The following is a 144,179-nucleotide window of genomic DNA, read 5'->3' on the forward strand; positions in this document are numbered from 1 at the left end:
ATTGCTCTTGAGAACTAGGTTTTTTCATCCCTTTTGTGAATGCAGTTTCACATGACCCAATCAGTTGAAGAATATTTTATACTAAAAAGCATGGCCTTGTCTCCCACGATCCTGACTGAGGGCACCTAGAACTGACTGTCCCTTCCCTGTTTTTATTAATAAAACAGAAGTAGTGAGCTTAGTGACCTGAATTAGATTTCTGAAGGGCAGCCACAGAGCTGGTATGAGGGAGAGGGCAGGGCTGTGTATCTGGGTATCAGGGAGGAGGCTGGAAGGGATGACATCACCTCTTTCACTGTCAGTGGGTTGCTGGACTGCCTCAATTTTTTATCACACCTTCTTGAAGACTGTGCTGCACTCAATACAGTGAGTGAGTTAGTACCAATTTCAGTAATTCCATCAACACTGTGGTTGAACTAACAATAGTAAAAATAGGCCCCACTTGGCTTTCTTCTGACTAATTGTAAGTCCATGATAGAGCAGGAATTGAACAATCCTCCAAAGCTGGTGCCCAAATGAGTCACTCTTAAATTATACAGTGTTTTTTCAGGTTACACTAAGGTACACTCGATCCTAAATAGTTCCTGGAAAAATGTGTTTGTTCTTGCTTTGCCGTTGTGTTTATCTAAAATAAAAAATATTGTATAACAATTTAATGTCAATAAAAACACTGACTCAGGGCTATACACCCAAAGTACATAGTTTGCTTTTCAGTGGCAAAAGGTTATGACATTTAATTCCTAGCCAACATTTCACATATCTCTATTTACTCTTCACATGCATACAGTCAGATCAAATACTGCCATGGGTAAAAACATACTGCCATGGATAAAAACACACTGCCATGAGTAAAATGCACTGTACAATAACATGTAGTTTCTACACACTGCAAATTTTATCTGCACACACATGGATCTGTACATATGTGCACAAGCACATATTCACACAGTAATGGAAACAATGATCTAGAAGGAAATAAGTCATGGAGAGAAATCACATTCTTTTGTAGGAAAGCACATTATGTTCCTTCAAAGTTCTCTATTTGAAGGCTTTTACTTCTATTGATTTCACTAGAACTGTATTCCAAATACTGAAAGCTCTACAGGTTAGGACTCTTTCTTCTATAAGAAGAAAGTCTAAAATACTAATGACCCCTTTTTTTCCCCTGACATCCTTTCTTAGCTTAAAAAAGTTCTTTTTTTTTTTGTTCTTGGTGTTTATCTCTCATCAGGATTACAAGGATATGTTCACTTTCTGCAAATCAGTCATATGTGCATGCTTTTTCTAATTCCAGATTAAGACAATTAAGTTTATGTGAAAGACAAATTTCATATTTATTTTGTAATCTAAATAGTCCTCCTCTGGATCTGCCTTAGGTGTTTGAACATTTTCATTCAGAACAGTTCCGGGATTGTCGAAACAATTTTGATTTTTGTAACAAAAGTGAATCTGATTATGCTTCCTATGATTCCTTTTGCCTTTTTCTCTCCTGCAATGCATGACAGTGCTATTCTGTAGTCATCTCTAAATCCTTTTTTCTGGGCATCTCAAGCAGACCAGATTCTTGTTGACTGAATAATTTGAAGACTTTCTCTTTTATACTATTGAATGAAAGTTGGCTCGTCCTTTCTTCTCTAGCATACAAGGTCATTGAGAAGTTTATGGAAATTGTTTTACTCATTTCCAAACAGCTGTGTTTGGAAGTTGTGAAACTGAATTTCAAGTCACACGTTGTTGGAGAGTTACAGAACTTGCTGTGATGATGGATCATGTGTGCTGTTAATGTTGATCTGGCATTGTACCCTGTGCTTCTAAATAGTCACATGATTGACCAAGCAGCAGCTATTAAATGTAACTCAATCAACTGCATCTAGTTCTTGGAAGGAGTTTTTGTGACCATGAAAAATATATGCCTATGACTTCATGTTGGCCCACGTGTGACAGGAGTGCAGAACCACCCAGGGAATTTCCATGTTCAATGTCATGTGTTTACTGAAGCTCCATACTTACATGGAAATTTTATCCACTTGTCCCTTTTTCTCCTTCCACCAATTTCTTTCATTTATGGCTTAAAAAAAAAAAAAAAAAAGTGAAGGGAGTCACTGTAAGGTTGCAATTAATTTTCAGTTAGTTATTTTGTTTCCTTAAGGGCTGGTCACAACCAGCCCTTCTTCTCTGTTAACCTGTATTTTTGTAGTAATTTACCCCATTGCATGCTTGAAAAAGAGCAAAGTCAAAGTTATAGAACATCTTGGATGAGTTATGAGTAAAACAACAATGCTAGGGTCCTAGGGAAAGCAAGCAAAAAAATAAAAAACCAAGCAGAAAAAAAGGGATGGGAATTCTTCCTACCGTGCTGCATAATGAATTCGGATTTCATTCCTGTTTCAACAGAACCCATTTCTCTGCATCACAGATAGAGCACCACTGAAATAGCATTCTGTCACTTATTTTAATATATTTAGTAAACCATGACAGCCATTAAGTATGAACTACAAGATAAGGACCTTATTAGAAAAATAAATTAAGGTTAAGAAAAAAAGGACTCTTTTTGAAACATTGGAATTCTCAGTGTCTTATTACTCCTCGCTACTTGCTCTGGTTCCCAGGGGGCACATAAACTCATGCTCCCATTCTCAAGAAGAGATGTAACTGATATGGAAGAGGGAAGCACAAGGACAGTTCACCATCCCAATTATTGGTTATTGTCTTTTCTTTAGAAAGTGCTTAAGAGGACAAATATTCCACAGTGGAACTGATATAAAATCAGTTTACAGTTTACATAAAAAAGCTTACTTTTGATAGAGGAAATACTTCCCTGCCTTCCCTCTCAATTTTAAAATTAGTGTCTTCTTCTTCTGTACATGTTTTGCACAGATAATAACTATTAGAGACAAAATGTATTAAGAAATAGGTCTCTTTTCTTGTTTCTTTAGTAACTCAGGACAAATCCTCAGCAGTGGGTTACTAATGTTTTTTACAGATATTTGAAATTACATCAGGGGAAGCATTTGGATTTGCTGACATTTCTGGATTTTGGAAGAGGACCTAGGTCTTCTTTCCCCCATGTTCTATCTGAAATAACTGGCAGTCCCATTTAATAATTCTTGACATGCAGAACAGTTTGGCAGGTTCAGAGAAAAATTAAAAATAAATATTGATTCAAGACACATTGCCCTTAGCAATGGGAAGGAGGGAATAGAGGTGTGGATGTATTCTTGGAAATATTGGAAGCCCAAATATAAGAATATTAAACTGTTTTGCTGCATTTTATTGCAATTTAGATCATTGCAATTATATAAAAACTCAAAATATTGAATTACATACTCTCTAGGTGGGAAAGACAACTTTAAAAACAGTTTTCCATAGAGGTACTACAGATTTCTGAATATACCTTCTTTAAAGGCTTGTCTTCTCACTACATCCAGATGTCTTTCTGTAAATGACACTGTGACGACCTGAATGTGTCAGTCCTTTAATCAGCAATTTCAGATTTTTCTTTTCTCTCTCTAAAAAAGTATTATCATGCAGCCAACAAACTTTGAGGAATTACACCTAAGATGTTGTTCTAACATTTATCACAAAAATTTTCCATTCAATGACACCTCTTTAGGTGCCAGCTGTATGCTGAGAACATTTTAATAGCTCTCTAACACTGACAGAATCCTCCATAAGAAATTGGTTTGTTCCTGTGAGCGTGTATGTACGAAAAGAGAAGGATGGAAAATCTGGTTTTTATTTTCTGAAAGCAAGAAATGGAATGAGATGAATATTTGCTCAAAATTTCATGCTCTCTTCCTTAAAAGCACTCTTATTACAGCATGTGAAGAATATGTATCTTGGCTATGATAGGGAAACTTTGTTATGATTGAGTGATGGGGACAGCTCCACTGACACAGTCTTAAAACCTTTGAAGACTTTTGAAGCTGGGGAAGGAATTTTAAAAGGAAGGTTCACAAGAAGTGAGAAAAATATTTTGCTCAAATAAGTGCACAAAAGAAAATCAATGGATTAGTATGGCTCAGCATGAATCAGTAGAGGCATGCAGCAGTGAAAAGGAAAATGTATAAAGAGAACTGTATAACCAAAGCACGCAAAGTAATCCCTCTCCTCTGCGCCTCACTAGCAAGGCTTTCATTAGAATACTTTGTTCAGTTCTGTCTTTTCCTCTCCAAAACAGGCGGAGGGTTGGCTGAAATGCATGTAGGAGAGAGAAGCGACAGTGATTTCAGCTCTGGAAACCATGTTCTGCGAGGAAAGAATAAGTGATTTTGATGTTTTTTCTTGAAAAACAAAAGAGAAAAATAAAGGAATATGGTGTGGAGAAGGAATGTAATAGATAAGCCATTAGCAAAGAGGAAAGGACTAATGCTTTCCCTGTTTGTTGTAGATAAAATGAGAAATAATCTAAATTGCAAAAAAGAGGAGTTATGTAAGATATTTAGAAATAAACAGCTTTTAAGGGTAAGAATAATGAGCTGCTGAGAAGCTGGGAAGTTCTTTTAAAGCAGGTTAAACAAGTGTCTGTCCACACACATGTATCTGATTCTACATTAACTCAGAAATCTCTTTTACTTCTATGATTTTAGGTTCACTCACAACACAAATTTTAGGTACACTGAACACATACACTTGCATCACATAACTGGTACTAGACCTTTTTTCCTTAACCAAAACATTTTGTTATGGAATATTTCAAGCACATCCCTCAGCCTGGGGGATGGATTCATGTTGGAGAATTTGATGGAGAACTGTCTCCCATGGGAGGGGCCCCACATGGGAGAAGATGAAGAGTTTGAGGAGGAAGGAGTGGCAGAGACAATGTGAGATGAGCTCATTACAACCCCCTGTTCCCCCCTGTTCCTCTTGTTCCACTGAGAGGCAGGAGGCAGAGAAAATCAGAGTGAAGCTGAGCTTGGGAAGAAGGGAGGAGTTGTGGGGAGGTGTTTTCAAGATCTGTGTTTGTTTTTCACTATCCTACTTTGGTTTGATTGGTAAAAAGTTCAGTTTATTTCTCCCAGTTAGCTCCGAGATTTGCCTGTTATGGTAACAGTTGTGTCACCTTTCTGTCCTTATATTGAACCATGAACCTTTCTTTATATTTTCTCTCCCCAGTCCAGTTGAGGAGAAAAGTGCCAGAGTGGCATTGGTGGGCCTCTGGCATTCAGAATGGGCCAGCCCACTACAAAATATCTGAAAATAATAATGGTATAATTTTGAATTTTACTCAATATATTTTATCACCTACTTACGTTTCCAATAAAATTGCTGATTTCCCATAAAAACAAAATTTACTTTGATTAAAAATAAACAAATGTTGACCTGATTTTTTTTTTTCAAATTTTTATTTGTGCAGTAACAGGAAAACTAATTATTTAGGCAGATCTATTTCATAAGGAAGTTTTACTCTCTCCTATATCCAGGGATGATTCCTCTGCAGGTAAAATATTGGTAAAATCTGTTGCATCACCTGTGCATCACCCTGCTTCTGATGACCAAAGGGAAGTTCTTATCAGCACAGAAACCCCAAGCAGGCAGTTTATCTGTTGGGACTTCAAGCAGTGTCTAAAATATCTCTGTTCAATGGTATATCTGTTTGGAAGGTACATGCAGAGTCTGAAGTCCACTTCCTTCCACAAAGGATTTGCTCTGTTTTAATAAGATTACTGTCTGGGGAATGACAAGAGTTGTTATTGTTTAATGGATTTAAAATGTTGATATACAAGATTTCAATTTGGGTTTTCAAGTGGGAAAGGAATAAAGCATGAATATTCTCTAAAATTTGAAATAAAATGGGAAAAGCAATCTTTTTTCTAGATCTGAGCACAAATATGTTGTTTAGAGATAGATGATTTAAGTGTTTCTTTCCTTCTTCTGACCTCTGCTGACTATTTACTGTCTAGATATGAACAGCACAAACAAAAATATTTACTTTGTTTCCATAGGTTTTTATTCCTAGAATTAAAAAAATAAACAACAAACAAAACAAACAACAACAACAACAAATGGATTGGAGGATAAAAGAAGTGCCAAAAAGTGGTATGATGAAAATAATTTTTTTGGTAGTGTTTCTGGATGTTGCATGATTATTATGTTACCATCTCTGACAATATTTTCCATGTTTATTTTACTAGTTAAAATATTATAGTATAATTGAAACCAGGCACTCTTGAGCCCTGTAGAAATATTTTTGCTTAAGGCAGAGCTAGAATTGATGGCAATAGAATTAAGAGAGGCATGATGGCAAGCATAATTTACAGATGTTCAAGTTTGGTTCAGATGCTCGAGTTCAATTTAGATTCTGCTGCACTTCATTTTTATGGAGAGAATAAATAGCTCATTAACTTGGAGGCACACAACAGTTAAGCACTGGAAACGACTCACAGTTTGCCTCACTCCCTGAGTTCAGAACATCTGCTTTGGGTCTGAAGCAAACTGAAGTTTTCAGAAAGATTATGTCAAAGATGGTGATTCAATTTCCTTTGAAAAAATGATGATTAAAATTCCAGCTACAATGAGATATATAACCACTGCCTTTTGTAAGCAGGTAGACCATCCTGATCCAATTTCTCAGACATTTTTGCATTTGCCTCAGACCCCCAAAACAGAGCTATTGGTAACTTCCCACACAGGCTTGACAACAAATTCCATTTCAAAATAGATTCACAGAAATTCCAGCCCCTAAAATTCTGTCAAGGATATTAAGCTCAGAGAATTACAACCACAGAATTACCTGACTCACCCCCTGATTTAAAATATTGACTACGCAATTTGAATTACCTTTTCAATGGAGACTTGTATCAGGCAACAAGAATGGGTGTGCATAATTTGTAACATTCCCACAGAGGTGATATTATTTTTCCCCAGGTAGAGAGTTCAGGTCTGGTAGCCTGGTTAGAAATTTTGCAAAAAAAAAATTGTTTTGGGTGGTTTTGCACATGCCCCAAGAGGCTTGCAGGTTATGTTGCTCTCGTGGTTGCAAGTAAAATATTTTGCTTTAATTTAAAAAAAGTGAAGAAACCTTACAAAATTCACAGATCAGCTAATGCTGGCTGTACCCTGAAATGACCCTGTAGACACCTCCTAAGTATTAGAGAGTGGGATGTGGTTGGATGAGAGCTAGTACAGGCTCAGGACAGATTATGAGGGTAGACAGGAAAAGTGTATAGGATTTTCTGTGTATTTGCAGTAATTATCCTGTCCAAAGTCCCTTTGGACACCCCAAAAGAATTGTGCCCCCGAGGTGATAGCAAGGAAGGACAAAAATATTAGAATTTATGATACAATTTAGACATAGGTTTGATACTTTGAAAATGTGTAGTGAAAAAGATACTTACAGAAGACTTAAGACAACTTGAACTTGCTAATACTGAAAAACTTTTCCAGGATTAGGTAGCAAATGAAGAAAAGAGGTGAGGAAGGGATCTAAGTACCTAAATTTTCTAGCAACACTTATGCCAAAAGAATGCTTGGGGTTTTCATGTTAATCTGAGTCCATACTTTCCCTTGCAGGGAGTGCCAGAGTAGGAACATAAGCATGAGAATTATAGGTAAGAATAAAATATTAGAGGTTTATTAAACTGAAAAACAATGTAACAGTTCTACAAGTGGAGTAGCTGTGTGAAATATTGGTGCCAGTCTCAGGGCAGAAATAATTAGAAGGTGAGCAGGGATAACAAAGCAGTTTAATACACTTGCCCTGTGTCACAGGGTGGTGTTGGAATGTACTGCCTTTTAAATGACAGCAGTGTTCTGGAGGTGTCATTAAGAAATAAAAGAATTAACTCAGGGGTGAAGTGAGTATGTAAGAATGTCTCAGAAAGGGGCCTTCCTATATCAAGACTTTGCCTGATCACAGAACTACATCCTACAACCTGTAGTAACTTCTCCCTGTTCCCTCCTCTAGTAGCTGCTTTGATACTGCTTCAGAACTATTCAGAAATTTGCTTGGCCTCATATATTTGCAATAACAAAATTCAAGGGTTTTTTTTTTTTTTTTACTTATAAACCTTAACTGAATCTGAGGCTACTGGAAAGGGGACAGATTATTTTTGAAGGTGCTTTTAAATTTATTTTCTCAAAATTGTGTGTAGTAAAAAATTGTTCCTGTATTATGTCTGACCACAGTCATACACAATTCAAAAGCTTCCTATTGAAGTGAGTTATGCCCTTCTTGACTTATTTTTACTGATCTTCTTCTATTGTCAATGAAGTTAAATACAAAGTGTAAAGTATTTCAGTTGAATGATCATTGAGGAGAGCCTGCAAAGCCTATGGGGAAAAGAAACAACCTCAATATTCATTGATTTCAAGTTGCAAATACTTCTGTGAACCTTAAACATACAATTCATCAATTTTGGAGAGATATTTTGACTACTACTAAATTCAAAATTACTAATATTCATAATGGTCCTATTTAATTACCTTCTAAATAATGAAAGAAACTGTATGTTGTACTCCCTTGAGAAAGGAAGGACAAACACTAAAAGGATGTTAAAGGAACAGTGTAGCATTTATTCTAGTCTGCAACTATTCTGTATTACCTATCTATAATAACATTCTCAGTATCATTTTAGGTCAAAGTTCAGGCTGTTCTTACAGCTCTTTCCATATTTGTTCAGTGAATGTGTGAAGTCTGCTAGGAAAGCGGGAGGGTGGTGATACAGCAAGCTATTACCAGACAAACTGAGTTACAGATTTACATCATTAATGTTGCCAAAATGCACGGGCTCTCCTCAGCTATGAGATGATATGAAGTTATCTATTCCTCAATGAAACATATATATCATAAAATCATAGAATACCTTAGGTTGGAAGGGACTTTAAGGTCATCTCTTTCCAACCGCTCTGCTGTGGGCAGGGACCATTTCCAGTAGACCAGATTGCCCACAGCTCCATCCAATTGCTCTTGAACACTTCCATGGGTGGGGCATCCACAGCTTCTTTGTAAAACCTGTTCCAGTGCCTCACCACCCTCACAGGGAAGAATTTCTTCCTAATATCTCATGGAGACCTAATGTCTTTTAGTTTCTAGTTTCTATCCACTTCCCCTTGACCTATGTAAAAAGTTTTCATGCCCTTGCAAAAAGACTCCATCTTTCTGGAAGGTTCCCTTCAGCTACTGGAAAGCCTCAATTAAGTCACCCTGAAACTTTCTTATACTTCCTTCTTTGTGTTTATGGCAGCATGACAACGCATGTGTTGGAATGAATGGAGTGGCTGTTTTGCATATCTAATAAGTGATGCATTTGTACTCGTAGCTGCACCTGCACTCTGAAGGCATCCTTACCCTGAGGGATCTACTCCAAAGACCTTCAAATGTTTAATTTAGTTTATAAGACAGCACCACCTCAAAATGCTTCTATCACTTTCAAAATGAATAATGATTTGTAGCATGAATAGTAATTACATTTTATAAATTTCTTCCTTAATAATGACTGTCGGGGGACGGAATATCTTCAGGAAGAATGCATTTTGCTAAGTGTTGTCCTTGAGCAAAAAGCGCGTTCCCGGAACGCGCCGCGATCCGTCTGAGGAGCGCCATCTGGTGGTGCGATTTATACTGTCCTGAGAAAGCGCGGGGCCTTCGCTGCCCCAAACCGAGGAATGGAGGGGCAGGGACGCCTGGCTCGTGTGTGAGCAATGAAGTGTAGCTAAGGTCCGTAAAAATGTCCGATAACCTACTTTAAACATGTTAAGCCGAACTCGAGTAACATGTGGACTTATTCTGATCCCTACATGAGGTTTACTCTTCATACGGAATCAGAGAATGGATCAGGTTGGAAGGGACTACAGTGGCTCATCTGGTCTAATTCCTTTGCTTAAACAGGGTCATCCTAAAGGAATAGCACAGGATTGTGTCCAGGCAGTTCTTGAATATCTCTGGAAGGGAGACTCCACAACCTCTCTGGAAAATCTGTTACTGTGCACACTCACCCACACAGTAAAGTTCTTCCTCGTGTTCAGGTGGAAAGCCAGCTCTATCATGCACTTTTAAAAACAACTGGGTAATGTCTCCTGTAGCTACTGAACATGCCTAATGGGAATAACCAAACACATCTGAAGTAACATTGAGAAGTTTTCAAGGCAGGTCAGTGTGTTGTTTGGCTTGTTACGAGGGGAAATTAAACATAAGGGGGTTTGAGGCTGAACTCAATACCTCAGGAGAGGTTTCAAATGCAGATTACTGAAATGGGGACTAATACTACAAGAAAAGTATTTTTAGCCCTGTGAGGGAAAGTGCAAAGCCCTGCCCCCGGGCAGTGACAACCCCCAGGCCCCAGTGTGTGCTGAGGGATGAGCAGCTGGACAGGGGGTGCTCAGAGCAGGACCATGAGCCAGAAACGTGCCCTGTGACAAGGACCCCTAATGCCAGGCTTGGCTGCCCTAACAGTGTTGCCAGCAGCTTGAGGAAGGTGCTTGCTCCCTTCTGCTCAGCACTGGTGGAGCCACACCTGCACTACAGGGTCCAGTTTTGGGGGATTCCATCAACTTGTGTAAAAATTTGTGTGCAGCATGTAAAGATGATGGAGTCAGGCTCTTTTAAACAGTGCTTGGTGGCAAGATCAGAGGCCATGAACACAAACCAAAACACAGGATGTTCCCTTTGAATATCAGAAAACACTTTTTACTCTGAGGGGGACTGAGCACTGGCACAGGTTGCCTGCAGAGGCCATGGAGTTGTCATTGTTGGAGATATTCAACAGCTCTCCGAGCACGGCCCTGGGCAACTGGCTGTAAGTGGCCCTTCTTGAGCAGGATTTGCACAAGAGGACTTCCAGAGACCCCCTACACCCTCAGCCAATCTGTGACTTTGTAACTCTGTGAAATAAATATCTAAATATTTCATTTTTGTTAATGAGAAAATATTAAATATAAATATATATATTTCTTTACTAATTTTTTGGAAATATTAATAAATTTTTGAGAAAGTATGATCCATTTCCAAAAGGAAAATTGCTCTGTAATTCTAGGTCTGTGACTTTTGAGGATTTTTGTCCTGGGTTTTAAATTCACAAGCTGTGTCTTATTCAGAAAAAAAAAAAAAAAATGTTTTCAGATCTGATAATGTATAGATAATACAAAAAAAAAATCCACTGTATGGATTATGTGAAATTAAATATTTTTAAAATATTTTAAAATATCTATGTATTTCTAAAATTAATAGGTCGCTATATATGCAATAGTGAAAAGAGGATATTTGATATGTTTTTCCAGAACATTGTCTTGAAAGGGCCATATAGTTTACGCCATAAATCACATATTCTCTTTCAGATCTGTTACTTCTTTTTCCTATGATGCTCAGGTCACATTGCCTGGCTGCTACTTTCCTTTTTAATTGCTTGTTGCACACCTGCTATGGTGCATTTGCAGTTTTCATGCTCTGGGAACTGTGTACCTCAGTATGGAAATGTTTGCTACTGCAGCAGTTTCATGACACTGTTGCTTGTGAAAATATCTGAACAAGGGCAGAGGTACCAGCTGTGCTTTGCTTTAGGGAAGACAAGATGGTGTAGATCTGCTGGAGCAACAGCTGTCACAAATAGCAAAGATCTGAGAGTTCTGCAGGTTCTGTGAAGGCTCGCTCAAGATTTCTGCTACAGCTTCTCTGGTGCTCTTGCTTCATTTGAGTGCTCCTTTGAGAAATTTCCATTTTATAAAGCTCCAAGCTACAGGTGTGCTGTACTGAACTACCTGCAACTGATAATGGAAACACTTCATTTGTGAGTATGTCAGAGTTGCTGTTTTGTGTCCCATGGACATGAGAAGCAAATTGGGAGGTGTGAGCTGATGCTGCGTTTTGTGGGCAGGGAGTGACGAACAGCTGGGTTGTCTCCCGAAGACAGGGCTGTTACTGACTGTGCTCTTTATAAGAGCATTAACTGTTGTTATCAGATTAGAAGAACTCAGACTGTTCTCAAATGACTTCTTATCTGCTAACTTCAAGTTTTCTATCAACGAGTACATAGGAGGTGCTCAGAGACCTATAAAATTTTCATAAGGCTATTTTGCTGCAAGTGAAACTCTTTGCCTTTTTGATAATAAGTTCAGCAGGACTATTTTGGAGTGGCTGTACTTATTTCAATAGGCATTTATCAAGATAACATTCCCTGAGTTTCAGAACAAGGGGTTTTTCTCAGAGCTAGAGCCCATATAACAATCAAAGGCACTCTACTCAAAGGCACCCTACTCAAAGGCACTCTACTCCTCTCTCTTGCTTTCATTCCTGAAATACTTAATGGTAGTGCACAGTAACTACTGCTTTGGGTTTAATCCTTTTTTCCAGTGGTGTTGTCTGTTCCTCTTTTGGCTTTAAATTCATTTAAGTTAAAAAATATATTAAAAATTACTTCACAGTTTCTGAAAAAAGATAAGTTTATTTTCTTTTTTGAACAAAATATCTACAATGACATGGGTGACACCATAAATTTCACATTTTTAACACTTCTGACTGCAGAGAATGTCAGTTTAAGTGCAATATGATACTGTAATACAATAAAAAGGAATCTAATGAAATCCATGCATAACACATTTATAGATTTTTACCAAAAAAGGAAGTACTTTGAGATGAAATTGCTGTCAGAGAGAACTCACAGGAGAATATTTTGAAAACTAACAGACAAGTTATTAATACACTATCATATAAATTTTTATTTTTTTCTCGCTGTAGCCTTTAAAAAGCCAAGATCACTAACACACAAAATACCATGTATTATGTTAAACCTTTATGTCAAAAGCTTATGGCACAATTTCTTTTTATACAGCTCACAATTCCACATTCATGAACATCAGTAGCTACTTGAGTCCATTTCATCTGTTAATATCACTCTGACGTACATTAAAATACAAACATAAGAAATGTTTCTTGCCTATTTCACAAAGATGAAAGTGAAGCAGTGCAGTAATATTTGAGAATGTCAAGAAGACAGGATGAGCCAACACTTTTTCTGGCATTAATCTACTGCTTCTAGCAATCTAACCTGCTTCCACAAGCCTTCCAAACTGATAGTGCTTCAGTAATTACTGTAGGTTATTGTTGCCTGAAGACACCTTTTCTGCAACCACTCCAAACCAGAGCACCCATTCTATTACTAACAAGTAGTCTGGTTTGAGATTTATGTTCTTCTTCTTAGTTGTCTCAAAAAGGAAAAAAGCTGTGAAATCTGATATTGTACTCATCTAAATAACCACATGATTGTGCAGTAAGATGTGGATAAAGTTGTTTTACTACCTCACAGGGGTGCTGTATGTATTACTAGCTCATTCAGCAGTTTCACATTTTAAGGCCAAATTCAATTCTGTTGCATTAGTTTAATTTCTATGATAGCTCAAATGAGAGCAGAAGCTGGACAAAAAAGTGTATCTTTTGAAACCAATCATGTCAGCTTGGGCTGGGAATGGTATAAATAAATTCATTTCCTTCTACTATAAAATTATTGCTAAAAATAATACTTTTTCTTTTTCTAAGGTTAAGGAAGACTTTTTATCTTTCCCTACTGTTAAAAAATATAAGGTTTTGTACAGTTTATTATATTCTATCTTTATCTACATTATCAGTCTACAGATTATACACAAAGTGGAAGCAATATCTCACTCTTTAAATGTAAAGTGCACATTTAATCACCTAAATATTTCTGTCTAGTGAGTAAACAGAATCATCTCTCACACATCACAAATGATTCTTTATGAAGCAGGTTTTGGAATGAACGATAAGAAAAGGAATCCAAAGAAACCTAAGGTATTAGTGAGCTGAAAAAAGAATCAAATCTTAAGTAAATGCTCTATTCCTCCTGAATTACACTAACCTGTTTAAACAATACTGCTTGCTGTCAAAAGTCCTTGAAAGTAAAACGTACTTTATTTTGGTGTTAAAATAGCTGAGTTCTAAGTAGCACAGTATTAGTATTCCTTATTCCCTTATATCTTCACATAGTTTATCAGCATTATAGAGAAAAAAGCCATCCCTCTAACCATGAAAGCCTGTTGTGTTGATATCTGAATCTAGTTTTAAAAATAAAATGCATGTTGCTGTTTGGAATTTAAGTAGAAGTTTGGCACAGTGATACTTGAATATTTCTGCTGCACCTCTAAGGGGCTTTTCTTCTCCTCTCTCAAGGTACTGAAGTTTTTTGCCTTATGAGGGGTGACATGGATTTGGCCACATGTCTCTTTAGAGAAGAATGAAAAGACAGTCATGTAAGGCTCTGCTTTGGGCTTTCTCACTCCCTGTGGCTCCTGTTCTGCTATGCACAGCCCAGTCTTTTCAGCCTGTACCTTCCTGTTTTGCTTCTCTTTCTATCAAGAAAGAGGATGGTGTGGAAGTCAATCTGCACAGGTAGAAACCACTGTCACAAAAGAATATAAACTTTGCAGCAGATGATATAAATTGCTTCCCCCTGTAGTTACTGCTTCCACTGGAGCAAGTGTACTTACAGAGACCCAGCAGGATTGGGTAAAATACTGAGGCTGCTTGATTCTTTCTTTCCCTTCATGGTGACTGTGTCGGCTCCTCAGTAGCTCTGTTACTGGGGTATTCCTCCAGATCCTACAGTGTCTCTGTTCTCACTGTCTTACAACGTCCTTCTAGTACCAGTATTTAATTTTTGAAGCATAGGGCTGGTCCACAAAAACATGACCTGAGAAGCCCAGGGTCTGCACCTAAGTTGAGTAACGACTTGGGACAAAGCTGCATTATCCTGTCACACAGGGATTGTGCTTATGAGAAGCTTTCTTGTGTGGCTTTGCCAAGGACTTGTTCTCTGCAGAGCCCAGGTCCAGTGATAGTTAAGTGAGGTAGCTATTACTTCTGCCTAATGAATGGGGTCTTTTTGATATGTAGGAGGAAGCCTGCTAGGTACCATTTGCCTTAAGCATTATCTCCGTGATGAGTGTTTTTCTGCATTTTCACTGTTTCTTTGATGGGAGTGCAACAAAAATACTGCAGTCTGGTAAGTACTGCAGAGTACCTTTCAATTCTTACATCTTAACATCATTTCCTGCTGCTTTATTATACAGTTGCAAAAATATCATCTCTTAGAGTAATCCTAGCTGGTGTCAGTAGCTGTTGATTCCAGCTTTGCACAGAGGGCAGGCATGCCTGCTGGCAGTTTTGGACTGTTCCTGTTGTCAGTGGTGAATAGCAGGCATTTGTGCCTTGAAGTTTCTCATCATCTTAAATGACATTTCTCTTTCTCTACCATGTGAATTTATACAAAGCAATTTAGGAATAATCTAAATGAAGCTAAACCTTAAAGTTATTATTTCTTCTGAAAAACACATTAGTGGACTACAGAGGCTTATGTTACCTTAGTAAATGTTATCGTTCCATTAAAAAAGTTCACCAAAACATCAGCTCCAGAGAGATCTTGGTTCCATTGTATCATAGTAGAATCACCAAATGTTATGTGCATTTGAAAACAGCCCTTAAACAAAATACAGTTGATTTTGCTGATAACAGAAACATGTTAACAACCTTTCCATACAATATAACTAACCCTAACTTTGAGAGAGGAGAATATCAGCTATAAATTCGTGATACCCCCTCACACCTTCCTAAGTGAATGAGATTTTTTGGAACATGCACATAAAGAAATCAATAAAAAAGCAGACACAAAAACAGCAGAAAAAAAAAAAAGTAAAAGTGGATTGAATTAATTTTAGATTATAAATTAAGAAAAACTATAAAATAATATTAGTTTTAAAATAAAGGTGGATTATACATGTTCTTTCTGACACAATTTAACAAAATGCCTGAGCTACTATTATAGAATTTCTCTAAGTAATCCTGGGAGGAAAACAATAACAAACCAAACCAAACCCAAGGTTGCTATGTTACAAGCCCCAGAACAGAGTTGCATTGCTTCTGTTACTTCACATGCACCATGCCTTTGGCAGTGCACCAGATGTTTGCCTCCAGCCCATTCTGCTTTTGTATACACATTCTGATCATCAACAAAGCACAGATTTTAAACATGTCCAAAATAAAAATATTTTGCAATGAAAAGCAGCCTCACTGACTGGACTTAGAGTATCTAATAACTAAATGTTATATTTCCACATCATAGCATGATTTTGTTTTGCCAATAGATTGACAAAAATAAATACTCTTGCCTGGACTCTGTGCCATAAAAGTGTTCCATGCTGTTAAAATTCAAAGAAGCAACTAATATTGCTGATTTAAACCTAAACAGGGAAGATCTAAGAGTTTTATTAGTTGTTCTCCTATTTATTAGTGTGAAATCCAGTAAAGTAAAAGACCATCCAGGTCTTTTTTTTGTTTGTTTTAGAAGAGCTGTGTGCTTTTCCAAAGTTGTGAATTGCTTCTTAACCAGTACCTAAGTCACATTAACAAACTTCAAGGAATGAGTCAGAAAATTGGACACATTCATAAATTAAACTTCCTGGAATTATGCAATATATAGGAGATGAATGTGCATAAGCATAACTGTATTCATCCTCCAAATGCTTCAGTGAAACAGTTGACTCTTTGCTTTCAGTTTTGGTCCAAGATCTCTCTGCACTGAATCAAAATGAAGCCTTGCAACATTTTGATATCATTTGTCTATTTCACAAGCTGCATGAGTTTTATGAATTGAGGAAAAAAACCCCCTTAAAATATAAAAAAGGTTAAAGAATATGCTTCAATTGACAAAGTATAGGTAATTTAAAGAAAAAAAAAATCCTTTGCAGGAATCAATACTTTAGAAATTTTAGTATATTTCTCACATGAAATGTAGATTGTTAGGCTGTATACCTTGTGCTGAGATTATTTCAACGTACAGCTTCCAGGGGAACAGTAATATGAAGTACATTGAATAAATTAAATTACTTAAAACTGTTAAATATGTTCACTGTAAAACCACCAGTACTGTCCTTAAGACTAGATCAAGTCCTTCAAACTGTCTTCTCCAATCAGTAATTTGTCATTATATTGTAAGATTAAAGGAAAACTTACAAGCACTACTCTATTCTGTAATACTGTGGGATTCACCTAGGGTATTCTGGAAACATTTTCAAAATTAAAAATACACCAGAATTAAAAAAATTTAAGGACCATCAAAGAGTACTGTACAATTATACCACTATGTAACAGTATGTATAAATACTTGGCAGTAAAGCTTCAGTAGAGAGTGATTTTCAATGAAAATTTGTTAATTTCTTTGACAAGTAAAGTTTGCAATAGCAGATGTATCCTCTCTGGGTTTCATTCGTCCATCCCACTGCAGCTGGTCATTGCAGGCCATGCAGGATCCTTTTTCTCCCCTTCATTGTTTTTAACTCCTCCAATCACTCCTCTGATGTGCATTCCTAACAAAAAGCCTCCTGCTGAGTGTGACAGCCAGATCTTCATGTACTTCAAGCCTGAATCTTGTTACTGGTGAATGTCCTCATGCCTGATGATTTTGTAGATTACCCAATAAAAAATGTTGAAAATCAGAAAGGCTAATGGGAAACAAGCTCTGGATATTGTGTCTATCTTCTTGGCCCGGTCAATGAATACCTTTCTCATCTCATCAGGGCTTTTTGGTACAGGTTGAACAGGATTATTTGGCCCCTTTTGCGTTATTCCGTCCTTTGCTTGCACACAGGGGCCCACTCCGTATGCTGTAATGCTAAACTGACTGTCACGTGTATCATCATCCTGTTGGAAAAAAATAACAGAAGAAAGAAAAAGAGCAAGAAGTGTTGTTTTTTTTTTTTTTTAAATTATTGTTTACAGAAATCTTACCTGCTGCTAAATACCAGTTGCACCATTACCTCATTGACTTCCTGAATCCACACCTTATCTAAACTTGTTGAAATTTCATCCCTATCAGTCTGACAAAAATATTGCTGAATTGTTAACAAGCACAGAAATTTTCTATTTGTTTATAGATTCTGTAATCTATTTAGAGAAATGAGAAAGCCTAGTAAACTAGTGGCAGCTGGGCACACAACTTGTGATTTGGTTTAAGTTTCCCCATTTACAGTAAATATGTGCAGTCTTCAAAAGTCTTCAAATTTCACACTGCTCTTTTAGAAAACAGCTAATAAGTCTGAACATTGCCTTACAACCCAGGATCCTGGCCTCTAGAGATGCTCATCATGAAATCACTAATGATATGCACATTCATATATTAGTGAGAATTCTGCCTACTTGGCCACTGTATATTTAATTAATCTTATCTGTATGCCTAATTTCTGCCGTTCCCTGTGAATGCATCAGATAAAAATAATAGTAGGCAAAGTGTCTTAGTTTAAAATAGAGGAAATGGAAGCTAAAGGCCAGATTTTTCTTCTGACTCATTCTTTTGTCAATTCAGGGGAAAACTGGCAAATACATTCAGGATTAAGGAACTATAAAAGAAAGTGATTCTTAATCACTTGGCACAGAAACGGAAGATGTTTTGAAGATACACAAATTTTCATAGCACAGAACTTAAAAATGTAGCTCGTGTCTGGAGACATCTTTTTTACTTCTCTTTACCTAGGTATCCTCAAGAAATAAAAAAGGCACATATGCAGACAAATAAATGATACATAATCTGTGAAGTCTGAGCTAGATTTGGTTCTGAAATATATTCCAGAGTAATCCTATTTTTCATAGACTACTCAAGAATAATTATGTAATTTTGATCGCATTCACCATTTTTCAATACTAATTTTAAATTTGGGAATGTCAATTTTTCATGTCTAATTTAGCCTAGTTGCTTTAGGATTTTACACTTTTAGGAAATACAGGACTTATGACATTAATTCTTAAAAAATATTGTGAAAAATGATTTTTATGGGTATTATAAAAACAGTTGAGCAGCTGTAAATTTTTCTTTTGTAGGAGAATTTGTGATATTTTAAAGCTCTTTCTAGCTGAAATTAAAATAAGTCTAAAAAATATTTATTTGCCAAGCAAGTCAAATAATTACTATTTCAATTCAATTGTTAGAAGCATTTTTGTTTTACTTTAACCTCTTTATAAAAATGCAATTTCTCGATGAGCACAAATTAAATCCAGAGTTGCAAATTTTTCATTTTTAAAATGTCTGACATTTTGAAAATCTGAAAACACTTTTCAATGAAGAATAATTTTAAAAAATTAAAACTTTCATCAAATAATTGCTAATTACTTTGTTTAAAAAAGTCTGAATTTTATTTTCAATATTAATTGACTATGTTAGCTACAAAAGAATGCAGATAAATTACTACATTTAAAATGAACTATTTGGTCATCAGCATGAGCATCCAGCAGAGCTGTAGATATCAACCTACTGAAATACTTCTTCATATATGTAAATTGAATTTATAGTGAGACTGATAAAGTTCACTGAAACTGCTATATCTAAAATCTACATTAGAATTTGCCTTTAAAAACAAAATAAAGAAAAATTACATGAAAGTAAAGGAGGTGGAAAAATCACTGACTGACTTTACTATGGAAATGAAAAACAGAAATACAAAATGATAAGATCATTATTTGATGACGTGATATAACAGGGATTTAATTACTGCAATAGTGTTCCTCTCCTGTCAGCTAAGACTGGAAAATAACATATTTAATTATTAGTATTCTAGAATAGTTGTAGTCTTGTGTTGCAGATAAGAGAAATATTAAGTTAGAAATGCATGTACTGTGAGAAATAACTATAAACTTGCCATTTAAATACCTTCATATGTACTGCACAGGCTGAGTGAGATAATAAAATTATTATTTTGAGTAGCAGATTTCAGCTGTGCATGTTTTCAGGATCAGGCACTATATACTAAGACTTTACCGTCTTTGTTTCAAGTTTCCCTGAATGGAATGATGCCCTAGAAAGTTTTAAAGGCCAGGTCTCTCCTTATTTTTGTGCTTACAGACCTCCTGTATTTCATCTGCAAGCAGAGTCCTTGGAAATGCTCTCTGTAGTTGAACTGATGTGAAGCTCTTTGTAGGAGTCCAGCATTTCTGCCCAGTGTCTGTTGGATGCTGTCTCCACGAGGGCAGGCAGGATGGCTGGAGCCAGCCAAGTGACACCCAAGTGCTAGGGCTGATGGATATGCAGGAAAGGACCTTCTGGAGGACAGCAAGAGCCGCCAGAATTCCTTTCAGGGGCAGCAGCTTGAATATTCAAAATGGGGTTCTGCAAGTTTTCCAGTAGATTCCTAATGCAGAAAGATCACTAGGTTGGCTTCAGATTCATATCTGAGGGTGCTTGTGCACAAGAGGAAAGATGCAGTTACTGCTGTTATCAATACTAGCTTTGAGTGCCTTTTTGAAGGCATTTCTATCAGTGACATCCCTTTTCTTTTTTTACTAGTGATTGACTTGGCTAAAATCCTTTTTTTTGTCTAGAAATATGTCTCAGAACGCATGTGCCTGAGTCTACAGATGTAGAAGTCATCTGAAGGACAATACCCTATATGACCCAGTTGAGAGCCTTTACAGTGAATCTTCCTGAAAAAGTCCTGCATATTGGCTGAATGAATAGAATTATTTTTTTAAGTGATAAGGAAGCTTTTGTTTCTTTTGTGACCTTCTTCATGCATTATCAGTAAAGAAAGCTATTTATTATAGATTTTTGATAAAACTTTAAAAATGTTATTATGAATGAACTTTAGTAAGAGTTTGATTTGAATACATTTTTTACACATTCAGGTTTAGAATTACCAACTTGAAAGTTGTTCTGCATGCAGTTACATTTAAATATTTTATAATTTATATTAAAATTAATATAATTAAGGAATGGAAAAAATTTAGATAAGAAGTTTTATTTGGAAAGTTAGAATTCTTTAGCGGTCTGACGAAAATAATTTCAATTCATTTACTTCTGTATCAGTCTTGTTGTACAAAATATTTAGCTATAAATAGAATAGAATACTGTGAATAGAATAGAATAGAAAACTGTGAGTTTGGTGACTATGGTGTTTTCAGTTAGTGTGCTTAGTAACAAATTTATCTTGAGAAATAACACGTATATAAGGGCTGAAAAGAACTCCACAGCCATTTGATTGTAAGGGGTCGTAACAACTCGAAAACTTATTTGAAGCCTTGACTTTGGTAATTTGAACACTCTTTTTTGTTGCTCAGTTTTGAGAAGGAAAGTGGTATTGAGTAGTTTTGCACTACAAACAGTGCAGAATTTTAGTACTGTTTTAATCCAGATTTAGACAGATTGAAATGGATTATGAAACTAACAAGACAGTACCTTTACTAACATTTCACGTCATCACATACAGGTAGCAATGAAGGTATATGAAGTTCACATGGGAAGATGCTATTGCAGACAAAAGGACAGGGCCTCTGTAAATGATTGGATAGCACATTATGACAAATGGGACATCTTCTCAATAGTTTACCCTTAAATTTGTACTGTAGATTTGAGGCAAAGTCCCGTCTATACGTCCTGCACATCTCAAGCCATTGCTATGCTGTAATGATTCACTGATTTCATTTCCATCAAGAACTCCCTCAAAATACTTTCATCAAAATGGATGGTTGACCAAAAAGAAAACAAAAGAAAAACAGGTGTGATTACCATTAAAGACAATCTAGTTTGCATGTCTATTTTCCTCTCCAAAGATATGGTGATCTTTAGATATTGAAAATAGAACTAATAGACTGAATATTCCCAAAACCTAAATATTTTAACAGCTAACCTAAAATGAAATTGTTATTATTCACTATATCTACACAGTTACTATTTTTCCCATAGAATGTACATGCAACTAAGAAAAAACAAAGATCATAGGTATGTTTCAGTATCCCTGCATGACTTCTTTTTCTGCCTTTTTTTTTTTTGTTTTGTCTTTTAGGAAGGAAATGAATAATTCACATTCATTCCGAAGGAATGGTAAAATAATATTTCTGAATTGTTCTTTTCACTGGACAGGTTTCTTTTTTTGTTAAAGAACTGTGGCTCATATACTAAGTATCAAATAAAGTCTCAAACTGGGAACAAAATCCCCCCATTCTCAGGATTGGTTATGCCATTTGTGTAATCATATTAGACCCTTTAAAAAAAATCTCCTATACCTACTGTGATGCTTATTGGAAAAAAACATTGAGTAGGTTGCACATTATGTTGCAACAACAGCTTTCATTTGTAAATGAATTTATAACACAATCCCAGACACTTCCAAATTTTTGCTAGCTCTTTGCAAACTGGGTTGGGCCTCTGAAAAGTAATTTGCCTTTAAGTAATTTGGAATCACTGAGTGAAGTCCATACTTACAATCATAAAAATGGTGGCCAGAGGGTGCAGTGGTACCTAAGAATTGCCTTTGACGCTGCTGTTGTTGTCTGGGAAGGGAGGGCGCAAAAGAACCAGATGGTGTGTAAAAAAGGCAGTGACTATAAGTGGAAAAAGCATAAGGAAAATGGCAAAGATAGATGAACTCTGGATGCCAAAATGTCTTGTTGCAGTTCTGTACAGAACTGTAATTTGTATAACAATAGAATTTACTGCAGGGGGTCTTATCCGAGTTCAAACATATGGTTCTTAATAGAGAGATTCCAGTTCCTCTGTGTTTTCAGAAGGACATAAGCCATAGTTTACATTAATTTTTAAAATATTCAAAACTATGAAAACCTGAGAATTTGTTTGAAGATGTGTTTAGAAATAAAATTGAATTCAATGATTAGAACAAAGCATCTGAAAAATACAGGAGAATCAGTAAGTATGAGATTTAGCCAGAAATAATCATCTTTTTATTAGATGGAAAGCCAATGTCCCTGCAGGGTGTTTCTCTGGAAAAAGACCCAGAAGATATGGAAGATCACAATCATGGTATGGGTCAATAACATGATGTTGTTTAAAAGGCAAATGGTAAACTGGTTTGGATAAACAGCTGTATTACTTGCATCACTTGGTCCTTTGGCTGCTTTCAACTGTTACTGTAAAGGTTTCATGTTGTTCATGTTGCAAACATAGTTTTGAGGAATTATATGGACTTCCAGGAAAGGTGAATGAGAAAAAAAAAAAACCAAAACAAAAACCCCAAAACCCAAAGCAAACCAAAACCAAAAATTGTGTCCACTGGGAATATTTATAGAAAAGACTGAATGGAAATGTGCAAATGGTGACATGAAGGAATGAAGCAATCTGGTTTCTGTGTCTTTTCTAGACAAGCTATGACAGGCCAAAAAAACACATTAGTAAAAAAAAAACCTTTTTAAACAATTGGAATAGATTTCAGGGGACCTTGTGGAATTTTTTTTGGCTGGGATGAATTAGGTATGAATGATCTTTACTTAAGTCAGGAAAATGGATCCACTTACCTCCCAAAGACACTGAAATTCAATCATAGGACTATTGCCTTTGTTACTTGGTAAAAGTAAATATTTCTTGCAACAAGCATATCTTACTAATTACAAAGAAAATAGATTTTGGAAATTCTTCAGCTGCCCTAAGCATACCTGAAATGAAACATTTCCGAACTGAAACTGATCTATTTTCTGCACTTTTGCAACATGTCAAATCACTAGAAGTTTTGCTGTACCCTTCTAGATAAAATGCTAATGGCAAAAAAAAAAAATCTGTATTCAACACTTAGACTTCACCTAGTAAAAAAAGCCTGATCTTAAGAAAATGTTCCAAGATGGTAAGCATACAGAATGAAAAAGTCTAAAAATTATCCTATCTGCTTATTTCTCTAATAGTTTTGGACACAATACTGAATAGAATATTGTTTTTCTCTTTGACAAGAAAGATGTAATGTCCAAGGAAGACCCTGAAATTTACTTTAAATGCAGCCTTTTTACATAAACTCTTTTCACCTCTTGACTTTATGGTCAAATGAACATTTCTTAATACATGGCAGTTTTTAAAGTCAATAAAATCTAATCCCTGAGAGCCAGTGGCTGTTTGACCTAGTCCAAAGGAATAACAAACATACAAAACTTCATAAGTTTGAGCTCTAGTAACTGACTTTGAAAAAGACAAAAGAAGAAGGAAAACCAAGTTAATTTGAGTTATGATCCTAGGCCTGCATTTCCTGTTATAAATTGTGGTGAATAAATAATAACATTTGTGGTAAGGAAGGCAAGTTATTAACTGCAGTTTTTAATCTGCAAGACTCATGTATTATTCATATAACAGAGGGTTTAAGATGTCATCCAGATTTCTTTCTGAGAGATAGAATCTCCATGCTGTAATATTTCGAGTCCTGTATACTTGTTGGACAAGGAAAGGTTTCATAAAACATTGAGAAAGAGAGAAACAATTAGCTGAGCTGTCCGTAGAGTTTGAGAAGCTGCATTCTCAATGGTTAACTCTGTCCAGGAGCTCTAACTCTACATGGAATTAGAGTGAGTTAAAAAAGACTAAATCAATTAAATTAATATTTTCTGAAAAAAATTACTATTTTCCTAAAATGATAACCTTGTACAGGAAAAAGAATTTTGTAGTAAATTTAGACTGAGAAGCTTGTCTCATGGTGAAACATATAGGTACAGGGAGAAGGGAAAGCCCTATAGCCCTGAATATATTTAATACCCTCACCTGAAGTACATTATGAAGAAAAGCATTGCAGATCTCCATCCTTCAGAATCAAAGCAAATTACTTGGTACTTTATTGTGCATTCTAAAGTCTCTAATTCTAACTCTGTAATTTTATGAGAATTTAGCAGACAATCTACTTGAAGCCAAAGACTGTCTAATGAAGTGTAAAATTAGAATGAGGACTTTAAAGTGTGAATTCAAAAACACCATGATCCAGAAAAACACAAAAGCCAAAGTGGTTATTCATGCCTAAACCTTTTTTCTTTAAAAGTTCTTTTACTCTTAGAAGTCCTTTTTATATTGTGGTTCCTCTCTCACATACCTCTAGGCTGAAATTTAATTGGCTGTGATTGCTGAACAAGTGTCATTGGTGAATTTGAAGTCTTGCTAAGAGGGAGCTGAAAAGAAATTTAGTTTGATTCTGAGGAAGGAAGATACTTTCTGCCACTTCCTAATCCTGTGGTCATAATAATTGACCTGCATTTAAAAGTGATATCACTTAAGTTGAACCTGGTAAATATGCCTGAGAAGAAACAATAATACATGGTGAGAAGGATGAACAGACTAAAAGTATAGAGACATGTCACTTACCATGGCTGTTTGATACACAATTCACTTGTGACTTACCTAGCCCCTATCCAGTAATTCCTGTCTGCCCCACCCCATTCTTCCCATTCCAAACCTTAGGACAGCTTTCAGAGAGCTGCCATATTCCAAGTACTAACACCTTGTAACAAAAGTGCTGTTTTTTTTGCCACTGTCAGCAGGGAGAAAGAAGAACATTTTTCACAGGGTCAAACGTTGAACACAGGTACTTGCAGTCTGACTCATCCTCTAGTCTAACAGTGTGTGAGTTTCTCTGGGCAGCTGAAAAAGTCCGGGATTCACCACACAGAGACAGGCAAATGTATGATAATGCAATTTTCACCTGGCTGTCTGGCCTGCCTTTTAACACTAACAGAGACTGCTTAGGTAGGCTGTACAGCAGTGCAGAACTTCTAAGTAAGAGGGAAACTTGTAAAATATCTTCTGCTGATGTATGCAGCAGACTAAGTCTTCAGCAATGAAAGATGGTTGAACTGAGTCATTTAGCTATGGTCAGACTTTCATCCACAAATAATATTCTAGATAGTGTCTGATAGTGACAGGCTCTGCATTATATTGGTGGCAGGGGGGTTGCTCATTTAATAAGTAGACTGGAGAACTACTTATGCTTTGCAAAATCTGAAGTAGGAGTTACACATTGTAAGAAATGTTCCTTATTGCTTGATTTAACTACAGATTTCAGAATTCAAACTTGTAACCTTAGCTATTTGGCTTTGCACTCTGGTAGTGAGTTATTTTACTGGTAGTCTCTATAGCTCCAGCTCTAATATAAATACTAATAACCATTACTACAATTAAGTTTCTTACCAATAATAAGAACAACTAAAACAAAATTGCTGGACAGAAGAAAAAAACCCCCAAACTTACCAGCATTTTAAAGTAAAATGTTTGTTCTTCTACCAGTAATGTTATTTGAATAAGTACTTTGTGTATTAAAACATATTTACATGAAACATGGCTGTTAAGGCTTTGAACTGAGTATTAGAATAAAATGGGAAAACAACATGTGTTGAATATCACAGTAGTAAAAACTGCCTCAAATGCCAGTAACATTCATTCATGGAAGTATAATCTAACTCTTCCAACAGAGTGAAATTCATTCTTGTGCAGATGGCTCCCGCATGGCCCATGCCTCATTTAAATCCCTCTTAATCCCTCTTTCGAGAATTCAAGTTGGATTTATGGAATTCATAGTCCTTGTAGTGACCCTCTGCCTAGAGTGCATTTTATGCTGTGCTGCCATTTTATTTCTATTGCCACTTCAAGCTGCAGTGTGTTGACCAAATTAACTCTGTATCCCGGCACAACTCTGTCAGACCCTTTAAAAGCTGAGAACACTGTTACTTTTACCTTGCTCTTCTTCCTCTTGCGTCGGAACCGCAGGAGCTCTTTATGCTGCCTCGACACAAAGTTCACAGCTGCATACTCCAGAAGGGCAGAAAACACAAAGAGCAGACACACCGCCATCCAGATGTCAATGGCTTTGACGTATGACACCTATGAGAGGAGACAGGAGAAGCCTGAGTGTGTTAAAATGTTCCACAGATGTGAAGTTTAGTACTTCATGGCAGGAGGAAGTCCATTAATATCTCCATATCCCAACAATAGTTTTACCGAAAAAAAAAAAATTGCATGGAAGTTAGACAATAAGAACAATTCAATTCATAAATGTAGAGTTTTTGTTAAAAAAGTGTATTTTACAAAATGTGTTTAAATCATTAACAGATCCTTATAGTGTATTACATCACAAAAAAAATTATCCTCAAAAAACACATGCTCTTCCTTCATTTGTCCCACTGAAATCCGTGAATGACACTAAGGAAGTGAAAAATAGCTTGTAGTGGAACCAGTTGGAATTCCTGTATTAAAGTGGATGTGGCTGAAAGTTTCTGGAATAAAAATTAAGTAGAAGAAATGTGATAGGTAAAGTAGATTGGCCTGATAGGCTCATTCTTTGCTAATATAGGCACAGGAAATCAAATGTATAATTGCAAATTAGTCGTGTAGTTTTGTCACAGTGAAAGTACTAAAAATCAGAAACAGGACAGAGCTCATTGCAATCCTGTATTGACAAGACCAGATGCAGGACATGATCTGAACCTATTCTGTCTTTGCAGAGTTACAAGAGTTTTTCTATATAAGCAAACATAGCTAACTTCAGGCCTCAAAATATGACAAAATAATTTGCAGCTCTCTGTTAGCCTCTTACATTGTTGTTTTTTTGAGGTTTTAGAGCATTCCGTTTTATCTGTTGATGCTAACTTCAGATACCTTCAGTTCCATATATTTGGGATACAAAGCATGCTCAAATCTGTTAGGGCTATCTGTTTTACTTAAAAAAAAAGTTAATTAGATAAAAATATCATGTTAAAACTAATACAGAATTGAATTTTTTTTATTTTATTGTATACATTTTATTTTGATTAGCTGCAATGGCACATGAAGATGGTCAAGGAGTAAGCCTTAAAATGAAATGAAAAATAAAATTATTAATATAAATAAACTTTAAGTGATTTTCATTGTGTTTAGAATAATTTTGTGAAATTGTTTGGATCTGTTAAGGTTCACATTTTTCTACATCTTAATGTAAATGTGTTTGTAACTAGTGAGGTAATTCATAATTTAGGCAGTTAGGAGAAAGGAATACAATTGAGAATCTATGGTAAGAATTTAGAATTTCAGTCATATCTGCTAGCATGTCACCAGACACTGGGATTTGAAAAAGGATGAGTCTGTCAATTGTTAAGCAGGGTTTATTTAAAACTGAATAACATCGTTTTCACTACTTGTTAAGGTTTATGGAATTAACTAGATATGTGGTTGGCTCTATAGTAGAGACAGTGGAGAAACAGAATATATTTGATTGGAGAATCCAAAAACTCCTAAATATTTCAAAATTATTTATCTGGTTCAGGAAATTATTGGATGCTAATAATTAATACACATAAGGTTGACTGAAAGTGTTTGTCTCATAGCATTGTGATTAATATAGTACAAACAAAGGAAATTTAGCCTACCTTTGGAAGAGATGCTCTTGAACCTGAGCTTTGTGTTGTCATGGTCAGTACAGTAGTTATGCCTAAAGCCACTCTGGCTGGAGCTGCATCCATATTGATCCAAAATGACACCCAGGAGAGAATCACGATCAAGAGGCTCGGTATGTACATCTGGATGAGATAGTAACCCATCTGCCTCTCCAGGTGGAATCGGACTTCAATACACGTAAACTTTCCTTTTTGCAACAAAGAAGAAATATTCAAGAGAAACAGAATGCTTTTACTGTTAACATCTAGTGTACACTCTTAAAGAATGTATGCTATGTCAAATATATTTGTTCTCTAGAAAAAGATTTATGTTTTGCATTCTCCACAGTGACTTGTAATAAAGACAGTCCCCATTATAACAGGAGTATCTACTGGAAAGAAAAGGGGCAGAATACCTGAAAAATTAAGAATCTGATAAGATATCAAATTATTATTTTCTTACTAAAAACCCCCACAATTCATTATAACAATAGGAAATTTCCTCTGTGAGATCACACTTTTTTTGTGACTTAGAGTTGGAAATCCTTCTGTGTACAAGGAAAATTCTTGCTTTCCCATTGTAAAATATCTCCTTTTTATTTGGTTCAATTTTAAACTTAATTTTATTTTTATTAAAAATTGGGAAAATATAGTGATATCAGCATGGGCATTGGGTTATCAATAGGAGAATCTGCTAAATATCTCCCTGTGTCCCCATTTAAACGATTTCAGCTCATAAGAGAAATGATCAAGATTCAAACACTGACTGAAGACTAGAAAGGCCAGAGATTAGGAAACTAGGAAGGAGATAAAATGACCTAGTTTTATCCAGGTACTAAACATTAAGCAACTTCTACTGACTTCTTCAAACTAGAAAAAAAAAATCTACTGGTAGCTCATAAAATTTTCATAAACCCATATTTTTAGATTAACCAGATTGTTGTGGGGTTAGGTATTTTTTTCCCACCCTGCAAACTGTAGATTACTTCACAGATCTTGACCCAGCCTCATTAGATTTTCTAATTCTGCCCAATGGCCATATCAGTCACAGAAGGATGGTGCTGAAGGCAAGGCTGTTACTGCAAGTGGTGTATACATAAAACAGTTTCTCACAGCAACAAATACACATAACTCAGTTTTCTTCCTTATTTTGAGTGAAAATTTTTCCTAATTCTAAATTTAACAAGGAAGACTATATTCTTATATATTTCTTAAGTGGTATGAAGTTTTTCTGCTATGTTTTCCACTCATTTTTGATAGATATTTTCCTAATCAATTTCTAGTTGCCAAAATGCCATTTCATACAATTTTTTCCACATTAATAGAGGTTTGATACTTATCAGATTAAAAAAAAATATGTAATGGATTTTTAAGCTTATACTATACTAATATATTGTGTTTTATGCTGTGACAATAGTGTTAGGCATACAGAAATGAACTTCAGATAAAGTCAAACAAATATTTTTTATTCTGGGGATATTGAGTGCTTCTGAACTTTATTATTTTCACAACAGTTCTTTTAACAGGACACTAATTTTTCTATGATGCCATAATGAATGTAATTGAATGACAATGCCACTAAAAAAAATTAGAAAGACATTAGTTATGATGTTTAATTTTAAGGTTACATTCTGTATCTCAGGAGTTTTATATCTGCAAGCTCAATTATTAGTTCCATTTCTAATTGCCAGCAATTTTTTAATCCTATCTACACTTCCGAAATCTGTGTCCCAGATCCTGGCTCAACCATCTGCTACCACAGCTTCAAGACTGATTTCTGCCCCAGCCACGGGATGAAATTCTGGTTTAAAAAAGTGAATGGGATTTTGGTGTTTAGTTGAGGAAAGGCCAGGATATTCCCCTATGTTCCTCTTCCATGGTCCTCAAAAGGACACCTATGCAATCTAGTGTTTCACTTAGCAGTTCAGCTCATCCCACATATCAGAAGTTCTGCACTGACTGCCTTTGTTGGAAGCATATCCTTACTTCAAACTGGTTCTTAGCCTGAGGATCTCTTTTTTTTGTAACATTCTTTGTGTTAATTCAGCAGCCTTGGACAGCAGCAGTCTGTGTCTCATAGATCACAGTAAATTGTGGTGGTAAGGAGTGACAGAAATGCATCAGCCCAATCTAGGTCTAAGCAAAGCCATTTCATTTGGCATCATATCAGTAAGAATGGCTCAGCATGCAACATTTTCTTCTTATAGGGTCCTATATTTTCCTTTCAAATCAAATTAGGAAGGAAAACTAAGGAGCATCAGACTGCATAATATATGCACATGCATGCATGAAGTGTCAATAAACATTAGCTATTTTTTGTATGTTGGTTTTATTCCATCCTGAGGAGTGTGGGATGAGAGATCTGACTTTCTTTCCTGAGGATTCCCGTGAACTTGGACTATTGCAGACCACTCAGGACAAAACAGTGGTCCTAAACAGTGAACAGTAAATAACATAGTAGCTATGGATTGTTTTATGTGGTTGCAAATTTGACAGATCCAATTGAACTAAGGAGGAAGACAAGAAAAATTGTAACCAACAGAATCCTAAAAAAATTAAAGAGATTCTAAATGAAAGAAGTGTGAATGGAATATATTGTAACCCCAGGGAAGGAGAGAAGAAAGCAGGGATAATGAAGAGGCCAGAAAAAGGACTGATTGATGTGTCAGAGGAATTATACAAAAGCATTTTTTGCTTTTGGTTTAGTATTTTTGTAAATATCATTGGCCAAGCTAAAAAAAAAAAAAAAAAAAAAAGAAAACCCTCAAAACCTGTAAGACCTAGACCAAATAGAAAATTGAAAAAAAACTAAAAGAAAGTGGAATCTGTCTCAAAGTAGAAAAATACCTTTGTTTAGCTCCAACATGTGTGACCTAGAGTCCTGCCTTTGTCTTAGACCCAGAGAGTTTATGGACTTGCCAGGCATACTTCCAGTGCTTCCTAGTCAAGACTACTGTGTTCCTCTCTTCCAGTGCAGCACTGAAAAATTAATATACAGCATCTCCTCAGGAAGACTGGTGACTACCCAGCTACCCCTCTTTGTTGCTCCACCACTGAGTGTTGGAGAAAGGCTGCAGATGGCAGCCTCAGCACTGAACTTGCAGCAGTTGCCAGTCTAAGTGTGAAAGAGTTGATGTTAGCTTTTACTCTTCCTGACTGAAATCAGAACCACCTGCATAAACTTGGCTAATGAAGCTGAGTGGAAAAATAAAAACCTTGCACTAGCAGATGTGAGCTCCAGCCAGCAGAGGCTGTGCTGTTTTTTCCCACCTGAGGCAGCACCCAGCTGTGGGCCTCCTTTCTCTTCCTGTATTCCATTTCAAACTCAAAGCCAGGTTAGCTGTGGTTTGATCTATTTGACTGGGTGCTTGAATGGATCAGAAGAGAGATGCCCATAAAGAGACATACCCATAAAGTCATCTCAGCTGGGGAATGAGATAGAAAAGCAAGTAAGAGCATTGCTCTAATAATTCATTTGCAGTACATGAAGGGTAAGATACAGTTCATTTTGATATGCACTGTGAATGTCCCAGAGAGTGCCTAGCAGGAGGACAGGAATCCCTTCTGGTATTGTGGCTTTGCTGAAGCTGAGCAACAAATTAAGACCTGATGGTAGTTTCAGACTAAAGCTAAATATAAGTGTGCACACAATCCATAAAATGGATTTTTGTAACGTAAAGGAAAGAAAAACTGTGCAGGGCTTCCCAAAATAAATACTTTTTCTTGAACTGAGAGTACATTTTTTGTGTTTGTAAGTCTAGCCCAACCAGGGATTTAAGTGCATGAAAGGCCCCAAAAGTGCTGACTTGATGAGCATCACACCTGTGCATGTGAAGTGAATACACTGGTGTATATGCATGTGATGGTGCATTTTTATCTCTTACCCGTATTCTTTGGTAACAACAATGTTAGAGCTGCTGAACTGGCAAGATTTCCATGCAATGTCCATGCTGAAACCATTAGTGTAGTGGAAAAATAAAATTGTAGTCAGTCTATATGACTTTTCCTCAGAAAGCATAAATTGTTTTTCTTTGGAGTCAGTGTTTAGATCACATACTATTTTTGTTGTTTCTTCCATGGCCAACCCAAGAAGAGCATTTTTCTACTTCAGGTCATCTTCACACTACACAGCCTATGCAGGCAGCAGTATGCTTGTGTCATTAAAAGGTACTGTCAGTAGTGTGGGATGTGCAAGAGAAAGCAAGCATAAATTGTAAATTCAAGCCATAAAGACTCCTCTTTTACAGTTTCTTCTGTCTCAAATTTTCCCAGAGGTAAGAGTTGGTAAGAGTTAAAAGTATTTGTCTCCCTTTAGCAGCCCTTAAGGTGTCTTTTGGGGAAAGATTTTCTTACTGTACCCCTACAATGTCATAAACATGTTATGATTCCCAGGAAGACTGAGTAGCTGTTTCTGAAGCTATACAGAAAGTTTTAATAAGAGAGAATTACTTCAGGATTCTGAGTCAAGGAAATAGTGTGCCTTAGAAATAATTAAGAAAGGAGTAACAATTATTAAACTACTATAAAATTTAAAATTAATAGCATAATAAAATATGAAATTTATAAGTATGAACAAATGAGAAAAAAACAAAGCATGCAGAGTTCAACTGTTAATCCATGCAGAATGGAGATTTATCTGCTGAAGATTCTTGATACTACTTTAGATAGTAGTAAATGGTAGTCTGACCTTGTAAGCCATTGATAATGCTAATAAATGATTTACTGTGAACTATATTATGGATATAGAGAGGACTGTGACTAAAAGACTATACAGCTTAATGAAATTACATGAATCTATTCACTTAAAATAAGAAACTTATGCTTGATGAATGGAGATGATTTAATGCCTAGCAAAATTGAACAGAGTTAGGCAAATCTTAATAAATCTTTACAGTGCTCTGCAGAATATGTGTCTTGGATCTGGGAAGTAAATATTTCATGTTCTGATTCCAACACATCTGTCAGTATGGATGTAGACTACACAATTCTGATTTTACCAGTGACTGATAGCCAACAAGCAGCCAGTCTAGCAATCAAAATATCTCCAAGTTATGGAGATTTCCTAACAGAATCCTGGGGCAATTGAACTGTGATGATGTTCTGTCCTGGTTCTGTTCCTTTGCGACAACACTTCATTTTCCTCTTGAGAAAACAGCTAGTGACAAAGGCTTAGCACGATATTAGAGAAAAAAAACTGAGAGATAGCAGGAAAGGAGAAAGGGAGAGTGAGGCTACTTCTGTAGTCTAGGATGTGCTCAACCTAAATGGCTGACTTAGATTTACAACTCTTAATACAATAGAGAGCTTCTCCCATTTGTCTGTCTTCTGGAAAGCCATTTCTTAAGCACCTCAGTTCCTCTACTCCCTATAACCTGAAAGAGATCCTAAATTCAAAATGAGCTGGAAAATTGCATTAGACCGAGGATTTCCTTCCTGGTGTTATTCTAAACCTCTGCTGTATTTAACATTTTTAGACATGTAAAAAACAGATTTTGTCATTTTATGGGGAAAAAATAACATATTGTAAAAGCCAGCTGACACTCTTTTCTCTATAGAGATAAAAGTAATGATAGTTCTTTCTTCTCAAGACAAAAATTAGATTCTTCCTCCAAAAGAAAACAATAGGTGGACTCAAGAAACAGATTTTGTATAGGTTGATGTAATATGTGTACTGTATCTCATGCCTTTGCTTTCTAAAGTTTAATACCTTGGATTCACAGGTTCTTTCTAAATGGTTGTCACTGCCATGCTTTGAGTATTCCTATCTACTCCCTGTACAAGGACAAATATTTAATCAAAATAAATATCTGTTGCAGGACAGCCCACACTGAGGATAGTTCATGACATATAATACATATTGCAAATATGATCTTACTGCAAGCCATCACAGACTTTCCCTTTGCTCTATTTTTCCAGCCCTTCCTTAATGCTGATTCTGGCACTTGTCTCTTCCTGAGCAGGGAGGAGTGTGCTAGTAGTAGAAAGCCAGTCCTTTCAATACCTGTGTGTTAATGGCCCAGACAGATGAGCCTTGAACAGTGTTGTCCTGAGACAAAGTCATTCATCAGGTAATTAATCACAGCTTTTATTAAAGGCCCTGCATATACAAACCCTAATGTTTTATGTAGTACACAGGATGGAATCACCCTGGCAAAGGTCACTGCCTTTAGTGAAAGTATGGCTATTGGCTCCAACTGTCTTCAGACAAAATGGATTGGTGAAAAAAAAAAGAGATTTGTTTGAAGTTGTCAATGTTGAAATTCTGAGGACAATTTTATCTTCTAACTGAAAAAATGTCTTAGTTGAAAATAGACAGTCTTGGGAGGAACTAAACTATATTGCCATAAGAGGGATCACACAGACCACCAGCCCTTTCCTTTTGCCTCTTGTTGAGTACTTTTTTTTTTTCCCTGCATCTGCTAAAATTAAGATTGCAATGAACATCTCGTGGCAACAGCATGTTATGTATAACACTGCAGTCAGAATAGCAGATGATTTTCATAGAGAGCATGAAGGAGAATGAAATATATAAACTGACTTTTCCATGAGGCAATTCTGTCCCCTTTACTTTCTCTCCTGTTTGAGTTATCAGGATCACCACAAGAAAAGCAGTCCACTTGATTTTACCTTTTTCAGTAAAGACATTTCCTTTTTCAGTAAAGACATTTCTTTTTTTATTCTTCCAAGAATGTGACACTTATGTTTGAGAGCAACTCTTCTTTATTATTACTGAAATACAGCTAAATGCTTTCTGTTCCTCTGCCTTCTAGTGATGAATTTTTTTAAGCAAAAAATAAAATTAATAAATTATGTGTATGCAAAGCTCATTATTTCAAGAGATTTTACCTATAAAACGATTGCATATAAGTAAACTTAGCTGAAATAATTTTCATAACTTTCTAAGAAGAAGTCAGGATAATAAAAAAAGCACTTGTTAAGTGCAGTCTCCAGAAACTTTCCAATTTGCACTTTAATATACATTGCAATTTGAGTGTATTTTGCTGATAAAAGCTGCTTATAAAAGTACTCATGTTTTCCTCATCATAAAATAGATAAAACACCATATCTATCTTCATACAGCCTGGATAGATATTATGATTTTCCAATGTCTAACACATAGAGCTAGACAAATTTTCATTCACATGGCATTTGTCTATGAATCTAAAGCAAAGATTATCTAAATGACTCTAGGAATGTACTACCATTCAGTCTTTCTTTCTTTCAAGTCCCAATCTGAGGATATCAGCAGTATATTGAGGGAAATCAGTGCTGAGGCTGTCACCTGACTTTGGCTACATAGATTCCTGGACAGGAAGGAAGTGTGTTTACAGAGCCCTTTTTGGAAGAAAATTCTGAGGCAGGTGGTAAACTTGACATTGGTATAAGACTGATAATGACTGCAGTAAAAGGCAGTTTAAAGTAAATATGGAAAAGAGAAACTATTTCTTTTTCAGCTTGATAAATTTGCATTTGTAGTTCTCATGTCCCTCAGAAAGGAGAACTGAGCTGCATTGAGCAGGATCTTCGTAGGCCGGAGAATCCAGCACATCATCATGGCAAACACAAATGCACAGATGGGTGATGAGGACAGGGTAAACCCCTGCCCTGATACAAGCTGGGGGTGGACTGGGTAGGCAGCAGGTCTCCCAGGCTTGGGAGCCTGAGAGAGATCAAGCTGAACAGAAGTCTTGTGATGTGAAAGACTTGTCATGTGCTGCACTACATTAGCCGGGTCAGAGAGGGGAGAAGTATAAACTAAAGAGACATCCAGATGTAATGCTTCCACTTCAGGACAGATGATTAATTTCTATTCAATGAATCTTTAAAGTAGAATGCTCAAATTTTGATCAGTGCAGGGCTGACAATTGTAACCTCTCTGCCCTTGAGAAAAATGCCTTGTCGGAGTCAGACAGTACCATTTTGTGCACCTAGGGATGGTCACATCTTCAGCCTGCCACAGGCTCTGTTTCACAAAGTGTTTATAATTTCTGCTTTTTCAGTGAAGAAATGAGCAGCTTCAGAGATGTCACACCCATAGACTATCTCCTGGGTAAAAAGTACAAGCCTCCTTTTTGGAGAAATGCTCTAGGAAAAGAAACCTGAGGAATTTAAAAAGTCATGTCTTAAAAAGCTCTCCTATAGTCTCAGAAAGAGTGGTTTAGGTGTTTGTCCACACAAGTAAGGCTTTGAGTTGTTGTCAGAGTAAGACATTAAAGTTATGTCCCATTTAATCACTGTCATCAAGCTGGCAGCAAGATGGCTGAATAAAAGGCACTAGGTTGGTTGAAGGTGAGACTTAGAAGGGCCACAATCTGCAGGTGTTAAGCACCTTTTTTGACGATGGGGGAACAAATGGGATCATAAGAAAAAAATGTGTTTGGGATGTGCATATTAGGAAGTCAGATGGGAAGCTGGAGCTAAGGAAACATGCTGCTCATCAAGATTGTAATTATCAGAAAAGGTTACACACAGAATCTATCAGTTCTGCTGGTGAGTGCAGCAATCATAGCTCCGCTGTTTCCAGGACCACTACATCTAATTCTTTGATGCAAAAGGCATTATTAGACCCAAGACAGTTCTGAGCAGCATCACTCAAGTGTGGGTGTAAAGCATTCATTATCCATGATGCAGGAGTAGAGCCTAGACACATTTATGCCTGTAAGCCAATGCCATTATGTATCAATTCATGCTAATGTATATTGGGCTTTTTGCAGCTGTGTTTGAAATAACATTCAGGTGTTGCATAACAGCCCAGGGAAGAAATTAATGTCACATAATGTGGCAAAGAAAGACCATTCTTGTAATGTAAATGGTTCATGTGTGATTTTTCTAGTTCTTATGATTCTACTTCACTTTCCAAATTGGTCACTGTGGATATGCCTGTGGATGCAAAACATGAAAATTATCAGAAATGTTGCTGTGTCACTGCAGAACACAAGATTTGATGAGCCATTTTGCTGTACTGTTGCTGAAACTGGTATGTCTCTATATTTAGACATACATTTACTTTATTTTTTGAGCTCTGGTTACAGTGAACCATTTTCAATTAGACATGAAACACTGATGGGACATGCACTGATGAGTTTCCACATACTGTCCTGAAGCTTCATGCTAATTTGCTTCACAGGGAGAATTTTGGGATCTTTTTTTTTCTGTTTTACAGGATGTCTCAGGAGAGCTTTCCACCCTGTATTGTTACTAAATTTAATTTGAAAACTCTTCCTTGGTCCCTTACTGCAGTTGCTTAACATTATTTTAAGAATTCATTTTATCTAATCTGTCACAGGCTAGAGAAACAGACTTAATATCATGTTTTAAAAATTGCTTTTCGTAAATTTTGGTTCCTGTGGAGTATCCTAAAGGCATGTCTGCCTGCAGTATCTCATTGCAGAAGCCTTAAAAAGACACAGTACTGGTCATGTATCCAAGTGACATAGTGAAAATAGTTGTTGTCTTTTAATTGAATGTTTATGGGGTTTTAGCCTACAAATGGTAGTTAACAATATTGGTTGTAACAAAGAAATAAAAGGAATTATTACTCTCCTAGAAACCAAACCCCTCTAATCTGATTAAATTTGCTTCATACTGAAGATTTGAATTAAAAAAATAATACTTTGGACAAAATACTGTTCTCTTGAAGAGGAGACTGTAAGAATAAATGTAGTCCTTTTTGGGTAAAACCACCTTTTCTTTCTGATTTGCCTTGACAAAGTTCTGTACCAGTAATTTTGGTGCTGTAACTCAGAGCAGGCCACTCAGCTGCTTCCTCTGGTGAGGACATACCTTTCCACCTGCTGCTCAGCATCAGCATCATATTTCTTCCCCCTGCCCACCACAGGCAGGTCCCACAGCTGTGCAATTGCTTTATCTTTTGCTGCCATCTTTTAACATTCCTATCCTCTAACTGCATCCAGGCTTCCAAGGTTTCTGTGTTATCAAATGCCTTAATTTTTTTGTGGACAAGTTAAATGGTCCAATTACTTTCTCAGTACAAGCATGAGCTTCATCTTTCCAGGGCTGTGGGTTGCACTCACATCTTAGAGCATGTTTGGCCACAGAAATGCAGTTTGGCCAAAGCAATACAGAATACGACAGGCTGCTGGTTGGCCACACTGTCCTCTAGGCTTATTGCAGTAAACCCCTCCTCTCATCAAATGTGACAGAATTGCAGACACAAGCACACTTGTAGCCACATCTTGAGAACCATGAGGCCTCACATGCAGTTAATAACACCAAGTGCTCCTGCTTCTCCACTCAGCTTAGGGCAACAGTGAAAAAACAGTACTTTTAAGTTGAACCCACGTAACCTAACATAATGGGCCTTGGCATAGCATATTTTCCTATTTTTCCTCAGATGAAAATTGATACCAAGTTAAATAGGCTTGAAACAGAGGTTGTGCCTTAAAAATATTGAAAAAAATGAAGTTTTAGTCCAAATCACAAGGTTTGAACTCATGAGTAAGAGTACAACTCAGCTTGGGATGGAGAGTTTGGAAATCACTGGAAATTCTGAGATTTCTCACCAGGTTTCCATCAGTATGAGGTTAAGCATCACAGTAATGCCTTAATTTCTCAGATATTTTTGATGCATCATGTTATGCAAATGAACTTTAGAAAAAAGAGAAGGATACTCCATACCATGATTTCTCACTAGTTAATATCATATACAGGGTATAGAATGCAATTACAGACACTCATTAAAATGGCACAAAAGCAGGAGAACTCTAAAAAGAAAGGCTAAGTTGCTTGTATATCTCAAAGGAGACTGGAAAATAATGAAAATAAAACTCTTATTTGCCATAAGGATTATGGTAGAAAGGAAAAATAAAAATTTCTATCTCATCATTAACAAAGAAATGTCTGAGTGAAAAAAATACTCTGCTATAGGATAAGTATCACAAATTTTAGAAGATTTTCGAGAATTATCCAGATATTAGTATTTGTACAATAAAAGTGCATGTTAAGTATTTCCAATTTATTTTAGAGAATGCTTCAAAATATTTCTATCAGTATCTTCCTCCTCTAAATGGAAATTGAGAGAACCTTCCTTTCTCTTAGGGCAGCACTGCAGTTGTGATAAAATCCAATGCTGAAAACCACTCCTCCTTAATTTTGATTGTAGCAGGACATTTCTTATAAACATCACTTATTCAGTTTTTCTATCCCTGACATTTCAGCAGAATCCAAATGAATCATTATAATCTTAAATTTTAAGACATGTTTAATCATACTGGAAGACAAAAATTAAAAGATATATGGATTAGAATGGAAGAGGTTTTGCTTCTTTTTTTCTCAAGAGAATATATAAGCTATGCATTCTTAGGCTGTGATTTTCAGGATTATTGTGCTTGTGATTGTTCAGTTATCAAAATTATAGAATGGCTTGAGTTGAGAGACCCTAAAGATTACTTAGCTCCAACTCCCCTGCCATGGGCAGGGACACTTTTCACTAGACCAGGTTGCTCAGAGCCCCATCCAACCTGGCCTTGAACACTTTCTGGAATGGGGCAGCCACAACTTCTCTGGGCACCTTGTTCCAGTGCCTCACCACCCTCACAGTAAAGAATTTCTTTCTGATATCAACACCTACTCTCTTTCAGCTTGAATCCGTTCACCCTTGTCCCGTCACTGCATACTCATGTATAGTTTGTACACCTGGCCATTGCACACCAAGAATCCTTTCAGTTCACTCCCCTGCTGTATGAACAAGGGCAGGGATAACTTGGTTTGGCAGCCCCATGTCCCTTTTTCCTGACTGATCCAGGCTATGATTAGCGCACTGCATGTAGACCTTTGGATCTCAGTAGTTCTTCAGATCCCACATTGTAGATGTGGTCACGGCACCTACTGAAAAAGTAAAGCCCCTGACTGAACAGTTTCTGAATTATTTCAACTCTATTTTGTTAAGGTACCAAAAATTAAAGTTTGTTCAGTCTTCAGGTTGCTTTAGTTTGTTTGCCAGTTATTAAAACTGCATTACCTTGAACAAAGCACCTGTATGTTTTAACCCTCTTCTGAATTCTGGGAGACCATTTAATATATACCCCAACTGTGACATTTATTATAAAAATCAATGTTAAATATCTTTTCAGTTGTAATCACTTTCTTACCTGTATTGTAATGCTTGGTGCAGTAACATAAGTCCTTTTCTTCTTTCAGCAGAAACTGTGGCAGAGTGAGACCTTCTGCTACTTGAACTGCTCCCTTTTCTTGCCACTCAAAAATGAGATCATTCATTGTGTATCCAACTAAAACAAAGAAAAAACCCAAATAAACTCTAAGTCTGCTGTAAACTTTGAAAAGCAGTAACATATCAAATGAAAACATTTTAAGTAAATGTTATACAAAGGAGGTAATACAGATGGTCTGCTTGGACCTGTTAATCACAAATTTTTATCTGTCATTTTATGCCACATTGAATTGGAAGAGATAAAACTCTTATGAAACTCTTTTAAATCCTTATAATTAGATGGCCTATTAATGGATTCAACAAAAGCATTTAAATTAGCTAAACATCCAAATCTCTTCAGTGCTTGGGAACATCTTTTTCTCCTCAACCCATGAAGGATAAAATAGGTCCTTTACACTCAGATCTCTTCCTCTTTTACTTGAGGTGAAATGTGGATTGTCAAAGTTATGCTTATGGATTGATGTCAGTTTGAATGGTTAAGTGCAAACTGTTCAAAGACAACAATGAATTCAAAATTCTGCAGTAGTATTACTTGAATTGAAAAACTGCTTTTCTCTCAAACTGGAACAAGACATGGAAAAGCAATTGATTATAATCTTCTCATATTACCTGACTGTGACATGTAATGATATTAAGCACTCAGCTTTAATATTCAGACTCCTGCACTTATGCACACCTCATGCATGTGTATAAGATTAGGTATAACAGCAAAAGACATACTAATCAAGGCCCAGCCTTTGCAACAACCAAGTACTTTTTCATTCTATTTCCTTCTCTCAGATAAATATTTGCACGGGATGCCATTGGGGAAAGTATCCCTGCTTCTTCTGATTTGTTAACTTTTCCAGGCATTTCATTCTAATTTTCTTTCTAAATAAATTTTATCTGATTAGTAAAACTGGAAAAAAAACTTTTCATTCAAGTTTAAGTCACATATACTAGAAGGAACCAGAAGGCAAAAGGAGAATTTTTTCATCTGATTTATATAGCTTTCAGCTTCATTGCAATATTTCCTTTCTGCTTTAATCCAATACTAACAAGCTGTTGAAAGTTATTCACAGGAACTCAGGCTGACTGTTACTTTAATTGGCACTTTTTTTTGAGGCTGGATAAATATGATAAAAAATGAGACCACCAAATCCTTTTAAATAAGTAATTAGTGCTCAAGCCACTACAAGCATATATCAATAGAACACTTGCTTTTCTTATCAATTGCATAATATTCCATAAACACAGTTAAAATCCACTATTAAATCCCATAAACTGTGAAAAATCAGAAGTATATATCTTATCAAAATTTGCATGAATTCAGACAAAAAGCAGTTGTGTGTAAAGCAGATTACCACTCGAAGCACCTAGATTATGGCCAGAAGTGGTATTCCCTGAGTAAAACTCATTTAACTGGCAAGAAACAATTGCTGTGTCAAAATGTATTTCATTAAATCAGGTTCATATTCATTAATCTCTAATGCATGCTTTTAATTTTGATTTTCTACTCTGCCCACTAATTCTTCTCTAATGCAATATAGTACAAATATTAGCAGCATTTTCAAAATGCTGCTGTAGTAATCAGTTTTTGTCATGTTTACATTTTAAATGCCCAAGTATAGCATTCAAAATTGTAACTTCAGTTTTGTAACTCAAGGTCATAGGCATAAATTAAAAGTGTCTTGATATATAGAGAACTTAATGGAGATGTGAGTTTCTGTTATACCAAATAAATTTAAAGTAATATAATGTTTCCACTAATATGGTAAATTAAATCAGCTTGAATGAAATAAAAAGAAAATGTACTTTTCAATTAATTTTATGAAGAGGACCTGCTGAATAGCACACTGCTTAGCATTCAGAATGCTCATGGTAATGTGTACATCGTGCATAAGGGGAAAAAGACATTTTTATGGAAATCACACCTTAAAACAACCAGTGTTTATGGTAGTGTAGTATTTATACTATTAGAGTTTAGATATGTGGTACTATGTATGCAATGAGCCTAAAATACAGTTCCCTGGCACACTATTTTGGGACCTCTGCTGAATAATTGTAATAACTGTCCCTGTCCTGTTCTAGAAATACTAAACCTGAAGTCTACCTGAGCTTTTGATTCTTGCCTACTTGCTACCCAATTACCAAATGTGCATTATCTTTAAAACAATTTTAAAAAGCATCATTCAGTAACATAAGTTTAACTAAAAGTCTAAATGCCTGTTGCTGATACTGGTCTGCTTTTGAAGATTAGAAATACACTGTTTGTATTTTCCAAATGGTCTATGAGATAAAAGAAATGAGAAGTTGTGTTCCATTACATGGTTATCACTGTGCAAATGGAGCAGTAAAGTGTGTCTTGAAAAGTGAAGGCTTTATTCTGAATGGATGTGTGGCTACCCATACAAACTTGTGCTATATGTGTCAGTTATATTGTTAGACATATTATCAACTTGTAGGAACTGCACTGAAATATGCAGCAGTTATAAAGAACAAGAGATTTCTCTTTAAGGCCTATAAGGGATTAACTACATCTCAGCATGATATTTAGCCCCTCATTGAAACAGAAGCTTTTCTTTTTTGACTATGAGGTGGTGTTGATGACTATTATAAATTCCTACCAGATATTTTTATTACCAGTGGCTGTGAAGTACAATGTTATGTAGGGAATTCCCAGTGGATACGTTTTATTGTTGAAAAAAGGACAGTCAGTCACTAGCCTACGTAGCATATGAGGGTGCAGCTCACTGGTGCAAAATTTTTATTCTACATGAATAGCTGAAAGCAATGGAGGCTATAATCCAACATGGTCTTCAGGACCAGCCCAACCTAAACTAAATCAAGTGGACTAGTAAAGGTTTCTGTCACTGAAATGCAGTGCACTAGGGTTCATGTTTGCAGGGCATGAAAGAATGAAGGCTGGGAAGGGAAATAGAGTTGTTAAATTGTGTTTTATGGGACAAACACCAGCTTCTGTGGCTGAAGAAGACAGCAGTTGGCAATGTACTTTATTTTTTCTGGCTACTGTGAAGTACTTGTTCTTACTTTATTTTATAAATGTATTACTAATTATACAAAATCTAAGTGGTATCATCGTGGAACAATAAAGAAAGGATAGAAAAAACAACCTTGTTATGTTTGAACAGTGGTGCTCAGGAGTTATAGGGCTGGTTAGGTTACATTAATACTCTTATTAACCCAGTCTGAGGTCATGCACATTTAAAATGCAAAAGCAAGCAGTAAATTGTTGGTAATTATATGAAAAAGACATCATCCCAGGAGGAGAAGGTTTCCAGGGGAGTATTTCTCAGGAAAAGTCAAGAACTGTGTGAATGCATGGCACTGTAGTCTCTGTGCAAACAGTTCTCTTAAAGAGACAAGTAATTTTCAGGAGCCTGAAGTCATTCCAGGTAATTAGCTAATGCAGCATATAATGGCAGACTGAGAGCTATGCCTGAGATTAATACGACGAACTAGGGAACATTTATGATTTATTAGATGGGAAGAAGGCCTGAACCAATTTGGAAACTTGGACTTGGTCTACAGAAATATTATTTTAGAAAACGATGTTTTCTAAAATAGAGTGGGTGATAAGTGCAACAAAATAAAAGTAAAACTCTTTCACAATAACAGAGGGAGAAAGTGGAAGAGATAAGGCATTGATGAAAAGTAGCTCTCAGGACTTGTGTCTGGAATAGTTGATGAAAGATTTCGAGTAACTGGACATCAAATAAAGTTGCATTTAAGTGGTATTTTATTTAGTTGATATAATCTTTAAAAAAACTGGCAGATGGTTGACAAGACAGACAAGTAACTTTAGCCTTTAGACAGCACAAAAAATTGTTTAGCTAGAGTGAAAATTTTCAGCATTTTCCATTACAGGTTCCAGAAAAATTCAGGAAAAAACAATGTGATCCTGCTGAAATATTTCTAAGTATTAAGGGCATCTACAGTGTCTTGAAAGAAAAACCAAACTTTTCTCTTGGTCTGACTCATCTTTCCCAGAAAAAATTATCTTTCCAAAAACAGTGTTGACAAGCTGTTTTCAACACTCATATGAGATTCCTGAAAGAAAGAGTTAGACTGTATCTTTGTATTTTTTGGAGCTACCATTAATAACATATATCAACTTCCATTTATCCAATTTTAAAAGTATAGGAATAAAGCCTGCCTTAAATAAATAGAGTCCCATTCAACCCAGATCAGTTCACATTACTCTACAGAACTTACTGGAACCAAGATGTTTATATCGGTTGCATGCTTAAAGTAGGAAGATTTTATTTTAGCTAATTCAGTATCAGTGGTAGGCGTTAAAAGCCCATTATCTCATAGACAAAACGGTGAACAGCTGACAAGTTTGTTTTGAAGAATTGTTGAAGTGTCCAACATCTCTTCTCCTGCTACTCCAAGGACTACACCACTACAGAAACATATTATTCAAAGCAGCTCCCCTGTACCTTTAGAGACTCTACACCTTTGAACTGTCTTTGTCTTGGCAATTCCAACTTAATTCCTTTATCATATCTGCTGACATGTTTTTATTTGCTTTGTCCGTCCACCTTTAGCACACCTTTCCAGGCCATGAGCAAACTTGTGATCCAGCTGAACATCAATAAATCCTGTAAATTTTCTACTCATTTTTTTCATTACAGGAAGGCTGTGCTTCCCTTGTGTAATTTCAAAATACCTACAGGTATATTAAAACCCAGCTCTTTTCCTCGTGTTCAATAAACAGGAAAATGCTCAGCATGAAACAAGAATGAGCAAAGTATTTTTTTTGTAAAAGAGTTTAGTTTAACTAGAGCATTTAGTTTTTAATCCCAGTTATATATCTAAATTCCATTTTCATTTCTTTCATTTTTAGTAAGGTACAGGTCCAAACCCATCAGTTCTTTAGGTCTCCACTTGAAGCAAGAACTGCAGTCATGTTGACTAGGGTTATTCCACTACTCTTCTGTTGGACATCCCATCAATTTGCCTCCAGGACAGGCTGCCTGCACATTACTGTTCCTAAGAGCATGACAGACATTTAAATTGTGCCCTAAATTCCCAGAAACATAGCAGGGGGAAGATATGACAGAGCTAAGGAATCTGCCTTTGGCTCGAGGTTAGAACAAATTCTCCTACATTATGCACTAAATATATTAGTTCAGAAATGAGCTGTGATTCATTTCAAGGCTAAATTTGTGTTGGAGCTCCAAGAAGGCAGGATTTTATTCAATGTACTTCTGAGCTGCTTTTCAAAGTGTCTGCCCCTTGCACTGCCCTCTAAGTCATTCTGAAGGAATCTCTCCCTAGGGAGTTATAGGTTTATTCTTCTTAGCCAGAATTTTGGAAAAGAATAACATTTCAGCTCAGCACTCTAGCACATCTCTCAAACCTACTATTCTTGCTGAAGCCTATAGGTGTTCAGCTATCACTTTTATTCTAGTTTCTGCATGCCAGCAGCAGTTGTGCAGTTCCTACTGCCCTTTCATCCTGCATTGGTCAGGAGCTGATGACTATGGGTATGCTGATCTTTGTAGCTGTGTGTCATGTCTCGCTTCAGATAGACACAATAGTTTGAGTTACCCATCTGCAGAATAAAAACCACAGCCTGAGCAGCTGATAATTTTTGTGCTGCTGAAATGGAAAGGAGACAAGCAGTATGGTTCTACACCTTCTGGTACAGACAGGCATTGACCTAGTGTGTCCATAATTTCTGTCATTCAGGTAGACCCTGAGAATTCCCTGGCAGATGAGAAATACTCTCCAGTTATTTCATCTTACGTTATCTTTGTGCTGTTGTGGGAAAGGAAAAATGTGCATGTACTTTTATATAAGGTATGAACTTGTACTGCTGCAGCCTATATACCTGTCTTTCCACTTGTATAAACTCCAAATTAGAGACTGCGGGGAAAGAAATTGTGCAAATAATCATGTACTACAGAGGGAATTTTCTTTTACAATCCAGAAGACAGAAGCATGATTGCTTAGAAAGACTAAAAAGCCTCCATAAATCAAAAGGGGAAAAGAAAGGGCCACTGTTTAATTTAAAAATCAACATCAAATTATAATTATGAGGTAAGAAAGTGTTTTATACCTTACCTATGCTGCTTTTCATAGTATTTTTTCTTTTGTAACTTAGTCTTTTCAATATTCTTTGAAAATTCAGGGATATTAAATGTCACATAAAGTTATAATTGTAATTTAAAAGCAAAGGAATGCTGTAAGGTAAAAGAGAAACTTATAAAAGAAAGACAACAAGCTCTATCATCTGAAAGAAAAACATTTCTTTCCAGGGAGACAGGCCACAGAAATAAATACGTATCTAGCTGACATTTCTTTGTATCTTATTCAAGCAGAATAAAACTAAAATTATCCCACATGCCTATAGGCTGCCCTGGTGTAAGGCATAGAACTGTAGAAGGGATTATTTCATATGTGCATTTTCATTTGTTCCCTTTCTAAGATAAAAAGGCAGCTATTCTAGCTGCTGAGAAATCATTTGGTAAAATAAATCCTTTAAAAATAGAAGACATTTCTACTGAAATATTTTTCAGACACTTCATGATCTAATGAAGTACTTTTACCAGGGGCAAATCCAGCTGCTCAGAGTGACCTTGGAGAAAACATTACACGAGACAGCTAAAAATAAAGATATCATTTGGGAAAAAAGCTATATATTTTTTTTTCTCTTAGAATTTTCTATGATGGAGCAACAGTATCAATACTGCAGGAAATTATGCAGTACTAAAAGAAATTATTACTTAAAGAGAGACAAACCCCATGATCTGTCTATTATAACTGTCAGTCTTTGCAGCCTGGTGGTAAGATGAGTGAAAAAAAAAAGATGAGTGATTTATTCTAATTTTCTTAGTGACACAGTCTGGAACAAGGCTTGCAAGATCTGACAGAGTTTACAGAAACTGTGAGACAAATGGCCCTTGGAAATTCTTAATGTACAATGCCCTACACCACTTGGAAAAAACAGCAATGATCATCACTTCAAAAAGAAACATCTGGAAACATGGCTACAGCTGTTTTGCTCCTGCAAACGCTTTGGTTTCTTATAACGTAGCCTGGTGGTCAGATCATTCACTCAGGACACGAGAGGCTGTGTTTTCTGTTTTGAACCCAAATGTCTTCCACTTCCCCAGACAAGGCATTAACCACTAGGGTTACTGCTTTGATCCCTCTGTTTACATTGTCTCACTGTGCACCAAAAAATGCAAGGCAGACAGCCAGAGCAGAGAATGACACTGTGGCCTAGAAATTAGAGATGCTTGGATGGAATCAGGCTCTCAGGGTTATGTCAGTTCTTACCTCGGGAGATTTGATGTGAAGCCTGGGAAAATGCCAAATGCACCATCCTCCTTTTTTCTTCTATAAATTTAAATAGAACTAGATGCCTTTTCTTAGCCAGAGAATCTGGAATTTGAAAGTTTCTGCTCATCCTATCCTAAGTTTTGGAAATTGGTCAGAGTTCACTCTCATATAAACTACTTTTTTTTTTTTTTTTTTTTTTTAACCTGGTTACTCTTCCTGCATTTTTATAACACTTCTAAGTTGTTTATTTCCTGTCCTTCCTGTACAGAGAAACTGGCTATGGACAGGTGAATTCCCACTCTCAAACGTCTAGGATCTTGTAACTTAGGTCACTGTACATATCTGTTTTGGATCTGTCCCAAAATAATCTCAGGGAACTGCTGCCTTGTTCTTGCAAACCTAACTGGTTATTCAGCTGTCAGACATGCGAGCATATCCAGAGCTCCCACATGCTGCAAAATTTTCTGCTTCAGGCCATCATCTTTTCCCATAGTCTGTTTTTTGATGTCTGAAGTTACAGGTAAAATAGACTTAGACAAGGCAATATGGGAAAAGCTTTATTACTTGCAACTTCCTTATGAAATCAAATTTGATCTTTCTCAGTGAATAAAGAATTTGAAGCAGTCATCTGTATTTTCTTCAGCTCTTCTTTTGTAAGAACCTCTTTTTACCATGTGAATGTGCAGCTGGGAATTTACTCCCACCAAACTCAATGATTAAAAACAAGTCTTCAGTGAAAAATGTTCTGCTGGAAAATACAGTAGAACATCAACAGTGCTATTCAACTAATAAATGTTGGTTCCCTGTGGTGTAGTTTGTGGGAACTGTGGGCTCCTGCAAGGTTTCTCTAAAGCAAACCAGATGCCTGTTTGTTCATGAATGCTCAGTTTTTGTCTGACCTGTCCTCACAACAGCTGAAAGAGAGGAAAAATGCAGCTGAGTTTTATGAAGCTGTTAAAGCAAAAACTTCACAGCTTTTCAAAGCATTTTTTACTGATACATTTTGCTTGCTCAGTCAAACAATATTCTTCCTCTTTGAAGCATAATTGTATTTAGTGAGCATTCCTGCCATCTGCGTGCAACTGCCTCCTGTTAACCTTTTGTTTAGTCACATTAATTATACAGGTGACATAGGTTGCCAGTAGAATTGTCTGCTCAGGTTCATTATGGAGTTTTGCTCAAATCCTGGATATATATTGTCCTAAATTCCTTGACATTTGCAGCAAATAATGATCCTTCCATTTTAGTCAAGAAAATTTCTGCTGTCAGATTCAGCTGTTGCCTTCATATTGAAAGGCTGCTTCATAATGTTACCATCTGTCCATTGTAATAAAAGATAGATCTGGCTTTTATACTCACCCTGCAATAGTCTATAAATAGTACATCATACAACAAACAGTTCTGACATACTGACTGATAGATAATTACCTCGCCTTCCCCTAGGTGCTGCTTTGTTCCAGTAAAAGAAGAAAAAACCTCCAAAAAATGTTAATAAAATTATGTGTGGTGTTTCTGATCTATGATATATTTCAAACAATCCAATATGTTCATTCTATATGCATAATTCTTTTATTTTTGAAATATTTTGCTTATTGGCCCTAAAACTGTAAATCTAGATCTTTTAGATGAATACGTCTTAATCTGTCTTACTCCTGTCATTTATTTTCACTAACTTCAGATTGCTGGGAGCTTTCAAAGAATGCTTTACTTTATTTTATTTTTGTTCTTTGCATCATTAGGAGCGTTTTTCTGCTACAGCTCTCTTTCAAAGTCCTCTCAATTTAAGGGAAACAGCAATTCCCAAATACTTCATATCACAAGGAAAATGAGAATATAATGCATCAGACAGAATAGTTGATTTCTCCTTTTGTGTGTTTGTGCCTTGAAATGGCATAGCTGCTTTACACTTTCCATCTTCTTTTAAGTAACAAGATATCAAGGTAGATGATAAGTAAAACGTATGATAAGTTAGAATATAATAATTTTATTTCACCTAAATTTCCATCAATCACTTCTTTAAGTTATTCTTGTGTTTCCTTTATGCTCTCCCTATTATTTACCTCCTGCACGTGTGAACACAGAAAGACTTATGGTGACACCCTTTATGCAGAAATTTTGTATAAACTGTCACTGAGTTTAATGGTAACTTCAGATTTACACAAAACTCTCATTTTTCAGTTCAAATAGGTATGAAAGAACCTGTTCCTCTTAAAATCATGAATATTTCATAGATTCTAGTGATAAAATAGAAGATTCATTTTGAAAATTTGATCTTGTACCACTACAAGGGGTTTTCCTACCTCCTGTATAGCTGTTGTAATCTCTGCAAAAGATTGTATAGGATAATACATTACGCAAACTTACAGCTTTCCAGCTGCATTATACATGTTTGCACATCCATTGGAAAATTTTTGAGATCCATCGGACAGGAAAGTATTAAAGTCAATCTGAAAGAACACAAAAAACCCATTAAAAACATAACCCCCAAAAAAGCCATAGAACTGGGCAGGAAGAATGCATGAATACAATGGAAGCAATTAGAAATAGAATTCATGTTTCCATAGAAAAGTCTCTATTAGCTGAACCCATCTAACTCAGCCTAGTATGAAAAAAAGCATGGAGATGAAGATTAATTATGTTCCCAGAGTGGTAGGCTAACCTCCTTTAGGATATGAAATCCTCATAAGAATTTTAACCCAACCCTTTCTCCTTGTGTAAGCTTGGAGAAGTGCTGCCTAATGGCACTGGAAGGAGGGAAGGAGGAAGGAGACTCTTTCCACTGACACATCCATGCAAGTCATAAAGTTTTCTTTTTCTCCAGAACACAAAGTGTTTAGAGATTCCTGATGTCTCTTCAAAGAGTCTAATTTCACATTAATTCAGTGTCATAAAAACATGCAAAGCAAAACACTGAGTGAACAATAGTATATTTATTTTGAAAAGAGTAACATTTTGCACAAGTGAGTCACTGCTTCAACACCAAATCCAGTGGGCATTAGCATACTTATATCTAATGTGTTTCTCATTAGATTGGGTTTTTGATGACAGTGATAAAATGCCTACTGATGTCTGTATTAAAAGGAAAGTGGTGGGAAGAGAAGTGGGATAATTAGATTTTGTCAATACTTATGATTACTGCATTCAGCTTCTTAAAACCTTTTCAAAAATTTACTTTCCAGTTTTCTCTCCATCTTCAGAGATGAGTAAATGACTACTCTTTAAATGTGATACTTTCTCAAACAGGCCATATTTTCAGGTTGAAGTGCAACTGCAATATCCAGAAAGGGGGAAAAGAAGTAAAATTGGATTGTCTGGACATTGGAGGACACAGACTGTGAAACTTGTATATAGGCCAACTCAGATTATAATACTCAGATTATAGTATAAAGATTTTTTGTTCTGTGCAGTGTCCTAGTTCCTCTAGGCTCAGTATCAGTACTTTAAAATGGGAAAGAAATTTTTCTTATTACTTTTACTATGTGCGTGCCTAATGAGTGATCATTTTCTATTTTAATATAAACAATGAACGCGGACAAAATTCTGCATTCAAAACTCTCAAATAATAGTTCTGCACGACTAGCAACTGAATATATGTTTTAGAAAATCCTAATTATACTTTTGAGCTTCTATCTGAAAAAAACCCCATTAGATTAGAGACTTACCTGATGGAATAAAGTACATTTCCATTCTTGAAGATCCGCAACAACTTATTATCTGTTGTAACTTCATGAAAGTTGGCACCTTTTTCATTAGCAAAGAACAAATCAGGTTTCCAAATGGAATCCAGCATAGATGGATCTAAATCTAAAGAGTCATCTGGATATTCACTGTATGCGAGGCGTGGATCATTCCAGTTCTGACGGAGAAAGATGTTCACTCGGTAATCCTGAATAAAAGAGAAAACAGGCAAAGGTTTATCAAGCATGGGGATTTAGCTTTTATTTCATTTCTTAGCCATGTAATCCCCTATCCATCTGTGGATGACAAAAGAATTACTTAGCTGAATGCCAGAATGATACCTATTTATGTTAGTGGGGACACAATGGATAAGAATAAAGATGCATTTCAGGGCAGTTGAAAAACATCCTAAGATAAGGAAATCCAACATCCATGTACAGTTCATATAATTCTATATAACTCTACCCTATCTATCTACCTACTCTATCACAAATTTGTCTTGAATTTGAAATGAGAAGCATAAAAAGAGTTTTATGGTGTTACCTTTTTCTGCTCAAACCCTGGCAGGGGTATTCCCACTTTCCACTGTCAGTGAGAATCTGTCCCACTGTTAGGGAAGTTAAATTATTTTTTTTTCCCTCTCTCTAATCCTTACTTGTTTTAGACCCATCACATAGGCTTTCTGTGCCTCAGTTTCCTATGGAACATTGTGTGAGCAGTAACTTGCCACACAGCAGTCTGCAGAGGGCACATGTTCCTCATCTCTTCAAATTGGGTAGAGACTCTATAAGCCTTTATGATAAATTAGATTAGCTACTGGTGTAGTCACCTGAATTTCTACAGAAAGTCTTGTCTTAATCAAGAGGGCCTTTACAGAAAAGATGAGTGTTTCAAATTTCTGGAAGTCATTTTGAAGCTGCACATACATTCTGTCAGAAATGTATTTATGGCTCCACTTTCTTACAACTTTACCACTGTGAAAATACTTGGTTTTAAATAAAGATGAATAATAGCTTCTCATTACATTGCATTTAGAATTGAGACTGAACATAAGGGCATAGAAACTATACTTTTATTGGTCATAATAAGATTTTCCTCATTATTTGAACTGCATTAATGAAAAAGATCAAAATAAAATAGAGAAAAAGATAGGTTAGCTGCAGGGAGAAAATGGCAACTGGATGTCAGACCTTACACGACACTTCTAAATATAACAGATGTAAAAATAAATCACTTTTTTATGGTTAAAAAAGATTATGAAAATTAATTTTAACAAGAAAACTTCTTGAGTCAGAATGGGAAATGAAGTGTACAGGGTTGAGAAATAAAATTTAGCCAAAAACTATAGATACTAGATTTTATAGGTTAGACTAACTAGTTAAAACCCCATTAGTGTAGAAATTGTTGGTTAAAAATCTAGTTTTATTGATATTTCTCTTAGGAAACTTGAAACATGCAGCCATGTAGTGGGAAGAATCATGGCAACAGACATAGTAAAGGACAACAGGAGCCTCAATATGCAACACTTATCCATGAGAAACAGTTTTTCATATCGTCAGCATCCTGCTGCTTTGCTCAATTTAATTACTCAGCTTGACTGAGTAAGTAAGCGTAGCCAAATATGCTAAAAACATGCTTACCAAGTATTGCCAACATTTGCAAATCATATAGAGAAAGTCTCAGTAAAGAATTTTATGTTTAACAATTTTTAGCACAAAGAGGGTAAGTAGAAAACTACGCCTGAAAAATGAAATTGATTCAGATTGCTGATTCCAGCAGAGGAAAAAGGCTCTCTGACCAAATGGAAGCATGCGACATTAAATGCATTGGAATTGTTAATCAACTGCTTTATTTAAAGAAATAAACTGTTAATTAATTTGTTAAAAACACACACAAAAACACACCCCAACCCCTTTCAGGAAAGGACTGAAAGACATCTTCTTTTTCATCATGGGTAGGGACAGCCTCAAAAATCATAAAAAGTTCTTATGAGAACCTGCTGGTATTTTTTATAATTAGTACCACGATGTGGTAAAACCAGAGCCAGGGATTTGTACTTTGCAGATGTAGAAACAAGCCTGTATTTTCTGTGTGTCCAAAGTAAGACAAAATTCTTAGACAAGCTTGTGCCTCAGTACTCACAGAATGATATTTTTGGTGTCTTCTAATAACAGAGAATAACAACCCCTGAAATATCCTTATTTCTTTGCATGACATCCCAAATATCAGGTAGTATCAGTTTCCATTCCAGATTGCTGTATAAAATCAAAAGGACAGGAGGAAGAAGGATGTGGGAGCAATGAGGGCTCCACTGCCTTTCCCAGCATGTGTGATCCTTGCACTGAAGGAAACAGCTCTAAACCTGGGGCACTGGGGTGGGAGCACTGCACCTCTCAGGACTTTGTATTTCTGCCCAACCCAAGCTTTAGATTTTAAATTATATAACCTGAGGTATGTCTATTTACTTTAATTTTCTCAGTAGAATATAAAGACTTTATGGACAGGATTATTTTTAGAGTAAAGGTCTTCTCACATGTGTGAGACAGAACAGGTGAAAAATGCATAGCATGAAGGCCAAATGAAAAAGGAAAATGGAGAATGACAAACTATGTAATCATTTCAAAATTATATTAAGTTATTCTGTATGTCAGTATGAGTAAAGTTCATTGGTTTAAATTGTTTCCAGCTTTTAAGATGTAAAAAGTCCTGGTTAAACTTCTCACTGAAGCAACTGGAGATATTTTTCATTGTTATCTCCCTTGAAAACTCTGCCGTTGGCACTCATTCACTTAAAAAATATCCTAATCTACCAAAAGGAAAGAGACTCCTATTTGACTGCTATTCTATGAAGTACAAGTATTCATCATCTCAGTTTATAATTACACATTATGAACACAAGGCCTAACTACTTTAAACAAGTATGGTTGTTTGATGCAAACACAGACATCAGAATCAAACTGCCTGAATTGATTTGTTATCCCACAAGAGGCTCTGTATTCTCATGTGCTATTTGCCTGAAAGGATGACTCCTAATTCAAATAACTGTGGCAGAAAAGTCCCTTGAGGGCAGGGAGAAATCATTATTTCAGTTGTGGTGACTTCCACAGCCTCATATGTAACCTCAAGGCTGCCATTGTTGGAACAGCTGCTGTACCCTGGTTCTACAGAACGAGAGTGAGACATGGGTCTGCACTTAATACACCATACTTCAAAACCTTAGCACAAGGTGAACCTTCTTAGAGGGTCAGGATGCTGTTCATCTGCTTCATAAGGCTCAATAAAATAAAAATTGGAGAGCAGGTAATTGCTCTTTGCTGCACATGCCAAAGCTCAGGCCTCTATGGACCTTGGTACTAACATTTTGATTAATAATGTCCACCACACAGTAAAATCTGAAACACTTACAGGATATTTTGATTTCTACTTCATTATACTTCTACAGATAGAGCTATATTATCACAACACACAGACTGTGGCTTTATGGAGATTTTTGCACAAATCTTCAAGATACTAATTTCCTAATTCTCACTATTTCTTCAAAGCATTTTTCATATGCACTTCATGGGAAATCCTTCTAGATCTGAAGGACTCGAAAATATGCCCCTCATTTGAACATCGAATATCACCTGTTCTCATAAGTATTGTATGCTGTTATTAGAACCAAGTCCTCAGAATTTCATGCATAAATTAGAGAACTCTCTCTGTGCCATTCCAAATATAATAATTTTGCCTAATATATACTTCTAAGTGAAGTCCAGACTTGTCTTTTGTATGTAGTCAAATGATTCTTCCTTCACTTGTTTTAACTCACTGTAAAATTTTAATATGAAAAAGTCTTAAAGACTTTAGAAGAACACTGTTAAGAGTAAACATAAGACACTATAACAAATATTGTTCTTGTAGAAAATTTTTTCTTCATGAGTAAACTATGACACTTGTAATGAAAGCTCATTTTCACTGCTGTAGAAGAAAAGCTTATATATTACAGAACAAATTGATAATTTTAATTTTTACTTCTGAGATTTTCCAAAATAACTGTCTTGGTGTCTGAAAAATATGCAACTTGAGATGCTTTTTTTTGCTGCCTTGATTAGTATAATTAGACAGGATGGCCTTATTTGTGGTAATAACATCTTTACATTTCAAATTTATTCAATGTTCTTAAGTACTGCGGCTGCACAATAGGTAATCAATTACTTTGTCCAAATAGATGGAATTTTCTAGTTTTCCTTTACATAGCTGAAAATTTCAGACTGGACCAAACGTTTTTCAGCTAACAATTTCAATATGCCTTTGGCAAAACATTTCTAGTACAGAGACTCAACTATTTTAAATTGAAGTTAGCCACTCAGGTTGTCAAGTCATTTTCCATGCAGGTTACCAACGCCACTGCAAAATCAAAGTAGGAGAAGAACCATGAAATTCACACTCACATTTGAGAAATGCAAATATAGTTTTTGTATTCTGAATGATTGCCTTGTATTTCCTCATGCTTAATCGTTGGAGTTGCATCATTACTGAGATTACTTATGGTGCAGACAGCCTTATCTGTTCAAGAGAATATGTAAAAGAAAGTGCAGGGAAGGATGATGCAAGACTGGGCAGGGCAGTCAGTTCAATGAGAGCAGACATGAAAAGTTGGATTTCTTTAAACTGATAATGCAAAGGACTTGTATTATGACTTTATTTATTACTTGGTTTCTTTCTGTTACCATATCAAAGGGGAGGAAGAAATTATTTTAAATCTAAAGACAAGAATATCCTTTCTTAACTTTCAATAAATTTAGACTGAACTGAAATGGTTCATCTATTTTCTTATGCTAACAAACACTGATGATGTTATCATTGGTCTTATTTATTATACTTAATAAGGGGATTATTTATTTTTTATTACATCTTTGCACTATTACTGGAGTATTGTTTAGAGTCCCTGTGTTCCCATCCTAAGAAGGGAACTGTTTGAGCAAGTCCAGAGGAGAGCCACAAAGTTGATAAGAGGACAGGAAAACCTCTGCTACAAAGACAGGGTGAGAAAGTTGGAGCTGTTCACCTGCAGAAGAGAGGGTTGAACGAAGAAATTTTTTATTGTGAGAATGGTGAGGCATTGCAACAGGGAGGTTCTGGATGCTGCAATCCTGGCAGCATTCAAGGGCAGGCTGGATAAGGCTTTCAGCACCCTGGTCTAGCGGGGGGTGTCCCTGCCCATGGTCTTTAAGGTCCATTCCAATCCCTTAACATTCTATGATTCCAGGGTTGAACTGCAGTAAGGATAGTGCATATATCTAAGCTGTTTGGCATTTCAATTAATGAGTGAAAACCAATTGCAACAAGCTTATTACTTCACCATTAACTGTAACTCATTAATCTGTCAAAGATTTACCAAAGCAGCTAAAGAGAAATTAACAATGATTTAAATCAATTGTTTAGTACTTAGCTTTAATTGACACATTAAATCTGTGTCAGAGTACCAATATTTGACTATTGCCAGACATCCTTGAGAACATGCTGTTCTGTACTCAAGAGCTGTAGGGCATTCATTACAAGAAACAATGCAGATATACTGTTAATTTTGATAAAGTGTTTGTCTATGGCACAGAGAATTTTTCTTGGTGATCTGTTGCTGGTTATTTCCACAGGTGGGATCTCTCTTTCCAAAACTGATTTTGGCAGTGGGTAAAAATAAGGATGTCCTTCTTGTTCAGACTCTGGAATTACAGAACCCATAGAGAGGCTGAGAGCAACTGCAGTACTGTACCACTTCTTTAGTACGAAGCAACTTTGTGAATTTTCTAGAACCACATGATTCCTCCCTCAGACAGCAATGTCTTCATGGATGTGCATTAAGAAAATGACTCCTAGCGATTTTTGTTTTTAATCTTCCTGTGATTCTTCTGTATAAGGAAAAAGATTCAGTTCCCCATGCAAACACATGGAAAATTTTCCTGTCTGGTCCTGCCTGAAGTTAGTTGGCTAAACACACAGTGGGTGATTAGGATGTCTAGATTTCAGCCCTTGAAGGCTGAGGGTGAGCAATAAGGCCTGCTCAGTTCTTGGAAAAAAGCTCTAATCCCAGTCTATAATGAAAATTGTGGGTGCTCCTGCTCCCTCCATTAAGTAGGATGGCCCAGATGGATGGGAGGTTTAGGTGACAACTAACTTGCCTCTGATCTCAGGAAGATTTAAAAATTATTTGAGCTATTCAGAAAAGACTGTTGATATATTTGAATGAACAGCTTCTCTGAGCAGTAGATTTTAAGGTGTGTATCAATGTTTTTAATATTTATAGGATTGTGGGGTTTTTTTGGTAAGCTGATTTTTGGGGTTTTAGTTTGGTTTTGTTTGTCTCTCATACATTTCAGAACTAGCAGATATCCCAATGGGGGTCCTATGAATGGTTTGGCTAAAACTTTATTTCAATTTTACCTAATTCCTTTCAGAGTTTGACTCCAATAACCATCCATCAATACTAATATTGAAGTCAATATAACTAGAAGTCACTTGGCAAAGAGCTAGCTTCAACTAGTACTTCAACACTGTTACCTGCAATATCACTGTTACCTGCAATACCTCTCAGCCTTCCTTACAAACTTAGAATTAAGCAAATAAACTTACACACCACTTCTGCACCTAGTGCTCTCCCTAGGTGTGCCACCTGCTTTCATACCCTTGGATTTTGAAGTGGTATGGCTTCTGTTAGCATTCTGGCTGGCACAGATGACCATTCCTTGCTTTATTTTCTTCTGGGATAAGTAATACTTCATTTGCCACCACTACAAATGATGGACGATGAGAACCTACGGCAACTACTACAGTTCTGTCTTTGTCTTAGAGAAAGTATTGGTCATTTATAGGATGCTTATTAGCACAGAGCTATTAGACTTTATCATTCAATCCACACCTAAAAAAAGAGTATAGTCAGTAGTTTCTGAGAGAGCTCCTTGATTTTTGCCTTAATTACTCCGTTGTCTTTCTCACAAAACATTAAAAATCAGTTGAATTCAAGAATGTGCTACAATATCTGCTTACTTTCCATACCTTTTAGGGACAAATCATTGCAAATATAAGGGTTTGGTTTATTTTAGCATTGAGTTATTTTGTTGAGTTTATTATCAGTAGCAAAACTGGATTTTAGTTTCTGTGCTCACATAGTCATCAGAAGTCAAAGGTAGTTAATATCTGGGATGCTTATTCTTAAAAAGACTAATTATAGTACTGACACACTGTATAATAATGTTTGTCATAGCTCCCACTGCATGTCCTAGAATATTTATTAATTAAAGATTCAATATACAACTCCCATATTTAATGGAAGCTGTGTGTTCCCAAGTCCTAATGCATTACACTAAAATCACATTTTAAGACTTGTTCAGCTTAATTGCTTTTTTAAGCTTTAGCTCAGGGGCTTTTAAAATGTTTGCACTTTCAAGCCGCAGTATAAGGGATTAGATGATAAAGGACATGACAATTACATGAACAAACAACATACACTAAGCCTCTGCCTTCATTTGGTCCTTGCCATGTTCTCAGTTGACAAAAGAGTCTAGGTTTTTTTCTGCAGGCAAATGATGTGTCCCTGAAGAAGTTTTTGCTCTAACAGCAGAAGGTACTTCTTGCTAAGTGAAAAGTTAAGTTTTTCTGAGATTTTTCATCTATTCACATGAATTTTTGGTGCTATATATTCCATTTTGTTATAAATGAATTTTATGTTAGCCCTTTGAATATGACTGGTTAAAATGAGTGACTGAACGGGCTAATTTTATAATTCTTTACTGGAAATATGTATTTGAAATCACCCTCTGTTTCATCTCCTCAGAGAAATATAACTGAATTAGACCAAAAACAATTTTGGGAATTCCATATTAAATTTCTCTGATGCCTTTCTTGTGTTGGTAGACAAGCAGGACATTGTCTAGAAAAGGGTAAATAAGGTAAAATAAAAAGTAAAGCTAAACTAGGTCAAGCCCAAAAGCAGGGCCTGCTAACTCCTATAGTCTAAACACCTGCTAAAGTGGCCGATGAGAAGGAATATATTTATAATTTAAACAAACTTGGTCAGATATGAGTTGACCTTAAATTTACTGATATGCATGAAATGCACCAAGAGGTCTGTTAGGAAAATCATGTTGACTTAGTGGTTTTACAATGATACCATGGCAACACGTAAAATTTTATGTGCATTTGAGCTGTACCAGTACTGAGGAGAAAGGGAACGATTTGTTTGTCTACCAAAAGACATCATCTGGTGGCATCATTTGAAAAGCCCTAAGATATTTTGCCTTTTGGCTGCTGGTTCAAAAAGATGCAGGTCTCCTGTTATCCTGTGGTATGTCTACCTTCCCAGATAACTCAGGGAGTCTTAGGCATTATTAAAGCCACACTAAATACACTTGGGCAACTAAATAAAACTCTTCAGCAGACACAAACTCCATTCAGTATTGATTTGCTAACCTGTTCCTTTCATGAAGAAATTAACTTTGTGAACAAGTACATGTGGGTCTAGATGAGTACCAAGCGAGAAAGAAGAAATGTAAATTTTATGGCCTTCCACTGGGTCCATGATGAAAGGGGTAGAAGTAAAGGTAACTTATTGAAAAGTGAATCCTTATTTTAAAAGATCTCAGGTATGTAATTTGTAATACTACAGTAATAATAGAACAGTAGTCACAGGCACAAATCAAAAACATTTTCCCTACATTTTTCTAAGCTGGAAATAGTCTTGTCACCTTGTACGGTCTAGTATAAATATTTAGGAGTTGAAGTAAAACTATCCAAAATTAATGAAAAAAGTAACCAGTGTAAAATATCAATATATGTAATGAAAACTGTTGATGTATTTGTATTTAGTATATATTTTATGTACTGTTGTGGTTTGAGAAGAAATGAAGTTTTTTGAGATAGCGTGGTCACGCTACTTGGTGTTCAGATTTTAATATTGGCACTTGGTTTGTCTACTGAAGGCATGGATATGCTTCTGAGAACACAAGTAGTTAAAAGTTGTGAATTCTTAGGGGAAGTTCTTTTTAAGTTCTGATCTTGGACGAAAGTAGACTTCTCCCTGCCCGGCTCCGAGCTGGGCAGGGGGGAGGGGAGCCATGCGGCCAGAAGGAGGTAGGCTAGGCTTGGGCCGAAGGGTGGAGAAGCACTGCGAGGGCTTCAGGTCGCTATTTCTTATTTCTCTTCTCTCGGAGGGAGAGAGAGAGAGAGCAGACTGCGCTTGTGATAGCGTGGCTGGCGTGAAGGAGAAGGGAGGGGTGTATAGCAGAGCAGTCAGCTGCGAGAGTTCATGAACTAAACTGGCAGAGCTTAGGACTTTAAACTTTTTTTAGGATGATAAAAACTTTGCAAATGTTGATTCTTCTTAGAGTTAGTGAGATTAAGAGAAGTTGAGAAGAATTTTAGGTGAGAGGAGATGATAGAGTGGCTTTTGGTTGGACTTTTTTTAGATAGCTATGACAGAACTTTTGAGTTCTTGTGACGCAGAGACTGCATTCTAGGAGGAGGCAATGGCTCAGAGCTAAGAGAGTGCAGTTGCGTGAAAGTGTGTGAACAGAGACGACGGGTGAAGAGAGTAGTAGTGGTGTCTTTCATTTTCGAAGAAGAAGAAGATGATCTCTGTTCAAGAGACTTCTCAGCTCTAGGGGGTGAAATCTGGGGGGGACAGGCATCTTAAAAAGAGAAAGACTGTGCTCTTTTTTAGAACTGGACAAAGCATCTTTAAAGAGAAAAACTTTAGAAACAGCTCTAGTCCATGTGCAGTGGTGAGAGCACCAGACATGGAAAGAAGAGGTCACGATGGCAAAATGTTCTCCCGGCAGTGACACACACGACAAGGAAACATGAGAAGTTTTGACTGTTTCCCGAGTAAAGTCTGTGGTGCAAGAAAGACTCTTCTCTTCTCGAAGAATTGAGAATTGATTATCTAAAGGGTGGTAACGGAATTAAGAAATTTGGTGGAGAGAAGAAGAAGAAATTTAGCAAGTTTTCATCTTGTGTTCTGTGTGTTTTTCCTTGTAGTTGTAAGTTAATAAAGTTTTCTCTTTCAATCTTAAGTTAGAGCCTGCTCTGCTCTGTCTCTGATCACATCTCACAGTAGATACCAAGAAAAGAAGTATTTTCATAGAAACACTGGCATTGCGCTAAGCTCAAATCATGACATGTAAATATATGATATACATAAACAAGACATGTAAATTATGTATTTAATATAGCCAGTTTTCTGAAACTGTAGAGCAGCCACATTCACAAAAATAAGGAAAAATATACTGGGAACAAGGGACCTAATAATGGCTGACTAGAAACATCACATTTCAGTATTCTATCCCTTCAATCCTACCAGGAGTTAAGTAGCTAAACCCTCATTCAATTTAAATCTTTTAAAAGAAGATAGAGGAACTAAAAAGAAGATTGTAAGAGATCCGGCATTCTGTAGCTTACAATTTTGTAGATGGAAATCAGACTAGAAATCTTCTTTAACTAATCCTGTTATGCCAATAAATTAGCTTGCATATGTTCCTATATATTTACATTTTGAAAATCCATTAACTGGAAAAGAAACCTAGTGACTTAAAGATCAGGCAATGTAAAGACTGGTTATTTTTTTAAATCAAGAGAATAAATTCAGATTCTCCAAGAGTGCCTTTGAAGATTATTGTTTTATCATTGAAAACAGTTAAAAAAAAAAATGAATACATACTTTTTCTCAGTTATGTGTGTTCAATATATTTGTTTAAAATTCACCTTCAATATCTTAATGGTTGTAATAAAGTTTTAGGTTAGTATTTATTCACACTGCCTCAGTTTCCATTGAAAAGTGCCTTGAGGAGGTGGCTGCCTGTTTCTTTTTTTTTTTTTTTTAATGGGAAAGAAAGATATGGGACTAAATTTGCTCCTAGGCAAAATTAAATTTTAAGCCTAGAGGCTTGCAAGTTGGGATCTTTCTGAACTCTGGAGAAGGCTGCAGCTTGTTTGAGCTGAGGTAAAGTTAATTTACTTCACAGCCGCTGTTACAGGGCTATGTTTTGATTTGCTGAGCACAAGGTTGATGACATAGACATCTTCTGTTATTGCTGAGCAATGCTTTAACAGAGACAAAGAATTTTATTTTGTTTTTCCAACTGCTGTGCTGGTGGAGAGACTGGGGCTGGTGTGGGAAAGAGGGAAGAGGCAGAACTGGCACTGCTAACACCCACTGACCAAGGCAATACACCCAGTGGGACCATATGGCGTCATGCTCAGTATATATCAGGGGGAGAAAGCGGTAGAGGGGCAAGAAGGAGGAGAGGCCTATTTGGAGTGATGGTGTTTGTCTTGCCAAGTAACTGTTACCTGTGATGGAGCCCTGCTTCCCAGGGAATAGCTGAACCCCTGCCTGCCCATGGGAAGCAGTGAATTCATTCCTTGTTTTGCTTTGCTTGTGTGCACAGCTTTTGCTTGCCCTATTAAACAGTCTTTATCTCAGCCCACAAGTCCTCTGACTTTTACCCTTCCAATTAATTCTCTCCCTGATCCCACTGGTGGAGGAATAAGAGAGAGGCTGTGTGGTACTCGTTTGCTGGCTGGGATTAAATCATGACGAGGGATTTTTGTTGGATTTGCAGCGCTTTTCAGTCCTGGATGAAATTGCTGAGAATTTCAAAGCCTTAGCAAGCTGGAGCACTAGAGGCATAGGAGGAGGGAAGCTTGTGAGCTGGGATTACCTGCAATTTGGAGAGAGGGAGGAAAGTGTCAATCTGTAGATCTCTGTCTAGAGACACCTGTCTGATGAATCTAAACAGCAGAGTAGCACTTCCTGGGTAAGATGGTTAATTAGATAAAGGGTCAAATGGAAGTGCTTAGGAGTGAGAGAAGACAGAACCCAGTTTCTGTGCTGAAGGAGATGGCTGCTGCTGCTGAGGCCCACATAGCATGTCTGAGATGCTGAAGTCATAAGGGTTATTTTGTGCAAAAAGAAATCAAACTATCTGAGAGATTATGAGTTTTTTTATTTTTAAAATTGGTATTAGGATCCAAAAGGATTTTGGGGGGGAGGAAGAGGTCTAACACTACTGATGTAATGGCAGTAATGACATAGGGAGTGGCATGTCAGTGGAAAATGCAAATCATACCACACCTTGCTGTGGTCATATTGACTTTTAAAGAAAATTAAAGCCTGATTCACAGAATTATAATACTTCTTGTTCTGCAAGCTTTAACTGCCATAATTGTTAGCATGCTGTGTATCATTTATGGTAAAAAAAGAATCTGGTATGTAAAAACCAGATTCTTCCAAGCACTTTTATTAAATTGTATAATTTTACTGTTTAATTTTAAAGTATTATAAAATGGTTTCAACTTTTTTTTTTAATATATGATTTACATTATATCTTTGAAGCATGAGTATGATGTATAGAAGTCTGAGCATACAGCTCTTTTACGCTGAGTGATTACTTTGGCTCCTGTAATTAAAAGTTCACACCCAGCATATGCACACCCAGAGTGCAGGAAGTACCAAGTGTTTGGAATAGAATGAAAACATGGTAGGAGAACGGAGTTTTTAACTGATGCTAAAATGATGCTTTGAAACATTCAAATCAAGAATTTCAAGGTCATGTAGAATGTTTGTACTGAGAACTTTTCCAGGGCATATTTTATAGACTCCAGAACAGAAATTAGGAACAAAGGTGACAATCCAAAAATCTTTTATCTTCTTAATTCAGGTTCATTCAACCATTATTCTAAAGTCTACTGTAGCTTTTGATACTGTAAACAGAGTTAGTAAATTGCAAGTTCATGCAAAACTGAGAGAGACAGGCTATAGTCATACAGTGATGGACAGGGATTTATGGACTTAACTCCTATTAGCATTAACGGGAGTTAAGGACAAAATCCACATATATCATGATTAGATTAATTTCCATTGCTTAAATACATATCATGAAGCAACAACACTAAAGATTTTTTAAAGACTTCTACTTTTGATCTGGTCCTTTGATTTAACTATTTCAATAATGTTTTTACACTGATATCTGTGCTATAATTTTAGAAATCATCACGGATGTTGCATAATCATAAGCCCAAGTGAGTTAATCTTTCATGATTGCAACAAAAAAAGAAACTTCATAAAGAGCATACCTCATATGATGTGAACAGAGCTATGAAGTGATGCCACAATCTTATTTTCACAGATACTAAGATTTCCTACAATAGTGACTGAGTAGAACTCAACTTGCAAATTCGATATTTTCACATCTTTTTCTGGATAATGCTGCAATTGCTATATCAGGATGTATATTTTTAAGAACAGCCTACCTGATTACAGTCTTCAAACAGATTGAAAAGACTAATGTAATAGTGTGGAAGTAAGTAAGAAGATACTGTTTGGGATGGGAGTAATGCCACATGATTTCATAGAGCCGTGCTGTACAAGTAATAGTTTTCCCTTTAAGTGAAAAAGAGCGACCAGAGGAAGAGTAATCAATGTAAACAAACATAGATAAGGGGAAATAAGAGATGTGAACTGTTTCCCAGCTTTGCTAGAAGATTGGATCGCTTTGGGTAAACAAAGGATATAAAAATTTAACTAAAGGCTGTCTCCGTTGAAATGAGAAGATAAAGATTCTGGAAGAACCTTTGATAAGTTTGTAAAGAAACCATTTTGGCTTTAGGAAGCATTAGAACAGGTGATGAGTAGCATTTAAAGCAGCACTACATGCAGTAGCAAGGGCTTGAGCTGATGATGTAGGAGGTCACTTCAGGTCTTCTGTAGCTAATGATTGCAGTAAGTGCTATGGGGTAGTAGAAAGATTTGTGTCTAAAAACTGAGCTGTGCAGCTTTCTGTATTATAAAGTGTTTTGCAAATTCTTTAAGAATGCTTGTTAAAATGCACCAGAAAGAAGGATACATTTGTATATCTGAATGAGCTGATTATAACACCTGTACTGGTAAATATTTACCTACTTTAGATAAACCAGAACAATTACTTCTAGCTTAGAGTAGTAAATCAGCTGTAGGTCTGGATTCAGCTTTTTCTTCAAATGAGATAAACAATATTTGAAGCTAAGTTTCCATTAATGTAAACAAGAATTAAAAAACATGTGACCCAGCACACAAGCAGCAAGGCTACTACTGCTACCATTTCCCTAGACCTAAGAAACCATCTCTGACTAATGGGTTTTGTTTTCAGAACTTGTTTATACCTGAAGTTGGTATAGATAGTTGTATACCTGATTTGACATTTCTTCCAGGACCAGGAAGTCAAAGCAGAAGATACTGTAGTAGTAGCATTTGGTAGTAGTATAGAGAGATTTTCTGGGTATATCAGCAAATCAGACACTTGACTCTCATGTTTCTATGCACAGCTTCAAATTGAACTCATTCTTAACCAGCACCTCTGAAAACACATCCTCAACACCTGTTAGTGATGTGCAATACAACACATTACCCTTGATCCACTGATGCAATGCAATGCCATGTCACACCTTGCAACTTGGTGAGACATCTGGAACATGGCTGCACTACCTTTGCCTCCTATTTTCTTGTCCCTCTCCACTTTGTTATGCTGTTGTAGAGCCAGCCAGTGTTTTATGTGATATCTTCCACCCAATTTCCAGGGAATTCCAAGATTCCCTTCTAAAAAGTTATCCTAAACGAAAAGTTCCAGAGCAGAAGTATAGATAAAAACGCTTTCCATTTCTACTTGGAACACCAATGGGTATAGGAATTCCTTTTTAAATTTGGAAAAAAAAAATATGCTATTTGTTTGCTAATTTGTATCTTGTGTATGCACCGATGTGTTTTTCCAAGCAAACTTTGGCTGCCTCCTGTAAGAGTTTCCTTATAAAATGGAATAGATGCTGTTTGTCAGGAGGGTGATATGATCTCTCTGCTTAGAATGCAGGTTCAGCAACATGATTTTCCTGGATTACTTCAGACATGTAACAAACTGGACAGCTGTAGACCCACTAGAATTTGTAAAACCTCTGTCTACTCCTGACTCTGTAACCCAGAATCAGGGTGGCAGAGGCCAGTGTATGAAAAATAGAGGGGTCTATATAATCTGATGTCCAAACTTGCATAAGAACAATCCATTTTTCTGTGCCTTGGTAGAAGGGAGTGATTTTCAGATATGGATTTTTTTTTTTTTTTTTTTAATTATGAAACTTTAAAGTGGCCATTATTATGAAGCCTTGCTTTCACTCATCTGAGATACAAAGCATAGGTGTTTGTTCCTCACACTTCAGTATTAACACATTGCTATATATACTGGACAGATTTTTCAGTGTATTTTCAGTAAAGAAAGACATCTATTTCCTAGTATTTGAGATATCAGCCTAAATGATTAATTTAAGGAAAAATGCTTGATGAAACTCTTTAGCATTGAGGTTTGTAATGTGTACAAGGGGACACTGCTTCCAAGCAATCTACTGAAAGACAACCTAGAATAGGTACAATAGAAAAAATCAGAAATGCTTATTGAAAAAAGATGAAGCTAAAGAAATTAAGATCTGTGGTTCATGACAGGACAGTAATTATGGTGGCTTAAAAATGGGTGGGTGTGGTTTAAAAGTAAATTTTATTTGCAAATGCAAGATAATCTCATTAGTGGGGAGAGTACAGAAAGATCTATAACGTGCTTCCTATCAACACTCAATTCTTTTCAGACTGAATCAATACCCCTGAGCAAAAACACAGTAAGGCCAAATAGGAGACATATGATTTTCAATTGTTAATTGAGATTAATTAAGAGTGTTAAATTAAAATTAAATTAATTACTTCAGTGTTAATTGTCTGCATTGTTGTTATTTGCCATCACATCTCTGTGTGTGTGTCCCCTTCAATGCATTTTGAGCACATGCATTATGCTAAGCGTATTAACACACACTGACTAAAAATTGCTGTAAATCTGCATTAAGGTCAGTGTTGTACCTGACCTTTAAAACTCAGAAAACCTTGAGCACGTTTATCAGTCACATTTCCTAGAATAAAAGCAGATATTTTGGTACATCCTACTACGTACCCGATAGAATAATTGTTTTGTGTATTCAGTATTCTGACTCTGAACATTTGCAGCTGAAAATGTTGGCACTGATATTATTCTGACCTTGTGTGACTGAATGATCTCTTCTTTTATTTTTTGGTGATTACCAACAATATATATGACACTGCTCTTAATGACCACAAAATCTTTTAGCTTTAGAAGATACAGTATGAATACAAGCTGAGTGCAGCTTGAACTCTCTAAGGAACTTTTTAGGGTGCTGTGATAAAAGCTGAAATTTAAATTCCACTGCACCAGTAAGAAAAGGATTTTCTTTCCTTTTCTTCACATATTGCCAATATATATTTAATTTATGTGACCAAGCAATCCAACTGATTATCAGATGTTTAATGTTATGTGTGCTTAGGTTTTACTATTTATCTCAAATGAAAAACTTCAAAATGTTAATTTGTATTAAATATTTATGTTAATTTCATTGTAATGAAATAGTAATTTTATTCTGTGTTTTCACAATTTTTTAATCTTTTATTCTTCCATGTTTCTAAATTCTTCTGTGTAAAAAGCCCAGAATAATAGCAACATCTAAAATATGAAACACTGGTCCTAAGTTTTCCTTTATATGTGTGAAGCAATAAGAGTTTTTCTTGTCTAGAGGATGAGTGTGAAATTCTTACTTTGTGAATGTCATTGAGACATGCAGAGACAGATCTAGTGCTACCATTCAGCTTGATAACATAGAAAAATTGGTGAGGCTGGATCCTAAGTGGTGCCAATGAGAAAAGTTTGTTTAAGGGCGTTTTGAATTATGCAATTTACTTTTTTTGTCTGCCTCCTCAGAGCATACATAACATAAATGAAACTGCTCATATGATCACTTAAAATCACCTAGGTTCAAATCAGCTTCCTAGAAAGTGGTGGCATTCTTTTCCCTGCTGTGAACCATCTGACTTGTATTTTGAGAAAAAGAAATAGAACATGAAATAACAAGAACCCACTGAAGGAAGGGAGGAAGGAAGGAAGGAAGGAAGGAAGGAAGGAAGGAAGGAAGGAAGGAAGGAAGGAAGGAAGAAAGAAAGAAAGAAAGAAAGAAAGAAAGAAAGAAAGAAAGAAAGAAAGAGAAAGAAAGAAAGAAAGAAAGAAAGAAAGAAAGAAAGAAAGAAAGAAAGAAAGAAAGAAAGAAAAAAGAAAGAAAAAGAAAGAGAAAAGAGAAGAGAACCAATTTACCGAGTTGACAATTTATAAGCCAAATGATGCTACTTTTTCAGTTTGTCTGCCTCTCCTGAGCTGTTAGAGCAGGTGCACATGAGTTAAAGGGAATGTGCTTGCCCGAGAGCCGCACACTGCCCTTCTCATTGCACACTGCCACATCCTGGCCCTTACTGAGAGCTATTCAGCCCAGCAGTGTGAAATTGGCACAGGGCTACTTTGCAAGGGACGCGGGCTTTTTTAACCCCTTGTTTCTCTGCCTGTTTCCTCTGTTATGCACAGCCAAGGCAGCAGAGGGAGCTCAAAGATTTTGGACATCAACAAGAGACCCAGGGAGGCCCGGCCAGAGAAGGACACATCCAGGGGCAATTGCAACGACAGAAGAGGACAGGGCTGATGTGTTTGGACTCCTTTAAAGCTGGTATGCAGTTTAGGTATCCCATTATCAGCTGGTAGTTTTAAATGCAAGGTATCAATGGCCAGATACCTTTGCACTTGTTGCTTCCTTAACCGGTTCTGTTTACAGTTTGGAAAGAAAGGTATTTATCAAGAATTTAAAAGTCCTTTTTGAGTCTAAGAATTTGTTCTAATGAGTTGAGACAGGTACCTGAATTTTAAGGGATACAATAAATTCAATTGATAAAATAGTGAAAATTGAAGACATACTGAACTTCAGTGAATTAACTATAATTAAAAATTCAGTTTGTGAAATGCAAAATTGTTTTTATCATCATTTAAAGGTAGAAAGATTTTCATGTTTTTCAGAAGCTCACCATCAGTATTACAGAGAAGAAAAGCTAATACTCACACAATTGAAAGTCCTATCTAGACAAAAGCATTTGTTCTGCAAAGAAAGATTTGAGTCTCTGAGAGGTCATCAGTGGCTGACAATAAGTAGAAGTCTGTTTTGAGCTATGTCAGTAAATACATTATTAACAGAACACAAGCATCTTGAATGTCAAGGTTGTACTTAAATGTCCAGTTTCTGAATGCATGAAAATAAGAGAATGAAAAACGTTGTGGTTCTGACCAGGTTTGGTATTTTCTATAACATATTAAATTACCTGGAACTGTTTGTTACAGACCAGGTCATTGTCTACCTTGACTGTTTCAATTTGCTTTCGAGGTACCACAGAGTGGAATGTAGTTTGATTATAAAATAGAAATATTGTACTAACTTAACTAACTTGCACTGAAAGGAAATGTTTATAACTCTGGTTTTGGAGAGAAAATCCAATTGAGATGTAAACTTGATCATCCTCTTCCCAAACTCAGGACAATTTTTGTGTTAAGAACTCCAGCTTTGTATATATCCTTTATATAGCAATCGAGTGGCTAGGTCTTTGAACTTTACTGACCTTGTGGTCTGTCTCCTCTTTTGGACCAGATTCACTCATCCAGACATTAGGAAGTAGCTGTTGAACACTATTCTAATCATGTGGGTATTGCTTAATCCTCTGATTGAACCTGAATAAATCTCTCTAGATGCCCTGTCAATCTGTTTGGGATTTGCAATCTGGAAAGGCCACCAAATACAAATTAAAGTAATTTTCTATCTGAAAAAAAAAAAACATCCACCTCTCAATAATATCTACTACTATGTTCCAAGGTAGGTGAAGAACAGGCAGTTGGTAATAACACTTGGAGAAAGGGGGCATAAACATTTGACTATATGAATTTTTCATTTTGTTTTCCTAACTACAGGTCCTTGGTGAAGTTAGGGCTTTTTTGTAGGTTTTTGTTTGTTTGGGTTGTTTTGTTTTTTTTTTTCTTTTTTTGCTATATCAGTTCAGTTCTGTCATTCCAAGTACATATCCTGACTCCTGAAATTGTTGGGATTTCAGAGTATTTTATATATTTGGATCTTACAAGCTCCCACAGTTTTTCTGTCATCTCTCAGTATTTTAACACACTCTGCCCCAAAATTACTATGAAACTGTTTTCAAAGAGGTGCTTCTAACTTTCTTCAAACAAATGTGAAACACTTGTAGAGAGAAGGAATGCCAATATCTCCCCACACTAAATTTTAGTGATTATATCTGTATTCCAAGTTACTAGCATATGTCTCACCTTTTAGTGAGATTATCCTGGCGGTTCTTGTCAATTCACAGTTCAATATCTAGTTTTGCTACCTTTACACTCTGACCTCTTCTCCTTATTTTGTGAAAATCTCATCTTTTTGTTCTGTATCATCTGTCTTTCTTTAGTAGACAAATTTTAAATGTATGTACGAAAGCATGCAACCAACTTCTTTTTATTCCAAATTTTATATACCAGTTCAAAGTTTTAGTAATTTCTATTATTTCAGTGCAATAACTCTGTGGAAGAAGGACTTTTAAAAGAAAGTATGCATCTCAATATACACTGTGCATAATGAAATTAAAAAAATATTATTAACAAAGTTGCTTAATGAATTAGCACTTCTTGAGGTTAGGAAGGTGGAACATTATTGAAACTAATATGTATCTAATAATTATTTTATTCCAACTGTCAAATAAAACTTAGGTAGAAATAATTAAAAAAAACCCTTCTAGACTTGGCTTTACTTTTACTTGGGTGTGATGGTATAATGATGAAATTTTTGTTAGAAAAAAAAATCAATTGCCAAATTAAGAATTCTCATTTCCATTCTCAGAAGTGGATTTCCTTCTTCACTGAGTTCCAGCTGAAGAGAAGCCCTAGCTAGCTGTAGAGCTCATGGAACATATTTCACTTGAATTTCAAACATTGACTGAGTTAAAATATCTTACCATGGTTGTCTCTGCAATGGATCCAAAGCTGTTTATAAATATGTTGCATGTGACATTAACTGGAGGACCTGCAAAAGAGAAAAAAAACCCCACCAGTCCCTGTTCCAGAATTATTGCTTATTTATTGATTATTCAATTTAAATCATTATAAACAATATTTACTGACTTTGGAAGAAATAATGCTACATTGACAACTAATTTATTGCACAATTAAATTGAATGGTTTCAAATAATTTTCTTTTGATTCTTCTCAAAGGTACACTACTTATCTGACTAGGTTTAGCAATTAAAAAAACCCACAGAAACAAAGTTCAGTATAAACCTGCATACATGCTTCTATAAAAAAAATGAAAAAGACCATCCCATTTGAAATATATCGTAAAAATATTTTATGTGTATTTCAGTGAGAATGTATGTCACTTCTCACAACAATTAGAGGGGAAAGTGACTTTCTTCACACAAGGCAGCTTCTACCTTCAATGTTATCTGTCATCACTGGGAAAAGAAATGCATTATTGCTTCTCTTATCTCTACTGCTTACAGGAAAGTCATTTAGATTCTATTCCCATTTCCCTTAAATTCACAAAATGTTTGAGTCCATTTATAACTGAATTCTTTGCTACCATGGGCCTTCAGTCAACTGTTGTTTTGTCTTATCTTGAATTTTGAAGAATCAATAGTGGCAGAGCAGTCATTATGATAACTGAACAAGGCATTGCCTCTTCATGAAAAAGTGTTTAAATTATTTTCCAGAAGTCACTTTAAAAATGTCATTGTGGAAAAGAATGCTAATTTTTCCATTATTCCTTATCAATTTCAGTCCATGTCCAAGAGAAACAAGGTTTTTCCATCTCCAGGTTTTTTTTGTTACCTTCCTACAATTCAATATTTTTATATCAATAAACCACTTCAGCATTGGAGAACCTGGATTCTTTTTGTAGTTGTAAGCAGTCTAACAATGAAAGATCTGGTCTTATAAACCTTTATGTAATATCTCTTTTTTAGTATCACTGAAGAAAAATCCTATGCCACGACTGGTGGATTTCAACTAGCAAAATCTAGCATGACCAATAAATTTCACATTAAATACTTGAAAAATTAGAATGTCCATTAAAAATTCTCCCAATAGGACAGAACTTGGAACATCCAGCTTTGTTTTCTGAGAGCAAAAATTGTTTCGAAGTCCTGTACAACAATTCTAACAAAACATTTCTACACATACTTCAGTCTTTGCAATACACAAGACTACACCTATGGAGCGGAATTCTCAGGTGAGGAGGTAGCACTTGCAGTCACTTTGGTACACAGTTAATTATTTAGAGTTGTTGACTATATCCAGTACTTCTGAGAAATCAGTAAAAGCTTTACATGCTTGACTCCTGAAAAGAATCAAGGGGAAAAGGAAAAGCAGGGACCATGAATGAAGGCAGTCACTAAAGCCTGTCAGGGAGAAAATTGTACTTCTTGCCCATATTAGTCATTTGTTTGCAAGGCAGCTTTTCTTTCAAACACTTCCATGTTGTAGTGCCTGCCATCCTTTCAAATTTGATGTGATGCTACCTTGTTTAAAATAGTACTATACTTTAAAATATGTTTGCTTTATCATCATAGTTGCTTTTATTAAGAAAAAGCTCTAATACACTACAGTGCTGATGCCTAATTTCAAATTACAATAAAATAGCTAATAGTTAGTTAAAAGGGGCACAAAAGTAGAAGCTAAAAGTAGCCTCCAAATGCTTTAGAGTTAACTCAAAGACACTGTGCTGAGAGTAAAAATGAACTTCCCAGAATATGGTCACAAAGAATCACGAATGAGAAGCTGTAAAAGCTGGAAGTCATGTTCCAACACAGGAATTCAGGCAAGTTGAACATAGATTAAAGACAGGCAGGAAAGAAACAGAGCTAAAACTCACTAGAGACAGAAAAGCTAACAATGATTGCTATCTACAAGGCATTAAAAATAGAATCCTGCCAAGATCTGAAAGCTGAAAGAAGATGATTAAGGTATAAAGGTATCCATGGAAGTGAAGAAGGTCAGAGCAGAAAAGCCAAATGAAGTCTTTGTAGCAGCATTTGTCTCCAGTTGCTGGCTGCGTCAAATACTAGAGCCATTCTGCTGGAATTTTGTATGAAGATTGTAGAAGACATTTCAGACCAAGTGAACAAACTGACTGGCTGAGGAGATATAAATCCAGACATTATAAAATCTTTGCAGAATTGTGGAAATACAATTCACTGTGAGTCAGCTGTCACCTGTGTCAATTTTGTAATCAGTGGAAATGTGTACCATGTTCTGCAAGTATAACTTGAACCAACCACCCCCCAACCCCCAGATTTCAGGTATGGTGGTGGGGGACATGAACATGAACTTTATCCCTGCAAACCCCACCTCTGTACCAGCCAAACTGGTAGAAATAACAAGAACTTTTCAAAATAAGAGATACAGATTAATATTATATATAAATACATCACATGAATTAATATATTAGGGAGAAAGATGTCAAAATGTCAAAAAGGATTAAAAATTCTATGAAAAGCTGCCACAATTCTATGAAAACCAGCCTAAGCAGAAAACACTGGAAAAGGTATACAGTAGGCAGTAATCTGCAAATCACAATTTTGTAAAGATCAAAAGGAGGTAATACTTCTCCATGTCTTAGTATGTCACATGGCAATAAAATCAGTAAAATAATTAGCAAATTAAAACCAAACAAAAAATATCTTTTTAATATTCCAAAATACAAAGGTTTTATTGCCAGAAAATAATGAAAAGGCCAAAAATATAAAGAGTTTCCAGAAGGGATCAGGAGAGCATATGTAACTAAATTAATTTTTTTTAAATTAAGTCCTGGTTTTCAAAGCTTCTAAACTAATAATTGCTGCAAAATTCGTGCCAATATCAGGGCAAGTAATACTTTGCATTTTCCTAGATAAATGCCCAAATTTTTACTTTAATATTTAAATTTTTTACATCTAGGTTACATAATTGTGCTCAAATTTAAAAGGCAATGAAGTATTTTCCATACTTGCAGAAATGGATATCATCTGCAATGTGGACACTGAGTAATAGAAGCGTTTTATGATAAGTTTGATGTAACATTAAAAAAAAAAAGTAACTGAAAAAAAGCTTTTACAATGATTCTCAATTTCCTGATGTAATCTATAGCTGAATAAACACCATGTCTTCTCTATTATATTTTTGAACAAGAACTCATATGCAGTATTTTATATCCAAAAGCAGAGAACGTAGACAAAATTTTGTCTCCTTGACCAAGATTAATTATGAATAAAATTGGTAATTAAAAATCTTGTCAGCATAGGAATTTTACTGGAACAAAAAATAATTTAAAATAATGTCTGACTTATCCTATTAGTTCTTACCCTCTTTCTTTAAAACTGTAACCAGTTTAAAACCTCAAAAAGGCATTAAGCCCCAGCACTTGTAGGAAAAATAAAACCAACCAAAAAGTGGCAAAGTCACTTAAGGAGATACTTATTCTTAGTGGTAGGTCTGAATCATTCTGGGCAGATCTGTTCAAAGTGCATAACTGTCAAGAAGATTTAAAATGCACACTTTTTGAAAAGGAACAACGTCAAATTAGGTTTTGTCTCTTTAAGTTTCAATAGTTACAAAACAAAGCTCTAAATCCTTTGAATTATACTTTCAAGAAGTACTGCATTTAATTTCGTAATCTCTAAACCATCTGCCTATTCTTCACTGCTGCCCCACCAGAAGACTGTGATTGGATGCTGTCCATGACCAACTGTAAAATTCAATCCCCAAATCATATAGAGATGTGTTTGAAATTCCAGTGCACGTTTATAATTTCCTGAGAAATATCAGCACCACCAACTTCAAAAAGAGCAAAGCATTTCCAGCTGCAGTAAATCCTGGCTAACAAGTTTATATATACTCAACCAACTGTTTATGGTTTGCTGATGAGGAAGTAATCTGACAAATCTCCTACATGGTCCTTATGAATCAGACTGAGCAAATTCTGGTAAAACCAGCACATGGCAGTGGCTTTAGAGTCAAAACCACTTAAGTTTCTGGAACTTGGAGATGTCAAAAAATTATAACATTTCGTGCTGAATAAGAATTAAGATGGAAAGGCAGTGACAGATGACTTAGAGGAGAAAGCTCTGCCAGCTTAAAGGAAAATTTTTGTAGTAAACATGGAGTAAGCCTTATATGGGGCTTATGTGAAATGTTAGAGCTAAGAGAATCCTTTGAACTCAAGAAGATAGACATAGGACAAAGCAACTAAGGCAAAGTAAGAATAATGTAATTTTTAATCAAAATAGGTTTGTTCTTTCAAAACTTTATTTATATTCTGGGTAATTTAAATACTGATACCTTGTTTAAAATTTCAGTAATAGAGTTAAATATGGTTCCACTATAACATTGGATCTCCTTGTTTTCAAAAAGAAGAGTAGTCAAATTTACCCAGACTTCCCAGACTAGAATGGATGGCCTTTGTATGTATGATACTTTGCATATTCATATAAAAATATGGTTTGTGTAATCTTTCATTAAATATTCCAATGTGCCTGAGTCTGGATAATACGCTAAGACCCTCAGGAGATGTAGTCATTCCATTTGCACACTGTTTCAGCCTTTGAATCTGCTTTGTTTTAATTGAATATCCTTTGTGATAAGTGCATTAAAGGCATATGCCAAGACAAAATTCTATGTATTGAGAACTTACAATTTCAGTGGAGAACTGGGAACAGGGAAAATAATAAGAGGAAAGATGGTCCTTTTGGCATTTCAAGGCACAAATGGGGCCCAGGAAAGAGGAATATAATTTGGTGGTAGAATTGGTAACTAAGATAAGCTGTCTTGAGTTTGATGGTCGATGTCATTAACACACTCTTTAGAACGAGACAGATATGAAGATTGGCCAATCTTTCACAGAGCTTGCTTTCTGTAGTGTTTCATGCTATGGCAATCCAAGGGGGGAATCTGAATCCATCAATAAGCATTTCAGAAAATGAAAGAAACTAACAAATCATATCAGACAACTGAAATCTAAGGATAAGGTATATTTACTAAAGGCCTGCAATTGGGCAGCTGTGAAAGTGGCGGGTGAAGAGTTTATTGCTACTGAAATGAGCTGCCACACATACAAAAGAAAGGCACTATTCTTTTTTTTTTTCAGTGAATGTACCTCTTAGTTCTCGTATTTGTTTCAGAAATTGCATTTTTATGACCAGTAATACTGACATACTGAAAACCTGAAAGTTTAGTTGTGAAATTACCTTTGAAATTTGGTCTGATCCTCGCATCATAGCCTGACATCCTACCCATTAGCTTATCCAGGAAATCGGATGGCGACATTGGCATGCTACGAGATCTTGCACTGTCTGTTTCCTTTGTGGCTACCAAGCTAACAGCAAGGAAAAACAAACAAAAAAAATTTTGTTAGAAGTTTTGTTAGCAAAACTTTGATTTTATTTACTCAGTCATAGTTCATTTTTGTAGGAACAAAGCTAAGACGGTTTTTCAAGCGGTTAATGCATCAAAAACAGTAGTAGTAAAGAAATTGAAACAGCAAGTTCTTTCTATATCTGTCACTTAATACATACATTGTATTCTGCTATGCTGCACAGTTATAGGTTACTTCTTCCTCAGAACTTCTGCAGATTAGTAACACTTTCAGTCAGCAATAATCAATATCATTATCACAGAGTTTAATAATGTCATCTACTGGAGTAGCTGTGTATGTCCTATTTTGGACTCTATTCTGAGATTGATCTATTTTAACTGGGTGTGCTGTAATAGAAGCCTGGATCAGAAGCAAAAAAAAAAAAAGTACTAGGGACTTGATTGGGATAGTACTACTATCACCAATTTTTGTTTTATGTTGATAGGTAACCATAATAAAACAGATGAGTCTCTTGGCAGGTGGTATGTAACATTGTCTTCTAATTTCATTTCCTGTTAAAAGTGACTGCTACAGTGGGTAAAAAAGAATCAACAAAAATCCAAAACAAAACCCTAAGGACTTGCTGAAGAAAGCATTCTAGGGCAAACTTTTCTTCTCAGGGCCCCATGTCAAATGCCATCTCCTATAGCCTCCTCTCCATGGGCTTGCACAACTCCCACTGACATTCTAAAGTGTGTTCTGCACATGCTAAGAGAGCAGAGTAGTGGCGCTGTGATCAGCCATGGGACCCAAAGGAAAAGTTTTTGTTTTGTGGAACAACTCTTGAATACTATCTAACACATTGGAAAAATAACAGTCAGAAAATACATAAATTTTGAGTAATATTGTGATACACGGTGCAGTTGAAACCATTTGTGGCTTTTGGACTCTCAAAAAAGATCAAGAGCTTTGCATGTTTGTGCTAAATTCAAGTAAAAAATCCATTACAGAAGGACTTCAACCTCTTTTACTTACCCAATTCATTGTCTCCGTATCAATTCACTCTTTTAGAACCACTTAAATATGTTTTTGTTTAGATGTAAACTCAGAGAATATGTAAAGCCTTTAGGAATTTTCTGACTCATAAAATACCTGTGCTAAACTGTGCTTCTTAACAATGGATGGAATATCAAAATGGAAAAATTCCATACAAGTATGTATGTGTACAGAGGCCATGTGGAGCACAGACTAGAATGCAATTTCTTTCTTTCCAAGATTCTTTTACCCAGGGTGTTAAAAGTTACAGTTTTACAGAAACTTCCACTTAGAAGGTCTACTAAAATTTTTGTCTTCAAGTTTGAAATTTGGATTTATTATCTTAAATTAAAAAAAGATTTCATATTAGCCCTTGATAGTTACAAATTTGGGCACACATAGAATATGAACACAGAAGACAATAGAATGCTATGGTTTACTCATATTTTAATTAAAAATCTTTTAGTTTTAATGTTAAATCAGAAAGTTTAAATTTTATCCTTAATTGCTTAGCAAGTGTTTATTCTATTCTATGTGTAAGTTGATTTGTATATTCTTAAATTGTTCACAAATTGTTTAATTGTTGGATATTTCTAAATTGTTTTCAATATTTTGGTATCTCTTTTGATAAAAAATGTTTCTTTTCTCTCTTTCAATATCTAACCCAGGTCTTTATTTCTTCCCATAGCTGCAGAATGTATTGCAATTTCTGAGAAAGTAAGTATTATAGTTTTTTATAGTTCAGTTTGGAATTATCCTATTGCCATAATTTTCATTATCAGTCATTCTGAATGGATCTGATTCCTCACATTATTACAACTTGTAGTGATTACTGTTTCTGTAAAACATCACTAATGTCTATAAAGCCAATAAAATACAAGAGTCAGATTACCCTTTGTTGGGTATTATCTACTTGGAAGCTGGGAGGAGCAAGTTACTGTGTGTATACACTTAGTATATACTCTTAACCACTTAGATTTCTTTCTAGCAGTCTTCTGTAAGGAATTAATATTTATATTCTTTAGGTATATGAAGTTTCTATGCTACGGGATATACAATCCTATATTTTTATTCTTAATATACATAAATTATCCAGAACTCAAATACAGAAAGGCCCATTGTTTGCTTGAATATCACTTGCTGTAAAGGAAGAATTAGTTTCTTTGCTCTTTTTTTACTTCACTAGAATTTTTGTAAATCTTTCTTTGTTGTACTTGTAGCTCTTGCTTTGCCATGGAATAAAGTAATTTGAAATTAGGGTAACTAATGCTAGCTGGGAAAATAGTAATTGCTGTGACTGTGGATTTTCTCAAAGTGACATTTACCTTTTCGTATGATAGCCTCATTAATATTTGCTTTCATTAGTCAATTTTAAGTCTCAGAGTATCTTGAATAATTTAATGCCTGCTTATGAAAAGAATACATTCAGCATAGTTAACGCCTTTTGTATAAACAAGTTTTATCTCAAAAGTCAGTTGTAATTTGTAACTAAATATTTCTTCCAGGAATGTTTTCTCTTTTACTAAGCTTGTGGTGTAATGAGAAAAAGCTGTTTGAGTTCTGCAGAGTTCTGCCTTTTTGATTTAACTTTTATTGAAAATATGTATTTCAAGAATAATGTTGGACAAATAAAACTTTCATCAGTCAAAGCTGACATGTGGAATACTCGCCTAGTTAAAAAGGAGCTAGACTTGATAATGTAGTAAAACCCAAGTAAAGCACTGAATTTTAAGAAGGGATTTTCTGTTTCCAGATAAATATAAAAATTTACTCTGTGTGGTAAGGGCTCTTCAGTTTTATTGCACACTGCCTCTGAAAGCTAGGGCTCTGGCTAAGGGGTTAGAGGAGGGTATACTCCTTTCATGGACCAAGAATTGAACTCCTTTTAGTGTTAATAATGCACATAGCTTTGTCCTTCACACACAACTATTGCGTAAGTCCAGGAATGGCTCTGCGTGCCTTCAGAGAGAATTCATTCTGACCTGTCACAGTTCTTTAAAGAATTTGTACATGCATTTTTGAACAGGCAAAATTATAGAAGTTTAATATCAGCAACAATTTTAATATCAGCAAGGTACAATGGACTTGTGTTTAACATGAAGTCATAATGTGACTTTAAATTACTGAGAAAGAAGGCTGTACATTTTTCAGAGGTAGAAGCTTCCCATTGCTGAAGTCTTTTATTTGAGAGAGATTATAACCTGACAGTCTTCTGGTCTGTTCATATTTATGAGGAAAAGTTACCAACCAGAATGCTCTCCCTGGTACTGATTCTGAGTTGTTCTTGTGAGCTATTCACAAATATTACTATCAGTTATAAGGATTTTTACTATTTTCCAATTTCAGACTTAGAACAATACTTGACTTCAATTTCCTGGATGTATCCCAAAGATCTCTGAAATGTAAATTAAGCCTTCAAAAACAATTGAAAATAAATTTGATAACTGAAGTTGTGGACAAGAATCAAGAAAAAATTGAAAATGTCAAAAGATACATTCAAAAATGATTTGTGAGCAGATAAATTTACACCATCAAAAAGTAGGGTAAGAATTTTTGTTTCAAATAAGCTGTCACACAGCACCAGACAAGATCAGAAAATTAGAATCACAAGGACCATAATTACTCCTGTCTCTGGTCTATTCTGTCCATTAACTTACTTTTTCACCTAAAATCTAAGGACAGATGAGCTTTGCATCAATGTCTTGAAGCCTGTCAAGTGGGAATTTCAATCACTGAGATGGGAAACTCTCCTAAATCACAGGTACTTTACCTACAAGAGTCATATTTGAATCAGAAACTGTTAGGTCAAGCTGAAGATATTTCAAGTGGGATATGAATGTTAGAGAGTAAGAAGCAGCATGATACAGACAAGATGCAGCTTCTCTAGATTAGCTACCACATCCTAAATTTGAGAAAGCAAGCTACTTGTAAGAATGGTGTTCAGCAATGCCATCTACAATCTGGAAAGAAAATGCAAAGCAGTTGAGGTTTAAAATTAAGAAATGCAAAAAGGATTGACAGAGACATAAATTCTGATGATGTGAAGAAAACAACCTCTTTCCTGAAGTCAGCCCATTTAAGTAGGAGAGTTTAAAACAAATAGAGGAAGGGTATTAAGAGATGTATGAATTGTGAACATGGGCAGAATTGGAGAAAGCAGTGAAGAAGGACTAAGAATTCCTCAAACAACTCTGCACTGTTGTGGTGAAGTTCTCACTGCACTACTGTGTAATCCAGTGGGGCAGAAAGATTGAAAGAGTGAGTAGAAGCATGAAGGTCACTTATTACTTTATATGATATTAATGAGACCAGTTCTGGGATGTTGCATCAAATTCCATGTACAAGTTTTAAAAGGACATTAAAGCATTTGGAAAGGTACTGAACAAGGCCACTAAAACATGATCTGAGAGTTAGGGAAATTTGCTTCAAGAGACCTTAGGAGCCTAATCTTCTTAGTTTATCAAAAAAGAAGAGTGAAAAAAAAAAACTTGATTGAAGCGTATAAACATCTCAAGGCAACAGAAAATGCTGGACATTTATCTAAAGAATAAAGGCAAAAGATAAAGCAATGAGAGTTAGAAAAATTCAAATGGGAATTTGGATACACAATTTAACAACTTAACAGAAGATCAGACTGTACTAACTAAGGAAATACAGCTTTCTGGAAGAAACAATTTAATAAAATATAAGGTATTGTTCTTCATAGCTAGCTTGGTGAAAAGGAATGAGTTCTGATATATAGAAAAGCAGGCTAAATTCAAATTAAACATTACAAATCTCATGCAGAAATTTTCAGACTGTGAAAAGGCACTTGATTGATTTGAGGAGCTTAAGGAAGGGAAGCAATGGGCATAGTTCCAAGTGTGAAACGATGTCTTCTCAGGGTCCTTCTACACAGGGACTGGGTTGCAGGCTTGCAGTTGCTGTAATGAGCTTTGAAAGTTACAGCTGTAATGTTGGCTCATCTTGCTCAATTCCTTTCACAGCTGGGTATTTGACTTACTAAGCAGTTGTATGAGCATCAGCTCCTTGCACAGTAGGAACTTGAGCTCTGGAATGGAAAGTGCACTTGGGCTGCCCATAAACAAGAAGCAGCTTAAAGAATCAGAGGTTGACCACAGCTAGGAAAAAGAGAGGCAAATATTCTGTCTATGACACGCACCTGTAAAGAATAAAGAATTGTAAGCTAAAACATAATGTTGTCATGAAAGCAAATGGATGTGAAGTTGCCAGGAATAAATTCAGATCAAAATTAAAAGACTTTCAACCACTGAAACACTTTAGTTATGTAATAGTTTAACACTCTGAGCAGAGACAAATAGCCCTGTGTGTTTCAAGATGGAGCTAGGACTTAGGATACTGTGACATGTATGACTGTGATTGCAGGTGATGGGATGCAGCTATTTTTTAATCTTCTCCTGAGAATATGTTTACATTATTATTGATTATTTTATATTTTTAAAATATTTACTGCTACAGAAGTCTGAAGAAATATAGTTAACACAGCTATTCAGGGAGAGCACCAAAATCTACGGAATTTAAATGGGAGGTCTCATCTATCAGCTGGCAATTTAGCTACCAAGATAAAGCCTAGGTCATAAATCTGTGCTCCTGAAATGTCCATCTCTCCTCTCCTCTCCTCTCCTCTCCTCTCCTCTCCTCTCCTCTCCTCTCCTCTCCTCTCCTCTCCTCTCCTCTCCTCTCCTCTCCTCTCCTCTCCTCTCCTCTCCTCTCCTCTCCTCTCCTCTCCTCTCCTCTCCTCTCCTCTCCTCTCCTCTCCTCTCCTCTCCTCTCCTCTCCTCTCCCCTCCCTCCAAAAAACATTCTTGGAAAAAACTCTTCAAATGGCATGTACAATCCCCACAAATGTTTCCTTCCTTAAATCATTTAAGGCTGAAAAAATTGTATTGCTTTCCCGTGTGGTTTTTTTTTTTTTTTCCCTGAAGAACTACAGTGTTCTACCTGTAAATTGTGTCTATCTATCTGGACCTTCTGCACATTTTTACCAAAGCACAAACAGGGGAAAGGAACTTTACATATGAAAGTGCTTTATACAAGCTTTATTTTAAAAGGCCTATTTTCAAATGTAATTTCAGGCCTACTGCCTCTGAGACTTATCATTCTTGTACTGCAGAAAGTGCTGTTTTTTACTGATTTCCCTCATTGAAACATTCATCTTCAAGATGGGGTATTAAAAAATTGTTTTCAGTATGTGGTTTCAGCCTTAAAAATATATATATTTGTTTGAAAATATTGAAGAAAAAAGGTGATGAAGTACCATCAGCATTTCTATAAAAAAGATTGTGTCACTCCAGAGGGGCTTAATAAGAACAGTATAGATAAAAGGGAAGGAAGAAATTACATCTTAAACCCTTTGCTGAGTCTTCTCATTATGCTGCTACAAGGAGGTGACAGAGATAAAGAAAGAATATGGTGTGCTACAATTATACCTTCCACTGGAAGCTTCCTAGAGAGATGTTTCCAAGTCCAGTTCAGGACAATCTGCTCATTTATTCCAATTAGCCTGAGAGTAGTCTCCAGAGTCTCACAGACTTACTTTTGAACACAATTGATACAAATTATATTTGAATCATACGGTAAGTTCATTTTCTCCCTTCCACAGGTAAACCACTGATGCATTTTTTCTTTAAAAAATGTTTTGTCACATTAATACCAAGTTGCTGTCACATTTGTCCTGGGAATTCTTTTCATCTGATCATAAATTACTAATTTTGTCTCAAACACAATCCATTTTAGTCATTCAGAGAGGTAGAAGGTTTGCATTTCATTTTACAATGCATACCACAGTGCCACTACAGGCATTGTGATGGTCCAGTAGGTTTCATTTCATTATTTAACTTATTCTCTCCGACAGCAAGTGTGGCCAAACCCCTGGAGCAATTGGATGTTGTGTTTGTGGTCCATTTTCTCCAGCTGATGTTTGAATGTTTTTAATGTACTTCATATTAAAATGCTTCCCAGAAATGTTCAAAGAAATTAATTACACCCTTAGAAGGAATGCAAAAACTGCAGCCAATATGCATTTAATTGCATCTCACATACATTGCTACACAAAAGCATTTCAGTAAATTAGTCTAGTGGTACTTATTCATTGGTTCACCAGCAATGGTTAGGTGAATAATTCTCATGACTAGTCTCCTTGATTCTATAGCTGTAAGCAATGGTGATAGAATTCATCAGCTTTTAAAACAAAAAGTATTCAATGTAACCATGTAGTTAAAGAGGTCTACTAGGAATGAAAATGATCCTCTAATTGGTGGTGTTGGATCATCTGACGGTGTCTTGCATTTTGAAAATTTTAGCAATAAGATTTTGTGATATGAAGAAAGCATTCAAAGCCTTTTCTGAGTGATACAGAACTTCAACAAATACATTTGGTAGAATTAATGGGGAAAGCAAGCTTTTAGATTGATGTGGTCAGAAGCATTTTTGTAATGGTACAAAAATGGGGTTTTTTGTAATGGTCATGTCTCTAACTATCTGATCTACTAAGTAAATAGGTAAAGGACTAACAAGATCAGAATTTGTAGTAAGCAGAATTCGTACACATTAGTCAAGAGGTACATAAACCTGAACAAAACCACCTTTTTGAGAGTAGAATGTTCCAGCATGTGGCAGCTTAAAATAAAAAAAAAAAAAAAAAACAACCAGGAATGATTACTGAAGGCCTCAAGCTGATCCAAATTAGTGTTTTCCTTGTTTTTACAGAAATAAATCCTGCTCTTTTTAGAAAGACAGAAACTGCTTTCAATTTTACACCAAAAATTATAATACAATAATGTAAAGCATAAACAATATGAATTTGTTCGATTTTTGGGGATAAGGTGAAGTTTTTTCCAAATGTTTGCACAGTTTATCACTGAAGTTCATTTGTTCAGTTAAATGGCATGACACTGCTTTTCTTTTGAGATGTGATGTGTTTAAACTGACTGAGATAGCTGTGTCAGGAGAGAAGTACAAGTCTCTGTGTTTTATTGCAATAAAGAATTTTAAATTTGGAAACCTTAAAGATTAGCAAATATTGTGAAATGGGAGTTCAGAAGACAGGATAAAAACTTCTTAAGCAATTAATTTTTAAATTTCAATAAAATTTAAACCCAACCTCTTTACTGAAAATTAAAATGTTTCATAGCAAATAAAAGACAAACAGACTTTTCTGATTGGAGGCCATTCATCAGCAATATTTATTTATGAAAACCCAGGGCCATTCTGGGAAGCCAGGAGCTATGTCAGGGGGTCACAGCTGCATGGATCCAGTACTGAAAGTGACATATCAAACAATCTGTCACTGCTGCTCCATTCTGGCTCACACAGAGATACCTTCTTCGGGGAAACAAAACAAAATACAAAATTCATCTTCTTCTCTGAATTATCCTTGGAAGACAAGCTCTTTACATTACCTGTATTGTGAACTCAGGGTAACTGAACTCCCAGTTTAGATGCCTGAATTAGACAATGTTACCTTCTACCATTCAAGGTTAATATAAGGAGATAATTTTCTTCCAACACTTTGTATTCCATTATGAAAATGACTCTATTTGAATAATGATTTATTGGTGAATAAATTAATTTCATTCTAAGGGACAAAAAAGTTTCCTGTGGTGAAAGAATAGTGGAAGAGGGTGGCATATAATAAAGCAAAAGACAGTAAATGACAGAGAAAGAATTAAATTTGCAATGTGTGTTAACAAAGACTGAGATTGCAAGTGCATTTCATTGTATTTCTGCTAAAACTGACAATAATGTGTTTCTTGCTAATTAAAGATGCAATCTCTTTTACTTGTCATAGGTCATAAAATTGACAGTTCCTTGTGCAAAGAAAATGCAGATTTTCATATCCTGCAATGTTTTAGATAATAATAATTTTATCAGAACAAACACTGAATTCTTAACTCATGTTAGCCAGAGTGTCATATCAACTAAGAGGAGCAGAAGCATTGTATCACCAAGACTTCAAAAATGTATTTTCTAAGAAAAACCCTCAAGAAAATTTGAAATATTTTGTGTAAAATTTAGATTTTCTACTCATTTTTCACAGCTGCGGAAATTATGGACGATAGTTTCGAAAAACTTTGTACTGCTGTGGAATGTTTCAGCTCATCTTAACAGAGAGAAAAAAGAACGAGAATAATATGATTTGAAGTCTTCTGATTAAGTAGCTCTGTCGTGGTCACCATTCTAGTATAGTATAGTCTAGATAATGTTAGATTCATGTACTTTTTTTTTTTGTTTGTGACCTAGTATCTATATATAAGCACAATGCTTTACACCTTCCTTAGAAAAAAAATCTATTAGGGTAAAAGAAGAAAATTAATTTGCCAGCATTCTTCAAAATCCCATGGGCAAGGCTTTCTATCTTCATTAAAATATGGATTAAACAAACTGCAGGTTATCTCTGTAATTTTGCCTTGTTGGATAAGACAAGTTTATTGTTGCCAGTTTCAGCAATGCAACATGTGAATTAATATATTTTATAAATTAAGACTCTGTTCTGAATATTTTTTATTGTTTCCCCAGAAGCACCTACTTAATATTCTTTTAGCCTGTTGTATAGACTAGTTTTATAAATTATCTAAACTCAGGTCTTATTTTCTTGCCATTTTCTAATTTATTCAGCCTATTTTTGGGGTGGGAAAAAGCTAACTCAAAGAGGAGCAGAGAATATTTCAAATATTCAAATTCTGACAAATCTCTCACTCTTCCAAGGACCTAATGAATGGGTTTAGGTTTTGACAACTTTATTTTTTAATTACAAATAATTAGATCTTCAAATTCAATTAACTTTGGTTTGGTTAGGGTTTTTTTGATAGATTGTACTTGGCTAAAAGGAATGGAATATTTTTTTAAATATTACAGAATCTGTAGACCACTTATTTATAGTGGTCTGAACTTGCATTATTCTCTCACTATAATGATTAATTTGTGTATTCACTAAATAATGCAGAAAAGTTATTGGCGTAATGGATAGATTGCAAAATGACCAAGCAAAATAATTTCTTGAATATTCTATGTTATTACACCGGATATTCTTCTATAAAAGCTGTCAGGGTTGAATAATTACATTTTTCGTCATGGTTAATGCTGATTCCCCTAACCAAGTGACCCTGCACAGGACCTGACTGGTGTCTTTCACCACCACGAGGATGCTAATGCAGCTGATGACAATGGCAACACAAGACTGAAAGGCAAATTAATGCAAATGAGACTTTTGACTGTAAACTGCTGTTTCTCAAGGCAATTCTTCCTAGGTCTAGGAAGAACCTGTGAATTCTGTAAACAGAATTCTACAGAGAATTGATTTGAATCAACTGTTTTGTTGATTCTGTATTTCGAATACATTTCAAAATGTCCTTTAAATTGTACAGATGCTTAGCACTGAGTTTCTTAGTTCTAATGGATTTTTTACTATTATGGGAGTGCCCCATCAGCTTTGCAATTACTAGGTTGCTGTACTCTCAACAGTATAACCAGAACAGTGTTCACTGAAGTGTACATCTGTAGAAGAGACGTCTTCCTGGTAATCATAATTAATGGCCAATTAGAATGTCAGATGTATTCTGTTCATTTATTATTTTGTTTTGTTTTTGAAATTGACTTTAATGGGTTGTAAACCCTAAACAAAACTGAAAATGGGTTCTTTGCTGTGCTTCAAATTTTTACTATGCATAAAAAAATTCTCAGAAAATCTAACATTAGAATAAAACGATTGAGGTTTATCAAAACTAGATAAAATATGGATTTTTAATTAAAACTCCAGATTTGTAAAGACTGAACCACAATTCAATGAAACACTATTCTGTTTGCCTTAGGGAAGCTCTGGTTATATCAGCCCTGTATCTTGAGTGAACATGTGAGATGGCTGTTTAGAAGATTTTACTTTTTATCTAAAATAAATTTGATAAAAGTTCTGTTAGAGAAGAGCTGAATATAGCCTGAAAAGTCACTATTTAAAGTATTTTTTTCCCAAAATGCTTCTCATGAAATTGTTTTTTCTGACTAGCCAGCTAATTAGAGTGTAGATCTGGGTTCTTACTAATAATTTAGAGTTTTCAAATAAGACAAAATATTTCTAGTTGGAAAGATACTGTCTTCATGAAATGGAGTTTTAAGGAAACATATGTTTCAATGTAGCTTTATGAAATGTTGGCAGGCTTGGGTGGACTATTGTTCAGTGTCCTTTTTATTTTGTCAGTAACAATCAGTTTTCCAATGTCAATGGAAACTGGAGTCTCAGGTTCTAATTTTCAAAGACTCTGAACATCTTCCTCACAGAATTAGGAGATTTTTCCTGCTTTCTGCAACTTAAACTTCTTTTAATGCATTGAAAAGTGAGAAAATCTTTTCAGAGCTTTGGAATTTTTTGCGAGACAGGAATGGTGATGTTTAAGCAACCGTGTTAATTTACGTGAGATATGTGGATTAACTATTTCTTTCTTTTCTATTGATTCTATCCAGGATCAACACTGTAATAAATCAGTATAAGACTTTCTTTAACAAGAACAGAGTTGAGCTTCAGGGTGATGATGAGAGTGACAGAATTCATGCCACATAATGACAGAACCCAGTATTCCTAATGCATGCACTGAAGCATATTCCTTACGGAATAAGTCAGAGAAAATAATGTGAAGGTTAAAAAAAAAAAAGTGCTGCTAGCCTTTCATGCTTCCTCCAAAATTATCCTGGTCCACTACACTCATTCTCTTTCACACACAGAAAGTGGTGTTTAAACTTCCCCTCAGATACATATTTAGTCTTTGCTTTTCTAGTCTTCATTATGGCAGCATCCCCTTAAATTATCATCCCAGTATTAGGAACTTTTTGTAAAGAATTCCAAATAAGCTGAAGAAAGGAAGGGTCATGACCCAAGCTGATCCCCCACTGCCCTCACAAATCCTCCACCAGATGAGCAAGGGGTCCAGACAGAGCACTCTCTGCCCTTCCTGGATCACCATGAAAGCATTGAGGACACTGCCCTCTTCCCAAACAGTGTTAAAGGCTTTATTATGTGCAAGACCCATTTTCTCCTGAAGTAGTCATCCCTGTTGAAAAGGAGGAAAAAGAGCATTCTGTTAACCACTGTTTAGGGAATCTGAACAAGTGCCTTTGTGCTCACGTCTTGATCACTTATGATAATTTGAGCACTCTTGGATCCAAAGATATGTGTAGAGAAACAAAAGAAATAGGTAAAGAGAGAGGGACATTCTGAGAGCTCATTTGCATAGTGTTAGAATTTTGGGTAAGTTTTGAAGATAAAAGGTAAAATTTTAACACATATATGGAGAAACTTCCAATTAGTATTTTTGATTCCAGTTCCCTGCTATATTGTACTTTTTGTAATAACAGATTACTGTCTCAAGTGGAGACATTTCATATTCACTTTGTGTGGTAAATCTTGCAATACTATGGCTCAAAACAATTGACTATCAATTTTTAGTGCACAAGAACTGAGGGAAATGACAAGATATTTTATTCTACTTTAACTCTTGCAAATTAAGAATTCTTAAAAATGAAGAATTCTTAAAAATTAAGAATTCTTTGCAAACAAAGAATTCTTCTGGTGGAATAAAGCACTATGGAATAAATCTACTATTGATTTTAAAAATGTCTTTTAGGGGATGTATTCCAGATATGATGCTGAAATCTGCCTGCTTTGAATTTAGTTCTAATATTGCTGAGTCAGAGGTAATGCATCTGACCCAACAGCATCAGGGAAAACATCCCACAGATGCACATCCCTTCACAGAAGTTCTATGTATGTGCTTAGGCACAGAATGGACATTTACCCTCAAACACAGGAGTTAGGCACAACTTCGCTGTGTGAAGTCAGTGCATTAGTCATGATTGATTTCAAGGTATTTATTTTATTTTTGCCAGCAATTTACCACTTTGGGACATTTATTTTATCTAGTAGGGCACTCTTAGTCAGCACATATATTGCTCACAAATCTGGAAGTTCAGTTGGTCCATGAAGATGCCTTAGCCCACCTAGCCCAGAGAATGGACACTCCTGTGCATTACTGAAAAAAGGACAGTGCTGTTTTGAACCCTTTATGAAACGACAAGACTTAGCAGGACAAAAACTCAAGATCGTTTTAGAAATTGACTCCCACTCTATGCCAGAACATTATAAAGCAACTTTTCACAAAATAGTCCCTAAGCTCAGTCCCAAATATTCCCTAAGTGCAGTCTCCCACTAAGATTTAAAGTCATAATAGTTTTAAAGATATACAAAAGAAAAGAAAAGAAACCTATGAGAACCATGCTGGTATAATTGTATTAGCCAGATATTTCTGCTGAGTGGTTACTTGTGAAATTAAAATTAATTAAAGTTAAGTGTTGGTAAAAATCATACAAAATTGTTAACAGCCGATTTTGTAGAAAGTCATCTGTGAATTTGCACCTTCTGGTACTTGTGGATCCTCAGAGATGCTAGGATTACATTAGGTTCACATTTTACCTTACAAAATTCAGAAAGGGAGAATGTATTTGGAATGTTTTTTGTAAGGAACTGGAACTCTAGACAGAGTGGAGTCTTAATGTAAACTGTACAGAGTATATGAAGCCTTGAGCAATGCTGTGATGGGTAACATAAGCCAATACAGTTTTAGATTAAATGTGTTTATATCTATCTATCTTATATCAAAGAGCAAATGCAACAAAGAGCAAACTATTAAGTCAGTAGGTGATGTAGTTATAACTACAGCTTGAATTTTATTAGATGAGGAAACAGAGTTTGCTTTTTTTAAATTTCATAGCTGTTTTGATTTTGCTTGTGATAATTTTTCTAAATTAGTTGTAACTGTAAGAATCCCATGCAGGTTAATAGCAATTAACTCAACCTAAGGAACTGTTTGAGAAAATTTGGTATTCCTGTGTTCTACTGTATTGTTTCACCAGAAGAGCCTCAGGATAACCTGCTGCCTTGCTTTTTCCTCTAACCATTGATTTGTATCAGTCAGTAGCCCCACTACTTGTACAGCTCCACTATTTCAACAGCTCCATCAATGACCATGATCATATCAGACCAGAGTGTTCTTGAAATTTTCTGCCTTTTCTGTGGTCTTAAACTGTTTCCCTTGAAAACAGCATTTTGCTAATATTTCATGTCACCAGAAAGAAACTTCAGTAATAATGATATTGAAGAGGACTGCTCTTCCTTAGGGAAGTTCCTACCTAGAAATAGCCCTGACTTGTCCCTGTTGTCCCCACTCATTTTGTACATCAGAGGTAAGCCCAGAGAAGTACCAGGGTGGTATGTGGTATGGAAAAATTGTATAAAAATTTGGAGTGTGGTGTCACTGTCCCTGCAGATGTTTAATGAAAGACTGGATGTGGAACTTAGTGAAATGATGTAGTTGACATGGGGGTGTTCATTCAAAGATTGGACTTGATGATCTTAGAGGTGTTTTCCAACCTAATTGATTCTGTGATTCTGTTCACTATGTGGAAAGTCCAGTTAAGTGTAGATACAACGCTTTTTGCTGTTGTATTCAATAATGTGTATTGGAGCAGATCATTAGACATCTGACTGGAAATGTAATAATGAAATGCATTCTTTTGTACTTATATAAATATATACCATCTATATTTTTTCTCATTCATTTTTTCTATTGTGACTTCTTACACTTCCAATGCTACACCATCTAAAGGCAGAAAGGACAGCCAGAAAGGATAATATTGACTCAGAAGCTATAAAAAATTATAGTTTATGCCAGGAAAAAAGTACAGTCTTTAAGGTTCTCACCCTTTTTCCTTGACTTTACAGTGCAAACTATCCTGCTTTCTGATGCTCTTCTCGTTCTTCTGTTTTGGTCCTGCACTCTTGTTAAACACAGTTTTTTACAGTGTAGTTTGCTGCTCTCTGAGATATTCCCTTTTTGCAGGTAGTAGATATCCTCAAAAAGGTGCCTTTTACGTGACCTATTCATGATGCCTATTTATCAGTGAAAGTGATACCTATCTTCCTTTACTGATTCTTTCACTGAACATCATGAACTTTAGTAGGAAAAGCAGCAAAGAGGACAAGAAGCAACACCACACAAAAGGGCTCTTCACCATTCATTACTTGAGAAAAGCTGATTTGCAGGAATAATTCCCTATAGGTATTATTACATAATACTCAGTAAGGTCATTTGAAGCCTGTATTCTGAATCTGTTAAAATAAGAAGCTCTAATCTTGTAAAAATTTTTATTTTATCTGATTGTCATGATTTCTAGGATGTCTGGACAAAAATAATATTATAGAGGAGCTATTACATTTATCATCATACAGAAGCACTGCACTTATCTCACAATATTAATTGCTTTCAGTTGTTGTTACCATCAGTTGGCTAAGAAAGAATAAAAAGAAGTTGAAAGTAAGAAAATGTCACTAGCACTGTAAGAATTGTAAGATTCATGGTTTTAATTGAATTTCAGTGTTATTTAATTTTCCTAAAGGTTATAGTACTATAAACACAAAAATAAATACGTAATATATAAATATATAATTCTTTCCTGAAATTATAAAGATGATAATCACTTAGAAAAATCACCAAGTTTTTATAGAAATAAAGAATGGATAGCTAAAGCACTAATCAAATTTTTACTCATGAAAAGTAAAAATTGTACCTATTTGGTACAAAAGGATGTCAGTGTCTTTAGTGCTATAGTTGAAACATAAGAGAAATTGGCAGAGCTGAAATACAAGAGAATTTGAATTACATATTCAAAACAGGGGTCACAAAACCCCTTTTTGTCACTTTTGTCTGAGTTTTGGAAAATACAATGCTTCCCTAAAGGTACTGATGCTCTCTTCCTAGACTTTTTGAAGGACCCTCCATCACAGGTGTTTGAGTGACTGAGCTCAGTGTGAGCTTTGAAACAGAGATGTTTGTTTTGTAGAACCTCAGCAGGGGTTCACCTCGCTTCTCTGAGGACATGTGTTTGTTATTCCTTTTTTTTCATCCTCAGAATTGCTGGGGAGATTCTCATGCTCTCTGCATGAGCCAGTGTGCAAGCATACTTTCACCCAGTCTTGTACCTTCCTCATTTTGATCATGAGCCTGACCTGCTGACCTGACCCTTTGGCTTTGACCTTGGGCATACCTCTTCATTACCACCTTTGCCCATCAATTTGGACTTTTGAACTGTTTTTCTCCTGCACAAGTGCTGTGGGACTGCAAACTTTTATGGCAGAATCCTGTTCCTTCCTGCCTTGCTGTAAGTCTGAGCTCCCAGCTCGCCTACCCTTCCTTTGCTACTCCCTGAGATGTGCTAAGTGATTTTCATGGGACCTGGAGTCTGCCAACTGATTTATTCCACAGAAACAATCTTTCATATTAAGTCTGGGCTGCTGAGGAAAGGTATTGTGCTATCAGTGCTGTCATCTTGCTTTAGTAGATTTTCTTTTACACACTTTAATTCACATCTTGATTTGGACACTTTTATTTCTTGAGTAGCACTGTAGGTCTATTTATTAACATATTAATAAGCTACTGAAGCTTCATTAGAGCACCTGAAAATCTTTATTTTCAAAGATGTTTGTGATGCTATGTCAGAATTATTAGTTTTTAGCTGTTGTATTTTTTCTCTTTCATTATTTGAAGGAATTAATATTGGCCTAAAGGATAATGATTTCTGCCTCTCATAGCTATTCACCTGAAATCAATTTGCAATAAAATGCAGGAACAATTTCAAAATCAGTTAACCTTAAACTCAGATATGCCCCAAAGTTAGGTTGCATGGATGTTTTCCCCACAAAAATCTGGTTTTTAAGAGCAATTATCTATGTCTGCGATACTGTTTTCTTCAATGTAAGTTCAATGGAGTAGTGAAAAGAGCAAGGAAAGAGGCAAGAGTCTAACTGTAGCATGATTCTTAGTCTATGTTAATATGGTTAAATAAAGAAATACCACATAGGGAGAATCTATTTTTCATTTCCCCAATGCAACCTTTTCATCCTGTTCTTTCCCCATACACAGGTCTACATATAAAATAGATACATTACACCCTCCAAGGAAAAAGCAAATCCCTTCAAGTCCCTGACAGCATAGTTCTAACAGATCAGTGCTGGTATCTGTGAAAGTTCCTGAGCTGTTATGAAACCGTTTTTGACTCACAGATTTGATCTTCACATTTACTCTACAAATATGATCTTGCTTTCATCATGACCTTTTGGAATTCAGGCAAATCCAGAGGATTTTTTGTTAACGCTATTACTTTATTGAAAACTTAGGAGAATTCTCAGTCTTAGACATTATTATAACTTTAAACCATATCTCAGAATTTTTCTTTCTTTCTTTGGTAGTAAATTACAGTTATTTCAAGGCTACATTACATTATTTTCCCTAGATTTTGCCTCTTTTTTGCACCTGGACCCTCTTAGTATCACACTCTGGCTCAGACTGGAAGTAATATTAATAAGTAATAGGGTTTTCTTGTTTTGAGTCTCATAATAGATTTTCTCTCTATCCTCAAAAATATGGCATAAACCAGAGTGTTATGTTATTTAAACATTGTTTTTCATGTTTAAAATCTATTAATACACTATCAATATGTGTGTTTATCTATGACATAACAGTACAAGCATGCACAATATTATGAAAGACTGTGGATAATCACAAAATCATTAAGGTTGGAAAAGACCTCAAGATCACGAAGTAAAACCTTTGACTGAACACCACCTTCTCAACTTAACCACAGCCATAAGTGCCATGTCCAGTCATTTCTTGAACACCTCCAGGGATGGTGACTCCACCACCCCCCTGAGCAGCCCATTCCAATGCTTGACCTCTCTTTCCATGAACAAATTCTTCCTGATATCCAATGTGAATCTTCCCTGGCACAGCTTGAGGCCATTTTCCCTTGTCCTATCACTTGTTGCCTGGGAGAACAGGTTGATCCCCACCTGGCTACACCCTCCTTTCAACGAGTTTTGGAGATCAATAAGGTCCCCCCTGAGCCTCCTTTTCTCCAGATTACACAACCCCAGTTCCCTCAGACACTCCTAACAAGACTTGCTCTCTAGATCCTTTCCTGGCTTCATTGCTCTTCTAATTTTTTTCCCTACATCTTTCAGAGACCAAATAATTTGATCCTATAATGACCAATATGCATCTTGTTTCAGTCATTGCAATTTGAAGGATCTTTTGATGTGGAATGAAGAATGAGCTATTTAAAAACCAAATAAATCTGGTGAAGTTTCTTCTTGCTAAGCATGCATCTCGAGACTTTGCTCATTAAAATAGCCAGTCCAAATTTACACTGAAAACCATCTTTTTTCCTATCTTCACAGGCATATAATTTAAACATTAATTTTAAATAGCCTCAGGGCTGTTGGACAAGTAATGAAGGCTTTTCTTGTTAGTTTCATTCAGTTTTCTCAACCAGCCTTTAGTTTCTTAATGAAGAGCAGAAAAGTTTCAAAGTTGCAGAATGTAAGAGAAGATAAGATCATTTCTTCCAAAATGTGTGAGCAAATAAAACCACTTTGACTCTTCCTAGAAATCCATAGCACATCCATCTTCTCATCAAATATTATACAGGTGCTAAGGCTGGAGTCTGTGTCTAACAGAGAGTGGAAGCAGCATTCTACTATTCCCTGCTCCTTTTGCTCCAATGGAAATCATTTCACAAGGCTTAAGTTGGGAAAGAAATAGAATTAATGGCTCTAGGAAAGTTGAGAATTTTACAGGTTTTCATATTTTACATTTTTTCCATTTTTTTTCAGTTTTAAAGGGTGGAAAAGACTCCTATGTGTTTTGAACTGGCTCAGGTTTCTCATGTATTATTTCTAGACCTAAAGTCATAAGCATTCTCTATCTTGAGATTGAAATGGAAGAAAAACATGGATTCTGAGCAGCTTTCTGAACTCTTTCTCCAACTATATAATCCATGGGCACAGCAAGCACGGTCATTATCATAAAGTGACTATTTATGAGCAAAATGTTATTACAATACCACAGTTATCTGGATATTGAATAGTTTGAATTTATGCTACATAAGATAATCTGCATAAGTTTGGAAACAATTCAGTATTAGTGCAGATTTATGTGATGAAAAATACCTGTATGACTTTCATAGCTGACTTTATAGCTTTTTTCCCCCTTGGAATAAATGCTTTTAAATCATTAAAATAAAGGATGAACAATTCGACAGTAGGATGGCATTTGCATGGAATAATATGCAGAGGAGTAATAAGTTCCATAAGTACATTGAAATACAATAATAATAGCATAGTACTGCTTGTATTGCCTATGCTACACAAGTGTTTGGTCACCTACACTGAACATTAAATACTCACTGCAAAATTTAAAGTGGGATACAAATGCATTGACTCTTTCCTCACAGTGTCAATCTCATACATGTGACCAATCTCTTTCTTTTGGCACAATTACAATAAAATTGCATTATAAAATATTTATGTTACATATGTTGATACATCATTATATTAACTTCAAAATGGAAAGATTTGCTCTAAACCTGTGAGCACTTGTGAAGTGTGCCATCATTGTGGGGCAATATATGCTGCTGGCTTAACCTCATGGTTATACATTCCTTACATGTATAATCCCCACACTCTCTTTTCAAATTTAAGTTTCTGGTTTTGTCTGTTAAATAACAATGTGATTCTTAAAATAGTCTGGCACTGTTCTGTTATATGCCAAAGTTTGTTTATTGTGATACAGAGCTAGAATGTTTGTTGATAACAAGCATGGCTAACTGCATTTGCAGTGAATATATGACACTGAAGTGTCTTTCTTTACATGTGTGATTTTTCCTTTAAAGTTTTCCCTCATGGAGGACTCAAGTTCATTTTAGTCTGGTATCACCACACTTCCAGAGCTTTGTGTTAAAAGAACACTTACATTGATATAATAACATCACTTTACCTGCTGGGCTGAGAAAGCCGTATGAACCTCAGTCTTCGACTCAGGTCATAATTTATGGATATGTTGCCATCTTTCATAATACAAATCCTAGACTGTCAGTACCATAGTAAATGCTTTCCCTCTTAAGGGAACTTTTGTAGACCATATCCCCTCAGAAACACTCAGCTAGTGTTTCTCTGCCTCTGCACAAGATTTCTGACCTAACGCAATCTGCGATTTTCCTTTTGCTGAAAAGAACTGACAGTAATAAAGACGTATATATATTCCCAACTCAGATCATCTTCCGTAACTTTTACATATAGACACTTTGCACCTTAAGAATTTTCAATATCATCGATCTTACAATTTCTGCTAAAGGCAATGATAAAATTCACAGATCTTACAGGTAAACTCTATCTGCGAGCAAGTGAAGGAAGCACACAACCTACTTCTTGTAAAATGCAAAATGGGATTCGGGACAGAGCGATGGTAGGAAGCCGTTCAGGAAGCGTGGAGCTCACGCATTTAGTTTCTGTGCCCACAGCCTGGCTGCCGAGGGTAGCCGGGCGTTCGTGGTGAGGAAAGGCGGTGACCGCGGCGGCTGTCCGCACTCGTCCCGGGCACTTCAGCTGCCCGACACCCGGGAAGGGGGACTCCTCTGGTTCCCCAAAGAAAGCAACTCACCTGAGCAGTACCGCAGCTTCCCACAGATAAAACCCCGAGACAGCCGCGCGGAGGTACCTAATCCGGGCCATGCTGCTCGGAGACGCGGCGGAGCCCGGGAGCGGCGCGGTCGGAGGCATCGGAGGGGCTGCGCGGCGCGGCTCCCGCGGGCGGGCGGGCGGGCAGCAGCCCAGCACCCTGGAGAGCTCCGGCGGCTCCTCGCCCGCCGCCCGCCTCAGCGCCTGGCGGCGCCCCGCGCCCTCCCGCTGGGCCCCGCCGCGCCCGCCCCGCCGCTCCGCATCGCAGCCGAGCGGGAGCCTAATCCCAGCCGCGGCGGCGGCGCCGAGCCGCGGCGGCGGCGGGAGCCCCCCTGCCCGCCCGGCTGCCCCCGGCTCCTGGCAGCTGCCGACACTCGGCCGCCGGACGCATCCCGGGCACGGGGCGCGCCGCGGCCGGCGGCGGGGCGGGCGGGAGGCTGGGCCGGGCCCGGCTGCGGCCGCCCCCCGGAGAGCGCGGCCGCCGCGGGGGGCGCGGGGCGGGACCGGGCGCGGCGGCGGCGGCGGCGAGGGGGCGCCCTGGAGGGGTCGCGGGGGAGGCTTCGCGGGGGCTGGCTGTGCTCGGAACGGCCCCTGCCCGAGCACCTTCCCTGCTGCCGGGACTGGGCCGGCCGAGTCGATGCCTCCACGGGATAGCGACCGTCAGAGAGGTCGGGTGAACTCTCTGAACCTCGGGTCTCGGAAAAGACTGGGCAAAGAGGGCCGCTTCTGCTTTGCCTGTAGGTCGGGCGGTAGGCTTTTTCTTAGGAATTGGTGAGGGGGTTGAGATACCCATCTCTGTATTTCAGCCTCTTCTTTGAAAATACAGTGCTGATTAACACAGAAAAAGTATTCTATTCTGTTCTAGTTGACTTTTTCAGTAAAAAAATATGATCTAGAGCCGTGGAGAAACCCAAAGAGTCTGAAAGTTTGACTGGGAAGGAGAGTGGAAGGGATTATGGGAAGGAACGAAGGAATAAACATCTTAAGAGGGAAACCAGAAAGTTATTCATGAGAATGGGGGGGGGGGGGGCGGGGGGGGGGACACCGAGAATTAGGTTAAAAGTACAGGTGGCAGTAGGAAAGTGACATGATTACATTTATTGTCAGAGAAACCAAACATTTCAGGCAAACCAGGTGCTGCTTTCCTTAGCAAGGGTAAGGCTTTATGAGTTTATATTGAGAAATATTGTTTGAGAAATTCTTGTGGGAATCTGTATGGCTTGTGAACATAGTAAAATGAAGGATTTTTCAGGAAGGGCTACACCTGGAGAAGGCAGAACGGGAAAATATTTGTGGGACTGTAAAGTAGGGCTGCTCTGTGAACCTAAAAGACAATGGCCTTTGAACAGCCATATCATGCCAGGGAGAGCCAGTGGAAAGAGAAATCTGGGAGGACCAGTTCAGGACCCAGCTCTGCATTTGTGAACAACATCTGACTGGGCCCATCTCCCTCTCCTTGACTGCCTCAGTATGATCTGCTTGCTTTTCTTTTTTTCCCTGTAACCACAAACAGGAAACACTAACAGTTAGATGGCAGCCCCAATACTTGCGCAGCTCCAATAGCTGCACAGCCCACAGGATTATCTCATGCCAGACTCTTAGTGAAAGGCCATAGAAAACTTGAATGCCAAAGATGGAAGCAAATGTGGAAAAAGGCAAAGGTTCATCAAGATAAAGCGCATGAAGCAAAGAAAAAGAAACTGAAATTTGAGGGAAGTATAATAAATTCATTACAGAAAAAGGAAGAAGGAAAGAGAGAGAGTGAAATAGAGGAAATCTTTTAACACAGAAAAAAACCCAATTAAAAGGTCATCAAGTAGAGGAGATGCAGGAAAGAAATAAGAAACAGGGATTTTATGCACTCCTTATATCAAAAGATAGGTGTGACTTAGAAAGAAGGCATTTGATTAGAAACCTTGACACTAATCACATGTTCCACCTGTAGGTATATTGTCTTTTTTTTTTTTCTCTTTTAATTTCAAAAAATACCCCACATGTAACTTTCACCACAGTTCTTAATTTACGTTGTCCATTTTTACAATATCGCTATTCTTTTTTTTAGCTCTTCTTCAAGGTCGTTCCAAGCAGGTATCACTAAATATTAATGCCCACCACACATTTTAGAGCCAGCTGGGATTTCTTTGTTGATACCTATCAAGTGTATGGCAAAGAATGCACCAGAACATCACTAACAAATTTTCCTCATTCCCTGAACATTTTAATTAGTAGTGTTTACATAAATGAAGGGATGCTCTAGGTTTCTAGGTCCACTTTGCACAAAGTTGATCCTTTTAGTTTTTTTTTTTCTCTCTGTAGCCCTAAATGTCAACAATGATAATGAAAGAAACTTGTTTAAACCTTCAACTGAAAACACAGTAGCAAACAAACTGACAAATCCCTCTGTTTGCTCAGGGACAGTCTGTCAATGCAAGTGCTCTGCAGAATCCGTGGAGTACTTTTTTTCTGTATTTAGAAGAGTTGATTCCTCTCTTTTCTCTTAAAATGAGTGTGCAGTGAGGCTGCTTCTCCAGGAGCTATTTATCTTTGTGCCTTATGTACTTCAACAGTAAATTGTTCTAATTTAATTTATTTGCACTGAGGCATATGTATTTTTTTTTAAGGTGCTATTAGTTGAAACTACCATCAGGAACTCTCCTTGTCTCCAATAGGAACAGTTCTATTAATTATAAATGCAGGCTATACTTTAGATATGCAGAGTTCCAGCTTCTCAAAATCCTTGTGGGAAATATATATGCTTGCTTGTGCTTTAGGTAGCTAGTTTATCGTTGCAATATTTTATTCTGCTAAATGAGACTGTTTTCAAACTTTTGAAATCTTTCTGCTGGTACTCTTGAATATTAAAATATTTTATTCTGAGGGAGTTAAAGCAACACACCTTGATATATAAAAGGTTCAAATTCAACAAAACACTACTGTTGACTTCCAACTTTGATAAAATATTTCCTAATTGTTTTAATTCACTATAATGTTTTAATTACCATCCTTTTAGTCTTTCCACATCATTACTGGTGGACTTATCTGCTTATTTTATAAAGCTGAACTAATGGCTATGTCCCATCTTTATAAGATCTTTATGGTATCTTTTGATACTTTTGGCAGGTACAGTAGATTGAAAGATGAGATTTTTTTGAACATCTGTTTTAAAACCAGATCCAGAAACAAGAGCTGCTGTCTCAAATAATAATGTTGTTTATTTATATAAAAAAATCAAATAATTTTGCTCTCAAAACACAGTAGCTGGTGTGTGCCACATGCAGAAAAATCTGAGCTGCCTCATTTCTGTTCAGTAGTATTAGAGGTGCATTGAAGTACATTCTTAACAAATGGAAAACATCAGTTTGTTGAAAAAAATTTTTCACCAAAATATTCTAAAGTCAATCTCTAATTCTCCTTATAACCAGCAGGATGTATAGCTACTATATCCCTGGTTCAACCATGATTTAGGTACATATGAAAGTAAATCACTTGTGTTTATGAGCTTGAGAAGTGTTCACCAGGAGTAGCCTGTGAGGCGAAAATGGTTTAAGGCTACTGGAAGAAGATGCTTCTCATGCGAATCATAACAATTTTTTTTTTTTTTGTTCCTAAAATGGAGATACTTGAAAAACTTTGTATATTAGGACAACAAGAAATATTATCAATATTTCTTGTCAATATTATAGTCTACCTCAGTTTATTAACACACAATTTATACAACTGAATGCAAGATAATGTAGCTATTTCAAGTTATTCACACAGAGGAACCGAAGTGCATATATGGGTAGAAGGGTTAATTAATGTGCTTTTTGGTGTGATAGCATTATTCTGGAATATTAAGACAAACTAATCATAGTTGTAGTCACAAGAAGTTATTATTATCATTTTAGTATGCCCAATCATAAACACATTATGGTTCAGTATGTTTAATCATCCTGTAAAAAAGCAGCTGACAAATTTCAAAGGTTTCTGAAAAGAACTACAAGAATGCTTGGAATACTTTTTTTAATATAAGATTAAACTTCATCTTGTAAAAAAACTGTAAGGTCTTTAGACACCTGCATGAAGTAAAATAAATTGTGAAGTCAAGGTAAAAATGTTAAAGTTTGAAATAATTAGAGGTAGTAAATTGGCAAGACTGGAACATGATAAAAGATGAATTCAGAATAGAAAAAGAATAATCTTACTTTGAAGCAATTAATTTTTTGAAATACCTAAAAAGGGAGCAAAACTGATCACCTTTCTTTAAAGGTTGTATATTCTGGGCTTGGTCCAAAAGCCACTGGATAAAGTCTGATGACCTTTGAGATTCAGTTCAAGTCAGCCATGGCTCCAATGCTAAAACATGTGAATCTATAAACCCCAAATGCTTTATAATGATACATTCAGCAACAGAGTTAATTACTTTCTTATGAGATTGGCTTCCAAACTGACTGCTGAAAAGCGCACATATCATAATGGTATGGAATAAAGACCTCGTTTATGTAGTCCTTACCACACTTGCATTGCCAGTTTGTACATTCTAGCATTTAAAGAGGGTGTTGTGATGGGATATGACATCACTGTAGTTTTAGATACTGGTTTTACTGAGACATGTTTGATTATGTTAATTAGTCTGGCTTTCTCAGTACACAGGATTCCCCAGGATGTAATTCATTCAAGTGTGAAACCCCAGAGGCTTTGACCTATTACTAAACACAAAACTACAAATAGAATATATATGTTTTTCAATGAATACAGTCCTAAAATAGAAAGACCATTTTTAAAATATGAGAGTAACTTCACTAAAAAGAAAAATGTAGTTGTTCAGTGTAGCTCAACAAGCAAGAAAAGGCTTAGAAATGTATTTCAGTCTCTAAAAACAAAGTGGAGTCTGTATGGAATAATTTGCCAGACAGTTTTCTCTAAAAAATGAAATGTGTGTATGCTCACCACAAGGCTGAAACGTAGCAGTCTGAAAATGTATTGCCTCAAAAGCAAGACTTGGGATAACTAAAATAAATAGGCTTTTTGGCCATTGCATTTAATTTTGGAGTCCATAGAAAAAAATTGTTTCTAATTCTTGGTTGAATAAACTTTCAGTCTTTTATCAAACTGTGAAACACCAGATTGCATGATTTTTTCTTCAGATATTTTTTTCTTCTCAAAAACATTCTAACTTTGACCTTAATTCTCATAAGTCAGATGGAGTTCCTGAGTTCCAGTGGCAGCAGTTTTATCTGTCATGATCTTTAGATCTGTGCTAATCTATATGAGACACCAATATCTGGAGAGGTGGCTTACGGTAGTAACAGAAATTAAAATGCAGATAAATGGTCTATATTTTATTCTTAGTGTAAGATCCCAGTCAATGTTAGGAGTTATTTCAGTGTAATATGTAAATTTTATTTCAGAGTAATAATATGTCACATGAAAACACTTCCCATCCTGTAAATAACAGGTATATACATAAGAATACCACCAAATTTTCTGATATCAAAATATGAAATTATTGTTGAATATTAGTCATTTACAAAAAGTTACAAAAGTGTCTGCATGTATTCCCTTTATAGGAGGACAACTAAGAAAGTATATAAATGCAGTATAAATTTGTACTCCAAAAGTAGTCATCACTGAAAAGAAGTTCTGATGTGTAGCTGATTGTTGTCTGTGGTGTCTTGACTGTCTTGGAGCAAGATATGGTCTTCTCTTTATGTGCTTGTAATTTCTGTTAGAAAATAAGAATCAATGGGGACTTAGTATTTTCTCTCAGAATCAGAACAGTCTATAAAGAGGGTCGAGATGCCTATGAGCCATTGAGTGCATGGTTCAATCAAAAGCAGAAAGATTTCCAAGTTAGTTTCATACTTTGTATGAAATGCTCCATTAATTAATCAAGGGTTCAAGCCATTTAATTCTGCTTAGCTCAAAGCAAGTGAACTGTTCTGCTGGAGTCAGCTGCCCTGTGAGCGTATTGCTGGCTCAAGCCTCAAGGGAGACCATTCCTGCTAGTTAGTGAGTGCTCCTTTTTCTAAAATTTAATTACTCCACGTAATCATATTAGAACAATTCTTAAATATCCAGAGCCTGCCATTTTCCCAGTGTGAACCTTTCCGTTTCTTCTGTTTGTTCGAGTGGGCTTTTTTTAATTCACCCATGGGATAATTTTGCATGCAAAAAAAATAACAGAGAAGCATATTGTACCTGTGCAAATTAACTCCCATGGATTTTGATGCTAGAAATATGATTGCTTGCATGTGTAAAACATAGTAGGGGCTGAAACTATTTTTTCATATAGTTGAAAATCTGTGGGTCTTGTGGTGAGTAGACTTATCATGAGGATGTCTCAATGCTTTATATTTTAGGTTGTGTTGATTTTTGTGCTTAAAGAAGGGGTTTAGATAGATATTTTTGAAATCTCTTTGGGCTGGACTACCTTTGTTTCTACTGAAGTATTATAAATTAAAATGTAATAGACCCACACCAAAACCCCAAAACAAATTACTTTCTAAAAGCACTTCTCAGTGGCCATGAAGAGATGCAGCAAAGTCATAGTGACAGCAGGTATACATAAAAAGAGAGGAATGAAAGCTGGACATCCAGATTTTCTTATCCTGCCCTATTTTACAGCATTTTCCTTGTTCATCTTGAGAGTATACAGATTTTGCAGTATGTCCAGTAAGTAAGAAACACAAGTATGAATTTAGGGAGAGAGTAAATACTAAAGACATAAGACAATGGAAAATCTCCCAGTGATTGTTCTCTCCCTCTTGCTGTGGTTTGTGCTCAGCTCCTTTCTACTGACTGTACAGAATACATGCATCATAAGGATAAAGAAAGGACATAAAGCTAGTAAGGATATTGTGAGCTGTGTAAACAGTCAATAACCTTTGGATTCCTGTATAACATCAACAGGTTGCAGAAGATCCTTTTTTCCAGGAGATCTGGAAAGTGATTCCAAAATGTAAGACCTGGGAAAGCTTAGTTTAGTAGATGGCTGTTTCTTTATAAATATTGTTCCTCAAAACTGATTCTCAGAGTTGTGAATGCAAACCAAACTATTTTTTCCACTTTTTCCTTAGTAGCTTTTCTTAAACAATTTTTTACACCTGTTTCACCTGTTATTGACCTGTTTCAGCTAATTAATTTACTGTAAAATTATATTGGTTTTGTGATAATTAATTATATTACACTGGTTTTACATTTATTACTTTTAATATAGAATGAGTGCTTGGTAACATATTTTGATTTGGTTATAAGGGCTTGAATGACTGGATCATTTGCATTGAGGTGTAATAATGCCTACTATTAGGGAAAAGGCAGAGATGTCTATTGGACTTCTCATGTTGCTATTTTTTTTCCATTTGTTTCAACTCTATTAATTCTCAAATCAATCTGATTCCTAACATAAGGTTTTGCTGTCTTGTTCCTTATTTCATGTTTGTAGTATCTGTCACACCTCTGAAAAGGATCATGTTTAATTATTTGATTTTTTTCCCCCTGAAACAAACTGATAATCTTTGGTTTTCTTCTTATCTAATGCTTCCTACTTATACATCTCTAGCTAGTGCTGTTCATCACTAAAACACAGACGTGAGAGGAAGCACATATGAGAAGGGCTTGTAACATGACTATCAGTTGGTGTTAGTACAGCAATTTCCTAAGTCGGTATTGGGTTTGTGCCTATATTTTGGAATTATTTCTAGGAGCTGTTTGGCATTGTCTTTATTTCCGATTTTGCTCTATATGAAAACTATTTTGATAACTCTAGTTTTAAGCCAAGTGCAAAAACTTTTCCATGAGCACTCTTAATGTCCTCTGAAATTTGACTGTCCAACTTAAGCTATGGACTGTGTAGAGATGTGCTCTAATTTTTTGCCTAACAGTAGCTTGACAGTGGGAGAAGGTGGTTTTTATAATTGACCACTGTTTTTTTTTTTTTTTTGAAGGTGTAAGGTGTGCTACTCTTGACTCACTGCCCAGCTTTTATTTGTGTGTGGCAAATTCCTTATATGGGGAGGGGTCTAGGAAAGATTTGAGAGACGTTATTCTAAACAGTTACTCCTGTTTTGTTGATTCACTTAATGCAACTATTTGGCCATTCTTTTAATGAAGTTTTTTTCTTAGCGTCATTCTTCTGGAAAGGAGGAAGGGATGAGTCGATCATATATTCATAACTTAAAGAGATATAGTTTGAAAATATCATGAAAGTCTTAAAAGCATAAACTTTCAGTAATGATAAAGCTGTGCCAGGCACTTTGCACCCAGAGAGTTCTTCAATATTAGAAAATGGGAATGAACTAAATTAATTTAATTTTCAAGGTACTCTGTTTAACTTAAGTTTTAGGACAAGTCTGTCTGCCTTTTGAGGCTCACTTATGTAGAAATGGCATGTACAGCTTGCAGGGTTGTTCTTCAGCATGTGTGTTTTAAAGAGAAATGCATATGGAACATCATTTTGAGAATATTATACACTGGATTACACTAGATAGTGTGGTCAGCAGGATCAGACAGTGATTGTCCCCCTGCCCATGGCACTGGTGAGGCCACAGCTCAAATCCTGTGTTCAGTTCTGGGCTCCTCACTACTAGAAATACTTGTAGGTGCTGTCCACAAAAGGGCAGCAAAGCTGGTGAAAGATGGGAGCGCAGGTCTGATGAGGGCTGGCTGAAAGAGATGGGGGTATTTAGTCTGGAGAAAAGGAGATTCAGGGGGACCTTCTCTCTCTCTCTAAGTATCCCACAAGTGGCAAGGTGGAGGTCAGTCTCTTCACCCAAGTAAGAAGGGATAGGACAAGAGGAAATGGCTTCAAGTTATGTTAGGGGAGTTTCAACTTGGGTATTGGGAAAAAATTAATCTCTGAAAGGGTTGTCAAGCATTGGACAGGATGCTCAGAGAAGTGGTGGAGACCCCATCCCTGCAGGTATTTAAAAGTTGTATGGACGTGAAGTTGTGTACTTGGGGATGTGGTTCACGGGTGTCAGTACTGGCTTATGGTCAGATTCTTAAGGATGATGATGCTATTGCTCTAAATGTTGCTGTAAAATACTTAGAGTTTCAACTTGGTTGAGCATGTATTTTATAATAACTTATCGAAAATGTGGAGTTAAATTTGGTGCCCAAGTGATCATATACATGTACTTATTGAATTAAAAATCCTCTCATCTACTGACAAAAACTATATAGCTGGAGATGATTCAAAGTCAACAGCTGTCTTTGTAGAGCTGTGAAAATCATTGTCCTGACCTGATCTGTGAATCCAATATCTGTGCCAATCTGTCTTCAAGTATCCATATCCCTTAACTCATCTTTGGTTTCATCAGATATACCCTTCATTGTAATCCTTTAAGAGGAAAGTCAGAGGAAAGCTATTGTACTAGTGCACTCAACACATTACTGTTGAGTCTTGCAGAGAACAGCTTGTGTGTTTCTAAAGGTGGATTATTTTTTTTTAAGACAGAATATGTTAGTGTCACAGTGAACAAGTTTTTTCAGCAATAACTCTATCAGATATTGACTGCAAAGTAGCACTTATTAAATACATGTTGTTTTGTCTCTTAACATGTGACTTTATACATATTCTTTCTTGTAGGAGTTTTAGCTGTTATGGGTTAGGCTGTTAACAAATACACTATTAGATACTTTTTGCTTTTTATTTGTCTCAAAAAATCTCAGATTTAAATGTTAACTGCATCTTCTGTAACTTGTATGTGCTGGAATATAAAGTGTTACAGAAACTTTTTCCTCTCCAAATGTGCTGTAAACAAAGGGTTTTGCCTCAAAACTGCTAATCAAGTTTCCAGTGTATTCTTCATTTTTATGAAATAATTGTTAATCTGTATCTAGTATTTTTTTTAAATCCCTCTTTAATGCTCAGTGTTTTCTAAATGTATGTGCTGATCATTCGCATGATGCATCTCACCTTTAAAGTGTCTATAACAAACTGAAACTCATTGAACTGACTTGTAACATTATTTAAGTGAATAACAAAAGTCTGAAACAGCAAGCTTCTTTTTATTTCAGCTTATTTTTGCCAGCTTTCTGGTCCAGCATGGTAATTATTTTGTTCCTGGATGATCCAATTACAGAAATTCCTAACGCTACACTCCTAGATGCTTCAACTGTGGGAGGTTAGAGTAATGGCCAGACACTTAAAGGAGGCTGGAGTGACTATCTTGCTCTGGTTATTGTCAAGTTGTAGGTAGGGGACAGATGTGACAGACAGCTTGTACTACTTAGCTGTATATAGTGTTTTGTTTCTTTTCTGTTGTATTAACTACTACATGGCCTGAATCAGATGTGTATTTGTGACTTGTGTGCACATGCATAAATACAGTACAGCATATGCTTAAACCTGAAACAGCTCCAGGTTTTGTCTTAAATATGGTTCAAAAGAAATATTGAAGCCTTATCTTGAATTAATGATTGGCAATGTTTATGTCTTAGTTTCAAATATTTACTTTTTATTATCTCTCTAATGTTATCATTGAGTGGAGAGAATGTTAGAATTTTTAAGTTCCTTCTTTGACATAACTACAACATAACTACAAACAGAAGACTCTTCAGAAGTATAAAGTGATAATGAATCATAAAAGCATTCCATTTTAGTCATATATATGTTTCACATATTAAATGTAACTTCCTTGACTGCATTTTTAGTTCAATATAAGATGAATTTTACTTCAGGTGTAACTATAAAGTTGATATGGAACTTAAGGCTTTATTTTATTTGTTAATAAAGAAAACATATGAACTAAAGTAAAGAATTTCAGAAAAGAGCAGGCGCTGCATGCAAAATTTATAGAAGTGCATTTCTTTCCTCACTTGTAGAAAAGTCATTAAGCAATATAAAATTGCAACAGAATTGAGATTTTTATTTCAAGGCTTTACTTAAACAAATGTTTTCTTAATGTGATAAAATACATTGCCCTTGTACAGGTTTTGCATTAGTAGATAAAACTATTTTGGGGACTTAATGTAAGGACTTGAAGAGGATAGCTGTTGGGAAATGGCAGAGGTACTCTACTCAGAGAATCCCTCCCACTCACTTAGATCATGCATGTGTTGTGCACTCAGAAATTATCTGCTTTGCCTTTAAGTGGGTGCTTGCAAAGCACAGGCACATGAAAGTCCTGCCCCATGGAGAAAAAAATATGTCCTGCTCTGTAAGCAAACAGGTGTTTGTTCTTTCTTAGTCATATTTCAGGGGATTATTTTACAAGGCACAGTTACAACAGTGGGACTCCATAGGTTACATTTCGCTGTAGCTTTAATGATTTAGCTCATGGATTGAAAGCTAGCAGTTTCTAAACATTTATAATTTTGTTAAATTTCAGAATGACAATATCCTTGAGGATGCTTTGAGACATGAAAATAAGGGGATCAAAGGAAGTGGGAATCTGTAGCTTTACATGCTCACGTTGCAGTACTTGTAGTGTCAAAAAGCCTAGTTAAAAAACCTTCCTAGGAACAATCCTTTCTCCATCTACAAAACAATACCAGTGGAGTTCTGTGTTTGTTGGCATGTTCCCGTGCATTTCACAGCTTTGGCCTTATTGAAGACTGGCAATTACAGAATTCTAGAATATTCTGTGTTGAAGGGACCCATCAGGATCATTGACTCCTGCGCAGGACACCTCAAGAGTCACACCCTCCTGGCTGCCAGGGCACTGCTGACTCAGGTTCAACTTCCTGTCAACCCAGACTCCCATGTCCCTTCCCATGGCACTGCTTTCCAGCCTCTCTTTCTCCTGTCCATCTGTACATCCAGGGCTGCCCCAACCCAGGTGCACATTTCCTTGTTAAACACATGACTGGTGATTGCTCAGCCCTCTAACTTATTGAGGTCCCTCTGCAGGGCCTCTCTGCCTTCAAGGGAGTTGACAACTCCTCCCTGTTTTGTATCAGCAAACTTGCTTTGTGCTCCTTTGAGTCGTTAATGAAGGGAAGTTTTTGCTGAATTAAGAAGCTTCTTTCATTGAAAGATATCTTGTTTCTGCTTATATGTTATCATGCAATCAGACTTGGAGTGTCAAGTTTCTTCATTCTGAATGATGTTTCTTGTATATTTTTACACTTTAGTTTTTTCTTGAGGAGAGGCAGATCTTGAAGCAAGTCTATTTCAGTCAGAGATGTAGACAAGAAAATTCAGATTCCACTAAAATCATAAAACTGTGGTGAAAGTGCCATGTACTCTTAGTATGTATTTAATACTGAAGTTTCAGTTTGAACCCTGAACAACTCCAGAAATACTGGAAGAATAAACAAGGTCAATTTATCATCACTGTTTCAATTGTATACAATGATATTTTTCATTCTTAATTCTCAGTAAGAGTGCTTCTTGCTGGAACTGTTATCAAACCATGTTTTGAATTTTTTAAAAGAAATGGTCCTGTATGTCAGCTAAGGAGATGAGACACAGAAAAAAAATATGCCAGTTATTTTGAGTGTGAAATTTTTGAACAAATGAGGCCCTGGTGGATCAAATTCAAATTCATTCATATTTCCTGATAGAGAGCTGTGGTCTACATGCAGAAATGATGTAGAAGAATGATTCATACTTTCAATCTGGAGACATAAATGTGCAGAACTCAAATAGTCTCTGGCTGATGAGTAATCCCATAATGGATTTTTGTGACCTCTTCCTTGGAAGAAAGGAAGTTGGATGAAAAACTGCAATACAAATGTAAATAGCCTTGCATTACAAATGCAGTGTGTCAGTTCAGCAATTAGGATATCTAACAATATGAGGCCTATTACCAAGGGAGTGGGAATGCAGTAATGGCAAAAAGCAAATTAGGCTGCTGTGCATTTTCTGGGCCTCAGTAGGGTTAGGATGCAGTCTTCAGGAGTACAGAGAGAAACTGATGCTGTCAACAGTTCTGTTCTTGTCTCTGTGGCACTGCCTTATACCTCTTTGAGGAAAACAGAACTGTGTTTTTAATTCTCTGACAAACTGCAGAGTCTCCAAATGCTTTGGAGATTGTAATGTTGTCTGACCCTGAGAATGTGTATAGTTATTTTCAAAATCTGTTCCATATTATTGCTATTTCTATTTTCTGTCCAAACTCTAAAATGTGAGTAAAAATTCTTTCTTATCTGCTTCTTGGCATAGCTGAATGTAGATGTGAGATCCATCCAGCTCATTGAGTACCACCTTGATGATGGAGGAAAAGAAGAAATCCCATGTCTGAGATGTTACTAATATATAGGATTTTCAAACAGACCTGATCTGCTGGAAATATAACCAATTTTTTCATTAGTATCAAGATACTTCTGCCAGAAGAAAGTTCAAAATATTTTTGCTGTATAAAAAAGTCTTCACAAAAATATCTCATTCATCAAAAGCTTTTAATAAAGGTGGAAGAGTTAAAGCTTTTATGACATCTTTGTCATAAAAGCAGATAAGGTAACAAGTCAAAACACATTGAGGAAAAAGATGACTGTTAACTCCACTTAGTTTGAATGGGATTCAGCAGCAACAGTAACAGACAAATTTAGTTCAGAAGCTCTGTTTGCACAAAAGATCCAAGCTATGTCCCACATTCAAGAAAAAGAAGTAATACAAAATCTGTATAAAGCAAACACAAGCTAATTCATATTGATTCTTGAAAGCATCTCAATTCTTTATTTGCTCAGGCAATAGTAATTGTCTACTTGTTTCATAGTCTGTTTCTGTATCTCACAAAGATTAGCAATGAATCTTTGGGGTTCACTTAGGAGTGAACCCTGATGTCAGTGAAAAATAAGATATAGTGTTTCAAATATCTGAGCAGTGTTTATTAAGAGTCCAGACTTCAACTATGGTGTTTATTTTTCTTTCAATATTAAAATGAGACAGACTATTTTCATTATAATGATGTAGTCCATGCAGCATGAGGAGGAAGTGTTTAGGAATGTATTTAGACTTATCTTGGCAGTTATGTTTTATGGTTATGTTTCATTCAAATGGTTGCACTTAAAACTGAGATTTGAAAAAAACTTCAATATAACCAGCATGACCCTTCTTTCACAGTGCTCTTTCTTAAAGGTAGTATATTATGGACTATTACTTCAGAAAAATGGTTTTTCATTATTATGAATGCCTGGATACCAGTGGGAATCACTTTGAATAAGTGAAGGCCGTTAGGTGAAACAAATATAAAATGGGAAAACTGTGGTGTTGCCAGAGCTAATAACAAAGCTATTTCATCTGTTTTGGCAGTAGTGAGACATAATATCCTTTATCGTAAGGTTGCACATATAAATGAATTTCTGAAGTTAAATACAGTGCAGGCATCTTGCAAAGCCAATGGGCAGGAAACACCTGGGCAACCATGAGACATTTGGAGCCTGGCATTACAGTGAACCAGAATTTCTTTCCAGCTACAAGAAAAGCAAATTTCAGTTCTTTGAAACATTTTCTCCAAAAATGAGTTGTGCAAGGACCTTATCTTAATAGACATTAGAATGCAGTAAGGAAGATGGCTTAGTGTACCCCAGTTTTCCCCTTTCAGCATAGCATTCAGAAAAATTTTTAAGGCGCAACTATTTTGTGTAAACGTGTTACAAAATGTGATTTTTTAAAAAAATCTATTTCTTATTGAATGAAGGCAAATGGGAGGAGTTTCAGAATGCTATAAATGTCTCATAAAATGCTAGGATACTCGGGGCAGCCTCCTCAGGGGTGTGATCATCATCTGTCCTCATAACTGAAGATTTTCAGGATGTAATTGGACATTGCTGAATAATCTCATCTAGGCTTCCTTTACCAAGGAAGGCTGGACCAGATGATCTATCAGGGTCCCTTCCAACCTGGGCTGTTTTTATTCCTATGAAATAGACAGCTTTTACAAGATTTGTGTTGGATTGGGTGTCAAGCTGATCGTTTTCAGGTGCAGATTCTTGTCTGAGGCTTCTGAAGGGTTTGTGTTTACTGCTAGGGGGAAGGAATTTTTCTTTCTTCTTTTTCATTTTGAAATATGACTTTTTTTACTGACAGCTTGTCAAAGTCAACAGTAATTTATGACCAGTAGTGATTGATATGCCTTATCTGAGATAATTTGCTTTCCAGATACTGAAACAAACAACAAACTACCCATTGGAAGTTGGGTCTGTTTGTTTATGGAAAAGCTTGTACAGTTACCCTTAACTGATTAGCTTGAAGACAGGGCCATTCTGCCAAAATAATGTTGTTTAGACCTTGCTAGGTCATAAAAATAACTGAGAGTTTAACAAACTTTTTGTGATTTGAAGTGCCTACAGATAAAGCCTGAAAGTGGAATACAAAAACAGCCTGTGAAATTAAGAAAACACTTGAGCGTGGACTCAGTTTAGCCTTTCGGTAACAGATTTTTTTGCCAGATATTTTTCCAGATATCTTTCAGCAAACTCTGAAGGATACTAAATAGACATATAACAATTGCCACTGCATTTGCCAAAGTGAACTGACCAGGAAAATATTTTGTTTTTATGTAGTTTTTTTCTGATGTAAGATGATTTTCTCCAGTAGAAACCAGAAGTTGGATATGTAATGACTTTTCACTTTCCTATTTTAAGAGGTGGGTGTGTATATATATATATATGTATATATTTCTGTTAAACATGAATATAGTACCACCTAGTCTATTGAATAAGCATAACTATTTGTAAATGTTTCTAATTAAAAGTTCTGAAAGAAGAGATATGTCTGGGCTTTACATAAATGTAGGCCAGGTCCCTTCTTAGCTCTGCCTAGCATTCAGTTAAACAATAGAAAAGAGTCTAAGGGAAAAGCTGAAGAGCAACTGTAAGCTGTTAAATGTTCTTTATTTAATCTGGGAAAATGCTTTTTAATGGACTAAGTTCTTTTCTCTGTTGATACCCTCTCACTACTGAAATTTGTCAACATAATCAAAAATCTACCAGATTCACACAATGGTTGTACCATTGAAGTGGAAACAATGCTGCAATTTTTCATGACTTACAGGATCTTATGAAGAGAGTTCCCAGCTACATTGGATTTTAGTGGAGGAATTGAGGGATGGAAATGCAAGCAACCCTGAATGCTCCTACTTTTTTTTTTTTTTTTTTTTTGCCATGGATACTATAAAGAGTTTTAATGCATTATTTCACCAAATCCTTGTAGAGTCTTCTTCACAGCCTGTAAAAAATCATGTGTTCTGATACTCCTTGTGTGCTCAGGAGCCTGTGAGTGTTGGAGATTGTGTTTATCTGTTGTTACTGTTAATTCTAACAGATCTGACATATGGTGTTGCACTTGAGATTACTGAGACTGTGTTGCCTAACTGCCAATTTCCAAGTAGTATGTAACAGGGAAAGCTGTTAATGTGCTGTGAATTTGTAAAATCCTTTTAAAAAGATAGGGTGTTAAGTGACTTCTCTGATGTGTTTAACAGGATGCCTGGTCAAGGCTGTTGGTTGAGCAGAATCTAAGCTGTCCAAGTAAAAACAGAAGCTTTGTAGCATTAATAAATATCTAGATGAAATCATAGCTTATCACTGACAACAAATGGTGTCAGACTTAAAAAAATCACCAAGAGCAGCAGATCTTCACCTGCTGCAGGTGGTTCTGCAGTGCCCAGTCCTGAGACTGTAACAATCACAAAGCAAAATCTCATCTGGGTGGCTGAAATCTCTGCCTTCCTGCTTCCAGAATAGAAGCACTGCTCTGCAGCCTCAGCAAACACAACTAATTCCCAGGGCTGTGAGGCTTATTGAAAATAAGTTAGTGGGATTCAGCACTATTTGATTTAATTGTAACAATAAACTGTACAGTAAAATATTGGTCTAATTTGTAGCGGTGTCATTTGGTTTCCTGTGTTTATGCTTCCCATAAGAAGAAATTTCTTTGCACTTTTTCATATAATACACAAAAGTAGGTTTTAATTTGGCTGGACAGGCCAGATAGAAGCTGGCTGACCACTGCCTCAAGAATTAATACCATCATGTTGGTCAGAGAGTCATAGAATGGTTTGGGTTGAAAAGGACCCCAAAGATCATCTAGGCCCAGCTGACTTGCCCTTAGGCAGGAGCACTGCTACACATGTAGAAACAAAAGCCTTTTAGGCACTCCTGGGCAGAACAGGTGCTGAAAGGCACAGAGCTCCATGTAGAGATGACTTCTGTGGGTTGCATAGAAAAAACATTTTATTGAAGGTTCTACTTGCCCAGTAACAACTTTGATTAGAACTGAAAGAAGTCAGGAGCTTTTGTTTCTCCAATGCTCTTTCCTTAGCATGGGTCTGCTTTACAGTGTATTTTAGAAGATTTGCCTTTAGAGCATAGCTGAGCAATGAAACAAAAGAGGGAAAGCTGTGTCTCCAAAATGCAAACTGCCACAATTTATATTTCAATTAAAAAAAAGAGTTTGATGTACAATATATTATTTTTAAATTTTTAAGAATTATTATCTGGTGTTTTCATGTACAGAATCTCAATGTAATCCATTTATACATGATGAGATGACTGCTATAAATATCAGACTGCTTTTAAGCCTTATTTCTGCACCCTCCTAAAGCAAATAAAAATATATGGTGAAAACAGATAAATCAAAAAATAATTAAAAAATTATATCAAACAATACTAAGGACTGAAATATTTACTTAGAAGACTGTCCAAAGAGGAGAACTGTATCCAAGAGATAATTCAAATGTATTCTTTTTCCCCGAAAGTGCCAAGAGAATGCTTTTTTTAAAATTCATGGATTTTTCTGATGTAATGAGCAGATTTTCAAACAGACATGTTTAGCAAAAAATTGCTTGCTAACCTTTAAACTTTATTCTATAACCTCACACTTTTTTTCTTTTTAAATTTCTTTTTTCTCTTAAAGAATCCTTCTGGAAAACTGGGTTTGTATATAGAATAACTAAGATTTACATGCTGATATTTTCTTTGTATTTATAATTTTTTTAATACGCAGTCCGTGTTTTGTTGTTTTCATATTTTTAACTGTCTTGCACTTTCAGTAGAGTGACATGAATCTTAAACGTGTGATACTAAGATATTCTGTAATAATAATCTCTAATGTTGCTCTCTGAGCAACATTCTCTGCCTTCTTGTGTTACCTTGTGTTTTAATAGAGTGAACAATGCATCATTTTTCCAGGTGTCATTCCAATGCCAGTAGAGTTTCCCCAAAGCTTGACCAGATCTTGCAGATCTAAGCATAGTAACTTTAATCTTAGAGCAAAATTATTGAGTTGATAACCATACCTATGCATTAGAAAAATGTGTGTCTCTGGGGTATCAAAACCTCAGCTGTGAATGCTTGACATCCTGTGGAAGTGGACAAGACTGTTGACTACAATGATTGTGCCTGATGACCTTAGAGATCTTTTCTAATCTAAAAAATGCTAAGATTCTATATGGTGAGGTTTTTGGGGCAGATACATTTGTAGAATTTTCTTCTGACTCCCCATTCTGGTTGAAGTTAATTTGAGGTACAGATGGCTTTGCTGACATTTGTAGCTTCATGGCTAGGAGAATGCTGTTGGAGGCAAAGTTTAAAGAAAAAATGAGGGATATATAGTGATTGCTTTCAGACACAGGAGGTCTCAAATACAGCCACAGCCATTTTTGAGTTTACTCTGTAAGCGTTATTAAGCATCTCAACAGTATTGCACTTTATACTCATCTGGGAACAATTCAGTTAGGAAAAGTGAGTGTGAATTTTCTGTCTTAAAATGATTGCTTATATTCTATTTATAGTTTATTAATACCTAAATAACACCAAATGTGAGGAGGAGGGAGTTGGACTTGATGATGTTTATGAGTCCCTCCTAACTTGAGATATTCTATAAATTTATGAACAGAAGATGTAACTTCTGATCAGGCAATGAGAAGTCTCAAATTTGGAGATTTATAATTCTAGTCTTGTATGAAAAGCAAGAGAAAAATGAAGGTATGCATTCCCAAATTTAGCAGCATTCTGCAAGTCCCTCTGATGCAATAGATACTTGGTTTTTAAATTTTATTTTTATTTAAGCATAAATGGGATAGCTTCTTTAGTGTTTGTAATATCTTAGGAAAATATTAAATACTTGAATATTCCTATACTGCTTTCTTTTGTGCTTTGTTCTTGACTATTTTTCTTTAGTCTCTTTAGTGTGCTGGCATTTTCCTTGCAACCTTCTGTCTACCCTACAGCACTTCTAGCAGCAGATCTGTTTTCATAAATCACTTTGAGAGAAGCCAACACTCATAAAGAAAATATATGTTGATTTTTGCACAGTCCTGACATCTAACGGAAAGTTAAAATAAAGGCCACAATAAAATTCCACTGCAATTCATACCATGCTTGGTTTGTGTTCTGTGGAGATGCAGTTTTTCCTTTAAATTAGAATATCATTCTGATCTTAATGGGGTTTTTGTTTGTGAAATAAGATGGTAATGAAATGAAACACAACTAGGTTCCAGTCCCGAAATCCGTTCTTGCTTTTTCATAAAGGCAAAGCTTTCAGTGATGTCAGTGACAGTTTTGCCTGAATCAGAATTGCAGGATTGGGCTGATAGTGTCTGACTTAATGAATTTCAAAGAGGAAATTTCATTCCATGACCAGACAGATCATTTTGGAGTGTCTTTCACAGCCAGTGAAAATGCATCTTGTGACTATGATTTTGTTGTCCTTTTGTTTTCAAGCTTTAATGCTTTTTTTTTTTCCCTGAGAGATGCTAGTCTAACTAGTAAACAGTGTTTTACTTGCAAGGACAGTAATGAAATTAATGGAAGAACATTTTAGAATCTTACTAAAGGAAGATGCATGGATTTTTTATTATTATTTTGGTCTTTTTGGAAGTAGGACTGAAAAAGGTTTTGCTGCAACATTATTTTCTTTTTATGTAGAAGTTTTCTCTGCTGCTTGGCAACTGCAGGGCTTATTTAATTAAAAAAGACAAACTCCCACACACATTTGAGTCATCTTAAGGTTGGTTAACAATCACAGATATTTAACAAGGAGTAGGCTCAGAAGAAAGAATTCCATAGTAAACAAGGAAAGAAGTGTGTATGGAAGAGGGGGTTGGTGTTGGGTTTTTTCTTTCCCATTTGCTTTGATAACAGAACCTGCTACCTGTTCTGCCTAATATGCACTACCTGGCAACTGATAGCATTTTTGGAGTAATAAATCCAACCAGTTCTAACCCAAAACAAGGCCTGTGGGGATTGATAAAGGGAAATCACTTGTTTTTAGTACATCTGCTATGTAGAACGTATGATACTATGTATGGTTTAGGGATTTGTTTGGGTTTTTTAAGCCACAGACAATCTTTGTGTACAAAGCTCTTTACCAAACTTTGCAAGTGACCTTAAACTGAGGTTTTCTATTACTGAAGAGAGATAACTCAGCCACAGGCAGGTTCATAGATGATACTGTCTACTGGTATGCAATTTACTGCCGATTTTAGACTTGAACTGTAACGACCAGAACTCCTTCTTGGCCACACACAAAATTATGTTAACAGCACAATGAAAAACTGATTTTTAGCCTTTATTTGAACAGATATAAATACTAATTTTGTTCTCCCTCTCACACGCTTCCTTAACATGTGAATATTTTAAATGGTACTGGATCAGAACTATGATGTCTTGCCTTTGTAAATATTTATGAGAAAGCCTGCATTAATAGTAATTTCTCAGAAGGATGTTGTGAGGTGTTTAAGTTGCTCTGTTTTACAAACCATGTAAAGGGAGAGGTTTATAACAGCAAACCTGCTGAACTGAATTCTGTCTTGTGTCAGACTTCTTTTCTCACTTTTCCCTGCTATTTGAAGCTTGTGACAAAAAGGCAGGGTACTAAGTAAGGAGCTGAAACTACATTTTAAAAAAGGTTGAGAAATAGGTAGTATAGGAGAACTGGATCGGGATTGTGGAAAATATGCCTCAGGATGGTCTGGTTTGTATTAAGGAAAATAGCCTAAATATATGAGTTTTAACTACAGCATGGATCTTTTTTTCCCTATGGGAATCAGTGCAGTAGTGTTACTTCCTGTGCCTCTTTGCTGTGAAGGGGAATTATCTTTGATATGCTGTTATAATTTTAGCAATGTTTTTCTCTGTTGTAGCTGCAGCATAGGAAGAGGAACATGAGATGACCTCCTCAGCATAGCCTACTCTATGGCTAAGTGGTGGTGATGTGTCCCTTTGGTCTGGAAAGGGGAGACAATAGTACCCACACTATCTGCATTAGATCAGACTTTGGGAAGACTTGCTCTTCTTTATGAAGACACCTTTGTCTTGAATAGTGACCTAACTATTTAAAAATAAAAATAAAAATAAAAATAAAAATAAAAATTAAAAAAAAAATCCCAAACCATTTGGACAACAAATCTCAGGAAAAAAAAATAACAGCAACCAATAGAGCTAGATGAGCTGTCTCACCTCATGGCCTCCTTTTATCTCTTTTGTATCAAGGAGTTGATATCTAAAATATTTAGTCTGATAAAATGCAGCAGACTGGAGCAATGCTAACACACTTTTCTTGCAGCAATAGAAGGGATGTAATCTGAACACTAATATTGAGGATTACGTGTAGTCCGGGACCATGTGCTTCACATAATAGCAATCAAGTAGTAGGGCATACAATTGAAACCAATTAATTTCATGTTTTAGATGACAGAGCCAACAAGGGATGCCCAGGGCTTGTTGAGGTTGCACATTTTAGGACCACACCAAGGAATTCTGGTCACTTTGGTCAGAAAGCCAGCTTCACTGGTGTCCCAGCTTAAATGCCTCTGTGCTATCACATGCAGCAATGGGGAATAAAGAGGGGAAATTAGATGTGCCCATGCCTACAGGGCTGAAACCTTATTGGCATCATTGAAACACCGTGGAATGGCTCCTCTGACTGGAGTGCTGAAATTAAAGGATACAGGATCTTTAGGAAGGAATGGCAGAGGCGGGCCCAAGGGATCTGGATGATATTCCAGGATTGTATCCTCCAGGCTCCAGAAAAATGCAATCCCCACAAAGGGTAAATCAGTGAAGAATACCAGGAGACCTGCATGGATGATCCTGCACAAATTTAAACACAAGCAGGTAGTTTAGAGTGTGAAATCAGTGGCAAGTAGCTTTGGAGGAAAACCGAGAAATTATCCAAACAGACAGGGATCTTTTTAGCAAAGCTAAAGTACTGACAGAAGTAAATCTGGCCAAGGACATCTAAGTTACAAAAAAAGAGCTTCTTTAGGTACACCAACAATAAGAGAAATACTAGGGAAAATAAAAATTCTCTCAGGAAGGACACAGAAGTCATGGTCGCAAGGACATGGAGGAGGCTAAGGAGGTGAATTAGTTTTTTGCCTTGGTCTCCACCAGCAAGTGCTCCACCACAGCACCCAAGCTGCAGAAGGTGAAAGCAGGGATTGGGAGAATGAAGTACTGCTCACTGAGACTACCTAAGGAACCTGAAGGTGCATATGTCCATGGGACCAGATGAAATACATCCATAGGTTCTGGAAGTACTGGCAGTGAAAGCAGCTTAACCATTATCCCTTGTACTTGAGAAGTCATGGCAGTCTGGTAAAGTTCTCACTGACTGGAAAAGGGAAAACATAAATCTCATTTTTAGAAAGAGGAATAGGGAAGACCCAGGAAAATACAGGCCTCACCTCAGTGTTTGGCAAGATCATGAGGGGGATCCTCCTCGAAAATATGCTAGGGCATGGTCAGAAATAAGGAGGTGATTGGTCAGAGCCAACAGGGCTTATCTAAGGGCAAATCACTCCTGACAAATTTGGTGGCCTTTTATCATGAAATTATATCAGTGGTGGATAATGGAAGGGCAACAGATGCCATCTGTCTGAACTTGTGCAAGCATTTGACACTGTCCCACATGCCATCCTTGTCTCTAAACTGGAGAGACATGGATTTGAAGGACAGACCACTCAGTGGATAAGGAATCTGCTGGAGGGGTGTACTCAGACTTGTGGTCAACGGCTCAATGTCCAAGTGAAAAGCAGTGATAAGTGGCATTCCTCAGAGATACTGTGTGAATCGACACAGGCAGGCAGCCAGAACAACCCCAAAGCCACAGCCAAAATGCCAGGAGTAAATTTATTTCATTACCTCACTACCCAGAGGATCCCAGAGCAAGCCCCAGGCAGAGGGGCACAGGCAGGAACAGAGACCCTGTCAGGCTCAGTCCATCCCAGAACACATCCCAGGTGGGGCTGCTGTCTGCACCCATTTATCAAGGGTCCACACACACCTGGTGTAGCACCAGGCTGTGATCTCCCTGTGCTTTTTATGAGCTCTGAGCTTTGGTCTCTCTCCCAAGACAGGGAGCTCAAGCACGTCTGTGACAGTGCCTCCAAGTCTCTGCAAGCACTCATGTTATCTCTAGACAGAGATTCCACTTCTCAAAACACACAGATCATAACAAGTATATGGTTTATACATGAGTTTTCCCACACTCTTATTCTCCAGGCCTCAACATTCCCAGCTGTGAGGTCACTTGAGCGCATCTACCATCCTCCTCTCCACTCTTCCAGTTTTAACCCTTTCCTACCCCTGTTTAACATCTTGGTGACATGGACAGTGGGACTGAGTGCACCCTCAGCACATTTGCTGATGACACACAGCTCTGCGGTGCCATCAGCATGTTGGAAGAAAGGGATGGCACTCAGAGGGACCTAGACAGACTTGAGAGGTGAGTCTGTGTGGACCTCATGAAGTTCAACAAGGCCAAATGCAAGATCCTGCATCTGGGTCAGGGCAATCCCAAGCACAAGTACAGGCAGGACAGAGAATGGATCAAGACTCACCCTGGGAAGAAAGACTTGGTGGGGGTGTGTTTTTTAAATGAAAAATTCGGTATTACTAGGCAATGTGCACTCACAGCCTAGAAGGCCAACCACATTCTGGGTGTCACAACAAAGAGTCGTGTTCAAGGAAGGTGATTCTCCCCCTCTGTTCTTTTGGGCATCTGAATTTACTCATTTGTCATAAAGTACTGTTATTGTGACCATGGTTATCTGTGCACACAAAGAGAAATATGCAAAACCTACTTTTTTCTTGTAGGTACATTAAACATAAGAGGCTGATATTAAGTGAACTAACATTCCAGGCTTTCAATGTCAGTGGAATAGTCCAATAAGCTCACTTTATTAACAGTCGGGGACTGTTAATATTTTCCTGGTTTAATTCAGGCATAAAGCTCTGACGTAGTATATTTGTGAGTGAATCCTAGTACCAGCTACAAGATTATGGCTCAAGTCCCCTTTGTATAAGGAATGACTGGGAAGGAGGGGAGGTGAGAGAGCTGGGAATGCACTTTAAGAAAAAAATCAGGGTGATGGAAAATGTACCTGTAAAAGTAATATGATTCCAGAGTTTTCAGAAATCCATGAGTTCAATACAATCTGTGTTCAGTCTGGTGGAGCTTAAATATAATGCATGTTCTGCTCCTTGTTGGAAAACTGACTCCCTTCTGTGGTGACAGCAGTGAAATATTTCATGTCATTAGTGGTTTTGCTTTGCAACACTTATTTCTAGGTAGTTGGAATAGTTTGTATTTCTACTGTTAAAGTTTTCCAAGCTATTGAGAATTGTTAAGTGCACAGTGACAAATAACTTACCAACTCAAGTATGTTAAGAACTTACTGATTTGTTAAGTTTTTACGCAACTGTTTGTTTGAATTATGTTTTTATTACTCTGTAAGGGGTCTCTGGAAAATCCTTTTATATTGAATTTGGTATTGAGTTAATGTTTCTCAGCAAATATTCACCTTATTCTGAGTGTTTTATATTGGAGTAATTTTTCATTTGCATGTCAATTTGCACACACATAAGTGGTCTTTAATAGCTTTATTTGTCAATGTTTGTGGGTATTTCTACTGCTGGTAGGTATGAACATTTGATTTTGGTAAGAAATGTTACTGAATCAACAATTGGATAGTGAAAAAAATATACCAACTAAGGATTTAAATATCTAACTTCACTACACAAAAAAGTAGATAGTGTTAATTTTTGAATCAAAACCTAGTTTATATACTTTGGTAACAGGTCTAGACAGAGATAAGATTTAAATGATCCTACAAGCCTATTACTGTTTTCGGATATTTATATGTTGTGTTGGTATCCAACAGAGTTACAGCAGCAAGTGAACCTACAAGGGACACAACATGGAAAAATCTTGGGCTTTATTTGAAACACTGATTTTTAGAATCTTTCAATGTTTTGATCAATCAATCAATCTGTTTCTACAAATAAATATCCAGGCTGTTATAAAAGATACAAGTATCTTTGGATTAGTGGAGAACTAAGTGGTTGTGTCACAGTGAATATGCTTCTACAGTTTGTTCCTATATTGATGACAATTCTTGCCTCAAACAAAGTGCTAGAAATAATTGGAAGGAGTGCAATGACAAAGGTAAAATCTTTCTTTTCTTCTCCCTTTATATTGCTAGAGGAAATTCAGCTTCATTGTCACTGTCTTTTTATGGCCTTGAGTTGTCTTGCTAAAATATAAAAATTTTCTTTAGAGGAAGCTGTGAAATAGGAGAAAGCTGCATGTAGTGATTTCCTTAAACAGCTCCCCATGGCAGCCTTCCACATAGATTCTATTCTATTTGTATTTTTGTATAAATGTGAAGCTAGTATACTGAGTACTTCTCTGCTATCTTCTTTTCCCAAGATAATTCTAGTTAAATATAGTTAAATGATTTGCCAAGACAAATTTCCAAAATCGAATCCAGACATTTCAAAATAAATGTATCAGTATTGCTGAATGAAACAGAAATATTTCCACTTTCAGAGTAATTTAAATACACGCTTTGGGAAACAGTGATTTTTTTGTCAGTCAAAGGAGGATGAGTTATTGTGACCAAGAAATTTGGATACTGGTGGGATTGGTGCTTATGCAGAAGGGAACATGCATGGGTATATGCAATCACACACTTTTTTTTTTAGACAAAAAACCCTCCACAACAACTGAATAGCTGAGATCAATATCTTAGTGTAAATGAGGTGTTTGTTTATACCACTAACTTGATAGAGAATTCTGTCAGCTATACATTGAAATGCTCACTGCCAAGACACAAGTAATCCACTTCCACTTAGAATTAAATGCCTTTAATTAAAAAAAAATATATAAAAGATCATTTAAACAGTTCTTGCTTTTTTTGAATCATGTTAAATTTAAATAGAGATTTTACTTGTGACTTCTAGTTTTATGAAGTGATAATGTGTGCTGTCCCCATAGGATCAAGATCTAGACAAGGGTGGTGTCACAGCTGAGTCAATGAGATGTCCCAAAGAGAGCCAAAGCATAAGATATTGTGGATGCAGCCAAGAAGTGAGTCATAAAATGAGCCTGCAGATAGAAAAGCTTGTAGAACATTTAAACTTTCATGGTCTTTTAACATAATGAATGGAACTAAAAAGAGCTGAAAAGAGAATAATATCTATTTTGTAACCTGAATAGAAGATCTATTACTTTGAATTAAACAGAATATATTTGTAAACAAATTAATAAGGAAGTTAAGGGATATTTATTCCTGAAACCAAAGTTTGCTCTGCCAGTGGAGATGTATAGGCAACTTTATTCATGCTGAAAATCTTCAGGCTGTCGTTGCCTGCAGCAGTGATCATGCAAGACTAACTCTTGTGGCTACCATATTCAATGTTAGTAAGGTTGAGAGAACTTTGTCTTGCCAACTGCAATCTGACCTTTTGATGAGCACTTTTTAGTTTTGTTTGTTTGTCCTGGGTGTTTTGTTTGGGTTTCTTCTCTCAAGTAAATGGTATTTATTGCAATGCAATGGTAGGTCTTGAACTGCACCAGGAAAATAAAATACAGAAATCACATATTTTCTCCTATTAAATGTTAATAGAGCATTAAAAGTACTTATTATTAAGTGTTTAGCTCAAAAGAACCTTCAGGTATACTATTTAAGAACTGAAAATACTATAAAAACCGTTGGAAGATTTTTTTTCCTCACTGTTACATGGTTTCAGGATAACAGTTAACTCCTTGTGGGAACAAGTATTTGCCTAGAAACCTCACCATGCATTGTCCATTGCTGGCCCTGAAACTACTCATAAAATAAGAAAGATATGCCTTAGGATAAAGGGGAGAACTATATTTGTATTGTATTGTATTGTATTGTATACTATATTGTATTATTTGTATTTAATTTTATTTATATTTGTCAAAATAACCTAAAGTGGCTAACAGCAGCCTAAGGAACTTCTGTGGTATGGATTATTAAGTTTAATATTCATGCCAGTCTGACATTGTCATTGTGACTTGATCTGTTACAAGGATAGTCCAAATCTCTTGCTAAGAGGTAAATTTCTACTAAATCATTTGTGTTTTCCACATAAAACCCCAGAAGATTCTATTTTTTCCCTACTCTGTTATACCTCAGGAAACTACATGTGGTCTCTAAACTACATGCCCTGAAGAGGAATTCTAGAGCTTGATCTTGCTCCTGACAAAGTTTTAGTATGATTGCATTTTAAGACAGATACATGACACCAAGGTATTTCTGGGTTCAAGGCCTGAATATTAACATTATGTACACAGTTCTACAGTACTTAAGGCTCTGTGCTGAGCAGCAGTGTCCTGCAAGTAATTAGGATTTTAAACTTCTGTTTCCAAAAGTCTTTTTTTTGCAGAATTTTTTGAAGTGTTTTGTATTCAAGGAAGAAATAAACATTCTGGCCAATAATTTGGCTTTTATTTGATATTTTTTATCTATCATGTATTGTCTAATACATTTTGGAATAAATGCGGGATTAGGTGAATTTTTATTTCGCCAGTTTTGGTCCTGTGTCCTGGATGTTGTAGTGCAGAAGTATACAAGATGCTGAAAACAATTGATTGCTTTTCAGTTTTCTGCTTTCAGTAGAGTCCACTAGTCTAAGAGCTAGACTCAACAATAAATATATGCATGGATCAGACACATTTATTATTAAGAGCAGTCATGGTTTACCCACATCTTAATGGCTGATGTTAAATTTGTTGACACTTAGTGCTCTCAAATTTCAAAACTTTTTTATGAAAAATAATAAAAATCTATAGTAAAATGAGATTTTAATGCACTTTTATGCTTGCTCCATCAAGCCTTGCTCTGTCTTCTCAATATTCAGTGACTGGTGAAGCATTTGAGAAGCTATCAGTTGGAAGTGTGAGATTTTAAGGAAGATAACTCATGAGTGGCTTAATAATAGATAGGACAAAAAATTTCTGTGCATAGACTTTATGAACAGGGAGAAAATAGTCTCCCTGTTAGGCTAGTACTTCTACCAATGTTATTATATAGGAATTATGGCTCATTAAAAATGGCTCAAATTAAGCCTTGAAACAGACAAGGAAAACTTTCTTTCGCCCAAGTAGTCAAAGAAAAATTACTTACAATGTTACTTAATGCTGGGTACAGTGGTAAGAATTTATGATAACATGGATAGATGAATATTTGGCTTTCTTTGGTGTTGAAGACTGGAATGTATATGAGAGCAATCAATCACATCCTTTGACTTACATACCTGGTTCACAGATTTCTCTCCCCTTCCTTAAGTGAGACTTCTTTCTTCCCACTGTGAGATTCTGACCCTAGACCTTAAGGAACTGACGAAAAAGGGAGAACACAGCATTTCTGGAAATATTTTTCCAGATTCTTTTCAGTATCCAGGTAACCTTTCATAAAAATTCATAGGTTCGGATGTAAAGAGTTTCATTAAGTCGGTATACTCTGCCTTTGTTCTTAGTGATAATAAAATCTTTCACTCTTTTCCAGTTAATCTCACCTAGCATTGTAAACAATGGTAAATCATAAGCCACTCTTTTTGGTTTACTAGAATTTAAAAACCGAAATTTAAATTTACAGATATCTGCAAACGTGTATAGCTTCTACTGAGATATAAAAATCTTGAATTTATCTGTGCTTGAAAGATTTTAATGCAATCACTTCAGAGCTTTGACTTGCAGTATTACATAAAATATAACAGCCTTTTACAATGCAGTTGCAGAATCTGTCATATTTTATAGCTTCTTGTGCTACAATAATTCAGAATGATTTAGGTTTATTCTCTGTTCTCCCGAGTGATATTAGATGTAATTAAAATTAATATGATACTCTGAATTGTTTATGAATCCATCACTGTGTTTCTAAATGACAATGTTGAAACTCTTTATAAGCCTTTTGCTGTTTTTCACCAAACACGATATTCTTAATTAGAGAGTTTAATAGTAAACACCAAAACTCTGTTGGGGTTGTGGGAGGATGTCTACTTTCAGAAGGCTGGGAGCATAAGAGATGAGATCCAGAAAGGATTTAGGGTCTGAAGTTCCTCTTCAGGTCAAGTTTTGACTTGAAAAATTCCTCTGGTGATGCTGTCATCTATCAATAAAACTATCCTATGGTTTTCTAAAAAAACCCAGAAATACTTCATCTCTGCTGAGATAAGCAGCATGCTTTTTGGAATTTTTGTTTGTTATTTGAGGTTTCTTTGGTTTTTAGTGATAGGAGTTTCCTCTACCTGAGTCTTTGTCCAGTAATTACAAACAATAGGGGATATAGGAAATTGGCTTTAATTCTGCCTTATTCTATTTATTATGTCAACATTTATTTGATATAAGTTAATTTTGAATGAAGTGGAAGTGGAAGAAAGTATGCCAGGAGTAAGGGAACCATTAGGTTTTCAGGTGCACATGAGGGAGACAGGAGTTCTTAACCATTTCTGCCTGTTGACATTCTGGTTGCAGCCACAGGTGACAGCTGGAAACTGGAATATTACGGCTGTGGGATGTGGAGGGATCTTCTGACACTTCTCTCTCTCCCACCCTCCTGACTTACTGCTAATTGCATGAAATAAAGTTACTCTGAAAATTATAGGTGTTTTGGATGTTGGGCAATGAAAGGAGAATACAAAAGGAAATTTTTGATGAACTTGCATTGGCAATAGAAAACAAAAAACACCAGAACACAAGAATTTGTGTGCGACATATATTGGTGTGTTCCTAGGTCTTTTTAAACAACTCTGTGTTACCTCTCAGAACAGAAAAATATTTTAGAATACAAAGCTTCCAACACAGTCTTTTAAATGTATATTTTTCAAAAATAAAGACATAATTATTAAGTAAACTTCATATTTCTAGCATGAATTTACCTAAATAAAGCATTTGCATCTGGTAGAGACTTGCATTATGAATGATTGTGTTAGTTGTAAGAGTCTTTCAAGGCAAAAATGTAACAATGTAATGTGTTGTTTGTTATGGGATAATGCAGAAGTTTGACATCGTGTGTCAAAAAGAGAATTCAAAACTGATGTGTTTTCTGTTAAGTGTGACTAGCTAAGTATGTATTGAGTAATAGTGTTGAAATGGTGAAACCAGAAGGAAATATAAAGCTTACACATACTACCTAAGTTGTATTCTGGTATTTCAGTAGTTAATAAGGAGAAAGAGAAGCAGATAAAAATTTGCTTGAATTTATGGTTGGTTTTTATGCTGAAAATGTAATTATTTGGAAAATGTGTAGTCTAATATAAGAGCTGAAGGGCTTAAAATTTGTGTGAGGGATTAATACATCTTTTTCATGCTACAAAGTCTGCTCTGATTTTTACATTCCTTTTTTTCAAGACAGCTACAAATAGAAAACTCAATGGAATTTGGTTCTTAGTTAATGAAAACTATGCTGCAACAAAAATAAAATATATGATTTCTGTTTTGGCTTGTGGAGTTGGTTTCAGCATGAACACTGAGATTTCAATATGACTTCCTTTTACTCTTGTTCTTGGGAGGGGTGTTTGAAAGAAATTGGGCCTAATTTCTCAGTAAAAAATTAATGAAAAAGATATCTCTAAGAAAAATCTTACGATCAGAACAAATGTATATTTAATAAATGATGAAAAGTATGCATATGTGTATCGTATCTAAAAATCAATATATATGTGAAAGAGGAGAGGGAAAGGAATCTAGAAGGGTAAAGAGGAGGTATATTTTTTGATCTTGCCAATCCTGTTACCTGGCAAGAATTCCTGTAAGTTTTCTGAAATTTCTTCTCACTGACAGTTTGGGACTTGCACAGCAGGGTGATGTGCGTTGTCTCAGGTATGGATTTATGGTGTCTCTTTCTGCCATGTCATTTCTCAATCCACCTTTTCTGCTATGGAGTGTACCCTTTTGTGCTTATACACTGTGAGAGGGATTATTTTAGGATGAAATGACGACATGTGACAGCAATATGAGGAACCTGAAATAACACTTATGAGAGGTTCTGCATCCTGGCAGCTTGTGAAGGCTGATGCAGTATTAAGGGCTGGGTGCTCCAATGCTTGCAGACAGTGCTACAGAGTTAGAGCTCTGTACTTTTGCTCACAGGTAATACCAAATCCCAAAATTTGACTCTAGCTTAACTTAATTCCCTGGATTTGAGTTGTTGCTCTTGTTATTTTCAAATACCTCTATGTGTGTATTTGGAAACCTGATCTGATTTCCAGTTACTTGAGCTCAGAATCTTTTGAACTGAGGGTGAGATCACAAGGTTAGTGTCAGTGTGCACTAGCTAAGATTCTTCTAGAAGGCTTTGAATGATCTGACCTCTCAAGATTAATGTTTCCACTCTCCAATTTCTGTGAAGATTTATCTTTTTTTTCTCCAGACCTTCTTTGACAATGATCATCAGGTCTATATGTTTGCAAATGGAAGAATGTCTTAAATATTTTTTTTAACCCTCCATCTTTTACTTTACATGCCTGTGCTGAAAGTGATAGCAGAACTGAAAAAAATAACTGCATAGACCTCAGAAAGACATTATGAACTTTGCCACTATATATACTGTTTGACTGCTCAAGAAGAGAAAAGTTTGCTTCCTTCCCCATCTTGGGCTTTTATCTTGCTCACTCTGGGCCTTCAGTTGGCTCACTTCAGGTATGATATTCTCTGGATGGTCACACTTGTTCTTTGTTTTCCCTTCTCACTGGTTTGAAGCTTCAGTTGGCATAGTCTCTCTCAGTAAAACATGAGACAAAAGTAAAGTAAAAGTTTTAAAGACTTCAGTTGTACATATGATACAATGAAAATCCATAGTCTCTATTAAAAAATATATGACAGTACTCTGTCTTTTGGATTTTTACTTCTAAACCAACCTTTTGTTTCATAAATCCTCTCTACACAAATCCTAAATGAAAATTAAAGAATCATTTAAAGGTAAATGATGCTCCCTTCCTAGTCTAATTTATTTTTGTGGTTTTGAAGGCAAAGGAGCTGTGGATTTTGTGCAAGCAACACTGCCTTGCCCTATCTGGAACATGCCTAGAGCAAAGACAGCCCAGCATTCCTTGCCTTGCTGTTAGCTAGTCTGGCTGTGAGTGCATCTGTGTCTGGGTCCCACAGTGCAAAGCTAAAAGCAACGTCCTTTTTTCCTTGTCTCTCTGAAATAATTGAGAACATAAATTCTGATGAATTTTGTTGACACAGATATTATTTGCAGATACTATTATACTACATTGTTTTTTTAGGTCCTTAAATCCTATTATGTTCTTGTAAATAGATTTTCTTCAATATACTTTCAGAAATTTTGGACATAAAATATATATTCTAGAAAATAGACGAGCATTCTATCACATTATTTTCTAACAGGAAAAAAACCCATGCTGGTATGACTGTTTGCAAAGATGTGAAATTAACAATTTGTTTTCTGCAACACTTTGATAAAGTGCACTGACATACCAACATAAATGTAAAGTGTGATCAGAATTATTGAGTATACAAGGGAGTATATCCCATTAAACATCTATCTCATAAAGCCAAACTGCTGGCTCTTGTACTCTTAAAGATGAGTTTCAATCCAAGCTCACTCAAATATGCAGATTTGTCAAAGGCAAATACTGCCTTCGTTTACTTGCAACATCAGACAAATGCAGACAGATCTCTTCCTCCTTTTCTCCTAAATAATTTTGGTTTGTCTTCATTTCATAACTTTTTTTTTCATTGTCAGTGTTTTAGTTAAAAAAATCAGGAAGAGAATGTTTGATTACAAAAATTCCTATCGATACCACACTTGCATAAAATGAGAGTTTGTCTAAGGTGTTTCTCTTTCATTGTCAGTAACAGGATAAAGACTTCAAAAACTTTAATGCCTAGTGTAATCTTATGTTCTGCAAAGTAAATGTGCAATTATCCTTAATTCCTGGGGTATTCAGACATGAATTTTCATGCCACCAAGTGGAGGCAAATATTGTTATAGTGCAAATATTGTGATAGTGAAATATGAGATTGGTTTTGTCCTCTTTTTGCACATTACTTTAGAAGTGCCACACTTAGTTGCTAGTTCACATTTCTGCCTTAGCCATTAGTGTTGAAAAATTATATTCTCAGGGGAAAGAGAACTAATTTACATCTCAGGTTGTTTAGCCACAGTAATCTAGATTTGAAAATGCAAACCTGATTAGCTGTGGCTTGATTTTTAAATTTTTAAATAATTTTTTAAACAAAAAATCAAGGAGTGGTGAACATATTTCAGAAATCAAAACATTGTTGTGATTCAGTGGAAATCAAGTATCTCTAATTCTGAAACACTTTATAGTGGAAAAAAATCTGTGACTTTTTGGTGGTATTTCTACTTTTAAAAATAAATTAGTGTTCAAGTTGGAACAGCTGCTTTAATGCACTTCAAATGGTTTTAGTCGTCTTTTGTAAGTACTTTAGAAGTGAATTGATATTGCTAGGTAAATTTAAATATTTTATTATGGCCTTTGATAATGTATTTATTTGTACCTCAGAATTCCTATGGGTTTCAGCTGACCTGCATTCAAATACAGTCTTAAATTGAATCCATGGTATATGCAAATAAAGATGACTTGAGCAGGATGAGAGCTGTTACCCTAGCCTCCATGTCCAATATCTTAATATTTTTGTCCATAAAATATTTGCCTTCCTTCCAACAGTGGTGAGGTGACACTTTGACCTATGATAAATTAGCATATTTGAATTTTAGGTGTAAGCAGTGTAATGTGTTTAATGAAATTTTGGTTCTGCTTTGGGTAATTGAAGGTAAGTAATAGCATATATTTGATGTGGAAGTCCTATGCTTGCATGTCCTCATCTCTATTTCTTGCTTATTTTAAGATTAAGTACATGAGCTGGAAGAGATTCCTGGTTTCCACCAGTGGGCAGTGGTGAACTTCTGTTGCTTTGATTTTTTGGTGCTTTCCCAGGTTCTTGGACAGGAAACCACTGGGCTGCTTATAATGGAAACCTGTCCATATAATCAAAAGTTTGTTAAAATCAAATTTTCATATTTCGGAAAGCTAATATTTTAGAGAATTCTTAGGCAAGAACTTTCCAATTGACTTCGACTCTGATATTTAAATGAATGGACATTGCCAAAACAAAATTTCAGTTTATATAAATAAAAAGATGAAATGCTACCAGACACAATATAGGCTTTATTTCTTTTATTAAAGAAACAGTCACAAATGAAGAGACTACACCCAAATACACACAACTGAAATTGGTTCTCCCGAAGAACAGGAATTTTAGACATTGATCAGATCTGTAAACAAAATTAAAAGTAGACAAATTTATGGATAATTTAAAAAAAAATCTCTATGTCTGTCAATGATTTGGTTGTATTACTAGTATTGTTGGCTTGGAGTGAAAACTGATGATATTTCTATTGGGAATGAAATAATTCCATATTTTCTGAGGAATTTTAATTTATTTAATGTATGCTGAAAGTCACATTTCAGAGCTGTATATGGATTTAAAAGTCTGGAATGGAGGATCTCTTAAGCAGTACAAAATTACTCAAGTACATGTTAGAGTCAAGATGAATACTTGCATTATTTTCACTGATAATGTATTTCTTAGGAGCTGGAGGGTGAGACATTGATACAAATATTCTTCTGTTTTCTATGTCTTGTTTTTTTTATTTTTTTTTTTAAGATAAGTTTCTGTGATTTAGCATCTTTCACTTATGCTCTTCCATTTGGTAGCAGTCTTACACAACAGATTTTCTATAAAGTTTTAATTCATGAAGACTTTTGTTTTTACTCAGGATTTACTGAGCTTTACCCTCTCTAAAGAACTTACTATTTGTACACCTTTCTTCCCTCTGCCTTCCTGTCTCCTTCCACCTCAAACCCAATATTTTTAGCCCTTTACTTGCATTTTCCACACACTATTTCTCCCAGACTGCAGCAGCTCCTGGGCTATTGCAAGAAATTAGCTCACAGCTCTTGTTCATATGATCTGGTTGCAAAGATGTATTGCTCTGAAGTGTCATACATTTATCTTCCTATTACTGGGAGATAATACATTTGTATCACCTTAGGCTAGTATAGTCTTTCTCAACAGCATTTCAAGTGGAAATAATGCCTTAAAATAGGTGGATGGGATAAAAAGGGCATTTTCTATCATATGGCAGCAGCTATTAAAAGAACATGCTGTTACCTAACACATATGCCACTGAATCATTTGATGAAATAGGCCAGCCAAGCACCAACAAGACACTTCTCTGACAATCCCACAAAGACTTTGGTCAAGGTGACATGACTGCCACATTAATAGTCCTAATTTGACGTCTGATAATGAGATCTCTCACTTGTGTTCAGAGGAGGTCAGATTAAAAACTCTGTCTCATATAGGTTGCCCTTTACAAAGAAAAAACTGCTAATTTTTAGTGCCCATTACAATGAAAAGTTCAGGATTTTAAGTGTTAACAGAGGGAGCTCTATCACAGTATCAGTTAGAAGGAATTCAGTTTGGTTTCTCTTTTAATAATCTGGAAATTAAATTCAAAAAAAGAGCTTTTTTCATTGTGGTTAGGACCACTGGCAAGGGATTAAGTGAAAAAGCTAATGACGGATTGTAGATACAAACAGAAAAATCACAGTCTAACAAATAGTCAAGGCAAGCTCGGGTGTGTTTTGAATCATGTGTTTGCAATTCCTAGTGTGTGTTTGCAATTCCTAGTGCATGGATGAACAACACCTTACAGGGACAAGAGTCCAATAAATATTACAGTGTTTGAAGGAGAGAATCCCTTTTTCCCCCACAGTTCCTGGTGCATAGGGCCCCATTCCCAGACAGGCATGTGACTCGGGTGGGAAAGGGGTTATACAGTGGGTTTTTGTACGGTGCAAATTGGTAAGGCTGCAGTTTACAAAGAAACAGACTTTTATCTGGTGATGCTTGTGCCTTGCTGGTCAATTTTCAGATAGTTGCCCCCACTTGTCTGGGTAGATTACATTTTGATGGTTTTTTTTTTTTTTTTAATCAGGTACAAAAGCAGTCTCTATATTTGGGCAAAGATTAAAATCATACCTTTAGTTATACTGGTGTCTACAGTTAGAGACATTTGTGGTAAAATGTTAAAATGTTTGTAATTTGTCACTAGGGACGAGAATAGCTTTGACAGATAAGAGCTGTGGCATTCAGTTTGGCGGGAAGGAAGTTGTGTTTTGTTTTGTTTTGTTTTTTTAATGAAAGTTTACCATCTGTAAACATGCTTTCCATCATACTAAAAAGATTGATCTCCTTATCAAAATAGGTGTGTAGTGCACCTAGCAATACTAATCAGTTTACCCTTTCTTAAAAACCTACAAAAGAATGCTGTTAATGATTGGTCTTTTCCCTCTTGTATCTCTCCTTCAGGTAGTCCATAAATCCACAGTATTTATTTTTAAAGGGTTATTAGCAGAAAAGCTAGTATCATTAGAATGACTTTTTAACAAAATTTCTATTTTTGCAAAAAAGAAGTGCTCAGCAATTCTGCAGAATCCAATTGCTGCTAGATTAAATGAAATCTAAAATTATTTATTTTCCTGGGAAAGCATTGTTTTTCAATGTTGTCACAGGAACTGTGGCTTCCTTTCACACTTAGCTACTTTGTATTGTCCTACTGATAAAGCTTTATAAAAAATTCTTGAAACTAAGAAGATAAAAAGTCCAATTTATTGCTTCAATTGCTAATTTCACAGTTCAGCGATTATTCCAAAACATACACTGGTTGACTGAGCTACAGCTGTGGCCAAATATTGATTTTTGGGGGGAGGTTTTATTGGGTTTTTTCATGCAAAAATTACTTCACCTAATTCTCTATGATTTTTTTCTTTATAATTAATAAAGCAGTAAAATTTTCTGCTCCGTCAGAAAGGTAACATGAAACTTTGAGTTAAAGTTTTTTTAATGTTACTAAGGAGACAGTGAAAGCAATTTTCTTTTTATAAAATATCTATATTTAGTCCCTGATTGTAATATCTTTTTCCTGGAGCTGGGACATCAAAAATTCTCTCTGTATTTCCATTTAACTAAATGGAGAGGTTCAGTTTAAAAATATTTTTGTTGTTTTTAGTTAACAACAGCTTGTGGCTGCTCTCTTGAGCCTCCATTTACTGCCTTGATTTAACAAAGCCTGTTGGCGGCTCCCTGTCTTTTAGACACAGCACAGAATATTTCTGGCCTCAGCAGGAGTTATGTGCAATGTGGACATTCTGCCCAATGTGCAGTGCTAGTGGAAGCATTTTGTAAAAAACAAGAAGTCTGAAGAGCCAAAAACATAGAGTCAATGGTAAAACACCTTGTCAGTCCATTGATGTTTTAAAATCTGTATAAAATAGGAATCATACATGTCAATGGAGCTTAAGTGGATTTTTCATGTTGTATGGATGAACCAAAAGAGCTACTTCAAATATGGAAGATGCTTTTCTACCCGTCATTGAACAAGTGGATTTTGAGATCAGGCTGTGTTCCTGTAGCAGCTCCTGCTGATAAAGTTGAACCACTGAAGTTTTCTGTGAGCTCGATGGCTTCAGTGGAGGAATGCAGACCCTTTTATGTGTTCTCCTTTAGAAGAGGTTGATGAAACAATAGTTTATTTGTAAAATATGTGTCCCTTCCCTGAGACCATAGGTTAATGCAATCAGTGAAAGCAAACACATTTATATTTACAGGACTGCTTACATACATCTGGCTTCTCTTTTCCAGCTGCAACAAATTCCATTAGATTGTGTACTGCTTCAAGGACAGAAAACAGATTACTCCAACTGTGTAGATGTTTGTAGCATCCAATTATGTAGCTTTTATCTCCAAATTATACTGGGTAAATAAGGTATTTAAGAGATAAAAAGGGTTAAAGGGATGAGAATGTAAATCTACAAGTTTACAATATTCAAAATAATACTTAGTTCTACAGGTTAACAATACACATAGTAGTACTTAGGACAATTTAATGCCTTCTATATTGCTATCAGATGAAAATATCCCACTACTTACTCTCAAAGACCTAGATCTTACTGTACTTAATAATTTAAAAGTATTGGAATCTATGGGAGTTTTTTTGTTGATTGCACAAATAAATCTGAAGGTTTTTAGTTAAATAGTTAAATATCATTATTGTAAACTTGGTAGCACATCACAAAACATAAAGTCAGCTTTTCATTGCAGCATTTAAATGACTTTAACCTAGCAGTTTTCCTTTTCTCAAAAGTTCCATTGTGAAATTTTAGACATCAATGACCCTTCAAGCCAATTTTTAATTTAACAAGTGTTTCTCCCAATTCACAAGCATTCTCTCTTCTGTTCATTTCAGTTAGTTCACTCTTGATCTCTGTCATCACTCCTAGTGCTGAAGTCTCTGAAACAAAGTCTGGGAAACACCCTGATTGTTTCTTCTAGACCCTGTGACTCCCCACAACAACAAATGAGGCTCTGGTGATGACTTAAGTTTTAGCTTTCATATTATCCAGATTCTGTACTGAATTAGGACATAACTCTGCACTTCCTATAAAGTGTTAGCAAGTTCTCCTCACATTTTGGTTTGACAAAACAGCCCAAGAACCAAGGACACTGTTGCAGCTTCAGGCACAAAGAGTATAAAGAACAGTGAATTGAGGAGAGCAATCTGGGAGGATGGGACTTCATAATCTGAAGCTGTAATTTGACAATTAACCCCAACATGTAAATGGACCAAAACTTCTAAAAGTGTGGAAACTTGTGACTCAGAGTCCATCTTGGGTAGAGCCACAGCCAGGCTCTTGTACTGCCCAAGGTGTATCCTTCGAAGGCCTTTTGAATACATATCTTCTTTATTCCTTTAGCACTGTCTAGCCTCTGTTCTGGGTAGCCTCTCAGGGCATCTCTGGGACTTTTTGTTCCAGGCTTTAAAGTGCCATCTTCACCATCTGTTTGAAAGTCTGACTACCATGACAAATGTGAATCTCATAAAAGGCCCCTGGAATTGTCATTTGAAGAAAAAAGTCATCTTGTTTCTCAAAGCTAATTTTTAATAAAGCAGTGTGGAGAGCGTATGGGTGTATATATCTAAATTTAAAATTTTACTTGAAAAAAATAAAAGGTTTCTCTGAAAGCAAACTGTAATGTTTTTGGGGAAAAGTTTAAATTTCTGGTTCCAGAATCTAAAGTGGGCCTATTAATATTTTTTTACAAGTAGGTTCTTTTTTTCATTGTTTTTTTGTAAAAATACTCATTTACTATATGTCTGAGTCTCAAAGACATTGAAAGCGAGGTCAAATATCCTGCCCACTCTTCAGGAAAATTCTGAATGGCATGGAGTTGTTGTTTTTTCCCTTTCTTTATTCCCAGTTGGAGATAATAAGCAAACAAACAGTGCTAAGATTCATAAAAAAGAAAGACAAAGAATAAAATTTGGACAGAAACAAATCAATTAGTGTTCTGTTTAAATTAGTAGCTCTTTGGAATAGTGTGAGTCCTCTATTCTCATCTTCTTAAAGCTCCTCAGCACCTGTAGTAAACAAAATAGCCTCTACAGAAATGTAGAACCAGTTCCAGATTCTTGAAATGCTATTCCAAGTAGAATAATTTTTATCTTCAGGTATACTGCTTCCCAATATAAGGGAAAAAATTAATAAATTGGTAAATTGATCTGTAACAATTTCTTATCCTTATAATAAACTAATTACTTTATAATTATTTTCCTAATTTTAAATTGCCTTCAAGTACAAGAACTATGAAAATATTTCCTGTCTGCTATTCTGTAGAATCATTTCTGTATGTTGTCCTTGTAGAAAATGACTCACATAACTGTAATACTTGTTAGAAAAAGATTTAAAATGTGTATTGCTCTGTGCTGCAGCTTCCTCTAAATTTGCAAAACCCTGTTTCCATGCTAATTTTGTTCAAGTCTCAAAGGGCTAGATTAGAAGATATGTTTGGAGCTTAATGTGGTTGAAGTTACTTTGTTAAGTACTACTAATACATATTATGTATTTTGTGATTTTTAATCCTTCTTCCTTTGTCTACTGTGCAAATAAAAAGAAACTGATCGGAACCCAAAACTTTATTTTTTGCTTAATCTTTATTTGGAAGCACATGTAATACACATGTAAACAGGAAATACACAGGAGATGGAAACAGACTCGGGCCAGTTGGAATAAATATAGGGAGTAAGTCAGAGTAAGTAGAGATGAGACAAGAGGGCCAGGGCCCATCCAGAAATAAAACTGGCCAAGATTGTCAAGGACAAGAAAAAGGGCTTCTTCTAATAAATCAATAACACAAGCTCAACAAAGGCAAATGCAGGGTCCTCCTGCACCTGGAGGGTAGTAATCCCATGCTCCCCCACAGGCTGGGGGCTGAACTGCTGGAAAGGGGCTCTGTGGAGAAGGACCTGAGGATACTGGTGGACACCAAAAAGTCCATGAGCCAGCAGTGCCCTTGTGGCCAAGAAGGCCAGTCCTGGACTGGATTAGGGAGAGCATTCCAGTAGGTCAAGGGAGGTGATCCTACCCCTCCTCTCAGCTCTGATGAGGACATATCTGGAGTGCTGTGTCCTGCTCTGGGCTGCTCAGTACAGGAGAGACATGGAAAACATGGAGAGGGTCCAGTGGAGGGCAAAAAAGACGATTAAGGAACAGAAGCATCTCTCTCATGAGGACAGGCTGAGGGAGCTGGGCCTGTTCAGCCTTGAGAAGGAACAGCTGAGAGAGGACCTCATCAATGTCTGTCAGTATCTGAAGGGAGAGGGCCAGAGGATGGAGCCAGGCTCTGCTCAGTGGTGCAGAGCAGTAGGACAAGAGGCAATGGGCAGAAACTGATGCACAGGGAGTTCCTCCTGAACATGAAGAAGAAGTATTTTACTGTGCAGATGATCGAGTGCATGTGAAAAAATTGTCCAGAGAGATTGTGGAGTCTCCCCCAGTGGAGATATTCAAAAACATCTGGATGCAATCCTGTGCCATGTGCTCTAGAATGACCCTGCTTTTGAGCAGGGAAGTAGGATCAGATGACCCACTGTGGTCCCTTGCAACGCTATCCATTCTGTGATTTGGACCAAATTCTGTCAGAAGATAGGATAATATTTTGCTTTTGATTAAAACAGTTTATAAAATATAGCAATGCCATTTAGAATCTATTTTCATAAGCATCAATGACATTTAAAAAGAAAAAAATGAACCCCTCTCTGATGTTCAATCTCTGATCTTGCTTTTGGCAAAGTCAGGTTTCTTCACCAAATAAGCCTCCCTCTATTTGACAAGTCAACAATGACAACTGAACCTATTTGGTTAAATAACCTATAGTACAGTTGTAGACAAAATGACTTGAGGGACTTTCCAGAATTTGACTTTGCCCCTCTGTTATCACAGAAGAGCTGCAATTGAGGAGCTGCAAATGTTGTGTATAAACCATGGAAAGAAGTTGGTTCTTCACTGCATTTGCCACACATTAGATGTAGGCTGTCTCTTAAGGGATATTATTTTTTCAGATCCAGGTTCCGAAATAAATCATCTGTATTTCTTCACCTTGCTTGGAAAATGAAAGTTAATTTGTACCATCTGCTCTATATATTATTTCATTAAGGTGACAAAACATTTTGAATTATGTTTTAAATAGTTCTTTGAACTCATAAAAAATGAAATCTTCAAAATAAATTATCAGATTTTAAGGAAAACAAGTACTTATTTTCTATTACTTAAAGATATTTGTTATAAAAATTGGAAGATAAATTTTATTTTAAAAAGTAAAACTGATGTATAAAATTCTCATTATTTTTGTGAAGTCCAGTTTGGGGAGATATACAAATATTTATTCTCGCTGTGTTTATATAATTTGAATTTTCCACTAGATCAGGAGGATATTTGTGAGAGGAATAACATTTTTCAGTTAAATTGTGTTGCTTTTGTTCTGTAACTGAGACGTCAAAACCTTCTAAAGAAATATGTTTGTAGAATTTTAAGAGTATTGCTGAAAAAATCCAACTCCACTTGAGAACTGGGAAGCAACATTTCAAATTCTCAAATGAAAAGAACTATATTAATTAGACGAGAGTTGATAAATTTTTAAAAATTATGTAAGATACCAAATGTAAGTTATGAACACTTTCTATCATTCTAGGTTAGCTGCCTCCTAAAAACTTTAACAAAAATATATTCTGTTGATTTTAGGCTGCTCAGGTAAAGACAGGACTCATATTTTTACTAATAACAATGGTAAGAAATGGAAGATACCTCAAAACAATCTTGAGGGTCAAGATCTTCCCGTAAGGAGGTTCTAGGCAGGTGGGGGTCAGTCTCTTCTCCCAGGCAACCAGTGACAGGAAATGAAGACACATTCTTAAGCTGAGCCAAGGGAACTTCAGGCTGGGCATTAGAAAAAAATTCTTCACAGGAAGAGTGATTGGGTGTTGGAGTGGGCTGCCTAGGGAGGAGGTGGATTCAGTGACTCTGGCAGTATTTAAAAAAGACTGGGTGTGGCACTCAGTGCCATGCTTCAGTTGATAAGGGGGTGTTAGGTCATAGTTTGGACCTGATGATCTCAAAAGCCTTTTCCAATCTAGTTAATTCAGTGATTCTCTGTTTCTGTGACATTCTTTGCAAAAGTTACTGTCTGTCTTCATCCTTGTTCATTCTTAGGTATAATAAAAAAAAAATAATTGAGTATTAGGCCAGCTAAAAGACCATGAGAATCATAAGAAAGGCGAAAGAAAAAAAATTCCAAGGCCCAATGTTGTCTAAATTAACACAAAACCAGTGTCCAGAATATAAATGGTACTATGAACAACAGACTATATGAAATATTATAGGAATAATTTCTTGTAGTATCAGAGAAACTGCTCTTCTTGTTTTGGATTTTTCCTTCATCATCGGAGATAACATAATTCTGTACTCAGAATAACTTTTTATACGAAAAAATAATTTTCTTTTCCAGTAACTCAATTTCTCTATGAGTTCTCAAGCTTAAAAAAATCTATTGTTTACTTGGCAGTTTTTATCTTTCCCAATTTAATTTTTTACATGCTAATAAGACTGCAATTGGTTGAGGTGATACAGAGGGCTTAATGAGCCTTCCTTTCTTAGGGAAGATGATATTTATAGGAGAGATTTATAATTAACTGATAGTAAATAAGGAACTGAACACGGGCTGCTCTTAACTACTGTTTTCTCTGAAGCTAACAAGTGAACATAATGTTCATTATTATTTCTGAGGACGTTAGTTCATTTCAGGTGATTTCAGTGGATATCAGGAAATGTATGAAGTAAAATTATTGCTGCTGGTTTGTTTTTTGACATGAAGAAATTGATCTACAGGAACAAAAAGTACCGAAGGTCACAAGTGGATTCAAGGTAGCAATATAAATAAAAATCCGTTAGCATTTATTTTCATTTCTTACCCCTTGGGTGAAAAAGCCTTCCTCGTGTAAAGACTTTTTTTTTTTTTTAAATATAATAAAAAATTAGGTGCTAGATGTGCAGGGTCACTCTGTAGCAGTGGAACAGCTGCTTTGCCTTTGCCAGCCAGCCCCAGCACAGCAATGACAACTCGTGTGTTATAGGTAAGAGTTTCATAGAAATTCAGATAGTAGATAAAACATTCAGGTTTTCTTTCCCCAGATATTTGTCTCAAATGAGCTAATTCAATAAAATAAATATTCCATTTAAAAAATGGAATTATTTAAGTAGCTAAAAGGGAACACTTATTTTGCTATTTAGAATTTTGCAACTGGGACTTGAATAGGCAATCTTCAGTCAAGTAGAAATGTAAAAACTGCTTTAGGCAAGTATTAAATTTCTCTGATGTTACACATAAATAGTAAAATTTCTGTATCTCTCATGTTCAGATATATGGACTATAATCTTGGAGAAGCACAAATCTTGTACTAATGTTACTGACCAGTGTGAGTGACTTGATCCAGATTGGGTTGGGTAGGCTGTATAAATCCCTAAAAGAGTTCCTTTGCAGTTACTGCAGCTAGTAATTATGTGAATATCACTGAATATGTTTATCAATTTTGCTCAATGCTAAAACCATAGCAGCTGCCAAACTCTAAAAGAGACTTTGTTGGTGTGTTAGATTAAAAAATAGTAAGTTGACTCTACACAGAAATTTCCTAAGTTCAAAAGTGTGTCAATACGTTGAAAATGAACAGTAGGATCTTACCATTTTACTCTTCAAATTAACATTTTATTAAGTAATTAGGAGCCAAAATAGGGTCAAAAAACCATGCTGTAATGCTAATTTGCTCTTTTCTTTCATATTTATACTAATTTTCTATTTAGAGGAGAAAAACCAAAGAGGAGTGCTGTATGTGCAAATTGTAACATTTAAATTTCCTTTTGCTCTAAAGAGAGAAGAAAAAATAATTGGGAGGTGGAAACTTAGAACATCTTAAGACAACTAGATGCCTTTTGAAAACCTGTGTTTCTTTCAGAAGCACAGATCTCTGAATCAAGACAGCAAATTTATTCATTGCCTATAACCTCACATTTCCTCCTTGTGGGTGTAGGTCCTTCTGTCTTTCAAGGTAACATGATTTGATTGTACTATTTCTCTTCTTCTCACTTTCTGGCCTATGAACAGATCACTTGATTAGGCTCTCATTTGGTGTGCCTTGTGTGGTTTTTGATCAAATTTTCTTATAGGGAGGAAAAAAATAATAATGGTGCAATGTGTGTGAAGAGAGAAAAGAGAGACTGACCAAAGGAAAAAATAGCACTTATGCTCTCTTGAGAATAAAAGGAGCTATTTTTGGAGAAAAATACAACAGAGAGGGTAAACAGTGCTGAGATAAGACTTTAGTTCACTAGTTTTGAAGCTTGGCAGTTGCCATTGGGCAATGCCAATACCAAGTAATTGGTGTACCAATGCTATGGATCTGAAAGTGACCACAATTAGAATATGACTTAATTTTCATAAAGTTTGGGCAATATTTTATTTTATAGTTTAAATGTTAAATTATTTTTTTTTCCACAAAAGTTTTTTTAATACTCTAGAAATTATTTTCATCTGGCAAAGAATGTAAATGTGAATATCACTGATCAAGGTATGCCTGAAGCCATTTCCTAAAAAACTAGTGAGAAGTTGATTTATAAAAATGGACTAGATAACCATATCAGGAGGAGACAATACCCTGAAAGCCAGAGCACTTTTGAGAGATGTGACAGTGCTCATAGAATTTCCACCCTCCTTATGTCAAGCCAGAATCCTAAAACCAGTCTTCTTGTGCCAGGCTGCTACTGTAGCCACCAGTCCAGTGGCATTTTTGATGTGAGGATCATAGAGTGTTGTTTAAAATAAAAAAATAAATGATGCCTAGCTGACTTTTATTTCCTCTTTTTGCAGGTGAGTGGGTATTGTAAAAGACCCTTTTTTCCAAAAACTCTGAAAAAAATCTCTTGAAAATTCTTAGATTTGATTTAGGAGCAATCATTTCAATATGTTTTAAGAAAATGTGCTACTTGAATTTATTTTATTTGAGAAAAAGAATTCAGCCAAATAACCACAGCAGTAGGTGACTATGAACCCATTTTAAGATCTGATAAGTGAGAGATGTTTTCACCTGAATTTAAGTGCAAACAAGACTGCATGCCAAATTCAATAAAAAGGATTTTATTAAACAATTAATTTGAAGTAGAGAGATAGAAAGAAACAGAAAAGAGACAGAAATCAAACACAAGATAGTTAACACCCATACATCCAGTAGCATCCCTTTGGTCCTTCTTCACCCTTGGCTTCTCAGTACTGGAGAGCCCGATGGTTTTCAAAACTTTTCACTATTTATACATTTCAGCAAACACAGGAATTAATGTTCATTGGTTGCACAGCTCTGTAATACTAATTAGTCTGCATTTTTGAGTCAGTGGATTTATTGGGTTGGTGGGCTGTGAGTTGGTGCCAGTGATCTCGCCCTGCAGGAGTTATCTTTGCTGTGTATTTCTCTGGGGCTCCAGACACATAGGAAAAATGGTTTTCACTTAATCTGCTATGGGAATCACTTGTTAGTCATCCATCTGTAATATGCTTTGGCAGTTAAAATGAATTGCTATTTATAAATACTAAATTGAATGCAAACAAATTTATCTCACTCTTGCTTATGACTAATTTTTCACAATTAGTTATTGTGTTTCTTTACCATGCACACAAATGCTATTGTTTCAAAAACTCTGTTGGAAAATGTAATTATCATCTTGGGTACAGAAAAATGTTTACCCATTAATCTTGTTGCATTAGAATAAGTAAAGACTTATGTCTTTACTGGTTTTTTATGTTTTTTATTTCTGTCTTTGCTGCTGGTTGCTTTAAATAGATTTGTTAGTATAGCCTTCCAACTCCTAAAAAATCAGTTTAACCTATCCTGAATCTTCAGCTTTCCTCTTGGGTTCAAAATTGAGAAATATATAATTTATCATGCTAAACGTCCTTTCTGGTCTGGTATGAGTCACGAAGAATTCAACAGTTGTCTTTGCCCTGTTAGGGCACATGAGTAATCTGGCCAGGAATAGCACAAAGACTGGCTTGCTTCAGGGGCATGTGGGTCTACATTTGGCAGGTAGAATAGGGGGAGCATCCTATGGGGAGCTGTGGATGGTTCATGATATAAAAAAGACTATTTTTACACATTCTGTGAGATAAATTCGGCCAGTTCGTTTTGCCTCTCAGTGGTTGATTTGGCCTTTTCCCTGTCATGTCATGAAAAATGCACCAACTTGCAAACAGTACAGAGTAGCCAGCAATTTTGCCTTTGAGGATAGGTATAATTGTGCACTTCAAGTAGGACCTAAAAACATCTAATGACCTGAGATAATGACAACTCTTAACAGTGTATTCATTAAAAAAAAAAAAAAGTCTGATTTATTTATGGTAGCTCCTCA

General features: G+C 36.1%; 1 protein-coding gene across 1 annotated transcript; it reads right to left on the reverse strand.

Moving 5' to 3' along the window:
* Positions 1 to 16,997: 16,997 nt before the first annotated feature.
* Positions 16,998 to 76,534, reverse strand: GLRA3 (glycine receptor alpha 3). The gene is made up of 8 exons (XM_059844559.1): positions 76,441 to 76,534; positions 71,179 to 71,246; positions 51,230 to 51,453; positions 49,932 to 50,014; positions 40,195 to 40,332; positions 28,079 to 28,293; positions 26,406 to 26,558; positions 16,998 to 17,641 (listed from the first exon to the last, which is right to left on the reverse strand). The coding sequence occupies exons 1-8, from the start codon at positions 76,523 to 76,525 to the stop codon at positions 17,372 to 17,374; spliced, it is 1,236 nt and encodes a 411-aa protein (XP_059700542.1). The 5' UTR covers positions 76,526 to 76,534; the 3' UTR covers positions 16,998 to 17,371.
* Positions 76,535 to 144,179: the final 67,645 nt, after the last annotated feature.

Source organism: Haemorhous mexicanus, chromosome 4, assembly GCF_027477595.1.
Source record: "Haemorhous mexicanus isolate bHaeMex1 chromosome 4, bHaeMex1.pri, whole genome shotgun sequence".
Lineage (NCBI taxonomy): Eukaryota > Metazoa > Chordata > Aves > Passeriformes > Fringillidae > Haemorhous > Haemorhous mexicanus.

Excerpts from the sequence above, each read along its gene's own strand:
- GLRA3 (XM_059844559.1), bottom strand. The coding sequence starts at position 76,525 with ATGCCAATGTCGCCATCCGATTTCCTGGATAAGCTAATGGGTAGGATG. Across the intron at positions 26,559-28,078 it reads CAAGAGCATCTCTTCCAAAG|GTGTCATACGTCAAAGCCAT; the intron begins GTAGGCTAAATT and ends CTCCTCTCATAG. Across the intron at positions 17,642-26,405 it reads GGAAGAAGAGCAAGGTAAAA|GATGATGATACACGTGACAG; the intron begins GTAACAGTGTTC and ends TTTTTCCAACAG.